The 144179-nt window shown below is 39.5% G+C and overlaps 2 protein-coding genes and 2 long non-coding RNA genes across 4 annotated transcripts in view; all 4 read right to left on the bottom strand.

Moving 5' to 3' along the window:
- The window catches only part of LOC124855856, a 6628-nt gene extending 3376 nt beyond the window's left edge, over nucleotides 1-3252 (bottom strand). Inside the window, exons 1-2 of the long non-coding RNA XR_007035170.1 lie at nucleotides 3133-3252; nucleotides 2735-3053 (exon numbers count right to left, since the gene is read on the bottom strand). This is a non-coding gene — a long non-coding RNA (uncharacterized LOC124855856). The remainder of the gene's footprint in view (nucleotides 1-2734; nucleotides 3054-3132) is intronic.
- Nucleotides 3253-62724: 59472 nt separating this feature from the next.
- Nucleotides 62725-82928, bottom strand: LOC124855114. Its single transcript, XR_007035012.1, has 3 exons — nucleotides 82740-82928; nucleotides 67751-67927; nucleotides 62725-64453 (listed from the first exon to the last, which is right to left on the bottom strand). It is a non-coding gene; the product is annotated as an uncharacterized LOC124855114 (long non-coding RNA).
- A 1706-nt stretch (nucleotides 82929-84634) lies between these two features.
- On the bottom strand, nucleotides 84635-86984 carry foxa2 (forkhead box A2). Its single transcript, XM_047345586.1, has 2 exons — nucleotides 86898-86984; nucleotides 84635-86279 (listed from the first exon to the last, which is right to left on the bottom strand). The coding sequence occupies exons 1-2, from the start codon at nucleotides 86967-86969 to the stop codon at nucleotides 85080-85082; spliced, it is 1272 nt and encodes a 423-aa protein (XP_047201542.1). The 5' UTR covers nucleotides 86970-86984; the 3' UTR covers nucleotides 84635-85079.
- Nucleotides 86985-102024: 15040 nt separating this feature from the next.
- prkd3 (protein kinase D3) lies at nucleotides 102025-134141 on the bottom strand. Its single transcript, XM_047393225.1, has 17 exons — nucleotides 134003-134141; nucleotides 124771-124902; nucleotides 124263-124420; nucleotides 120636-120831; nucleotides 120479-120556; nucleotides 120014-120197; nucleotides 118529-118652; nucleotides 118275-118352; nucleotides 112773-113049; nucleotides 111160-111212; nucleotides 110664-110736; nucleotides 110461-110567; nucleotides 110173-110334; nucleotides 107874-107972; nucleotides 106310-106577; nucleotides 103655-103740; nucleotides 102025-103543 (listed from the first exon to the last, which is right to left on the bottom strand). Exons 1-17 carry the CDS (start codon nucleotides 134115-134117, stop codon nucleotides 103370-103372), a joined length of 2364 nt encoding a protein of 787 aa, XP_047249181.1. The 5' UTR covers nucleotides 134118-134141; the 3' UTR covers nucleotides 102025-103369.
- Between the last annotated feature and the right edge of the window lie 10038 nt (nucleotides 134142-144179).

Here is a 144179-nt window from a genome sequence, read left to right as displayed (position 1 = left end):
GTAAAAGGCCTTTTTGGGGTATTGTGCATGTAAATTAATTTATTTAAGTACATTTATCCCAGTTAAGTCGTTTTTCTTTCTTTTTCAATTCACCAATGTGTTTCACAAATAAAAAGTTTCAATATTTTCTAAACATAGATTATTCTACCATAAAATTGATTTTACTTCAAAATAAAAATCATTTTAGAAAACACAATTTAAAACTTATATGTGATGTAAATAAACCATGTGACTCGTTCTGCAACATTTCAGCACTTTTGCAGCAGGAGTTTGTTGGGTTAAGACTTAACACAAGACTCGTAAGTAACAATTTTCCAATTGCATGTTTGTGCAGTTTTCAAAGCCTGTTCTGTTTGTTTCATGTTTAGGGTTTTTTAATTTAATGACCTGCTCTAATCTTCAAATTAACTGTAATGAAAAACTATTTGCACAGCAGATTTTTCTTTTATAGTTAGCACAGTTTATGTTCGTGCTCAAGTAAGAGTGTGAAAATGTTGTTCTTTGCAGTATACCCTCTGAGCTCTAGTGGGCAGCAGGCTGAAATCGAACCTACAGCCATTAACAGGAAACGTGTGACGGCCATGATGGTTGGCTTACTCCATCAACCCATTGGCCGGCTGCTACTGCATGGAGCAGAGATGGAATATTTTATATTTTAAAATATAAAACCAGAAAAGACAGAAGGCAAAATGCTTACAGTTGCTGTTTGAGTTAGAATGGAGTCTTTTCTTCCTTGAACAATAAGCAGAATGCTGTTTGTCATAGAAAGTTCTATACTATACGCAAATGTTATATCAGATTTGTTCCTGTATTTAGTGAATGATTATAGTGGGAGGTTTCAGCTGAAACAGAAAGGATTCCACTTTGATATAAATGTCTCTTGTGGATATTATTTTTATCTGGCCTTATATCTAGTTTATGTTTATTTGTTGGTTTTAAATGTCTAACCTGTTGAAGGATATTTGTTCAGGGTAAAGAGGGATAGGTTACTGTCACTTAATATTCATTTATTGTAGGACCAAATATTTAAAAGGTCTATAGTTCAACTGACTTTTTCCAAAAATACCCAAAGTCTTCCAAAGATTTTGGCCAAATTACCATTTTGGTAAAATTAGAGCAATTTCCTGTAAAACCCATCCGTCCTGATGTGATGAGCAATATTGTTTGTGAAAGACGATTCACATAACCTTTGTGAAACAACAAGCCTTAGTGGCACTTGACTTCTACCAGGCTGTATTGTTGCTGTAAACCTCATGTTGGCAAGCAGCAGCACATATTCATACAATGTTAATTATCCTTGTCATATTTTTAGGTTTCCTGTCATCCAACACATGCAAAACAAAATCTGTACTATCCTGGCACGAAGGAAAAAAGTCTAAATGTGGAAACCTCCAGACAACATTTAAAGCAAAGGGTAGTTCCAAACCCCTGAAAAAATCCCTTAAAACACATGCCTGTTGGACACCTCTCCTGTTGAAATAGATGACACTTCTGAGCATCGGAGAACTGATGTAATGGCAGCCACCAGAATTACTGTGTGAGGACCATGAAAGACATGCTGGCCAGGATGTACCATTGGACAAGAAAGGAAGTAGCTTTCCAGTCCAAAGGTCCAACAGAGTTTGTGGAAAGGTGGTCAGCACTACATGTAACTAATTTTAATTACAGGGAACTCAAATTCTCTGAATTAAATCACATCCTTTATATTTCTTTTTGATTTTTAGCGTAAAAAATGTGTGATTTCTTTTTCTAAACTTCTCTCTTTATGTGCCACACAGGAAACGACAGTGACCAAGGTGCACGATGATCTGAAGATGCACTTTTTGAAGATCTATGTTTGCCATAAACCACACTGGATGGGCATCATCCTCAAAAGAATCATTGAGCTGACTAACCTTTGCAGTGTTGCCAGAGCATGCAGCCTACTGCTTGGGATGAAATACACTCTTAACTTGAATATCTTTCCAAATTTTCCATATTTGAAATACTTTTTGTGGGACTTTACACACTCTGGCCAACACCAAGCTCTAAGTTCATGACTTTTAAAAACAAAATTATAACTTTTGCATAAGTCATTGTCCAGTACATTTAACATCTATTTTAGTGTTTGTTTCAGTGTTTTGCATTTTGTCACTGGAATTCTTTAAGATAAAGTGGCTGTTTATCATATCTGTTTTGCATTTAGTTCCAGATTATGTTTTTTTTTTTTTGTGTAATGTCGTTTAAAACGTAACTATTTATGTCTCAAAATACTCTGCTGTTTCTCTCAAAAGATGAAGACGCAAGTTCTGAATTTCCAAAATGGTAAAGGTGTTAGGATCTGCCGGTGTCAGGTTTTTGAGTTTCTTTACTTTCTCTGCTCAGCCAGGTTCTTCATTCAGTTCAGGTTTATTAGACTCCTTCTGTTTAGTTTTGTTACTTCTTGTGTTAGATGTGTTCAGTTTTTAATTTCTTATAGATCAGGTTTCCCCTTGTTTATGTCCTCTTGTTTACTTGCTTCAGTTTGTTTAGATGTGTTTTGGTTACCTCGCTGTACTCCATGCTCATTTGTGTTAATTAGTCATTCCCCCTCTGTATTGTTTAGGTTCCCTTGTCCCCAGCTGTCTCCTATTCTCCTAATTAGTTTAAATGATTTGAAGCAAAGTTACAAATATTGTACACATAAGTTCATGTTTATGTCAATGTGTTTGACAATTTATGATGATGATAATAAAGATGAGATATTGTTTCTTACTGATTTCTAAGATGGTGGAGTTCCAGGAAGGAGGTGAGTCTACCCACAGAATTTGAGATTGGAAGGTTGTGGTGAGCAGTAATGAGCAGTCGGTGACGGTCCTTTATTTGTTTGTTCCAGGAGATGGTGGTGTTGGAGGGTGGACAGGTGAGTGGTGGAGCTAAGGAGGAGTTCAGACAGCAAATCCGTGAGGGCAACCAGAGGAGCAGAAAAGAGATTATTAGAGGGAAACTTTGGACTGGTTCCTCCAGTGAACTCCGACAATGAAAAGGCAGTTGACTGAGATCAAGGATGGAACCGTGGACTGGAACAAGGATTTCTGGAAGGAGGACAACGAGGAGGTAAGCTGAGAAAACATAAGATAAGCATGAGCAACAAACAAGAGGAGGCCTGATTACCGCTTAGTAAGAATGATCTGGCATCTGCCTCATGTAACCCGCTCCTCTATAAGAACATCCTGATTGGCCTTGATGAACCTTACATGGGAGGAACCACCTGCCGTTCACACCCTGCAAGAGAAGAGGTGAATTACAAAAAAACACACACACACACACACAGCACCATTGTGTCTTTCTATCTTTACAAAGTGCACACACCTGCTCACAGTCCTCTGGATATGATGACTTGGGTTTACTCAGTTTGTTTACTTTTTCTTGTAAAGGCAACCTAATTTTTTAGCTTGCAGTTAAACAAAATATTTTAAGTATTTAATGACAAAATGCTAGTTAGTTCACTGAACAACGGAAACATGCTTACAAAATTATGTCTTAGTTTTTTTGTTTGTTATTTTTATCAAGGTAATAATTTTTACATTGTTAGGTATGCCACTGGTACTGCTAGTTTTAAAAGAAAGGTCAAAATATTCCTATGTTATTAAATGTCAAAGTAAGTAAATATTTACAGCACAGGACAAAATGGATGTCAGATTTTTTAATAAAAATTTGCATATATTACACAAATTCTTGTGAATGAAAGGGGTGCCAATAGCAAAATATTGAATACATCACTGAATAAATGTACTCAAATTACAGGTTGAATTTTTTTCAAACAAATTTGAATGTGAAATTGTGCTACTGTGGTAAAAGATTAATTTATCTTGAGGCTTTTTAACCATCTTCACCAGGGTGCCTAAGTCACTGTATATCTGAACCAGGAGCCATCCAATTTCTTCAGTCTCAGCCCCATAAAAGTTCTCCTATATAGAGGAAAGTCCTTTTATAGTTTTGTCCCTTCATGTGGCCATTTATTACAAGTGTACGTTTGACACACTGACACAATAAAAATATTCAAGCAGTGACGCTTTCATGTTTTGGTTTACAAGTGTGCAAAGGATGAGGTTTTTGGAAGAAATTTCTTTTTTGGGACTTTAGAGTAAAATTATTAGACTTCTCCACAAACAAAGAAGGTAGGATATTTGTTTGAGTCACTAAGCTGTAAAATGAGATTCAATCGTATTTTCAGTATAATAGCATCAAATCTGCATTTATAGTAAAACTTTAGCACTTTCCAATACAATACTTAAACTAATTCAAGAAAATCAGTACAAACATCCCACAGTGGATTAAAAAAATATGCAGGAAGAAATTATTTCCAGTTTTCCATCAGAGATCAATGGGTAAATCCAAAGCAAATGTTAAAGCAAAGTCTTGTAGCATTCTTGATCCTCATGAGGTCTTTTACATGGGTATCCCATCCTTTGATGGTAAATCTGCACCGTGTCACTGAAGGCATGGGGCCGCACCGGTGTCTCAGTGGGTGTGTTGAAAAGGCATACCGCCTGTAATGACTTCCAGTAGCACAGCCGAAGGACATCAATCATAGAGATTCAGAGAGACTTTAATCTCTGCTGAGTTGTTCCCAAATGTATGTCCAGTAAAGACATCCACTGATGGTTGAAGCTTCATCTCTGAAGTTTACAGCTTCTTTTAAAAACATATATCTGACAACAAAAAAAAACCTGAGATGACCCCAAGTAATTGGAGGTTTTTTGGCAAAGCATCACACAAATTCTTGCATTAATATGCTCAGCCTTTGTATTTATTGGTTGACCTCCTGACGGTAAACATCACATTTTAGGTTTGTTCTGCAGCGTTCAGCCACTAGCACATAAGGAAACCTTCTTGACCATTTACCTCAGAAAAGGTGTCATGATAGAGAGAGAGTGAATATTAATGTCAAGTATACTTGGTTTTTAAAACATTGTACAACTGTTACTCGTACTCGTCATCTTCCACTTCATCCGGAACCGAGTCAGAGGAGCACCAGACTCAGTAGAGACGCCCAGACATCCCTCTCCCCACACACCTCCTCCAGCTCCTCTGGGGGGAACCCAAGGCGTTCCTAGGCCAGCCGAGAGACATAGTCCCTCCAGCGTGTCCTGGTTCCTCTCCTGGGCCTCCTCCTGATGGGACGTGCCTGGAACACCTCCCGAGGAAGGCATCCAGGAGGCATCCGATACAGATGCCCAAGCCACCTCAACTGACTCCTCTTGATGTGGAGGAGCAGCGGCTCTACTCCGAGCCTCTCCCGGATGGCCGAGCTCCTCACCCTATCTCTAAGGGAGTGCCCGGCCACCCTACGGAAGAAGCTAATTTCGGCCTCTTGTATCCAGGATCTTGTTCTTTCGGTCATGACCCAAAGTTCATGGCCATAGGTGAGGGTAGGAACGTAGACCTACTGATAAATCGAGAGCTTCGCTTTTCTGCTCAGCTCTCTCTTTTACCACAGCGGACTGGCACAGTTTCTTCATTACTGCAGCAACCACAACAATTCGTCTGTCAATCTCCTGCTCAACTGACTCCTCCACATCGAGAGGAACATTCTACGAATAAAAATCAAATGCTCATTACCAGGTCTCTGCAGAACTTGCTGACATGCTGAGAAGGTAATTCAGCAATGATCCAGGTGTGTTAGAGCAAGGATGCGTCTAAAACTTGCAGGACACTGCTTCTCAAGTACTGGAGTTAGAGGCCCTAAGCCATTCCATTGTAGCTCTGGCTGCATGTTTAGGGTCATTGTTGTGCTGGAAGGTGAACCTTAACCCTTGTCTCAAGTCTTGTGTCCCCTTTAACAGGTTTTCTTCCAGTGTTGCCCTATAATTTGGCTACAATCATCTTCCTATGCGCTATGATTAGCTATCTTGTCCCACCTGAAAAAAGCAGCCCTAGACCATGATACTGCCACCACCAGGCTTTCACCATTGGAAGGATGTGATCAGGGTGATCCACCACACATGTCATTTTGCTTGCATGCCAAAAAGTTACATTTTGATTTCATCTGACAAGAGCACTTTTTTCTATGTCTACTGTGCACCCTGCATGGCTTGGGGCAAACCTTAGGTGGCTTTCTATCAACATTTGATTTATTCTTGCCATACTTGGAGCGCATCCCTAACACCAGTCCCTAGATGGATTTAAGAAAACAAAACGCGTAATAATGGTCTGTGATGAACTGGAATGCCCAGATTTCATCATCAAAGCTACTGACAGGTCATTTGGACCAAAATTGTTCCAAAAATAATATTCCTGATTGTTGTGTCACCTGTTCCACCAAAGATGATTCCCAGAATATCTTCCTGGCTTATAATGAACAGGGTGCAACTAGTTAGCCCTGCTGTGCATACACCTGCAGGACATTCTAAACCACCACAATCAGTCCTGTTAAAAAAGTCCAATTACCTTGCAGAGAAAAAGAAAAAAGAAAAGTTGTTCAAATAAGATAAAGTAGTTTTCAGATTGCTTGTAATGCCACTGCACTGGCAAATCACAAAATTATTTAAGGAGATACAAGCAGAATTTGACTTTTTCTCATTTTACAAGTGGCATGTATCCACGGAAACCAATCAGATGGTGAAATTTGCACAGACAGATTTGAGTTTCAGTTCAGGTTTTGAAGGTAGTCATTGTCATTTCCGCCATTTCCTTCAGCTTTATATCCATTGTGGCCCAGGGGTCATCATAGTCAAACTTCGGCTCAAACAAATAAGGCTGAAAGTCTTCCAATTCAAAAATGCAACTCAGCTACTTCAGACTCTATATTTAAATCTGTCAAAAGTTGCTTGTCCACCATCATATTCACTAAAGCTGGATTCTTGTGTCTCCTGTGATGTAATCCACCCAAATAAACACAAAGGCCAAATCCAAATTTTTTCTCTACAGTGCCCTAGCTAAAAACCTTGTTTTTTGTGATTTTCTGAAGTAACAAATCATAGTTTTTTGCCTAGATGTGTTTTTATTGTAAATGTTCATTTGTTAGTGAAAACAATACACCAAGGGATTGTCTCTTTAAACTTCTCCACAACTTTAACCCTGACCCGTATGATGTGCTCCCTGGTCTTGAAGCTGCAGTTTATTTTCCTAATGGAGTTTTTTAACTCAATAGGTTTGACTGGATTTAATTGGGTTATCAGAGTAAAGAGGTCTGACACATATGTACCCCTCATTTTATATTTCTATGTGTAAAACATTTAAAAAGCATATAACAGTGTCCCAACCCTTAAATTTATCTCTTTTCACAGTAGTTTTCTACCAACACTATCTGCTCTTTTCATCCCCAAAACACACCGTGAGACTGCTGCTCGTCTTGTGTTTTTTTGATGGATTTTTTTCCATTTTGGAAACTCTGAAACATCCCATGTTTGCTTGGAAAGGGTAATCGCATAACCCATGAAATGTTGATGAGCAAAATGAGTGGCGGAACATTTTCCACACGGGGAGACTCATTAGGGAGCCAATTCCAATGACGAGCTGCGTGGAGGTGGCAAACACCTGCCTTCTGTCTGAGGCATGCCTCTTTTATTGCACACGCTTCTATTTACTCACTCTCAAATTATTTTTGGCCTTTAGTTGACAAAGATAAATGGAGTGATTAATATATATTGGACTAATCTAGAGACTTGCAGAGAGGGTTTCAGAGAGCTTCGTTAGTATTTCCCTCAGGTAGCCAAATGCTGGCCCACTGGATTAGAAGCCATTTGCAGGAAGGCTTAGCCATGATCCAAAGCCATTAGCAGAACATGGCTGTTGAAAAAATGAAGGGAGGAAAACATGGAAGTATTTTCATGCTTTATACTTATTGGAATTCAAATATGGTCCTAAACTCAACACCTAATATATATAAATATGCTTCTGGTGGCAAATATTGTCTTAAAAAGCTAATTTACAGTTTCAAATTCTTTGTGGTGAGCAATTAAAAAGGGTGGATTATTTTATTTTATTATAAATGTTCAAAGGAACACTTGGAAGATCATCTAACGAACAGGTGACATCAGAGTTTTAGATGCAGCTCTTGATCTTGGCTGAGGGACAGGTTTGCTTTTTAGAGAAATCTGCCCCACCTTTAGAAGCCAAAGCATCTTTATTGTGTTCCCGCACAATATAGTAAATAATGGAACTACTTGTGGTTATAGTATAATATTCCACACCTGCTACTTCAGTTTGAATAGCACCTTTAATGTGTTTCTTTTTTCTTGTGATTGGGCTTAATGTTTTAATGTGAACGAGGAACAAATCAAAGGCAATAAGTATGTCATTAGATCAATATTTGTTTCATCTTTCGAGAATGGACAAACTTTCATTCATAAAGAAATGCATTGAATAGTTGCAGCGGCTAGTCCAATGGTGGTTTTTTCACCAATACCAACCCGGGTAAGCTCATCTTACAACTCCTCTGGCCAATGTACAGTGGATCAAAAGCATTCCAGATTCCCCAAAAGTGGTGAATTACTAATATTAGTAATATAAAAACTTTCATGTATTGCTTCATAGGAATGTTGAAATAGATACAGATTGTTTTTGCCAGGCTCTGTGTTTTCTTATGGTTGTGTTTACAATGTTTACACTTTGGACAACACAGGGGCTACCTATTCCCTGTCTGAATGGAAATTGCAATAGACATTCAAAAACCTCTTTGGAACAGCAGAGAGCTAGCTTGCGCTCTTAAAAAAAGAAAAAAACTATTTGTTTATATATATATATATATATATATATATATATATATATATATATATATATATATATATATATATATATATATATATATACCATATGTGTCTAAAGAATCAGTGAATAACGTAATTTTTATGGTTTATTGTACTGGAAAATAGCACCACAAACAGGGTTAACACATGGAAAATATTAAGGGAAAAATATTTCTTATGTTAGTATTAAACTGACCACACACTAAAATACCGCAGCCATCCAGAGGTTCAGTTGGTCACATTTTGTCCGACTGAACCTTTGAGGAACTACATTTACATGCACTCATTTACATCCCGAGGTTTACAATATAACATCTTTTAGCCACTGGGAAAAAATGTGTTTGCGTTTTGCATGTTGAGACATTAATCTTCTCAGCAGCAGTATTTTGGGGCCAGGCAAATTTACATGAATTGTTATTTTTGCGGTTAATAAAGAGCTGTATGTTGCAGATTTGCAAGTTCTTTATGCATGCTGACCACAGATTTAGATCTAAAGGTAGCCTTTATTAAAATAAGCTGTGTAGGAAAAGCACAAGGTATCAGTGACAGTTCTTGCCTATTCAAATTAAAAGACTGACCGTAGCAGCGTCACAGTAAAGCAGCTTCTGCAAAAATGTGATCCTGAAACTATGTGGCTAAATTTAGCCCATTATTCCATTTTTCCATTTCCCACTTTAATTAATTTCTCACAAGTTTCTTTGTACTGTATGTATGTTTTACTGTGTTACTGTGTTTGTTTTATTTATGTTTTTGGCAATGTTTGTAGTGTGTATGATGTGATCAACTGAAATTGCAGCATGTGTATGTTTGAAACCTATACGAGCTGCACCTAAAAAACGAATTTTGGAGTTTATTTAATTTTACAAATAAAATTATTAAACTTCTAGTAGTAGTAGTAGTTTGTAAATGTAATGTGCAGTACAGCATTCACTACTTTTATTTTTGTAATAAATCATATTTAAACATTATTCCATTTACTAGTTATTGTCATTCTTTATGTATGATGTCCACTAAGGATGTGGCTAATATGATAATATGGCTAGTATGGATTTTATTATGAATGAAAAGTGTTGGCAACGTCCAAAAAGAGAGACTAGGACACAGCAAGAAATGCAGGCAAATTGTTTTTTACTTTATCTGTAACTATTCAGTCTAATGAACCTAATGACAAAACAGCATTTGGCATAATAGAAACTATCAACGAATTACAATCAGGTTGTGATAAAAAAAAAAAGCTAAAAATGTATTTTGTTTTTTAGATTACAGCCAACATTACCAGTCATTCTAAAACCCACAAATAACTTCAAATAAATGTTCCAAACTCACAATGAATGTAACAAAGAATGCAGTCAACACTATCTAAATCATATAAACTTCTGGGTTTAACTGAAAATTTTAAAATGCATCTCATTAATTTTATGACAGAGTGTAACTGAAATATAACCTGTGCCAGTTCTGTGAATATATTCTATTATCAACGCCCACTGGTATGTTTGTTCCTTCAAACTAGTCTGTGATCTGTCAGTAGGCACATTTATTGTGTCCCTTAGATGTGGAAAAAAAACACATCCTGTCTGTTAGTATGAATACCAAATATTTAAAAAATCTGTGATAACTGAATGTCGTGTAGTGTGTCTCTGCCTCAATGAACAGCAGATCCCAAGTGTGGTTGTCGGGAAAAGGTTTACCAGCCACCTTGTAAGAAAATATCTAAACAATTGTATCCTGCTTCAACTAGCTTAGCCATGGTACTAATGCTAAAGTAAAACCTGCCAACAATAATTAGTTAAAATTTAACAAGTTTAGTTAAGTGATACAAAAGGTCTTGTTTTGTTAGACTTGATGACTTTAGAAGACCAAACAAAATTAACTTCAACCATACATTTCAAATGCGCTAAAACATAATTACAAAAAAAGGAACCACAAAGAAGAGAAAGCAAAAGGCCTACCTAAGGTTTACCTTCAGAGTCGTCCTTGTTTGCAGTACTTTCATTAGCACCATTCTTCACACATAGACACATACACTTGGAGGCATTTACCACCTAAGGCCACTATTGGTAAATTGGCTTTAGAGAACAATGTTTGTTTAAAGTGAAACAGTGCCTTTGAAATAGAATATTGTAAATCTAAATATCTAAAACCGAAAATGCCATGTTTCAGGTCTTACAATTGGGGATTTCTGCAGTACACTGTACTGAACAGCAGGTGATGCTGCAGAATTAGGTATAATATGAGCTGCATCCCTGAAACACTTAAAACAGAGAAGAAAATCCACTGTGATAGACACTAACACCTATTTTAACAACCCAAGAACTCTATATCAACCATCCAAACAATGACACTGCTTCTCCATTTTACCCTGTGACCTTTTCTGTTAATCACAGCCACTGTAAAACAAGTGCTATAAAACACTGTCCAGCTGGTGATAAAATAAAAAGGCCTCTCATCTAGCAGGTGGTGTTCTGCATCTAAAGTCCCTTCCTGTACTACCAGCCAGTTATGGCTTTATTACTCCACACATCCCCCTTCATATCTGCCTGCTTCCAGGTAAGACCACCTGTCGGAACAATGATAAGACAAGTAAGAAGGATTGTGTGCAATGGGAGACTGGCAATCGCTGCCTATTGCTGTGCTCATAATAAAGTGCAGAGTTGGGATGATGTTGTCCATGCTGGGTTTGTTTGAGTTCATGCAGACAGGAAATTATGTTAGCTTATATTTTTTGTTCTATATTTACAAATAGACAAATTATTTTTCAGTATAATTTTGTGTAATTATGTTCCAAGTCGTCCACTTGAGGGCGGTGTTATTTACATCACAATGATCTGTTTTTTCATTTTTTTTAAATAACACATTTTATTTAAAACCCCTTTCAAGGTGCACAATACAATAATTAAAATATCAGAGCTCAAGGTATGGAACATTTTGTTAATAACACCAGGTTTAATATTCAGCACAACATAAAAAATAAGTCGGCAATGAACTATCACACATGATAAGACACCATAAAAAATAAGTGTTTTCAGAATGGCTTTTAAAGTAGGAAGAGCATCAGCGTTTCAAGTATGCTGTCGGAGAGAGCTCTATAAACAAGGGACCACTGGACTCAGAGCTCTGAAGCCTATGGTAGCCAGCACAGCAGCCGGTACTAAGGAAACAACTAATGGAGGTGGATCTAAGAGTCCTCAAAGGAATAAGATCAGAGAGATTTGGAGAAGTGAGGTTGTTGAGATACTTAATGGTAAGAGAGGATTAATGTGCTTTTTTTACAGGAAGCAAAGTGAAGTTGTTGTAGATCTGAAGCAGAGGAAGTTCTTAGAATGACCCAGGCCTCTCCAAACTCACATTGCTCTATGTGAAAAGTAATAACCCACCCTTGTTGAATGAACCTGACAAATTAGCTAGGATTCATCACACTTTTTTGGTTCCATTTCACTAACCGCACCTGGGCCTGATTACTGTCATAACTGTAAAATTAAGAAACCCCTCTAATAGAACCTGTATCACAATATGAAGTAGGCTAGAAAATCTCAACACATCATGGCCTGGTCTAAAGAAATTCAAGAGTAGATGAGAAACAAATTCATTTTCATCTAACAGTATGGAAATAGTTACAAAGCCATTTCTATGGCTTTGGGACACCAACATACCACAGTGAGAGCTATGTTCCATAAATGTAGAAAACACAGAAAAGTAGGAAACCTTCCCAGAAGTTGCCAGCAAAATCACTCCAGGACCTCATCAATGACTACTAGTAGAGATCACAAAAGAACCCAGAACATTACAGGCACTACAGACATCACTTATCTCAGTTAAGGTCAGTGTTTATGATTTACTGATATAGCAGAAACTAGAAAATATGCTGACTTGAGAATTTCAAGGTGAAAACCACTGCTGACCAAAAACAACACAATGGTAGATCAAAAAATGTCCAAAACCTTTGGGAAATTATTCTGCGAACTGACTCCAGAAAAATTTGGAATATTTGAAAGGTGTTTTTTTACCGCTACATCTGGCGTAAAACTAATACATTACAGTTAAAGCTGGTGGAGGTAGCACGATGGTCTTAAGCTGCTTTGCTGCTTGAGGACCTAAATGACTTGCTGTAATTGATGGAACCCTATTCTTTAGCAAAAAATAATGAAGAAGAAGGTCTGCCAATCGGTTTGTGACTATAAACTCAGGTGTAATTGGTAAATAATCCAAAGCACACCAGCATTTCCACCTCTGAGTGGCTTAAAAAACAAAATGAAGGCTTTAAAGTGGCCTAGTTAAAGTGTGAACTTAAATAAGATTAAGGTATTGTATGGCATCAAAAGAGCTGTTCAGCTTCTAATGTGGCTGAATTAAAACAATTCTGCAAAGAATAGTGGAACACAATTCACCACAGTACAGGTCCTTCTCAAAATATTAGCATATTGTGATAAAGTTCATTATTTTCTATAATGTAATGATGACAATTTAATATTCATATATTTTAGATTCATTGCACATTAACTGAAATATTTCAGGTCCTTTATTGTCTTAATATGGATGATTGTGACATACAGCTCATGAAAACCCAAAATTCCTATCTCACAAAATTAGCATATTTCATCCGACCAATAAAAGAAAAGTGTTTTTAATACAAAAAACGTCAACCTTCAAATAATCATGTACAGTTATGCACTCAATACTTGGTCGGGAATCCTTTTGCAGAAATGACTGCTTCAATGCGGCGTGGCATGGAGGCAATCAGCCTGTGGCACTGCTGAGGTCTTATGGAGGCCCAGGATGCTTCGATAGCGGCCTTTAGCTCATCCAGAGTGTTGGGTCTTGAGTCTCTCAACGTTCTCTTCACAATATCCCACAGATTCTCTATGGGGTTCAGGTCAGGAGAGTTGGCAGGCCAATTGAGCACAGTGATACCATGGTCAGTAAACCATTTACCAGTGGTTTTGGCACTGTGAGCAGGTGCCAGGTCGTGCTGAAAAATGAAATCTTCATCTCCATAAAGCTTTTCAGCAGATGGAAGCATGAAGTGCTCCAAAATCTCCTGATAGCTAGCTGCATTGACCCTGCCCTTGATAAAACACAGTGGACCAACACCAGCAGCTGACACGGCACCCCAGACCATCACTGACTGTGGGTACTTGACACTGGACTTCTGGCATTTCCTTCTCCCCAGTCTTCCTCCAGACTCTGGCAGCTTGATTTCCGAATGAAATGCAGAATTTGCTTTTATCCGAAAAAAGTACTTTGGACCACTGAGCAACAGTCCAGTGCTGCTTCTCTGTAGCCCAGGTCAGGCGCTTCTGCCACTGTTTCTGGTTCAAAAGTGGCTTAACCTGGGGAATGCGGCACCTGTAGCCCATTTCCTGCACATGCCTGTGCACGGTGGCTCTGGATGTTTCTACTCCAGACTCAGTCCACTGCTTCCGCAGGTCCCCCAAGGTCTGGAATCGGCCCTTCTCCACAATCTTCCTCAGGGTCCGGTCACCTCTTCTCGTTGTGCAGCGTTTTCTGCCACACTTTCTCCTTCCCACAGACTTCCCACTGAGGTGCCTTGATACAGCACTCTGGGAACAGCCTATTCATTCAGAAATTTCTTTCTGTGTCTTACCTTCTTGCTTGAGGGTGTCAATAGTGGCCTTCTGGACAGCAGTCAGGTCGGCAGTCTTACCCATGATTGGGGTTTTGAGTGATGAACCAGGCTGGGAGTTTTAAAGGCCTCAGGAATCTTTTGCAGGTGTTTAGAGTTAACTCGTTGATTCAGATGATTAGGTTCATAGCTCGTTTAGAGACCCTTTTAATGATATGCTAATTTTGTGAGATAGGAATTTTGGGTTTTCATGAGCTGTATGCCACAATCATCCGTATTAAGACAATAAAAGACCTGAAATATTTCAGTTAGTGTGCAATGAATCTAAAATATATGAATGTTAAATTTTCATCATGACAGTATGGAAAATAATGAACTTTATCACAATATGCTAATTTTTTGAGAAGGACCTGTATATAAGACACATTTTCTCTAATCGTAAGATGATTGAAAACTATTTTTTTCTGGATTGTTGATCTTGGCTTTGTCAGTTTTTACAAACACCAATGATACAGTGCCTTGCGAAAGTATTCAGCCCCCTTGAACTTTTCAACTTCTTGCCACTTTCAGGCTTCAAACATAAAGATATAAAATTCAAATGTTTTGTGAAGAATCAACAAGTGGGACACCATCGTGAAGTGGAATTATATTTAATGGATGTGTCAAACTTTTTTAACAAATAAAAAACTGAAAAGTGGGGCGTGCTATATTATTCGGCCCCCTTGCGTTAATACTTTGTAGCGCCAAACTTTGCTGCAATTACAGCTGCAAGTCGCTTGGGGTATGTCTCTATCAGTTTTGCACATCGAGAGACTGAAATTCTTGCCCATTCTTCCTTGCAAAACAGCTCGAGCTCAGTGAGGTTGGATGGAGAGCGTTCGTGAAAAGCAGTCTTCAGCTCTTTCTGACTCTAGTGACTATGGCTCAGTAGGAAGAGTAGTCTGACTTGCAATCAGAAGGTTGTGGGTTTGATTCTAGCTTCCTCCTGCCATTTGTCAATGTGCCCCTGGGCAAGGCACTTCACCTCAAGTTGCCTACCGATCTGTGTATCGGTGTATGAATGTGTGAGCGTTAGTGAGTGTGATTGGGTGAATGTGGGTCTAGTGTAAATCGCTTTGAGTGGTCTGTATGACTGGAAAACCGCTATATAAGTTCAGTCCATTTACCATTTCCACAGATTCTCGATTGGATTCAGGTCTGGACTTTGACTTGACCATTCCAACACCTGGATACATTTATTTGTGAACCATTCCATTGTATATTTGGCTTTATGTTTTGGATCATTGTCTTGTTGGAAGATAAATCTCCGTCCCAGTCTCAGGTCTCTTGCAGACTCCAACAGGTTTTCTTCCAGAATGGTCCTGTATTTGGCCCCATCCATCTTCCCATCAATTTGTACCATCTTCCTTGTCCCTGCTAATGAAAAGCAGGCCCAAACCATGATGCTGCCACCACCATGTTTGACAGTGGGGATGGTGTGTTCAGGGTGATGAGCTGTGTTGCTTTTACGCCAAACATATCATTTTGCATTGTGGCCAAACAGTTTGATTTTGGTTTCATCTGACCAGAGCAACTTCTTCCACATGTTTGGTGTGTCTCCCAGGTGGCTTGTGGCAAACTTTAAACGAGACTTTTTATGGATATCTTTGAGAAATGGCTTTCTTCTTACCACTCTTCCATAAAGGCCAGATTTGTACAGTGTACGACTGATTGTTGTCCTATGGACAGACTCTCCCACCTCAGCTGTAGATCTCTGCAGTTCATCCAGAGTGATCATGGGCCTCTTGGCTGCATCTCTGATCAGTCTTCTCCTTGTTCGAGATGAGAGTTTAGAGGGACGGCCGGGTCTTGGTAGATTTGCAATGGTCTGATACTCCTTCCATTTCAATATGATTGCTTGCACAGTGCTCCTTGGGATGTTTAAAGCTTGGGAAATCTTTTTGTATCCAAATCCGGCTTTAAACTTCTCCACAACAGTATCTTGGACCTGCCTGGTGTGATCCTTGGTCTTCATGATGCTCTCTCTGCACTTTGAACAGAACCCTGAGACTATCACAGAGCAGGTGCATTTATATGGAGACTTGATGACACACAGGTGGATTCTATTTATCATCATCAGTTATTTGGGACAACATTGGATCATTCAGAGATCCTCACTGAACTTCTGGAGTGAGTTTGCTGCACTGAAAGTAAAGAGGCTGAATAATATTGCACGCCCCACTTTTCAGTTTTTTATTTGTTTAAAATGTTTGACACATCCAATAAATTTAATTCCACTTCACGATTGTGTCCCACTTGTTTTTGATTCTTCACAAAAAAATTAGAATTTTATATCTTTATGTTTGAAGCCTGAAATGTGGCAAGAGGTTGAAAAGTTCAAGGGGGCCGAATACTTTCGCAAGGCACTGTAAATGTTGCCACTTAGGGTGGCACTGCCAGATTTTAGGTTTAGAAGGCAAAGACTTTAATACAGAACCAGAATGGTTCGGATACCCTTAACCCTTAATATGTGAAGTTATTATTTGAAAGCAACTTTCTGTATTAACTCATTGTTTTCTTTGTCTGATGTTTAAAGCTGTTTGATGATCTGAAACATTTAAGGGTGGCTAAAAACAGAAAAAAACTGCAAGATGGCAAATAAACTTTATTTTAAGTATTGGGTCACACCACCACATCAATGAATTCCTGTATTCCAATCACTTCCATGACTGCAGATGTATAAAGTTTAATGTGAAGAAACTTGACTGGCCTGCACAGACTCCTGACCTCAACTTTCTTGAACACCTTTGGCTGTATAGTTAGAGCAGAGGCTGGAATTCTGGTTTTCTCATCTAACTATCCTAAACCTTGTGAAAGATGTTTACAGAATAGTTAAAGTTGCTAGATGAACCTTATAGATTAAGATGTAACTAGAGCAAGACCAAAAATAGCTGTGGTGTTAACTGTAAGGGATGGGTGTGATCAACTAATGTTATTAAACTGGAAGTATGTAGATCTGGTAATGTTATTGATGACCATTTTGAAATTTATGGTTCTAACTAAATTGGTACCTAAGTTCTTCACTTGGGGAAAAAGGAGATATTAAAGAACTGTCAATGGAAACAAATAATTCATCTAACTTATCCAAAAAAATTATTCAGTTCCTACCAAAGTAACATGTACTGCATATTGTTGCTGCTTAATACAAGGAGGTTAGCAGATAACCATGTTATCACATATACAGTTAGCAAAAGAAGAAGGTGCTAGAGGGAAAGTTAATTTTATAAATATGTAGAGCTGGGTGTCATAATGATACAAATGAAAATGTGTGCTATCTTTGCTAAAAATGTGACCAAGAGATCAGAAAGAGATAAGGAGCTAAGACATAGCCTTGGGGAACACCACTGACTATTGTTGAAGCTTGTGACTTGAAATGTTTTACCTGTACATACTGGTTATGATTTTATGATGATTATCTTAACTGTTTGTTTTTGTGGTGGTTTTAACTAAAAAAAAGTAAACTGTATATTAACGTAAGGGAGTAAAAAACATTAGACCATGGGAGACCTGATTTTTTCTATTGATCAGAAAATAAAATCTGGAAGGGATTGAAGATGGAGTTGCACATAAGCTGTCTTGCTGAGGCTGGTTTGGCTTGTAGGTTGTACAAACAGGGCCGTATGATTATTTTTGCTTTGATTTACCAACACACCACCGAGATCAACAGATCAACAGGGAGGTTTTGGAGTACTCTGCTTTTCGGTGCAACGTGTGGTAGGTTTGAGGATCTCTGTGCAAACAGCCTCTTTATGACAGAGTGAGATGAGTGGCTTCAGACACTACAAGCCAGACAACTCATCAAACAAACATACTAAAGGCACTGAGTACACTCACTCTGTACCATCAGACTATTGTTATTAGAGAATTTATTGACATAACTATAGGATTGCAGTGTTCTATCAATAAATATAGTGATAATGTAGTCTCTTAACACATTTAAGTGCATTATCTACACATTAGGGATATCTTTCACATCATAACAGTATTTCAACACCTTGAGAGAACATCTTTGCTGCAATTTTCCTATGTTCTCCAAAATTTTCAAAGAAGATTAAAAGCTGCCGACTTAATTCTTGTCTTGACACTTGCAGTATGAGCAATGCTAAGTGTTTATACAGCACATAGTGAGGTGCTATTTTGGTCTGCATGGGCTTTAGCACCTTTCAGCACCTTGCTAGCTGGCTCACCTTGCTTTCTGAGTGAATCTGCTCAACTCTGGCAACAGCTGCAGCCCTAATCTCTCCTTCCAAAGCTTTCTCTTCCAGTCATTTTAGTGTTATTATTTGTCAGATGTGACACTGATGAATGACTACTTTAAATTTCTGACAACTTTCAAATCTCTCAGCATGCCTTATCTCTAGATAAAACAAAGGTGGTGACTAAAGTTACTGCCAGGATGCAGAATGTTTGATGCAACTCATAAAGAGGCAAATAAAGCATTCAAGCTTTGAAAAAGGAGATGCATAGACATGGCTGTGGCGCTGGAGTGAAGAACACCCCATGTACGAAGGCCGTGGTCTTGGCTGGTTGACGCTTGCTGCACGTCTTCCCGCTCTCCCCACCCCATATCCTGTCAGGTCACTTTTAAAAAATGGTTGAAAAATAAAGGCCACTTGTGCCTAAAAAAATAAATAAGGAAATGTGTTCTTGAAACACACTGTGCACCCTAAAGAAACGTGCTGTAATTCCAGCTAAATAAGTCTGCCTTTTATGTTTAGCCTGACAGTGATAGCAGTGGACTGGCAGCATCATGGTTGAGGCAGAATTAGCAGTTAAATCAAGAAGAAGCTGCAGCATTAAAATTATTTTTATAATGTACAATAAATTTATAGGTCATGCCGTAAAAGTATAAAGGCCAAACAAAAGGCATCCCAGCTGCCTTCCAACAGCCAACAGCGTCAGATGATGCCGGCTCGTCAACATGGCTCTCCTCATATCCATAAACGGATGTTTTGACCCAGCATTTTAATTGTTTAACCAAATAGGAAGTCAAATGAGCAACAACATTTGCTGTACATTAACGACAAAATATTTTTAAAAGAAAGATGTGGCCGCAGATTTAAATACCCCTCTTTTCTTTTTAAATCCTGGATTTAAAAATGGCCCCATCCTTTGGCTTACTATTGTAAGGAATAGGAAAATATTGTTCATGGAATCAATATCTATTTCCATATGACATGAGAATGATAATAGGCCCTCTTGGTCATGCAGATGCTCCGAAATGAATGGCGGTTAGGAGGTGTATCTCTGGTTCAGGTTCCTAAAAACCCATCATAGCAAGGTGAATCTTGTGGTTTGCTGGTTTATACAACACTCTGTAATTAGGCACCTCCCATAACTGTCAGTGAGTTGCCTTAAATCATGAGTTAGCAGCTTTCCAACGACAAAAATCTGGCTCATTCATCTTTTACCACCTCAAAATCCAACCATAGTCATTTATTTTATTTATTTTTTGCACACAAAATTGTCAGGCTTTTTAAGCACATCAAAACTGTGCAGGTCCCACTTTAAATGAGGAACTGGGGGAGACATCTCTCTTGGATTTTCACTAAACAACCCATGAATGTCTTGATGGACATCCCAGGCAGCACTTGCTGAAAACACTGAGCTGGCCCTTTTGTGCTATTTTGCATGGGGTCTTTCCACAGTGCCAAAGTGGGCCCTGGTTTCCAGCCATGTGTGACTGGGGCACTTAGTGGCTCATACTAATGACCTTAATTGGGAAAGTGGGCTCCGTTTCAGGGTCACTGACAGACTGACTGGCATGTGAGGAATGTGACTGTGTGGCACCCGTCTATTGTCTGGGCCATGCTATCAATTAGCTCTTTGCTGCAATGAGCATCTTCTATGAGACTCGTTTCAACAGAGGGAACCTGACCACATTTTTTTAAGTTTCTCTTGAAGAAACAAATTTTCAGACATGCAACTTGTATGATTTTTTTATGTATTTTATATTTGTTTTGTTTAAATTTTGCACATACTCCTTGCAAGAAATGCACAAGAAAAACAAGCAGGTCATGGGAAACTCAACCCTTACCTGGATGTTCTTTCCCATTCAGAGCTAAAACCTCCATCATTGCAGTGCAGACAGGCATTGTCCCATTGTCACACAGCACTGCTACAGACAGACCTGCTTTGTTTCAAAAGGGAGTGGTGGGTGCTGCTAGTTAATGAACAGGAATTAAGTTGGCTGCAGCACTACGTGGGATGAAGGTTCAGGAAGAATTCCCAACTAAACACACTGTAAAAACTCATGATGCACTCATTGCATCAAATCCTTAATTAATCAGGTGTTTGATGTGGTTGGCCTCGGTTTGTGCTCCACACCCTCAAGACATTTCATGAATGAACTCATTGAAGTGGTGTCAAAATGACACTTCAGTCAAGAATTTTGCAACATTTATTCTCTTTCTTTTGTAAGACATAATTTTTTGCTGCAGCGGCAGTTGTCATATTATCCTTCCAAACATACCTGAAGTTCACCACTTATGTTTATGCAAAAATATAAAATTATTTTAAACTAATTTAAATGTTGGACATCTTTTTGTAGAAGAAACTAATACAAAATGCAAATGCCAGAGATTTCTGAACAGGGACTTTAGGTAAACACAAAGGGGTTTTTGTAGTTAATTTTGATTAGAGTTTTAGTTCGGATTATTCTGGTTGAAAGTTATTGCTGTGGGACAGAAATATATTTCTGTTGGGATTTTGTGTCATAGGCCAACACAACACTCCACATAATTGTGATCAGCAAGGAAAATGATAAATGGTTTTCAACAGTTTGTACAAGTAAAAAAGTGTAGCATGCATCTGTTCTCATCACCCTTTACCCTGATACCCCTAAATAGAATTGACTGCAAGTAATTCATATAGAGGTCATGTCATTAGTAAATAGAGCACACTTGTGTGTAATGTCATTTCATTATAATTCAGCCGAAGGGCTTAGAGGTTTGTAAGATCATCAGCGAACAAACTGAAGCATTGTGAAGACCAAGGATTGCACCAAAAAAGTCAGGGACAAAGTTGTGTAGAATGAATAGAATATAAAAAATATCCAAAGCTTTGAACAAGAGTATGGCACAACTGGAAAACTATTAAGACATGGCAGTGAAGCTAAACTGATGAGTTGGGCATCCAAATTACCCACAGTAACTCTGGAGGAGCTGCAGAGATCCACACCATAGATGTGAAAATCTTTGACAACTATTTGAGCACTCAACAAACAGCACTCAACAAACAGCAAACATGCGGAAAAATGGGCTCTGGTCAGATGAGTCCAAAACTGAACCTTTTGCCTGCATGCCAAACGCAATTTGTGGCAGATAACTAACAGTGCTTATCAGCTTGAACACACTATCCCAAGGGTGAAACGTGATGGTGGCAGCATCGTGCTGTGGGGAGATTTTTCTTTAGCAGGAACAGGTAAGGTGGTCGACGATTTGCAAAGATGGATGGTGATAAATACAGGGCAATCCTGGAAAAACACCTGTTACAGGTTGTAAAAGACTTGACATTGGGGCAGAGGTTCACTGAAACATTCAGCTAGAGCTACTGCAAAATAGTTTAGATCAAAGGATAATAATGTTTTAGCGTGGCCAAGTCAAAGATCAGGCCCAAACCCATTTGAGAATCTGTGGAAAGATGTTCCATTCAACTAGGCTGAGCTTGATTTTTGCATAGATGAATGAAAAAAATCTAAAGCTGGTTTAAAAATACCCCCACAACTTGCATTTGTAATTACAGCACAAGGTATAGCTGGAAAGCTTTGATTTAGAGATGCAGAATACAAATACACGCCACACCTTTTTGATTTTTATTGTAAAAATTTCTTACTTTTACTTTCTAATGTTGTGCTACAGTGTTGGAATATCACATAAATCCCACTAGAACACATTGTGGTTTATGGTTGTAACGTGACAAAATACCTGTCTCTACCTGTATAAATATTTTTGTACCTCAATAGGAGATGAGATACTTTGAAAAAGTTTGATTTGAAATAATTTAAGCTTCTTTTGTATAATAAGTCACAAGATCTTTTCATCATCTGAAAGGCACAGTGTACTGTATACAATAATCAGGCTTCTGCGTGCATCTGTGATCTTTTCTATACTTGGAGAAGCAATTTAGCTCTCTAGTGGAGCATGCTACTGTCTGCCACCTGTTTCCTTGTTGTGCTACTCAAATGTGGCTTTTACTAATGCCTGCACTATGATCTTCATTTTAAACTCAGGCATGCATTACCATGGAATATTGTGCACTGAAAACAACCCCGTTAGATCACGCAACTTCTCATGATTCGAGGACAGTATAGACATGTTGCCCTCACCAGATCTAATAGCCAAATTCAAAAACCTGTCGGGGAAAACTATGTTTTGGCATAAGTTTGCAGGATTAATACCTCTCTCACAAAAAAAAAAACTGTGCAACAAACCTTGAAGATAAGCTTGGATTCTATGTTAAGTTTACTTATTGCAGCTTAACATAGAACACTAAGAGAGATGGGTGTTAGCCACATGCAGTGAGGTACATGTGTCAACAGAGCTGGCCTGCAGATGAACTTCTGGAAACAACTTGAGCCCAGGTAGAAGAAAAGAGAAAGGCAAAGAAAGATGGAGGAAAGCAGGTGTGGTTAAGTGACTCGGCCCAGGCCCAACTCTGCTGAGTGACAAATCAATTGCCAACTGACAAAAGCATACACTGGCTCTAAATTTACTGGCTTCTTTCACCACACAGGTGGTCCTTCTCCGACATATGAACACACAGGCACAGAAGGACATCTATGCACCTCTAAGCACGATGGCTGATTGGATCTGCATTAGGGAGGTCAATATCTCTTGTAGGTTTGACAAAGCATCCATTATCGCTGCATTATGAAGATATAAATTTTGGGTTCAGTCCAGTGCCCTGTACGCGACCTTATACTTGCAATGCAACATGCCAGGATCTGACCTCATCTGCACACAAGCTTGACACTTGATTAATGGGCTCTGAGTTGAACCCTGTGTGTCTGTCCCAGGTCAGTCTTTTTTTGTTGATCCTTGAAGGGAGTGGTGCTTCCAGAAAGAAGGAAGGTAAAGCAAGTGCCACGTAGTGAGACCTGCTGGGTTTCTTTTATATATGGCTTTTCCTGCTCTCTCTCTCTCTCTCTCTCTCTCTCTCTCTTTCTCTCTCTCTGTCTTTTTCTCTCACTCGCAAACACACAAGAACAAAGAGAAACCACTTTCAGTCGCCAGTCATGACTCCAGTTTACCTTGATAATTTTGGCATACTGTCAAACTTTAATCTATAATAGGTGTGTTAGCAAAGCAAAGAATCCCAAGAATGATCTATTTGCTCATTTCTTAGGTCTTGTTTAAATAAATGCATTACATAAACTCTTTTTGTAGTTGTTTGTAAACACCAGGAGATGACGAGCAGAGCAAATTTACTCTCTTGTGTGTGGTCACAGAGATGCCAAGGTAGCTCAAAACACAGACTAACACTTATATGAATGCCACCAAAGCCTGGTTCGATTTCAGGGCAGTGTTCGTGAACTGGAGATGACCCCTGTGGACCAACCTTTGCATCTTGAATAATGGAATGATTATTTTAAAGTGCTTAAGATATAGTTATATATTAAACACCACTATTAGGAACAGATACAGAGCATTGCAAAAGTATTCATCGCGCCTGATCTTTTTAGACAAACACAAATATATTGTGAGGTGGAAAGAAAAACAGACATGCAGGCAGATATGCTGTCCATGTCAGTGAAGCTCTACCCTTTACTTAATTTACAACTGCAAGTGCTTTAGGGTGTGCCTTTACGTGATAGGCAGATCTAGAGATTACAATTGTTGCCTGTTTTTTTGTTTAAATTAGCTCAAGTGAATTAAGTCATGCCACATATTTTCAGTCGGATTTAGGTCTTGACTTTGAATAGGCCATTCCAGCATATGAATATGATCTATACTATTTCATGTTTAGGGTTATTGTCCTGCTGGAATGCAAACCTCTGTTCCAGTCTTAATGCTTATGTGCCTCTAACAGGGTTTCTTCTAAGATTTTCCAGCATTTTGCTCCATCCATCTTCCCAACAACTTTGTCCCACTCCCCTGCTTCTTGCATGGGGATGCAAAAAGAAAAAACGTGATGCTGCCACCACCATGTTTAAATGAGAGCAATTTTTTGATGTCAGAGTGATGTGCTGCTTCAGTTTTCCAACACATATTGAGTTGTGCATGTAGAAGAATTTGATTTTATCTGACATTCTATTCTTCCAAGTGTTTGCTGTGTCTCCCACATGACTTGTAACAAACTTTAAATAGGATGTGCCTTGGCTTTCTTCTTACCACTCTTTTGCAAAGTACAGATTTTTACAGTGCACAATTAATAATTGCCTGGCCAACATATTCTCCCACCTCAGCTGTAGTACTCTGCAGCTCTTCCTGAGCTACCATAAACCTCTTGGCTGCTTGTCCTGACCCAACCTGCCATTTAAGGCATTATTTTACCTATTAGGTGACTTCTGAAGGTAGCTGGTTGCACTAGATTTTATGTAAGGCTATCAGAGAAAAAGGGGCTGGACACAAATGCATGCCACACTTTTCAGATTGTTATTAGCATTTTATTTTGAAACCCTGTAAAGTTTCCCTCCACTTCACAACTATAAGCTAATTTGTGTTGGTCTTCAACATAAAAGCCCAACAAAAAACCCTTTAGGTTTGTAGGTTGTTAGGCAACAAAATACAAAGAGATTAAATAATTTTGTCAGTTAAAATGTGAACTATTACCCCTTCCCTGACCTATTTCACACCCTATATGGTGGCAGATGTAGAAATCAGACATGCAGCCACTCCTGCATCTCTGAACTCATGCATGTGTACAGTATTGTCAGAATTAGTGTGCAAGTGGATAGTGCATGCTCTGTTGCAGCCTCATGCTGGTGGCATTGATGAAATTTTGTAGATGTGAAATGCTAAGTCATGCTTAGCGTGTTGAACATGTTATGAACAGATTCACAACCTGCCTGCCTGCGTGTCTGCTTTCTTGTCTGTACTCCACCTCGAGAGACAGGGATTAGAGGCCTTGGAGGACCGACTGTATGGATGGTGTATGAATAACTTGGGGAGAGGTGACAGACGGGACAGATCACGTCTCATCACCAGTAAAGCCTCGGGACTCCCATAAGGGACCAGTGCATCTCACAGAGCGCCACATAAAAGGCCGCCGCAGACGTAGGCCTGGTCAAGGCCTAAGCTATAGAAGCCCTGACATCTGGCTTTCTTCTATGCTTCATCGCCAACCTGCTACCCCAGTCTGGCAGCTATATGCACTTCATTATTGTGTCTTAATGCGCTTTTGAATCGCAGTCAAAATTAAGTCCTGATATATCATTTTATTGCCAATAAAATGCATTTGATATCAAAGTATCTACCATCCAATATCTAGTAAGCCACATCAGCATGCAGTAAATGACACTAGCAGTATGTTTTTGCTGCACATTAAAGTACAAATGTGCAATGTTTGCAGTGTTCTGGCCCATAAACTGTAAAGATAAAATTGTGATGAGACAATAAAGGCAGGCTCAATCGTTTTGAGGGGAAGATACACAGCAGGTGGTACGAAAAGCTCTGACAGAACCCCTGATTTGTGCAGAATTGTGTTGCTTAAAGGATATGGCCACCAGATGCCCATTTGGATGAAAATCTAGCTTTCAGTCTAATCTGTCAATTTCGGAAGCCAAGAACGTGTCAGCTTCACAAGCAATGCAGTGAAACTTTGGTGTTAAGCCTGATAAAGAACACTTCTTCGCTTTAATAGATTGAAAAATGTTAGTCATGTGTTTTGCAATTTTGTTTTTGTTTACAGTTATATTTTATTAATCTTATTTACAAATATCAAGCCCATACATTTAATCTTGGAGCGTTGCTTGCCTTTGTGCTGTGGTTGGCTGCACAGGACCTCAGCAGTCCTGAGGATGTAGCCATAGATGGCAGTGTTTTGCCTTATTTTTAACAGCCCCCTTCAGCTCTGAGGCTATGAGGATCCTCAGTACTGTTTCTGTGCTCACTGGTTAGATTATGTATTTTCATTATTGGGAAGCCTTTTTGTGTGACTTTATTCTTAGATTTTGATGAAAGATATCCAGAATTAATAATGCACATACTGACATTAAGGCATCAGTTCGAAGGAAAAGACACAGAAATATAAAAAAAATGTATCAGCATGCAATATTTAGTCTGAGGTTTTTTTTCCAGCTTTTGTGGTATATAGGATTATTTCTTTACCAAACTCTTTCTTACTTTGCATTAAATGATGATACATTATAAATATTAGAAGTAAAATAATTTAGATGGAAAAAATGTTTTTAAAGAAAGTAGAAATGGTAAAATAAGGAAAGAAATTACCCGATTACACATTGAAACAACTTAACGTCCTTTAATTTCTTGCAATGCAGAAGATTTGCTTGAATACGTTTTGTTTGATCAACAGTAAATTTCCTTAGTCTTTAGCTTGAGGCGGTCCAAGGCCGGCTTTATATTCCACAGAAATCATAAAATGACACTTGAGATAAACAGAATGTTTACCCACCCCATGTGAGCAGAGGCTGATATGTAAATGCAGCCTTATTCTTTCATCAAATTTGCATTTACCCTCTTAACCAAACACTACAGGGCTCCAATTCAAACATCACTAATGATGGCTGGCCCTTTTTGACCAATTCCCGTATCGGCAAAAAAAAGAATGGGGGGAAGAGCAATTTAGCAAGGCATGAAAGGAGTAAAGCATAGTAGCTATCTGTGAGTAGCTGACAATAATTGGATCAAGTTTGCAGAAAAATGGATGTGTTTTGATGCTCTAGTGGCTTGACTGGCAATCTGCTGGCTTTTCACCTATTTATCATTCCCCTTTTATCATCTGCTGCCAGACCTTTCCACAGCCTCCATTCCGGAGTTGGCTAATCAAACAACTTTTTAATAAGACTAAAGCGGCATCTCCACCGCCAGACAGCAGAGCGGAGCACCCGCAAAACGGGGTTGAGAATCTGGGGATGAATATCAAGTAACACTCTCACATTCTTTCTTTTCTCTGCGATCAGGAGTTTGATACAGTATCAAGAACAATCAGCTGACTTTGCTGCTTTCAGATCTGTCAGGCAAGCTGTGATTCACAAGGACACAGCCTCTTGGTAAACTGGGATTTTGCCTGCCAGAAAGAAAAGATTCCACTTTTCTTGGGTAAGCTGGAGTTTCTTTTGGTGCAGTTTAAGGTCCACCTTTGCTGCAGGATGTAAGGGTTGCCAGATGCTCATCTGCTAAATTTACCACTTCAGTACTGGAGGACTTTATTATCTTAGTGAAATTATGAGTTTAATTCAAATGTCTGACCTTGCAATGTGAGATAATATCTGTTTCAATATACTTAATTTATGTTTTTTAATACTGGAACATTATCCTTTTTTTTCTTACAATTTACGATTTTTCAACAAATTAATCCAGAAAGTTCTGTTTTTTGGCAGACATTATTTCGTGGCCAAATTGTTGTTTTTCATTTCATCTACAATGGGCCTAATACTCCATCGTAGGTTTCATTATTTAATTAAATGTGATCATTGATATTGTGTATGATTCAGTGACAGACCAAATGGTTTGGTTATTTGAGTTCCTTAATTGTAGTTGTCTTCAGACCATTGGGGAGACATTCTTGCGAAGTAGAGGAGGTGGTCATCCTTCCTGTATAAAGACAACATGGTTAAAAATCTTAATTTGTGTGTTCCTTAAATTTGTTTAACAATATACCTGTTAAGTGGAACAAGCAATCACCTCTTCCTGGTTTGTGTTCTCAGCAGGGCGGGACAATAAAACGGGGAAAAAGTTCAGCTCTGATCTCATGTCACCAGAGAGCCCTTTAGCACGTTTCCAAACAACTCCACAATCCTATCACGCTTTCATTAAAAGAAGATTTGTTGAGTGCTGGGACCTCAGGTAGGAGACTGTTGTTGAAACAGTCTCCCACCTGATTTGCAGATCTCTGCAGCTCCTCCAAAGTTACCATGGGCCTCTTGGCTACTTTTTTGATTAATAAACTATATAATAAAAAACGTACTAAAATATTACAACAGCTCTATTTTATACTAATGCTAAGATTAACTTATGCACATGGAGTCTATGTATTGTTTAGATGACTTTTAAAGGCGATTTGCCCTGAAAAATCATTTAACAGAGGCCACTGGATTTTATTTATAGGTAAGGGAGTAAAGAGAGGCCAGATAGATATACATTTAGATTTTTGATTGTAAAATTTGTGCAAACAACGTAGCACAATTGCACAGGCTACTTTGTTTTGATCAGTCACACAAAATCTGAGTAAAATATATGGAAGTTCATTGTGGGGCAAAATGTGAGAAGTTCGAGGGGTATAAATACTTTTGCAACTCCCAGCGGCAGATTAATATATTCGTATACTGACTTATTTTCCTTCTTTTTTAAACTATTAACTGACTATTGTGAACCATCGTGTCACTTTTACACATTTGGTGCATTTTTTAAGACAGACATAATTTTAATTCTCATAGCAATATGTAGAAGTGGGTGTGTGCTACATTATAAGCAAGTGATTTCACTTTTGGTCTTTTGCCACGTTCAGGTTGCTTGTCCTTCTGGAGGGGCAGAAGTACAGTAAAAAGGTCAAGGTGCTTTCAGAAGCTAGTCAGACCTTTTTCTCTATCTTGTCCAGGGGATAAAATTGATGCCTTGCAGCTTTCTACAAGCTCACCAGCTGCCGCTTGTCCGTGTGGCTATAGAGAAGTTAACAAGCACAAAACAAAACATGTGACAAAATGCAACAAAGGGCATCGGGGAGTGAACAGGGCTGTCTTCAAGAAGGATATCCCTGCTGGTCCTCTTTCACCAAAGGAGGGCAGAAAAAGAAACCTTGATTTGACTCCTTGCTAGGTAACTAAGGGTCCGATGTTTGGAATGTGCGTCCCACCCTGCACGTCCACTGACCGCAGGTCAAACAATTTGTCTTTTTTTTCTTAGTGCTTTAACTATGAATTTCCTTTTTGGGCGAAAAAAAAAATGAAGATGAGGTGCCCTTGGAGGAGAACAGCCACCTCACATTTTGAGTGTGCCTGTCAAATTGCTATCTAATTGTTGCAGGGCTGCAGGGGGAGCTGATATCTGCTTTTCTCTCGCCGCCGGCTGCCGGTCCTGCCGTTCACAAAGCCCCGGGATGCCACACACATTCTGTTTGTTCTACATGAGCAAACAGATTGTAAACTGGCTGATAATTTTTGTACTGACAATGTCATTTACGGCTGTCAGCCTTTTGTCTGCTCTGTTTGCTTTATTCAAATATGAACCGAGTGGACCTCCCTTCCGCCGCTCACTTCTGCATTAAAATCACATCAATTCACTTCCATTTTGTCTTATCTGAATTTCATTGGAGGCAATCACTTGGTTGAATGCCTCGCTGTTGCCATGGAGACCAAAGGTCCCGTGTGGACTTCAGAAGGATTAGGAACTTGTAAGATTTAAGTCTTGAAGTACACAGTGGCTTTGTTGCGTTTCTCTTTGATTTGATGGGGAGGAATTTGCCTTTTCTAACTTTGGACAGAGGTGAAATAAATCTATATATGTATTAGAATCCTCGGGCAGGATGATAAATATTCATCTACCCTCCTTTGCTCTGATTTATTTTCACATTTAAAAGGCACTTCTATTGTTATTTGCCTAACCCTGATCTGCATTCATATGGCCTGGGGATCCCAGACATAACCCACTGAAAATGACGCTTCGTTTGTCAAGCAGCCATCTTTGTGCTGCAACTATGACAGTCCAAGTGGCATGTGGTGCATGGATGCCCCCAATGGGCACCCCTATGCCCCACCAAGGGGACAATGACTCCAGCTCAGCGAAACAAACTGGGCGCTTGCTTCCCGGGGCATTGAGCTCCACTCCTGAGGCATCTGCGTCTGCTTTGTTCGCCAAGGTCAGGGCACAAAGTGCTGAGTTATTCACATCAAACCGTCTGGCTGTAGGCGGCTGCAGATGTTACTGTTTTTTTGTTTGGTTTTGTCTCCTCACTTTTTTTCCTGCATCTTGTCAGCAGAGGCTGTCAGGGTGCTTGGTGTGTGTGTTTTTAAAAAGCTAAAAAAACGTGGCCCCTGAAAGGAGAAGCTGAGGCCTTGGCTCCTGCTCCTCATGAAAATGGTAATGTTTTTTTTTCTTTGCCTTTTACAGCCAAAAGTACAAAGTAAACAAGCTGGAGTAAATGGATTCATTTTCATTTGTGCCAGGCAGTTTGTGCACACCAGAGAAGCTTCTTTTTGTTCTCTTTACCATCAATGCTAACATCTATTAGGCAGCTTTCTCTCACGAATGCATTCCAGAAATTCTCTATAATGCTGAAGAACAAAAGAAATCTTTTAAACAGTTTGTAAATCTTAATTAACTAAAGGCTAAGATAGATTTTTTAAAATAAATCTGGTTCCTACTGTATAATATGCGGTGAAGCAATAGTGAAGCAATAGTCATTACCATATGCACTGACATTGTTTCTCATATAGCCAAAAGAACAGAAAACACTGCTGAAAATAATATATTTTGCATTTAAATACCATGCCACTATCCAATACCCTGTTAAAGGGTTCATACCAATTTAACCTTTTCACATTTTCCACTTTACAACCACCAACTTCAATAGATTTTTCTGGGATTTTATGTGTTCAATGATTATATTATATTATATTATATTATATTATATTTGCAAATTCTTCTTCGTGAAATAGCTCAAGTGGAGTCAGGCTGGTTTGTTTGGGCGGAGTAGCACAGAAAGATTCACAGATCACAACATGGTGAGTGTCGAGGAACAGCAATTTTCAAGTCTTGCCTCAGATGCTCAGTCTGATTTAGGTCTTAGATCTAAACTATCCCACTGTAGCTCTGCTGTATAAAGTTAAACCTCTGCCTGAGTCCCTCTTTTTGAAGCTTCTAGCAGGTTTTCTCCCAGGATTTCTTTGTATTTAACTTTATTCATCCTCCAATTAGCTCTGACCAGCTTCCCTTTGCATGCTGAATAAAAGTAGCCCCTAAGCAGGATGCTGCCACCACCATGGTCTGCCCTAGGTATGCTGTTTTCAGGGTAATGTACAATGTTAGTTTTCCACCAAAAATTGTATTTGGCATATTGGTTAGAAGGTTCATTCTGATCTGAATAGAGAATCTTTTTGCATGTTTGTCTGCTACTTGCTTGTAAAACATGACCTCCACTGATTTTTTTTCAGCAATGGTTTTCTTCTCGCAACTCTATGGTCTCCTGTTGAGAGATTCTCCCAAATAAGCTGTGGATCTCTACACTTCCTCCAGAGTTACCATGGATGTCTTGGCTGCATTTCTTTTTTTTATTAATGAAATGGCCTGACAGTTTTAGTGGATGGCCTTATTTTGACATGTTTATAATTGGGATATGTTTTTTTCCGATGATGGATGAAACAGTATTCAAGAGATGATAAAATCCAGAGATATGTAACCTAACTCTGCATTAAACACCTAACTGTCTGCTGTGTATTTGTTCTCTAATGTTCTCTAGCAAACCACTGAGGACTTCCCAGAGCAGCTGCATTTATTCTGAGATTAAATTCTGAAGGCAGTCGGCTTCACTTGATTTTATTTAAATGGTATCAGAGTAAAGGTGGCTGAATACAAATATACACCGCTTTTCAATTTCTATTCCTGAAATTTTTAAAAAACCATGTGCTCCTTTACTTTCACTTCATAGTTATCTTCTACTTTGTGTTGGTCATTTTATCTGAATAAAAGATATCAAAGACTATGGCTGTTACATTACAATATGTGGAACAATTTAAGGGGTGTTAATACTTTTGAACAGTGCTGGAACTTTCATCCCAAAAAAGTTATTTTATGAGACTGTAGTTTGGCACATAACCTTTATCAATTTGTCTTTTAGACTTGACACTTAAGCAATATGTCAATTGTTTTAGTGCCGCCTCAACATTCTGTGAAATTTGAGAGGTAAACAAAAGTTCTCTCTCTGCTGGCATGGTGTCACCTGGAGCATCTAAACAATCAATGCACATTTGCAACTTGGTATTTACCTGGTGTTGACATCAATGACAGCCCTTTAAATTAAGGTCATTTTGTCAGATATTGCATGACATTACTCGTGGCATTTCGGAAGGATAACTAGAAGCGGAATATAAAACAAAGACATCTGATTTACCTTTGTGTACAGCTCTTTCAGATTGCACCTTAAAATTATTTAAAATTGGATTCAAAAGTAAAAACATGGTTTGCTTTTAATATCTGGATTTCAGTGCTCTCACAGTGGATTTAATGGCACATTTCCTGTATTAAAACCCAGGTGGTAAGTTTACATGACTTGTTTTGTCATTAACAAGACATTTTTCAGCCTCAAACGTTGCAGATCTCACAAAGATTTGGCTATGGAAAAGGTTTTGACAGAGTCTTGCCACTGCCTGTCGAGACACTATTTCATCTATGGAAGGAGGATTATTCTCAAATACCTGCCCCTGTTTGAACAAAAGAAGCTGATGATGGCAAATTAGGCTTGGGCTTTTTCTGTTGGGAAAAAGAAAAGAAACCTCTAAGGTCTAACATGGTGGTCTCTGTTTCTTCATAATGATATATTCAGGTAGAGTTTACATGCTTACGAAGAAGACTGATCAAAGGACAATAAAATCTGTTTCATTTGGTTGTTCGCTACAGCTCTTTGCTGGGTTAAAAGCTTCAGAGCAAACCGGTCATATCAGCGTGGGTTACATTTTAGTCAAGGACACATTTCACTGGTTCGTTTGACAGTCTTTATTGTGCCAAGAGGGAATGGGAAATCAATGGAACCGGACTGTCGAAACCAGTGTACCTATAGGCTGACTGAGGTCACAGTAAGGAAAGATCCGGCTCAGCAGAGTAAACAAAAACTTTGGAACGTCCTCTGGGGCGTTTTAAACTAAATTGAAATATGCTGCATCAATATTGCACCTCGTCTTTCGTATTCCCCAGCCCACATCGCAAACAAAAACAAGAAACTGGACCTAAAACGTTCCCTTTTAAGAGTAGATCAAAGATACAGATCTGACAATGTGTCTAGTCTGATCAGCTTTATCTTCCCTTGCCCTACAACTCTTCTGCGGCCGCCGCTACCCATGCTAGCTCCTGCACAATTGGCTGTGCTATTGATCTCACTGAAGCTAAAGACACTTCGTGTACCCTGAAAGGCAGCTTACACAAAGCGGTGACATTGATAGGGCCACACCGTGGTGGGCCCTTTTTGTTCCAGCCTGTGTGGGGGAGTTGGGACTAACAATCAGGGTGGGGGCAGTGCTATGAGCTGACCCACACAGGACAACATTTAAACTTCAAGCAACTTAGAAGCTGATTAGGGGTTTAACTGAAATGTAGGGCTGTATTTTAATTTGCCTGTGCAACACTATTTTTTCTCTTTGACTCATTTAAAGTCATCAGATTTTAACAATGACTAATCTGGTCGATCTGCTATGTTGTCTAGACGTGCCCTTTTTCTCAAATGGTAAGATGCAAATGTTGCACTTTATTTTTAAAGGTATGGATGCTTTATGTTTCCACATATGTGAACTCAACTGTGAGTGATTCTGTACATTTTGTGAGGAGCGAAGGTTTAAACCTTTCTTTGTAAACTGCCTGAAAGGGAAAGTCAGTTTGGCTTTCGACAAGGCTGCCTCTCATCGTCGCACACAAGTACATGTAGCCACATGAGGCTCCTGCCTGCACATCTGGCCTTTATTTTTGTAGCTAAGGAGTATCCAAACAGGGCAGAAGCCGAAAACAGATTTGTTGTTTTAGGCCCAGGTGGAAGGGGTGTCGTTCGTGGCAAAAGAAATCTTCATCGCATGTGATTTCTGTCTTCCCTCTATTCCAAGCGTGACATATCACTGTCATTTGTGGGCTCTCGCTTTTACTGTTTTCCTGTAAGAAGTCCATTTTGATAGGATTAGCCATTGCTAGAAGTCTTGTTCTAGTAGACTTCAGTTTATCCAAATGTAGGGGCGGCATTGTGCTGCTTTGAAAGAACCACGGCCACCCAGATTTGCAGGAGTTGCATGGCATGACTCTGCCGGCAAAGCGTGACTGATGCGCCTCCCAAAGGAGAACAACAACTTCCGAAAGGCAAGTGGGTAATTGATGTGGCTGCTCTTGGTAATAGCTCATGACTAATAGAGCCTACGAACAAGTACGAAAAGGGAATAGTGCTGTGAAAAGTTTTTGCCCCCTAAGAAAATTTTTTTATGGTTTTGGCTTTTTGTCACAGTTAATTTTTTATATCAGACAAATACAACCTCATTAATTACAAAATGCCTTTTCAAAGGATTTTCTTTATTAATTAAGGGAAAGAGTTAAAATCAATCAAACCAACTTAGCCCTATGTGGAAAAACTAATTACCTCCTTGTTATATAAAGAATTAACTGTGATTAACCTATTTTTTGAATAATAAGCCACACCCAGACAGGATTACTGTCTGACCTGTGGAACCAATAAATCCCTTAATAGAACCTATCTGACAACGTGAAGTAGGCTAACAGACAAGAAACAAATCTGCTGGCATTTTGTAGTCTGAAAAGGCTTACAAAGCCATTTCTAAGGCTTTAGTGCTCCAGAACACGACAGTAAAAGTTTCATGTTTTTTGCCATTTGTGACAAATGAAATATAACATCAGTCAGTCCAACCAGAACTGGCAGGCCTACCAAAATTACAATAAGAGCACATGAACTGCTCATCCAGGAGGTCACAAAAGAAACAAGAGCATATAAAGCAACACAGACCTCAGTGGCCTCACTTAAGGTCTTTATTTATCATAAAACTAATGAGAAAGAGACTAGAAAAATTGGAATCCACTGCTGACCAAAACAAAACAAAATGCCTATTTAATATTTGCCAGCAACATCTTGATGATCCTTAAAATATTTGGTGTATCTTGTGGGCTCAGTTCCAATCTTAACCTCAAGTGCACTTGAGTTTTGCAGCAGGACACTAAAAGCGCACAAAGTCTGCCACTGACTGGCTGAAAAAAAAAAAAAAATATATATATATATATATATATATATATATATATATATATATATATATATATATATATATATAGGTTTTTGAGTGGCCTCCATACTTAAAGACAATAACGATTATGTGGCATGACTTGAAATATGATGTTCATGCTTGAAAACCCTCCAATGTGGCCGAATTTAAACAATTCTGCAAAAAAGAGTGGGCCAAAAATCCTCCACAGTGATGGAAAAAGACTCATTTCCAGTTATCACCAACATTTGATGGCAGTTGTTTCTGCCAAGGGGGGCACAACCAGTTGGTAGGTTTAGGGGAGAATTTATTTTTCATTGTAAAGATCTGCTAAATCCTGAAGTATCCATCTAGACCTCAGGTCTTTAAGTTTTGAATTTATTCAACACTCATGTAGTACTCTACTATTTACTTTCTTCTGCAAATTCTGGCAAGGATTATGCCGCAGCATTACATTCAGCCTTTTGTTTTCCCCCAGAACTTCAGTGCCATCCTCCGCTATTTACAATGCTTCGGCATTTCACTTCAATTGCCGTTCCTAATTAGACAATAATGCTGTTCTGTTATCCTGATTAGCATTGAATGGACTTTGATCAGCGTGTATTATCAGATTACTGTGATAGCCCACCTTTGGATTAAGACAAAGTCCACGCTCATTGTGCTCTCTTGCTGGGAAGAAAGAAGGGGGTGTGCGTGGGTTGAGGACTAAGCTCGATAGCTTCTTTGTATGCGGGAAATACCACTTTATCAGGGAGCGCTGTGTCGAGCAGCAGGTTCACTGAGAATGGGGTAGGAGTGTGTGTGTGTCAGGGGGGGATGTTGCTCTTTCAGGGAAAGCAGCGTTCTGTACCCTCGTCTCTTTTTTCAGACTCCAGCAACCTTTTGTGAAGGCCTAGTGAGCAGCGAGGATCACAAGGGATGACACACCTCAATCTGGCCTGTTTACCCAGGGAAATAATCACTAATTTTTGAATAATCACGCCTCCTGCTGACCAAGACTAATTGAATGGTGGCATGCCATGGAGGTGCAGGACCAGCTTTGCGCTGTGTCTGCCTTGTCAGTGGTGTTTGGCCAGGCAGCTTAAAGTGATTGATCCCCATGGAGCTGTGGACACAAAGAGGCGGAGCAGCAAGATATAGAAACATAATTAGTCATGAATATGCCTCGGTACCCCTGCTGTGATGATCCTCATATATTAGCATCAAGGAATGTTGGATTACCCATCAGTGTCATTTAGACACATTGGCTTCTTTGTGGAACACATGGCTACTCAGAAGCATGTGACCCCGTCCTTTCTTGAAATTAAAATTTTATAAATAGAGATTGCCTATTCATAATCTCTCACACTTCTAGTATCCTTTCATTATGATGTGATGTTTCAATCTTATTGCCAGCTTAAGAGGAGAAGTAACCATCCCTTTCCAATAAATGTGTCAACCCTGTTGACATTTTTCCCAGCATGAGTCATTTCAAATCACCCAAAAATATCTACGCATTCTGATTCTAAGAAAGTGGACTTAAGAACTTTATTCCTTCTGTCTCCTGGTAGAAAATGTTTCATTTTATCTGCCTCCAGTTATGTTACAATTGAGTTAATTCACTGAGATTGAAAGGGAAGCTTTGAATGAGGTAACGGAAAATTTCAATCCATCTTTTTTTTTACTGGCAACCCTTCCCTCCCTTTAGATGCAGCTTAGTGCAACAAAAGAAGCTGATGCATGTGTTTCATGCTTTGTTTGGTATTTTTGAGGGGAACTAAATGGTTATGGATTTGGATCCCTGCAGGTGGAAATAAATACCTGGGATTACAATGAACTCAAACAAAGTCTAAAAAATTTTAATTTCAGATCTCAGCCGCTACTCATGGTTTATATTATGTGTCGAAGCGTGATGGTTGAGAAATGAATGTCAGAATATTAAGGAATTTGAAATGTTTACCTGAACAATGAATTAGTATAAGAATGAATTAAATTAAATATTTACTTGGCTCAAAAACACATAAAATTTAAAAGCACAATGTATAAGATAAAAAAAAATTGAAAATACCAGTTTGTTTTGTTACTGCAAACTGGTTACTACAGTAAATAGAGAATGCTTACAGCACAGTGGACGTTTTGAGCACTTTTAGTCAGAGGGGCTATGTTGCTTGGCAAGTTCAAACTAAATGTACTAAATAAATCTAATTATGTAGCTTGCCAAACCTATGTGCTGTCCTAAAAACTGACCAAAACATATTTACCACAAAATTTTCAACTCATTGAAATACAGATATCGAGAAAGTGAATGGCTTATATCAAGGTTTCCATCTGTTGTCAGATCAATATTTTGTGAAAGCCTTGTAGGCTTGTCTGTTTACCCTAGGCATCTGTGCCTAGCATACCAACCCAGCGCAATGTTTGAGCATGTGACTGTGTAATAATGGCAGATAGAGGAACTAATAGCCACAGCAATATCTGTAGCTTGACCCAGTGTGCCTCTCCCTAATTGATCTATAGATTAACATCAGACACATCAGTCAGGGGTTAACCTTTTCTGCTAGCAGCACTGTCTTTGCTGTGGATTATCAAGCAATTGGAGAGCTGAGAAGATGCTTTTGAGGAAGACCCTCTGCAATCTTCAATTTAATTTATTTGAAAGGGGACACAATGTCTCAAATACATTTTTGATGTACGCTTTCTTTTTTATGGCATTAAACAGTTTTAATGCAATTTTCCTGCAAGGGTTTGGACTTTTAATTTCTGCCTCTCCACAACACGTAGACATAAAATTTATTCAAGAAAATTAATCTTCCTCCTTTGTGGCTTTTCTTACAAAGTGTCTGCTTCACCACAGCAGATGCGCTGAGGTCAGGCCAGTCCAGTCTCTATTGGCTCCACAGTTCCCTTGCCCTATATGTACACTTGGTCTGGCTATGTAAACTTTGACATGTGGGTGTCAATCTCTCCCATATTTACCATAGGCTTTATCAGACCATGATTAGTTTTCCGAGCAAATTTGGAGGTAAAAAGAAAAACAACGCTAGCAGTATGTAAGCCAACACTGCGTGTGCCACTGTTGGGCACTGCATATTTACAAGGGTCCCGCTTGTTTTGCTAAGGCTTTCTCTGTAGGTACATGTCATCTGAAGGCTTTTGGAAGAAGCAGGGGTTTATCAACAGGCAAGGAGGTGTGCGTTCGTGCACACAGTCTATGTCGGCAGGTTCGTGTTTGTTAGCTGTGCCATTCCTCCTCTCGTACTGTAAATACTTAAAGTATGGTTAATGTCAACAGTAGGATCTCAGTCAAACAATCACAATTGCAACAATGATTTTTCTTCTGAACCACTCGATCAAATAGAGCAGAAGGGAGAATTCAAGGAATTCATAATAAACTCAAAAATAGGTTAGCTCTATATTAAAATAAGGGATGATTTTCATTTATTGCATTAGGAAAACAATGCCGGGGGATATCCTAAGACTGAACTTGATGGGATTATATTTGTGGACACTGGTCAATGACATATGAGGGCCCTAAGTGTTTGCCTCAAACAAATGGTCCCCACTAAACGTGTACTCAAGCCAGAGTAAATTTGATTGTGGTGAATAGAGAGAGGAGGGGTACCTCGGCCATTCCTGTAAACACCGGAGAAAGAGAAACATTTGCTATGACACGGATAAAGTAAAGATGATAATGGCATGCAAATGTTGGCCGATGCAACTAAATAGTTTGCTTTTATGGACCTTGAAGAGTCCTTTTAGAAAATTGACAAAGAAATCAGGTAGTGGACAAGCAGCACTGGTAAACTGTTGAATAACAAATCACTTTTGGAAAGGTTATGATATTGTTGCAGTTTTTCATGGAACATTCATCCATCATTAGACTGGCTTTGTCCTGATCAGGGTGGCAATGGGCCTGAAACCCATCCCTGTTGTCATTGGGCAAAGGGTAGGTTTTATTTTTACAAAGGTCATCAGTCCAAGCCAGGATCAAGGACAGAAAAAAAATCATACATTTTCACAACAACCACTAAGGGCAATGAAGATTCACAACTTAACCCTGAATGATTGCCTTCCAACTCTTAAAAAAGTTAGAGTATGCAGTAAAACCCAACAATGGGAGTTCCAGAGACCAAAGCCATTTAAGTATCGAGAACCACAGGGGGAAGTAAAGATGAAAAAAAATTATCAAAATCTTAAAATATAAGTCGGTCTCAAAAATTATCAAAATCAGTCTGAAGGATATTTTCTATTCAGAGAGCTATCTCTGTCACACACTAAATGCAGAACAATAGGATCTCTATATTTGTATAAGTATTCGGAATTTATTTAAGATCAAGATTTTAGTTAAAAATGTAAAAAGAAAATGTAAAACTGACAAGAGTTAGTCATAAGTAAAATCAAAATCAAATGTATGATCAGTTAGCCTGCATCTATTGTTTACTGATTATCCAGAACGAAAGAAACAAAAACAAGCAAACTAAAACACAATTTTATTTAATTTTATAGTCATAATTAATGACTATGAAACAAATACAAAAACTACAATAATTAAAACTGATTTAACGTTGAAGGATTACCAGACGTTTTTCAGGTTCTCAGAAGCCAAAAGGAAAAAGATTCTAATTTCCTGACTCTGACTTCTATTACCTAAAATTACTCTAAGTGGGAAAAGCTGGAAAGAAGATGAGGACCAGGTGGATCAGGTAAAAAACGCCTTTGGAGTCTGCCAACTTCACCACAATAGCCACAGTAGAACAAAACAGAGTGCCTTACTTTAGGTCCTGGGGTTGCTCTCTGGACAGAAAGTGGTGCTGTTCCTTCTGGCACAGAGTTTTAAATGTCTTGAGGTGCCCAAACTTTGGATCATGACGAAACAAGTCACTAAGACAACTAGCTTGCTAAACTAAGCTGAGCTTGTCTCCATAATGAGTGTAGAATTCAGGAGTATCACACAAGATTTAGACATCTCCACCTAGGGGAAATGTTTCCAAACAGAGTACTGAACAATAGCTTAACTGGGGAATGGCTGATCAATTCCTCCAAGGCTGGGTGAGAAAGCTTTCTACCTTGTCGTTTGTTTATGCCACTGACAAACTCAGCGGAAGAATCTGCTTTTGGGGTGGACTTGTCAGGTGTCAGTTGTTTGACCAGTCAAATGCGGATTTGACAACAGTACATGGGCTATTATGTTCCTAAATTAACTTCCAATTCTTTGGTAAAACATTTGTTTTTCATCAGAGAAACACTTCTAAGCTCCACAAATATATCAAAAATAACACCACAGAGAGTTAATAAGTCTATCATCATTCTGTAGACTCAAGCCTGCAATCAGTTCATTGAATGAATATATTGAAATATTCAAAGTCTGGCACAATAAAGATTTTAATTTATGGTTAATTATGAATCCTTTTAAAGCTCTCTTGATTTCTAAATTAAACTAAATAAAACTATTGACCTCAATAACCTAAGACCCACAATCATGTTTTCTGTCTGGCATTCAGATAATCAGCTTGACTATACCAACCTAGCAGGATAGTATACTCCTCATGTTGTAAGATCACTTGCTTTAACTGCATCTATAATATGACGAGGCCGTTAGCAGCGACCTGCAGACAGACAGCTATGCAGGTTAAAGTTCACATTCAAGGCGCGTTTCTTTGTTACATGGCTAAGTTTAAAGCTCACTCAAAAGTTATAAAACCTTAAAGAATGTATTATTTTCTGGTGAGCACTCCAACCTGAATTAAAACTATTCCAGAGTCAACTCTCTCTATTCATGTTTAATCTCATAACCACTAACACACATTTTATCAGAAGTTATTAACACTTACAATACCGGTCAAAATTTTCAGATACACTTTCTCACTTAATGGGTCTCCTTGTTTTCATGACTATTTACATTGTAGATTCTCCTCAGAGACAACAAAACTATAAATGAATACACAAGGAATAATATAGTAAACAAAAAGTGTGAAATAACTCTAAAAAATTTTATATTTTAGATTCTTCAAAATAGCCACCCTTTGCTTTCATACTGCTTTGCTCTGTTAGCATTCTCTCCCTGAGTTTCATGAGTTGGTCATCTAAAATGGTTTTCTAAAGAGTCTTAAAAGAACTTCTCAGAGGTTCATTGAGGAGGACCAAAGGTTAATATTTCAGTTATTACAACAAAAAAAAATCTTTTAGGAATCTAAAATAAAAATCATATTTAAAGTTCTTTTACAATTTTTGGTTTGCCACATAATTGCATATGTGTTCATTCACAGATCTGATGCCTTCAGTGAGAATGTACATACAGAGTAAATAGTCATAAACATAAAGAAAACCATTAAATGAGAAAGACGTTCTAAAACCTTTGACCGTTAGTGTAAGTTGAACTTTTTCATTCCCATGTTGCCATCTCCTCTCGACCAACCTCATTCTATCTGGGAGGGTGTCATGGTAACCACAGGAACGCCTGATCTCTGTTTAATAAATGTGGTCAGTCCGGAGCGAGGGTCCCATATTGACCACTCAAGAAGAGATTAAATGCTGGTGACATTTCTGAGGTGGAATTTGCAATTTCCACAAATATGAGGGCGTCCTCGAGCCCAGCATGACAACACATAAAATCAATACAAATAACCTGAATCCCTAATACTTTGATCCCTGTTAGTGGAGGGATGCATTACAACTAAGACACTGAGAAGTGGGAGACACAGCGCTCCATATAGCCCCCTTCGCTCCACCACCACCTGAACCACCAGGCTCTCTGCTGATTCCTATTGACTGTCTCCAGACCAAACACGGGCGCAATAACAATTAGGTGGGAAACTGGCCCAATTCTCTCCCCTTCACACCTACACGAATTCATGCTGGAAACACATACACAGTCATAGAAAGCTTCTAGAGCTGCAATTTTTAATCAAATTAACACATACCTATGTGAGCGAAATAAAAGAATAGGTTTTCAGGTAGCATTCGAAACTATCGAATGCCATAAAATCAAACAGACAACAGAAAACATCCATATTTATATTCAGACTGTGAAAAAGATATCTTTGAAAACACATTGGCCACACCCGTGGTGAGTCATCACAACAAGCAGGATTAGCGGACTTACCCCAGACTTAGACGAGGGGAGACACTGAAAAGAAAACAGCCCTCTTTCTTTATATCTTCTTTACTGTCTGTTGCAAGAGCGAAAATTGGGGGGGGATTTTGAAGGTGTGCTGCACATAGTTACTACCAGGCATGGTCTGGCTGCGTCTGGGTTTTTTTCTTTATTCACTAAGCCTTCACAGAAGGGCAGGTGAGGCGAGGCAGGTGGCTCTTTTACTGCTCTGAGAGCAATTGGCCCCTCTTCAAAGCGGGCTCCAGTAAATGTTGCACCAGCACTCATAAACACTGGGTGCAGAAGTTAACAGATTAGTCTTGATCGTGTCAAAGAGTAAGAAGCTATTATCAATAGTCAGATCATACACAGGCCCATATACATGATTAAAATATTGTTCAATGTTATAGAGTATGTTATCAGAGTACCCCCATGCTGCCTCATTTCCTGCTGATTGTGATGTGGCTTCATTACCTTTCCATGAGGTGATAACAGTGCACCTGCTGTCTCCGTTTCCTGTGTCTGACCACAGCTTGCCAAGCCCCTCCTAGTCAGCGCAGTCGTCTGCCTACAGGTGGTGGTGGAGCTGCTGACCCTGCAGTGGAACCGGATACACTGTGCTGCCAGCAGCTCTCTTAATGGCAAAGGCTCTTATTTAGGATTAGCTGCTTTATAAAGCACAGAGGCTGTCAAGCCAAAAAGGGGCACAACAGTCATTTCAAACAAATACCACTAGCAGAACCATCAAACCACACGTTCATTTGTGTAACGATAAAATGCAATCTGAACATTAATACAGCAGACTTTCTATTACAACTAAACCTCAAAGTTTTAGCATTGAGAGTTCAGTTTCCAGAAGTTGAAGCTGCGTTCAAAAGACAGAAAAATCAAATATAACATATTTTGGTCACAAATTAAGTTAAGGTCTGATAAAAAATGTTGATGGTCAATGGTAACTTTATTCTCCCCAATGTGAAATTGATTTGCAGTATGTTCACTCATCAAACACATACAATGTCTTACAAAAAAACAGAAACTGTTTCTGTCAGTTATGATTTTATATATACCTGCCTGGTGAGGTTGTCATTATTTTACTTGAGCTGTAGAATGAGTTCTGGTGAGTTCAGGACTTAGTTCAGTGTTCAGGTACTTGCGTTGGAGGGTGGACAGGATACGCTTATGCCTTGGTTCAGAAGACTGAGGAAAACAGGAAGCTGTCAGCTTGGTCTTTGGAAACGAAATCCAAACGAAATCCACCAAACGTGGGTAATCTTGATCGTCCAGAAACTTCTGGAACCGAAGTCAGTGTTCAACGAAGATAATCAAGATATTGATCACAGGCTTTATATGAGACACATGGAACGTAGGATGTATACAAAGACTTGCTGGTAAACGAAGGTGAACCGCAGAGGGGCTGATCACTGTCTCGATCTCGTATGGTCCAATGAAATGGGGCAAAAGCTTCCGAGACATGGACTTCAGTGGCACGTCTCATGTCGATAACCATACTCTTTGTCCAGGCTGATGCTCGGGTGCAGGTCGGCGTTTCCGGTCAGCGAAACGCTTGTTCTAGTCAGCAGTTCGGTGAAGGGCTTTAAAGCCCTCAACTGTCGACCAGTACTAGTCTTGTCTATAACAGGAGAAAAGGTCTGCTTAAATTCTTTAATGAACTCTTCAAAAGTACAACCAAAATCTATGCAATCACAGAAACGGGCTTCTGCCCACTGTAAGGTCTTGCCCGTCAATAAACCAATAACATACAAAATCTTTACATCATCATGGGGAAGGGAACGTGGAGAGCGGTTGAAAACTAGTGCACACTGAAGCAAAAATCCCCTACAATTACTAACCTCTCCAGAAAACTTTTCCGGGTTAGGTGAGGTGACGTCACGGAAATGAAGAAGCTGTTGAGATGGCGGTGGTGCTGCAGCGCCATCTACATGTGCGGCGGACTGAGTATTCAAGGTTTGCTGAAGCATGGAGACAATATGTTCTAACTGTTGATTTGTTTGGTGCTGTTGTTCTGAAAGGGAACGAAGACAGGAGTCATGAAAATGGATCTGGTTAGCATGTTCAGATATGGTTCTTCGGAGTGCTTCTGCTGAGTCGTGTTGGCCAGAGTGTTCTGTCATTATTTTCATAATAGATCTGACCCACATACAGAAGTACACTCTGAGGAAACAACTGGATCAGTGAAAGGTGTTTATTTACAGCAAGTGTGAATGGAACGTGAACGGGTGAATCGCCAACTGTATGGAAAGAGTTGGAAGAGAACTGGTGAAACAGGGAACTATTATGTTGCAAAAATAACAAAAGGTAACTATTATAATCAGGAGAATGGCTTACTAAACAAGTGCAGTCAGGTTGCCAGGGGAAGAGGGAGTCGGGGTCCAGGTGTGCGAAGCGGAGAAATCCAGATGGTTTCACTTGAGCTGTAGAATGAGTTCTGGTGAGTTCTGGACTTAGTTCAATGTTCAGGTACTTGCGTTGGAGGGTGGACAGGGTACGCTTATGCCTTGGTTCAGAAGACAGAGGAAAACAGGAAGCTGCCAGCTTGGTCTTTGGAAACGAAATCCAAATGAAATCCACCAAACGTAGGTAATCTTGATAGTCCAGAAACGTCTGGAACCGAAGTCAGTGTCCAACGAAGATAATCAAAAGATTCAGGTTTCTGCCTGCGAAGGAACATACACAAAGTCAGCTTAGAGACAAGGAACGAAGCATAGCTTAGAAGTGGCTGAGCTTGTTACCACTGAAGGCAAACACTCTGGCATCGAAGTGCTGGCAGCCTCCTGAAAAATACTCCTCCATGCAATCAGCAGATCAGTTGCACCTGTCACCCAGCATACCTGAGAAACTCCAGCACCATCTGGAAACTGAAAACAAAGTTGCACACAAAACACAAACACACTGTAACCCAGACCCCGACAGAGGTGTGGTATTATAGAACAATAGATTAAGGAATTTGCTCAAACAGCAAGCTCTGCACACTTATATACAGAATAAACAAAAACAACTTCTATACAAAATATAAGAATTTGTCAACAAAATACTTCAACTTCAAGTTTAAATGCTTCAATCAACAAGTTCTTTTACTTAGCTATTAACATTCAGTTAACTCCATCCTACTTCCAGCGGTTTATAGTACTCAGTCTGCTGATTTAAGAAAATACAGTTATCAAACCTTTAGAATAGATGTTAAAGCAATGCACTATGCATATGTTACACAATAAAAACAACATAAAGTAATGTTTAAGCTGCAAACGTTGCTTCTTTTCATATCTTGGTTGTTTTAAATCAAATTTTTTTACTTGATTCCTAGTAATAATGTTAGATTTTTAGTAAATTGGATACTATGTACAAAATAGTAATTTATTTAATTTGCAAACTACTTTATGGACTTCAGCAGTGGAAGAATAAAAAACTGAACAAGCTTCTCAATACTGGTGACAAACGTATAGTATTATAAGAGGTATTTTGGATTGAAAGTATCATACAGGTCCTTCTCAAAATATTAGCATATTGTGATAAAGTTCATTATTTTCCATAATGTCATGATGAAAATTTAACATTCATATATTTTAGATTCATTGCACACTAACTGAAATATTTCAGGTCTTTTATTGTCTTAATACGGATGATTTTGGCATACAGCTCATGAAAACCCAAAATTCCTATCTCACAAAATTAGCATATTTCATCCAAACAATAAAAGAAAAGTGTTTTTAATACAAAAAACGTCAACCTTCAAATAATCATGTACAGTTATGCACTCAATACTTGGTCGGGAATCCTTTCGCAGAAATGACTGCTTCAATGCGGCGTGGCATGGAGGCAATCAGCCTGTGGCACTGCTGAGGTCTTATGGAGGCCCAGGATGCTTCGATAGCGGCCTTTAGCTCATCCAGAGTGTTGGGTCTTGAGTCTCTCAACGTTCTCTTCACAATATCCCACAGATTCTCTATGGGGTTCAGGTCAGGAGAGTTGGCAGGCCAATTGAGCACAGTGATACCATGGTCAGTAAACCATTTACCAGTGGTTTTGGCACTGTGAGCAGATGCCAGGTCGTGCTGAAAAATGAAATCTTCATCTCCATAAAGCTTTTCAGCAGATGGAAGCATGAAGTGCTCCAAAATCTCCTGATAGCTAGCTGCATTGACCCTGCCCTTGATAAAACACAGTGGACCAACACCAGTAACTGACACGGCAACCAGACCATCACTGACTGTGGGTACTTGACACTGGACTTCTGGCATTTTGGCATTTCCTTCTCCCCAGTCTTCCTCGAGACTCTGGCACCTTGATTTCCGAATGACATGCAGAATTTGCTTTCATCCGAAAAAAGTACTTTGGACCACTGAGCAACAATCCAGTGCTGCTTTTCTGTAGCCCAGGTCAGGCGCTTCTGCCGCTGTTTCTGGTTCAAAAGCGGCTTGACCTGGGGAATGCGGCACCTGTAGCCCATTTCCTGCACACGCCTGTGCATGGTGGCTCTGGATGTTTCTACTCCAGACTCAGACCACTGCTTCCGCAGGTCCCCCAAGGTCTGGAATCGGCCCTTCTCCACAATCTTCCTCAGGGTCCGGTCACCTCTTCTCGTTGTGCAGCGTTTTCTGCCACACTTTTTCCTTCCCACAGACTTCCCACTGAGGTGACTTGATACAACACTCTGGGAACAGCCTATTCGTTCAGAAATTTCTTTATGTGTCTTACCCTCTTGCTTGAGGGTGTCAATAGTGGCCTTCTGGACAGCAGTCAGGTCGGCAGTCTTACCCATGATTGGGGTTTTGAGTGATGAACCAGGCTGGGAGTTTTAAAGGCCTCAGGAATCTTTTGCAGGTGTTTAGAGTTAACTCGTTGATTCAGATGATTAGGTTCATAGCTCGTTTAGAGACCCTTTTAATGATATGCTAATTTTGTGAGATAGGAATTTTGGGTTTTCATGAGCTGTATGCCAAAATCATCCGTATTAAGACAATAAAAGACCTGAAATATTTCAGTTAGTGTGCAATGAATCTAAAATATATGAATGTTAAATTTTCATCATTACATTATGGAAAATAATGAACTTTATCACAATATGCTAATATTTTGAGAAGGACCTGTACATTCAGGTTAGAAATGCAACACTACAAAGATATTAAACCAATATGTTATGACAGATAACAGTTATTGCTCAACAGTGGGCTTCAAACATACAGTGAAACCCACATATTTAAGTGAGATGCTTTACTTTTCCTGAGATAAAGTATCAGTGATGGATGTGGGAATCTGAAGTCTGGCCCTAAATCTCTTCTGTCAGGAGGCATTACTGCTCCACGTTGAGCAGGAGGACAGTTGGAATCTTTCAACACCAAGATATCTTAATCTGTGTTTCATAAGTGCAACTCCTGATGAAGTGGTCACCTGAGCTGGAAGGAGGAGGTGCAAAGAACCCAGGTGGCCCGTGACAGTCAAATCTGGTGGAGATGGCGTGCCTGAACAGCTAGAAGCAACCACCCCCTTCCTCAATCCTCCCACCCCCTTGCCACCGCTGCAGGACAGCGCTTGCAGCGGAGGTGGTTTAAAAGCTGTGCCCCTGTCTAAAGCTGCCATCATCATTACACTAAGAGGCTGAATTGTGGCAGCGTAATGTGTGTGCCGAGTTACTCTGTTTAAAGGGCCCTCAGCGAGAGTGTGTCTGTTGTTGACACTCCCCATTTAATATTGTTTGAATTTTTCATCAAGATCCCAACCCTTGTTACAAGAGCTCTTTGTTTTCTGACTTGTTTGTACATTCCTTCTATGTGTGTGTGTGTGTGTGTGTGCGCGCGCGCGCGCGCGTGCATGTGTGTGTGTGTGTGTGTGTGTGTGTGTGTGTGTGTGTGTGTGTGTCTGTGTGTGTGTGTTTGCAGAGACATTATACCCATTTATTTAGCTTAAAATGTAGCGAATTTACCATGGCTTTACATGCCTCTGAACAAATGTCGATTGTCCTGTCTTGCTACAATATTTTAGGCATGTTTCTCAATATTGTAGGTCAGTGGAGCTGCTGAGGTCTTTAAGAGAATCCTGGACAGGACATTTTCAGCTGCAGCCGTCCCAGTACCCCCACCTTTTGTTTGGTGCCCTCTGACGCAGCTTTGAATGCAGGTCACCACAGGTTACTGACAAAGCTCAGTAAAAGGGGCGTTTTTGTGCGTCCGTCTGAAAGAAGTGCACACGGTTAAAAATAGCCCGCCCTCCTGTCAATGCATCGCCATTAAAAACAGCTGGGCCGGGCTCCTGACCGCATTCAGCCACGTGAAAGTTGATTCTGTCTTTGTGCTGCTATCTTGTCCCAACTCCCCCTTTACTGCTGCTCTTTGTTGGCTGCTTTGTGTGAGTACCATCACAGAGGCAAAGTCAGCCTAATAAAAAGAGTTCATTTTGGATTCACTGGTTGCGGATGAACACTGGGAACTTTCCTTATTGTTCCACCATTCATAATTTGGTGCTCACTCACTGGGCCCTGTCAATCTGTCTCAAAAGATTCTTTATGAACCATTTCCTACTTCTTCCCTCGGACACATTTTGTGAATTCAACCATGTAGGTAATCTGCCTAATTACACTAGGCTGATTTTGAAGCTGCTGGGGTGTAAATGTTTGCCAGTAAGATGCAAGATGTATTGAAATATATGTGTTCATAAATCAGTCAAAACTCAAATTCTACCAAAATCAGTGTGAATCAATATGAATTCTTCACATTTCCATTGAGTGACCTGCTTTTAACTGAAGGGAAAGATTGTTGAGAGCTCAGCACTAATAGAACCAATAATTAAATAAATTATTTATCCACTTTCTAATTTTTAAACAGGCAAAAGAAACACAAACAAATACAGGGAATAGCAAACACAAATAATACACTAATCCTACTCTACACGTTAATTATTAAATTTGAAATGTTTACGACAAGAAAATTAATGTTCAATATATTAAACTGATTTATTAGACATTTATCAGACATCTCTCAGAAGCCTAAGGGAAATGTTTCCAGCCCTAAAATCTGATTCTAAACTTTAATCTAAGAGGGAAAAGAATAAAAGGGAGATTAAGCCATGATTTGGAATTCAGCACCAGAACTACAACAATGGAACAGTAAAAATAAACTTACTTGGTCAGATGCATTGGTGTGTGTAACCTTTATAGGCTCAGTTTGCCTTCCTGCTAAGGGTTTTCCCTTACTTCGATCTCTCTTGGAGATGGTCAGGTTTCTGGACAGTTTGATCTGCCAAAAGTCGTTCTAAGGCTATCAGGTGGGCTGTCTCTTCTGGTGCAGGCTTTGGAAGGTCTGCAGGTTCCATGCTTTAGATCACAGGTTGTTGATTCAAAGTAGATTTTACCTAAAGAAAAAGTGACACCTAGCACATGTAAAAGATGTGTGGATTAATAACTGCAATCATGCACAATCTTAGTAGCATACCATGCAAAAATAAAATGTTTAATGCAACCAAATCTTGAAAGGTTGATGTGTGCTCTGTCTGACTGGAAAATGCTAACTTTCTTCTTGATTCATTCAGCCACAGAAGAATATACTTCCAGCGGAGGAGATGTCACAAGGAAATGATCAACCAATGGGAAGCGGGCTTGCGGTAACATCTCTTTCGTGATAAGTTACATCAGAGACATTTGACGTCAAAAAACTATAACTTTAGCCATAATAACTATGTCATGACTGATTTTTTTGCAATGCAGCTATTTTAACCTTGTAAATATTCCACTGAATAAAGGACAGGTTCACATTTAAAGATTGACGCACATAACAATTAGTATTGAAAATTTGAAGCTTAGTATTTGAACACTTTCTGGATCTCTAAACTAAACAAAGTTAAACTATCAGCTTGCATATTCTTTTGTCTCATGTTGAGGAAAACCTTTTGTTTCTGTTAGCAGCTTTCGTAAAATGAGATTTGACAAAAAAAACTAGCACATTTCATACCTATGCATTGCCATTTTGTATTATATATTTCATATATAATTTTATTTTTCATTTCTGTGAAGTAGTTTCATGAATTATATAAAAGCTAATAAAAATGCTCAAATCTCATCGATAATCAAATTTTATTCTATATTACCATCCCCAAAACAAACTAAAAACCACTCTAAGTAACTTCCTGCTAGTTAATATAATTTCTAGAGTCATTTAACCACATTTCCTAACAGCAGAGTATGAGTAGACTAAAGAAAAACACTGTAAATTCTCTGTTGTCAAAGCAGCTATGAAACAATCCTCCAGCCGAGTACGAACTGATGCATGGTCAGTACAAAATACCCCAAAAAGTTTGGAACAAATCATCCAAACATTGTGGTCTGTGTCCTGATTTTTCGAGCAAAATCATCTCACTTACTGCAGTGATGAGAGTTTATTTTGACCGGAACTGAAGTCCATCAAAGTTATCTGAAAAAACAGACCTCTTGTAGATAAAAGGCCAACTTTGAGGTATGTGTGTGTATGTGTGTGTGTGTGTGTGTGTATGTGTGTGTGTGTGTGTGTGTGTGTGTGTGTGTGTGTGTGTGTGTGTGTGTGTGTGTGTGTGTGTGTGTGTGTGTGTGTGTGTGTGTGTGTGTGTGTGTGTGTGTGTGTTTGTGTGCGTGCATGTGTGTGTGTGCAATACCACACAGTAAATTAATTTATTAGGATGTGAGGAAAAAAATCAATCATTGGATTTTTATATCTGATGCAATAAAGGTTTAGATGAATGAGCTTCAATCTCTCTGGGTTGTCAGGTGATCCTGTGAGTCTGTGAGAGTGTTTTCATTGTGCTGTCAGCTATGACACATTAGAGCTTTCACTGGCTTTGGGATGAGTTCTCTGCAGGTAAAAGTAAACACCCTGGATCCCACCCATGGAGCAGCTGTCACTGGCTTGTTTTGATGAATCATCTCTACCATTGGCACACAGGAGCTCCAGCGGTTAATAGATGTGGAGAAAGAGGAGGAGCCATGGAGGAGAACAGCTATGGGTTTGTTACAAACTCTTCTGTTAGATGTGGTGCTTTCAGGAAGACCTCCTTCCTTGTCATTTTCCACCTTCCTTATTGTTCCAGCCATGTCTTTTCTATTGCCCTTCTTTCCCATGCCTCATTTTCTGTCTGCCCAAAGTCTTTTCTGATGCCGGAAGAACACACAAGCAAGCAGCAACATGCAGCCTCACATCCACACACCCTCATAAAAGAAGACTAAAAAAGTCAATGAACACCCATTTAAACAGACAATCGCAAACTTGCTGAAGGGTTTCTTATCTTATCAGTGCTGTCGCTGCTCTATCATCCATGGCTCATTCTTTTGCCTGATTGTTCAGTTATTCCTGAAAAGGAAGGGCACCATTTATTCATAAAAGGAAATTTAGAATAAACAAAAGATATATGAAAAAAACCTCTACACATATTTAAAGAAATAAAATTCTGTTTAGTCCTCTTAACTATTCCATCAGCACAGATTGTATTTGGTGTGCATTTTACCATGAAGCCTAAATAAATCCAGGTGGTTTATATATACAGTCTTATTCAAAAAATTAGAATATGTGTTCCGATGAGGCTCGTCTGTCAGATTAAAGATACTTTTTGCAAATAATAACCTTTAAGCAGGTATTAAGCATGCTTTTTATTAAAACTAACCTTTCTGTGTTAAAATGTGTATTGTTCTGATCTTAAAAATCATGTTTGCATTAAGCAGAAAATCATCATAACTAACAGAAATAAAGGCTTGAAAACATCAGTCTTTCTGTAATTAAGCTATATCATGTGTATCACTTTGTGAATTGAGTTACTAAAATAAAACGTTTCAATAGTTTACAAAGTTATTAAATTGATGTGTATTTACAATTGTGATTATAAGAGGGTTAGAGAAAAAGATAGCTAGCACACTAACTTGCACACTTTAAAATAGTATATAGATTTTTCAGATTACTTAAGCTTATTTTTTTTAGCATTAATAAGAAAAAAAAAATTTATTATGTGTTGGCTTTTACAGCAGCGGAACTTTGTGCAAATTATTATAGTAATATTAACTAATTGCAATTTTTGATAAGGGCCATATGGGCAGGTGCACTGGGCGACATTTAAAAGGGAGTGACGGTTGCAAGCAACAGTTGCAAGCAACAGAGAGTTAACGCCTCAGTGTGTTGAGTAGATTTTCCCTGTTTGCTGCTGAGAACAGGGACTCTTGGTTATGTGCTTTGTTCAGGACTGCACTGCCTTTTATACTACCACAGATCCTCAGGCATTTAAATTGTTGGGGGGCAGCAGAGAGAGGAACTCACCCAAGGTGCCATTTACACAAAAAACACCACTAGTAATTGAGCAGAGAACAGCTGTTGTTGCAGCAATCACTTTTAATGAGGACAACAGGCTAACTTCTAATAATAAACGTCTTCACTCATGGCTCCTTCTAAATAAAATGTGAAACTACTTGTACTCTCATGTACACACTTAGATGGGTCCACTCCTAAAGAATTAATGACTTTTCACAATAAAAGTTTGTCAATGAGTTTGCAAACTTGTTGTTGCTTAATTTAGTGGCTTATCAGACCATGATACAAACATTTACACCCCGATTAAGCTCAAGACTTGACATCAGCAACCTTTTTACTACTGTAATGTCCCAAAGTTCAGAGTGACTTAGCTTTTTTATTTATGAATTTACTTTTACAGATGTAAAAAGTTGTGGAAGATTCAAGGAAAATGTAGAATAAGTAATCACTGAATTTAGTAGAAGCTTTAAAATAAACATGCTTAATCCACTTAATATTATCCGGTTGTTCTGCATTTTATAGCATAAAACTGAGCATCTATCAAACCAATATTTACTGGTTAATTACCCAGGTTACCTGCTCATGTAGCATGCCAACTATTCTTTCAAAGCAGCATCACTTTAATAACAGTAATAAGCAGTGCTCCTTTAGTTTTCCCCTCATGGCTGTGGAAGCATATTTTCTTTCATGTAAATTAGACAAAATGTGTAAAATCTACTGGTAGAGTGCTGTAGGAAGGTGGCAATCATGGAGCAACTCTCTCCAAACAGCTGGAGAAAGCTCTGATCACAGCAAATCTTTCTCCCACACTTTATTAAAAGAACTTTAAACTGTAGGAGGGTATGAGGAAAGATTTTGTGATTTTGAAAGCATAATTAAAAAAAACCTTGGTATGCCTTGAAACTGCTTACTGCCCTCTTTCTCTGCTTTGTATTTTAATTTTTTTACATTTAATTATGTTATTATCTACAATAACATGATTAAAAGGCCAGAACGTTTGGGGATATGAATATGTTTTACTGTGAAAACCATTAACTCTGACATTTTGTACATTGCTTCTGCTGTATATAACTGTTGTGACTGCAGTGAATTTACAGTTAAAACCATAACAAAGGTTTACTCTGTCACTATAAAATACTTTGTTTATATCAATGCCTTTTTCTTCTCTTTCTTATCTGATTGCTTCGTAACTGTTTGTGAGGCTGAGCGCCTGTTTTAAAATCACTCAGTCCTAAACATCTACCCAAACAATCAGGAAGTGACAAGAAATGATACAACAAGACAGAGGATATGGGGAAAAATCTTTTAACTGCAACAATTTGCACAACTTCAACAACATAATAATAATAATAATAATAACAGGTGCATATTTTATTCAAGTGATTTATGTGAAATGTTTAGAAAAGGAATCCTTGAAGATTGAAAAAAATGTTCTTTATTTTTCTTTGTATTTAGTTAGACCCTTCATTTTAAAGACTTTGTGAATAAATATATTAAAGTCTTCTTTAAACAATATTTTTGTATAATATTAACAGAGAATTTGCTTATTCATTAGAATTCCTCATAAAATGTTAAACTGCAACAAAATACAAACCGCAATATGGATACAAAGCCAGGTTGAGATTGTTTGAGGCCCTAATAAGAACTTGATTTGGGACCTCTCCAACTACCTTCAGTCACCGCAGTTCAACACATACCCCCATTATGTCATCCATGTTTAAACATCTTCTGCTTAAAACATTTAACATAATCTTAATTATAGAAGGATCTGCACTTTTTTATGCAGCAAGTACATCCCTGGTTCAGATCCCGGGCTTTCTGCATAGAGTTTGCATGTTTTCCTTGTGCATGCGTGGGCTCTGTCTGTCTTCTTTAGGTTTCTCTCACAATACAAAGATATGACTCTCACCCAATCACCACTGAAGATAGTTACCACCCACCCCTACCAGGATGAAGGGCAATGAATGGATGGACGAGATAGATAGATAGATAGATAGATAGATAGATAGATAGATAGATAGATAGATAGATAGATAGATAGATAGATAGATAGATAGATAGATAGATAGATAGATAGATAGATAGATAGATAGATAGATAGATAGATAGATAGATAGATAGATAGATAGATAATTACTGAATTAATCCCAAATTATACAGTTTCAAAGTGGTTGTATCATGCAGAAAAGTAGTGTAAAAAAAAAAAAAGCACTTCCAAGACATTGGAAGACATTTTACAGTGTGGTTCACACAAAGTATTTTAATGATCAACTTTCATTTATAGTATAAAAAGTGACCTTTTTATGTAGCATATATGTGAATATAAAGTATATAATGAATTAGGCTTTACAAACCTGAAAAAAAATATTATTATTTTTCATTCTTAGACATGATAAAGCATTTTTAGAACTTACAGAACATCTTTTAAGACTCCTATTTATAACATGTATTTGATTTTTTTAGAGAGTTCTTCCACTTATTTTGCTCATTTTCTCTCTGTGGGTCCTTTTTCCTTTGTTCGGTATAGCTCTTTCTGCTTTGGCCTGTGCTGCGGCGGCCCCGCTGCTGATGGAAGGGATTGTCTAGTTTTATTAATATGACAGGTGAGCCTGCCCAGCTGCTACCTGAGTGAGTCTCTGTGTGTTTTGTGTGTGTGTGCATGTGGCAAAAAGAAGCAGCTGTCTCATACACGCAAAGCACACAAGGTCTCATTTGAACCCTTTCACGCAGGCTTTAATGCAGCATGTATACTTTTATTTTAACAAACACATGAAATTTAAAGGATGCAATAATGTGAAGTAGATCAACATATTCAGTCAATCCGGTGGAAAAAACTCACAAGCTCTCCACTTCTTTTCCATCATTGCTCTCATATATTACCACTTTGTTTACTTCCTGAGCTGGTGTAATTTTCACTGCCCCCACTGAGACGGCCATAACATCCCTGCTCTTGTATATACACTTTATGATTCGGCTCGTATGTCGAGGTTCAATACATCCATATTGACTCTGGTAATTGAACACAAGGGACACGGGCTGTATTCATAAAAGAGATGGACAGGCATTGCAGTGAATGGAGGGTTATTGGAACAGCCATGAAAACTGTCTGGCACCTTGATCGGCATTGTTTTTGCTTTGAGAGAGGCGTTGGGGTGGATGTCTGTCACTGGCTTCAGTTCAGGCATGACGAAGGCAGAGCAGAGGGGTCTACGACCTGAGCAGAGTTTTTGTTCAGTGGCTTAATGTAGAAAATGAACACACACTGAAATAGTCCAGGCCACCAGGCATGAAAGAATGGATCTTGCAAACTATCCTGCAAACTTTTCACGGTTTGAATGTAATTGGAAAAGTATTAGGTTTAATTATCACATGCACGAATACAGCAAAGTTGACCTTTCACCTATTTTCTCCTATTTCTCCAGGTCACTTAAAAATATCCTTGTCAAACTTTTAAATGTAGAAAAAAATGACTTCTTATTCAAGTATTTAGAAGCCTGATCTCCAAAATATGAATGTGTTTATTAACTGAGTAATTCTACTGCTCAAAAAAAAGTTATGGCTGATATAGGAAAATTATCAGTTTCTCTATTATCAACCATCGAATGATAATTCGATGGTTGATAATAATAATTATATCGAGGCACGTGACGTCCCACCCTGGAGCCAGGCCTGGGGTCGGGACTCGTCGGAGAGCGCCTGGTGGCCGGGTTGCTCCTCGCGGGACCCGGCCGGGCCAAGCCCGAACGAGAGACGCGAGGCCATCCCCCAGTGGGCCCACCACCTGCAGGGGGAACCGTGAGGGACCGGTGCAAAGAGGATTGGGTGGCGGACGAAGGTGGAGACCTCAACGGCCCGATCCCCGGATGCTTAGGCTGGCTCTAGGGACGTGGAATGTCACCTCGCTGGGGGGGAAGGAGCCTGAGCTTGTGCGGGAGGTCGAGAGATATCGACTAGAAATAGTCGGGCTCGCCTCCACGCACAGCGTGGGCTCTGGAACCCATCTCCTTGAGAGGGGTTGGACTCTCTTCTACTCTGGAGTGGCCCACGGGGAGAGGCGGCGGGCTGGTGTGGGTTTGCTTGTTGCCCCCCAGCTCAGCCGTCTCGTGTTGGGGTTTACCCCAGTGGATGAGAGGGTTGTATCCCTGCGCCTTCGGGTTGGGGAGAGGTCTCTGACTATCATTTCAGCCTACGGGCCGAGTGGTAGTGCAGAGTACCCTGCCTTCTTGGCGTCCCTGTCGGGGGTGCTGGAAAGTGCCCCTCCCAGGGACTCCATTATTCTGCTGGGGGACTTCAACGCCCACGTGGGGAACGACAGTGACACCTGGAGAGGCGTGATCGGGAGGAATGGCCTCCCCGATCTGAATCCGAGTGGTGTTTTGTTATTGGACTTCTGTGCTAGTCACGGATTGTCCATAACGAACACCATGTTCAAACATAAGGGTGTCCATCAGTGCACTTGGCACCAGGACACCCTAGGCAGGAGGTCGATGATCGACTTTGTTGTCGTATCATCAGACCTTCGGCCGCATGTTTTGGACACTCGGGTGAAGAGAGGGGCTGAGCTGTCCACTGATCACCACCTGGTGGTGAGTTGGATCCGCTGGAGGAGGAGAAAGCTGGACAGACTCGGCAGGCCCAAGCGCATAGTGAGGGTCTGCTGGGAACGCCTGGCGGAGCCCTCGGCCAGGGATGTATTCAACTTCCACCTCCGGGAGAGCTTCGACCAGATCCCGGGGGATGTTGGAGACATAGAGTCCGAGTGGACCATGTTCTCTGCATCTATTGTCGATGCTGCTGCCCATAGCTGCGGCCGTAAGGTCTGCGGTGCCTGTCGTGGCGGCAATCCCAGAACCCGGTGGTGGACACCGGCAGTAAGGGATGCTGTTAAGCTGAAGAAGGAGTCCTATCGGCTGTGGTTGGCTTGTGGGACTCCTGAGGCGGCTGACGGGTACCGTGAGGCCAAGCGTGCTGCGGCCCGGGCTGTGGCAGAGGCAAAAACTCGGGCCTGGGAAGAGTTCGGTGAGGCCATGGAGAAGGACTACCAGTTGGCCTCGAAGCGATTCTGGCAAACCGTCCGGCGCCTCAGGAGGGGGAAGCAGTGCTTTGCCAACACTGTTTATAGTGGGGGCGGGAGACTGCTGACCTCGACTGAGGACATTATCGGGCGGTGGAAGGAGTACTTCGAGGATCTCCTCAATCCTGCCATCACGCATTCCGTGGTGGAAACAGAGGCTGGGGACTCGGGGTTGGACTCTTTCATCACCCAGGCTGAAGTCACCGAGGTGGTTAAAAAGCTCCGCGGTGGCAAGGCTTCGGGGGTGGATGAGATCCGCCCTGAGTACCTCAAGTGTCTGGATGTTGTAGGGCTGTCATGGTTGACACGCCTCTTCAACATTGCGTGGCGGTCGGGGACAGTGCCTCTGGACTGGCAGACTGGGGTGGTGGTCCCCCTTTATAAGAAGGGGGACCGGAGGGTGTGTTCCAACTACAGGGGGATCACACTCCTCAGCCTCCCTGGTAAGGCCTACGCCAGGGTATTGGAGAGGAGAGTCCGACCGATAGTCGAACCTCGGCTTCAGGAGGAACAGTGTGGTTTTCGTCCCAGCCGTGGAACACTGGACCAGCTCTATACCCTCTACAGGGTGCTCGAGGGTTCATGGGAGTTTGCCCAACCGGTTCACATGTGTTTTGTGGACCTGGAGAAGGCATTCGACTGTGTCCCTCGTGATGCCCTGTGGGGGGTGCTCCAGGAGTATGGAATCGGGGGCCCTTTATTAGGGGCCATCCGGTCCCTGTACGAGCGGAGCAGGAGTTTGGTCCGCATTGCCGGCACTAAGTCGGACCTGTTCCCGGTGCATGTTGGACTCCGGCAGAGCTGCCCTTTGTCACCGGTCCTGTTCATAACTTTTATGGACAGGATTTCTAGCTGCAGCCAAGGGCCGGAGGGGGTCTGGTTTGGGGACCAGTGGATTTCGTCTCTTCTTTTTGCGGATGACGTGGTCCTGCTGGCCCCCTCTAGCCAAGACCTACAGCATGCGCTGTGGCGGTTCGCAGCCGAGTGTGAAGCGGCTGGGATGAGGATCAGCTCCTCCAAGTCCGAGGCCATGGTACTCGACCGGAAAAGGGTGGCTTGTCCTCTTCAGGTTGGAGGGGAGTTCCTGCCTCAAGTGGAGGAGTTTAAGTATCTCGGGGTCTTGTTCACGAGTGAGGGAAGAATGGAGCGGGAGATCGACAGACGGATCGGTGCAGCTGCCACAGTAATGGGGGCACTGTGCCGGTCCATTGTGGTGAAGAGAGAGCTGAGCCGAAAAGCAAAGCTCTCAATTTACCGGTCGGTCTACGTTCCTACCCTCACCTATGGCCATGAACTTTGGGTCATGACCGAAAGAACGAGATCACGGATACAAGCGGCTGAAATGAGCTTCCTCCGTAGGGTGGCCGGGCACTCCCTTAGAGATAGGGTGGGGAGCTCGGCCATCCGGGAGGAGCTCGGAGTAGAGCCGCTGCTCCTCCACATTGAGAGGAGCCAGTTGAGGTGGCTCGGGCATCTATACCGGACGCCTCCTGGACGCCTTCCTCGGGAGGTGTTCCAGGCACGTCCCACCGGGAGGAGGCCCAGGGGACGGCCCAGGACACGCTGGAGGGACTATGTCTCTCGGCTGGCCTGGGAACACCTTGGGCTCCCCCTGGAGGAGCTGGAGCAGGTGTCTGGAGAGAGGGACGTCTGGGCGTCTCTGCTGAGTCTGCTGCCCCCGCGACCCGGTCCTGGATAAGCGGAAGACGACGAACGAACGAACGAACGAATGATAATTCAGAAAGCCTGCTGTTCAGTGGGATGATAATATGTTTAAAACTTTAGATCTGAAAAGATGCTCACATTCTTAACTTATTTTTTGTCTCTTTAGGTCTAAAACAATGTGGTTTAGAAAAGTAATAGAATCACTTTTTCTCAATGGCTGTCTGATATAGGGTATCTCTGCCATTACCTAATTCTGCCACCACATGATTTATCAGTCCGTTGTGACAATTTGCTAAAGAACATATTACCTAGAAGACGGTTGAGTCAAGTGGGTCAGTGAGGAAGAACCTGCACATCCTTCCATGCTTCCATCCAATCCATGCTTTAAGAGAAGCGTGATCAAACCTCGGGATTTGGTTGCACCAAAAGGTTTGGCTTGCATTGTATGATTTTCTCAAATTATCTAAAGTTCCTGCTAGATTTTTTTTTTTGTTTTTCCACCATTCCTTGGATATGGATATTTTGTATCAGAACCCATTCCAATCCAAAGTCAAAAACCATCAAGACATCATAAATCCAGGGCCAGACCCAGCAGTCCGCCAGTATGAGAAATCTTCAGGCTGAAATGGCAGATGTTTGTGCAAAGATTTTTCCAACATCCAACCCAAAAGATTGTTGTCCAGGGACCACACACATCCAGGATAACTCACTTTTGTAAAAAAAAAATAAAAAAAGATGGCTCAATACAAAAGTAAATAATTTATCCTTGAAGTTGATTATGAGTTTACAAGACTGATTTGATTTTGAGAGAATGCTTGACTGATGGATTCCGAGATTGAGACAACAGCCCAATTTCAGACCACAGTAAGGTGCTCAATTATCTTTAATGGTGGTTCCGGTGATGAACGATGGCAGGTCCAATTGGCTCAGAATTAGATATCATCCTTCTTGTTTTGCTTTGCCCTCTGAGATTAATTCAGGAATTAGTGTCAACATTAGGCCACAAAACCCCTCTTCTCTTCCTGAAAAACTGATAAACATTTGATAAACGAGTTTTATTATGAACATTCAATTCCCTAGTCATAAATGTCTTTCTTTTAGTAGCAAATGGTACTGTAGAATTAGTATCACAGTTTATGATCTTTATTTTATGAGGCTGTTTTGCGTAATCAAGAGGCTATCTTAATGTGATTAATAATAAAATGTAGTCATAGTTAGATTGATTACCAGTTCCTCTTAACCTTTCTTGTAAAATTTTAAATGTTCAATTTTGTGTTGATCTTATTCTTTTATATTTTTATTCAGAAATACACAGAAATCTCCTTGCTTCCAATATTTTTATTAAATTTGGCTCACTGCAGGGGTGAAGAAATATTCCTACAAATAGATTATGAGTTCACAAGACTGACTGATTTGGTAGATTGCGACACTTTTAGGTTTAAGAAAATTATGATAGTTTGACATTCATGCAAACCCGATCTACAACCGTTTCATTGAACGCAGAGAGTAAGCAATGCCGAACTGGCGCTATAGACCTACCTCCCAAAAGAGAAGATGAGTTTTATTAGCATTCCTTGAGGAGTCAACAGACTGTGGTGGATGGGAAGAGATAGAGCTGGCCCACTTAGTTAACAGAGTCTGGAGACAGAGTCAGTCTGCACTGACCCGTGACAGCCATGGCCGACTGCTCGGTAATCTCTCAGCTCCACTAAAATGCTGTTAGGTGTTGGGTTTTTTTTTTTTTTATGCTTTCTTATTTTGATGCAGCTTTACAAGCCAGAACTTTTATGGAATCACCAATTAAAATCCAACTGAAAGATTTAATTTGCCACTACAAAGAATACGCAAAAACTAGGTTTCCCATATGACAAAGCTTTGAACAGAGCAGCCGATGTATAAAGGCAGCAGGCAGAATTAGCACAAAGATCCTCCGCTCCACAAGGATGCCATTACTCATGATCTACATTTTCCATTGAGAGGAATAAAACATCGTTTTAGGTGTGGATCTGACAAAAGACAAGGGGTTAATGCGGTGCATTGCCGTTTTAAAGCGCATTTGCTCTTTTCAAATTTTACCATTGTGCATGGCAAGATCAAACGAGTCCTTTCAACATGTCACTGTGTTCTGATAGCTTTCATGTCTTGCCTCATTACTGGATAACATTTCTTTTGACTGCAGCCAAGATCTGAGAAGAGCCTGGACAGACAATGGGGCTGGACGACTTTCACCGCTGTACAATGAGAGGGCAACAAAGATGTTTCAAATCCCTCTTGAGATACTGGGGCCCTAACTCTGTACCATGGCCCGCAGGCCTGTGAGTTACAGTCAAACCTCCTGAAGCGGAGGATTTGTAACTCCTCTGATCAGACTCAAGCTCACGAGAAGGAAAAGCTAAATCCCTGCAGGGAATCACCAGGAAATCAGAAATGAGATGAACTTCCCTCGAGGGATATTTTACAGCTTTATTGAGCATCTGCACAGGTTGTGATCTTTGATGTCTATTTTTTGATTTAAAAAAATTAAAAATATGGTTTTCAATGCTGTCAACCAATGGTAAACCATGATCTAAGAGGGTTCTAGAGGCCAAAAAAAATGTACAAAGACCCTTTCTGAACATTTCTAAACGAGGATACATTTACCTTTGGCCCAGTAAACTCAAAAACTGAACTGATCAACAAAACTAGGAAAAAAAAATCCCATCATTGATGCGGCAATTTGACGTTTTAAATATAAATCTTTCTAAAATTCCCATATTTTCAGAAATGCATATTATTGTTATCTGCTATTATGTAATGAGGATTAAAGTTCTACATACTAAATTTTAATTTTTTTTCTTACCTATCAAGACTTATCAAGAAAATTTATCAAGTCAGATTCCACACTTTTCAAGACTGTGTTGCCTTCAGTGTAAACAGCATGAAAGAGGGGTGGAAAAATATAAGGTAAAAAGACATCTTCATAAAGACATCTGTCGATGTCTACATGTGGTTGGAAGGTGGTTTGGGTTAGTCAAACAGGCTAACAAAGCCTGACTTTTCAATGTCTTTGTTTAGTATAACTTTGAATTGAACATTTTTGCCAAAAATTTCACATTTTCAACACATTTTTTAGAGCTTCCTAAACATAACATCTGGCCAACCTTAAAAAACCGTAACACAAAGTCTATGAATGCCCAGTGTTTTTGGAGGAAATAGGGTGGAACACTATTATATGTCAAATAACACACAACACATTTTCTTAAAAATAAAATATTTTATTCACGCAGAACATGACAAAATTTTTTGTTTTTAATTAGTTCTAGTTCCAACGAAGTGCTAACATTTCATACCAGGGGGCACTGATATTTTTCCAATCATTTCTTGGGGAAATGGGCAAGCAAAACTTTGAGTGAACCCTTGTGCCTACTCGTTTTTTTCTTACACTGAGAAATAGGCTGTAAAAGTCAGAGAACCCAGAGAAAAATTGATGTTTCATTGATCAGAAACTGATGAAACCACATTTCACCTTTTTACGGTAAGCACTCATTGGTCTCAAATGCAAGCAACATCTCTGACATTTTCACTTTCTCTTTGATTTTTGATCTCTTCCAGCCAGTCTTTTCTCTGTTTTTGCAACTTTTATGTTTACAGATTCATTTTCTCTCTTCCTAATGTAAATCATCTTTTATGAAGCACTTTTATCCCCTTTATCCTTTGATAACTGGTTTAAAGGTTCAGGTAAATGCAATTTTTCAAACCCAAAATCCAGAATTAGATAATAGATATATATATAATAATAAGTGATAAAATATAAAGTTGTCCCTGTGACCTGGCTTGAGTGCCAAATTGAAAATGAAATACCAGCACCTAATGTGAATTTTCCACTCTGATAATTTTTCCTTTTCCCAGTGGAACCAGCCAATAAGAGCAAAGCTTTTGTTCCCTTTATCACACAGTGTTCATTTGTCTCCCAGTCGGAAAAGCCATGTTAAGATAACGCCACCCTATCATCTGATTGTCTTATCAAAGTCGAGCGACACAGCACCCCGAGTCACTCTGATGAAAAGGTTTGGAGCTTCAGATGCCTTTTGTATTGTTTGCTGCTAAAATACTCTTTTATTTAACCAATGACTGGTCTTGATTTTAGTTCCACTTACGTACAGCTATACTCAAGTCTTGGTTAATTTCTTATGGCCTCCTCTCAACATTTCAAGTGCAAGAATGTTCAACCTTTATGCAGCATTTGACACTGGGGTCATTGGTATTGCCACACTTGAAGTAAAAGACATTTAGTTTAGTTTAGAAAGTGAAAACAAGGACACCATTAATTTGTTTGCTCTCCCACTAGTCATGACCGCAACAAATGCCATCACCTCAAAGAAGTGGTTGGCCGTCTTCACTTTTATTTGTTTGTTTCTGTGGAGGGTGTGAGAAGTTCTGGAGCCTGGCTGCGGCGGACGTTGCATTTGTGGAAGGAGGGGGGGGGGGTTGGCTTGCGGTGACCATGCAGAGGGAGAAAGCTATAGGGAGCTAGCAAACAAGTTAGCTGGTGACAGAGCGGGGGGTTGAGGAGGTGGTGATGGTGCTGGGAGGGGTGGGGATTCATTTAGCCAGGCATAGCTGCTCTTGTTTGTGGTTGTCCCTGACAGCGTCGGCAGCGCTGCTCCAAAGCACCTGTGTTTGCTCACTAGCTTTCCCCCAATCTGCTCGAAAAATGCTGTGAGCATGTCACATGGTGGCCAGATAGCCTGGGCACCATGGGAATACAAAAGCCGGGGCTTTTAGAACAGTTAATCATTAATGGAGGCCTCTCTTTTGTTCCCATTCAACTCCATGCTGACAGAGGCTTTGATATTACATATGGCAGACAGGTCAGACGCAAATATAGCCAAGTACATCGACAGGAAGGAGCTTTCAGCTCGAATGATGCAGGGAGATGAAAGTAAGGAGTGTAGGAAGTGTCCGCTCACATGAACATCCATGAACATCTGTAGAGGGCGGAAAGAACAGAGATAATGTGACATTACAGTGCTTTTACTGTTTTTTAATAAACAAAAAGTTGAAATTGAGGTGCTAAAACACACAACTATTGACATTTTGAATTTCCGTTAGCCTAAGCCTTACTAATTTCTAAGGAGTGGTTAGTCTTGTCTCTCAGATTTTTTCAAACATACATTTTGCACAAAAAGTTTGCAAAACTTAAACCATGATGCAGCAATAACTGAAGGGAGATAAACTGGATCTATTTAAACATTGTCAGCTGAGAGTGACATAGTTGAGCTTATAGATGATAAAGCTCCTAAGCTTTGTAGTATCTTGATATGATTGCTACAGTGTAGTTGCTTGATGTTATGAAATTCAGTTCACTTTCTATTTATAATTCCTACCTCTGTCAACAAGATTGCAGAACCAAAAAAATTGAAAGAGGTAATTAACTATTTTAATGTATATTTCTGTTGAAAGGTTAGAAGCAGGTAATGTCTTACCTGTCTATAACTGTAAATGTCTTCATTTAGTATAAATCCAGATCAGTTGGTCCAAGCAACTTAAATCTCAAAAACGTTTAAATGGCTTAAGCAAATGCTACTTTGTAAACCTTTAAGCGTTATTATTTTTGTATTGAACAGGTTTTTGTAATGAAGCTCATTAGTATTTATGCAGGAAATTGGATTAGGAGATGGTGCACCTACATTTATCTTCCCATGTAAAACACATGCTGCAAATGGATCTTGTGAAGCATTTTTGGTCAGAGTAGCTGCCTGAAATGTAAGCCAGCGCAATAATTAGGGCTGGGATATTAACATGTTAATTTTGAATGATCAATCACAGAAAAAATAACACATACAAAACAAAAAATAATAAGTTACTTCCACCCTATTCAGTTCCCTTGTTTCTGACGGACCAGTAGCACTGATGAAATACCCCAGCCCTATAGGTGGTGGGAATGATACTAGTTTGCCAACCAGGAAGAACATGCACATGATACATTGAGTAGCACAATGTGCACCAGAGTGACTGGTAAACAGTGATGGAAGATGAGACCACATTGCTTGCCTTGTTGGATGCATTTTGTTTTATTTAAAACTGTTAGCAGCTACAGTCCTGGTACAGGCAGATGCTGTAGCCAGCTCAAAAAAGTGCCGATGAGGGGGTTCAGAGCTAAAATAAGTATATGTATCTGCCATGACTGCTGAAGTTCACATTTCAGTTTATTAATTCAGTCATTAAACAAAATGTATTTGAATCAAAAGGCTTGGCTTATTGTGACAAAAATGATAAAAATGCAGTGAATTAAGTTAAATTCATTGAAAATGTTCAAATTAATTTAATCCCTTTTAAAAATCTGCAAATTAAACCTTATAATATTTTAGCATTTCATGCAATTTTTATGCTGCATTACTCTGACCATAAATGATTTATATTTCCTCTCCTGGTACATGTTTCACACAGGAAGACCATTGGTTGTGCACCACACCCTACTTCCATTTCCTGTGCAACTAATCATCTGCTTCTGTGTAATCAACTACCAAATTCAGATGTAAAAAACTGTTTAATGGTTAATAAAATGGAGTAGGCATAAACTGCAATGATATTTTTGAGATCCTAGTTGCTTTAAGACAGATGAAGTCTGTACTGGTCATGGTACCTGTCCTACTAGCAGTAAACGTTAGCATCTAGGACCAGCTAATCTGGTTTTACAGTAAATGAAGACGTTAATAGAGTTATCTACTGCAGTTAGGTATTAGCTGCTTGTAACATTTTAACAGAATTTTACATAAAAAGGTTTTTTCGTTAACATCATTAGCAGAAGGAAAAATGAAAAAAACCTAATCAAACGTCCGACATCTACACTGAAACAATCACCTGGTTTCAAGATATGCAGATTTTTAGTGAGTTGTCATCCATCAACTCAGCAAAAGTATGGCACTTTAAGTCCACAGTGCTTCAAACTAAATCTAATTAGACTTTCCTGTATTGCTTCATCTGTTCTGAACTATTCCTTTAAGCAACACTCATTACAGTTGAAGATGAAAAGTGGATGAAAAGAAAATTAAAATTATGGCATTGTCACTGATTGGCAGGATGGCAATAAAAATAGAAAGACCATAAAATTAATTAACATCTCCTAATCTCAGTTTGCCCTTCATCTTGAACCGTGAATGAGACATCTGGGACACATTTAAAGTTTCTCAAAGTGGACTTTGGCGCAAGGGAGTAATACAAATGCATGAACTTGCTTTCACAAAGCAGGGCCAGATTTATCTGGAAGGGGGGAGATTGGGTTTGCTCAGCCACATTCATATAAAACACTAAAAGGGTCAGAGACAGACTCTTATCTTCCATTTACCTCAGCATGCCAATGGTTCTTTATTGAAATTTTGTCACGACCCCATCCTAACCTCCCCTTCAGTGCTAATAATACTATAGGGGACCTGAAGAGGATAGTGAGACCACAAACATTTACGGCTGAAAATGCAGCACAAGTGCAGGCAAAGTGGCCACTCAATCCAGGATGCTCGGTGCACCAGAAGTCAATCATTAACGTGGCACTTTTAGTGATCTGCTCTCTCTCACTCACTGAGTGGAAGGCAAAAGATAAATGAAGGTTGTGTTTTAGGGAATGAAGTAATGATCAAGCTAACAAACTTTGGGTGCTTTAGTAAACATACCAGTCCACACATTAGTTCCTTTTAAGATGATAGTTGGTTAACCCTGGCCAAAGACAGTGAAGGTTTGTGCTTAAATCACCCGAAGAAATTCACTTAAATCTCATGATATGCATGAATTATGTTGGTTTCTGGTATTTGTTATTTATTTAGGAATCATTTAAATGACAAATTGCACCTTTCAGTCATCCAACATTTTCTTTCAATGTGTTTCAACTTGATGCAAGCGCTTATCCAGAAAATAAAAATGGACTTCTTTGTCATGTGAGAGCGTCATGCAGCTATAAATCTTTCCCTGCTTCCATGAAGCTCAACTTCTCTGCAGTGTGTTTATTTGCTAACCCTGGTCACCAGCGATAAGGGCCACCAATATCTCTAAACTGTACTAACTAGCCTTGATGTGCACACTTGCCATGTGGAACCTGAAATAGGAGGAAAATAATGAAAAACAAAAAAAGAGTGAAACTAATAAATCCTCTGTCTCAGTTTTAAGGAAATGATTTCAATTAAACTGAGTCAAATGATGGACTGAACAAGTGCATGTTTCAAACAAAAGTTCCTGTTTCAAGAAGGAAGGAGCATTGCTGATGAATGGCTTGGCAAACATAGCTGAAATACCTGGGCAATGCCACGGGCCGGTCACAGACCAGGACTGAGAGGGGACATTGTGTTTGAGTTTGTGTGAGCGTGAGTGCATCAACGAGGCTCCTCCAAACCTATCCCTTTTCCCTCCGAGGCTTCCTCTCCCTCCTCTCCTCCGCTCGGCCCGTGGGGATCACTTCAGTCAGCAGCGCCCTGTTTGACAGAGACACAGCCTCCATATAAATCTCATCCTCCTATTTATTTGATGTGCAGTTCTACTAGGACGCCTTCGATCCGTCCTCGGGGAGCCCGCATCTCAAAACACTCAAATAGTCTGGGTGTGCAGATAAGCTCTGGGCCGGAATTATACTCCCAAATTCACAAATCCTTGTAGCACTTTTTTCTGTTCCTGTTTAAAACCACATTAACAGAGAGAGGGTCAAAAAGCTGCATCATATGTCAACTATTCAACCAGAAAAGTATTACACATTTAATAGATCTTAGTATTTCTTCATTCATTTAAAATACACAAAGGAAAATTAGAAGAAAAACTGTTTTATAGCTTGTTTCTCAAGTGGCGCTTGGAAAGTGAGATGGGTCAATGCAGCCCTGTGGAAGAGTGGTGGACCTTTACAGAGAACACCCAGGAATGTTTAGTTAACCCGCTTGTCGCATTCAAGCATGTGTGTCAAAGGTGTTTACAGGGTGTTGACATTCACACTCTGCTAAAAAGGTAATTTGATGGTACAGTGGAATCTAGTTGAGATGTGTGCTGGATCAAAATTTTTTGTAGTAATTATATAAAGGAAAAACTGAAAAATCAGCTCAAAAACTGATATGCAAATAAAAGGAAATCATTTTTTGTGTTTTATTTATTTATTTATTTTTATTTATTACTACAACCTTCTTACACCTTTGCTAAAATATATGGTACTCTAAATCACTCAATACATATCAAAAAAGATTACAATTCAATTAAATGAAATCAAATTTTTTTTTTTTTTAAATACACAATTACTGAATGAACCTTACCTACTTTCAAACCTTTTTTGGTAAGCACAGTCAAAATTGTTTATTAAAAGAATGTCTCAAAGTAAATCCTTTCAATCTATTGACCTTAGAGCAGTGTATAAATAACATCTAAACTGGGTCACAATAACCAGTGGTTATATTAACCCTGCCCTGGACCAAAGCAATGATCCTCACACTGGTTAAATTTTTAACCGAGTACTTAAAAGTGTTTACTTAATGAAACACTGTAAATTTACATTTTTATTGAGTAACTAAATTGTAAAATAAAATTAATTGTTTTCATACTTCCTTTAAACAAGCAATAATATTTAAATGCTTATTTTCCAAATTACTCAAGTAAAACAAATTGAACCACATGTTTGATTTAGCAGTTATTATTAAATGCTGGTAAATTGTATTTTATGCTCTTTTCTTGCTATTTTTAAAACGATTATTATGCAAACAAAGCATAATTACTCAGGTATTTAAGTTTATGATGCAGTAACATGCAATTCAGGCAATAACGTGCGGTCCAATTTCACTTTATGTGGTATCAGTCATAAAACATAGCTGTACAATCATAGGTTTGCATGCAAAGGGCAAACACGATTTGTAATATAAATTATAGGAAAAAAAACTGAAATACCAATTATTATACTTTTGTATGTCATGCTTTGCATTCCCCACACTTTGAAATTTGTAAATTATAAAATAATCTGAACATGCCACCGTTTTAAGATTATTTTTATTTTTATTTTTAAATCGCTTGTCTGGCTGTCTGTCTTTCTGTCTGTCTGTGTTTCCTTCCATCTGACCACCCACTGAGACCCATGTGGTTAGAAGCCAGTGCTCCTCACCTCACCCTGCCACCTCTACGCTGCCCCACAGGTGACAAAATAGCTAACCTGTTAAAGTGCCTGGACATCCAATTACTTTGGGTCACATCACCTCCACGTTTAGCAACTGAACCGAACACCAGAGACAGAACCACGGGCACCGCTCAGACTGTTGCAGGTAATTGAAGCGGTGTTGTAAGTTTCCTATGACTCACGCAGCTCTTTTCTCCACCCATGAATGCCGGAGGATTGTAGGTCGCGGTTAACTTTAAAAACGGAGTCCTCTCAGCTCATAAATTACACGGCAGCGGACAACATTAAGCGGTGTTGAAATGCCTCGAACAGAGCTTTATTTCAGCGTTGCTGGAGCGTGAAGCTGAGAGCACCACCCCACAAGGAGCCTGGCTCTCACAAGCACACATAAGACAGCTATTTATCTTGCCATACCTGAGGTCTGACATGCTGGCAAAGCTCTGTTGGTGCACCAAAGGCGGATGCGAAAACGAGCACTTACTGTTTCCTAATGGTGCTGCTTTTTTAGGGTGCTTTCGCAGCATGTAGTACCTTTATCTTTTCCTCTTTTTTTTTTTTTTTTTTTTGGTATAATGAAGTCTGGTCTCACATTTAAAATTTCAGTCACCCCCCAACAAAGGTTTTTGCTTCCTGGGACCTGCCTTGGCACAGCTTCTGGCACTTTGAAATCTGATCTGCTAGATTAAGAGCTTAGCCATTAGAATAAACCATTGTGGAGTCATTATGAGTCGTATTTTCACGCTGGCGAAAAAAAGAACAGTTTTCATGCTGCGTCTGTGAGTATAAAAGGCTTTTTGTAACCACAGATCATCACTCTCTTCAAATACATTTTAACCCCACGGAAAAAAAGAAGCTTACACAATATATGAGCTTTATACAAATGTGACAGTAAAAACAGGCAGTGAACATCTTTTTTTTTTTCAAAGCGCTGCTTCACAGCATCATATTGTGTCGAAATCATCCTCAGTCTGACCACCCAAGGGGTCCTGACACCACAACCTTTAAAGAGGGGGATGGGCCTCTCCGTGTGTTTGTATTTTGGCAAGTGTCTGGTCACATGCTTGAATACGCTCCACCGTTTTATGCGTATTGATCCTCCTATGCATTTCACCGCTTCTCTTTTTTTATTTGTTTGTTTGCGATCCTTTCCTTTTCTTATTTCATTCTCCACATCCCTGTCCTCAGAAGCAGGCGCTTCCACTTCCTGCCACGCAGACGGCATTACACGGATTGAGTGGGAATACGCATTCGACAGAGAACAGTTGAATGTAAATGCAAACCAGCCAACCAACCAGAGGACACTTATTTTTTCACATTAGCCCTCCAAGCATTTCTTCTTTTAACTGGAAAGGTCTCAAGAAGACTCCACACTCAGGGTTTGTCTAACTATAAATGTTTCTTTCTTTTTGAAAGAACATGGTTAACCCGGTAAATCCAGATGTAAGAAGTAACAGTTACAAAATTCAAATTTTTGTAAACGTTTAACATTTAATGATTTTTTTTCTTTGTTAAACCTGACACGTTTTTTTCTTATTTTTGTATCATAATCAATATGTTAATATTTTGCTCTCTATAAGCATCATAATTCAAATATTTTGTATGCATTAAAAACCACACAGCACCATTAAACTTTGAACACCAAAGTATCGTTTTTTAAATCATTTCTAAGTTAAGAATTTACTGACCCTCGTTAAAAACGCTAAACGCTGTTTAACCCTTAAAGCCTGTTACATGATACAAATGACAGAAAATGAAGATTTCTAAAAACGTATTTGTTTTTGGAATCCATTTAACAAAACATTTTGTTTAATAAATAAATTGCCTGGTTTCCCCTGTTTTTATGTTGTTGCAGCATAATCAATACCTTAGGTTTATAAGGTCATTTTATTGTCATAGCCAAGAAGATTTTGCATGCATTATGAAGATGATGGCGCCCTTAACCCTAAAAGAACAAAAAAATTGTTGTTGATAAAAGTATTCCTGACATCTCTACCCTTTTAATAAAGTTGTTTCTGTTGCTCAGTAACCTCATTCTCTCTAAACATGATGAATGCGGTTTAACATTTTAAAGCCCAAAACACAGATTTTTAAAATTGGAATTTATTTTGGATGCTTGGTTTTCGTCCTTTTTTATCATAATTCATACATTATGTTTTATACAATTATCATAACCAAAAAAGATAAAAATGTATTAAGTAACATCTTTGCTTTAATCCAAAGGGTATTTGAAGAAAGTAGTAACTTTGTTAAAGAGACACAGGTCTCAGGAATGGATATAAAAAATAATATGTTTGGCTTTATGGGGTTAAACTGATTAAAATTAAAACTCAGCATTTTTATTCCACTCTGTTCTTGACTTGTGCTTTCCTCTCCAAGACGTAGAGAAAGGTCAGGCCTTATCCCCCCGCCTCCCCGGCCTAAACCTTGCCTTTAATGGCAAAGTGGGAGCAATTCAACCTCTAAACGAGCACACATGCAGCCAACAGAGATACACATACGATAACCTGTTCAATTAGACAACACCCACCACAACAGGCAAAACGTAGACAGATAAATGACCATACAGTATGGCATACAATGGGAATTAAAACTATAGGGCAGCTGGGCCCTTATCTGGCCAGAGAAGAAGAAACCAGGCAACAAAGGGAGGCCTACGACTAAGAGGCTTGATGCATGGGAAAGCCATGGGCCGGCCATTGTGGCTGCCCTTCTGCTAAGCAAATAGTCCAAACTGTTCATTCCCCATCTCCTATTCTCTCGCCGGTACATTGTTTGTGTCCTTGCATTTCATTCTGACTGGGGAAGATTGCTCTCAGGACCAGTGAGCAAACAGTCCAGAAAAGAGCCAGCTATCTCCTGCCGTTCCCAGGAGAACTAGCATTTTTATTTCGTCTCCAAGCTGTCAAAGGATTGGAGAGTTTATGTCAGGATCCTGAATTAATTGCTTTAAGCCTCAGGGCCAATGCTGGCAGGGTTTTTTTTTTATTACCAAATCTTTGGTAAAATGTTCTCTACCAAATTATGCAGTAGCCCCCATTGTCTATCCTTTTTTTTTCTTTTTTCTTAGGAGTCGCTAAACATTTGGTGCTGGATACATACCGGGTTGATTTCCTGCCACACACATGATGCGTTTAGTTGTTGTTGACAGCACAATGGTGTGAATGGTGAGTGGCTACAGCGTGGCTGTTAAGGATTTGGTAAAGCGAAGGCAAACAGCAAACTTTTAGTGTGGGTGTGTTTTCTTCTATTCCAGGATGATAGGTGCACGAGCCAACCCTGGCAATAAAGTCTGTCGGCTTACAGATGCCTCAATAAACCATAGATGTTCAGACATTTGGTGGACGAGCCTTTAAAGGCTCTTAAATTTTCCCTCAATGGCCAAATGGACTTCACAACCGTCTGCCGTCCTTATATCCCTCCCATGCTAATGGTTAAATTATAACTAAACACAGTATATCATTTATTGTCTGTCTTAGGATCAGTCCCTTTCATCCTGCAAATGAATAACGTTGGCAGTAATGTCCCCACTGCAAATGGTAATTTTTATGCTGATGATACAGTAATGTATATCTCAGCATTCACATCCAACCTGGCTCTCGCTGAGCTGCAGTTGGCTTTTAATACTGTCCAATCAAATTCTAAGAAGGAATCTGAGTCACTTAACCTGCCGCTCATCACCACTGTTCACTATTCGCAGATGGAGTGTGTCTCTCAGTACAAATATTTGGGCTTTCTTCTTAATAATTCTCTGTCTGTCATGTCTCAAATTCAGATGTTGATAATAAAAAAAAGCTCAAACTGAAAAGAATTAATTCCTGTTTTCTTTTCAGGTCTAAAAGTAAGAAGTGCTACACAGTACATATCAAACATCATAGAGTATAATGCAGAGCAGGAAACATTAAAGTTGAGGATATAACTGGAGGCTCGTCCATATAAATGAGCATTCAGCTGCCAGAGTCAGTAGTCTCTGCAGCAAAAATATAGAGGAGGTGCATTCTAAAGTTTTGGTGCTACAGTTTCGAAAGGTACGGTCCCACATGTTGAACAAGTGAGTGGGACCATTAGCAAACTTTGGTTTGAAGATCCAAGAGCTAATGTCTTCTGTTTCAAGGCTTTGAAACTTGTGTTGAGTAGTCCAGGGAGATTTTTGTGAAGCTCAAATCGAGGCTGGTGTTGATGACGCATGTGGTGACGTTCGAAACCGCACGAGGCAGCCATACCATGTGACTGATGTGACTGACCCTTTTATTTGTACCAGTTATGATTCTAGAAATTGTTTTTTGAGCAATCTTTAGGTTATCTAACATTTATTTGTTAAACTAGCTAAAAAGACTATCACAATAATCCGGGTCAGTCGAAACAAAAAAGTATGGATCATTATCTACAGTCCAGCTCTTGACACCAGCAGTCTAAGTTTAGATATATTTCAGATTAATTGCTTGGAATGAAGTTCAAAGTGACAAGAAGCTGTTGAAAACCTCTCAGTTTCGAAAGCTCAACTGTACAGAGGAGTTTATACTACTTGAGATGTTTGTTGATTAAAACAATCATATTATCAGGGGTAATGATCAAAGTTTGTGTCTTATCTGTGTTTAACTGGACAAAACTGTCATTTAACCACTTCTTCAATTACAACTAGACAATTTAAGAAGCTTAGACACCCGGGAAGAACAGTAAAGCTGGATATGATTAGCATAGACATGATAATGGACATTATTATGTTTTACATTCTCATCCAGTGGAAGTACATAAAGTGAGAAAAGAACAGGGCCCAGAACAGTGCCTTGGGGAACCCTAAAAGACAAAGCTGCCTTTTCTGACATGACCTGATTCACCCAGTAGTCTGAGTTTAGAAGTTTAGACAAGCTCCATAAATAATAAAAACTATTTCAAATCAGCTGTTTGACTCTCAAGTTACATTAAGCTGTCAAAACAGCAAGTATAATGTTACTCAAGTATAATGACGAGCCTTTTAACATGGAGATGTTGCTTAATAACATGAGTCGTGTTACTGGGGCAATGCATTGCCCCAGTAACATGAGTCCTGTTACTGGGGCAATGATCAGGGTTTCTGGTTAATTTGTGTTGAGCTGGAGAAATTTATCATTTGGCCGATTCTAGATGTATGTCGGGCGCTTAATGACAGTAGGCATTACAGCTGGATATCATCAGCATTCAGATGATAATTAATGATATTATTATAGCACCTTATAATCTCCCCCAATTGAAGTACAAAAAGTAAGAAAAGATCAGGGCTCATAGTCTTGAGGAACAGCAGAACATAGAGCTGCCGCTCCAGCATTACTGGATTTACATAGACACTGAAAAATCTCTCAGAAATTTCTCTCGCATTTATGTCTCTATTGGATGATGGAGATAAGACTAATATTTTGAAAACTATTTGTCATGGAACTGTGAGATTCAGAAAAAATCGTACAAGATGAACACATTGTTGTCTGGTATATGCGTAGGTTGGATGGGCCATTTTTTTCTCCAGGCACACTGATGCACTAGTGGATTTTGATTTATCAGAGTTAGAGACCTACAATCATATTATATTCTGGAATTACTTGCAAAATGACCAGCAAAATTATATATATATATATATATATATATATGGAATATTGTGTCTCTTGAGCATTTTTAAAGGACTACTGATTGCTTAGATTGTTCTAATTTGCGCAGTCTTGCTCAGGACCCTACTGAAAAAAAAAACAACTCTTTCTCTAACTAAGATTTTTCGCAAATGAAATAAAGGTTAAATAAAAGCAAATAAAAATTGGGATTTTTATTTTTCTGTAAGGGCTTTCAAGCTACACATTAGGTCACTCCATATGGTGAGTGTGATCAAGCAATTAAGCAAAACTTCCACCTGAAGAACATCCTCAAATTTAGTCACTAACAGTTCTACAAATGTGAGTCATTGATCTCCATAAGAGACAGTTGGGGAAATTACGAAATATAATTAAGCTCTTTATCGTCATCACTGACTAAAGTGACAATAAAAAGTGGAAATATTTACTGTACTTCCAGCTAATTAAAAATTAGGAACCAAATTAGTGCCTGAGAACAGCCTGTTACTAGTAAACCTGTTCTTCCAGTTTTATGTTCCGCAGGTCTTCCGAATTTCCTACAATATCCAAAGAAAACAATGCAATTAATGTTATTAGTGTCATTCTAAGCTTTGGTGAATTTATCATTCTTGCCGAACAACAAATATAGCCAGACTCAGTATTAAGGCACTCAAGGGAGCAGGAGATTAAAGACTAACTTTGGATTTATTTTAAAGCAGCTAATGCTTGGATATGTTTGTGCTTAATTTGCAGAATTATCCTTTTGATACAGTTAAAATGCAAACGTCTGGCATCTCAAACACTTTTGAATGTATTATTTTAATCTTAAATAAACAAATAATTCAAGTCAGATTTATCTTTCACCGTTTTTGTGATGAAATAAATGTTTTAGTTTTGAACATGGAATGGCAGTCAAACAGTTGTAGCCTCTGAAACCACATATGATTAACTGAACTTTGAGCCAACAAGTTTTTTTCAAAGGGGTTTTGTAATGTAATGGACCATTATATTTGCATCCAAAAATGTCTTTTGCAGTTGTCACAGGGCTTCATTGTGTTAAGCCGTTTGTTTAAAAAAGCCATTTTACAATACTCCTGTCAGTCTCCGAGACCTGACTTCCGTAAATCAAGGTTGTGATCCTGTGATACAAAAACAAACATATCTCAGTAAGTCATAATGTCACAGAAAAACTGTTACATTATTTCAATAAAATGGTAAGGTTCACACATTATGGTGTTTATTACATGAACAGGGATGTATTTCAACTGTTAGATTTGATGAATATGACTTACAGCTAATGAAAACCTAGAATTTAGTTTCTCAGAAAATTTGCCTTTTGGACTGTTTCTCTGTGGTCCAAAGTCCTCTTTTTTAGATAAAGTAAATTTTGCCTTTCAAATCAAGCTCCCAGAGTCTGGATGGAAGAGTTGAGAGACAAAGAATCCATGATGCTTCAGGTCCAGTGTGAAGTTTCCATAGTCAGTGATGATTTTAAGGAGTAATGTCATCTGGTGTTTGCTTGCTGTGTTGTATGAAGTCAAAAGTCAGTGCAGCTGTCTGCCAGGAAATATCCCTCTGCCGACAAGCTTTATGGAGATTCTGATTTCATTTTTCATCACGACTTGGCACCTGCCCAAACAGCCAAAAGTACTAATACTGGCTTTAATGATGATATCCCTGATCCTGATTGGCCAGGAAACGCGCCTGACCTAAAGCTCAAAGGAAATCTAGAAGGTATTGTCAAGAGGCAGATGAGAGACACCGGACCTAACAATCCAGAAGAACTGAAAGCTGCTATTAAAGCAATCTGCACTTCCTCAACACCTCAGCAGAGCCACAGGCTGATCGCCCCCATGCCACGCTACTTTGATGCAGTAATTCATGCAAAATAATCCCCAACCGAGTACTGAACGTACATACTCTACAGTACATTGACATAATTTCAGTAGGCTGATATTTCAGTATTAGAAGTTATTTTTTTATTGTAATATTTAAATTTTCTTAACAGATTTTTTGGGGTTTTATCAGCCCTAACTCATAATGATTAAAATGACCAACCCACAACTAATTTGACTGCGCTCTACAAGATGTACGCCGTCATGTTTTATCTTTCTATTTGGCACTTAAAGATAAGAGTGCCACAGCTCTGACCAATAAATCTGTCGGTTGACTCCTTAATCTGAAAGGATATTGGGTGACAAATGGTGAGATGTTTCTGTCAGCGTCAAGCAGGCGAGGGTTAAATAGTGTGTATCAGGGGACTACTCTGCTGTCGGGGAAAACATACAGGATTCATCCTTCACTATAATCTGCTCAACAGCCCTATAGACACCTCCCAGCTTTCCTCAATCCTTCATCCAAGCATCCGTCTCCCCTTTATAAATAACCCAGCCATTTATACGGGATTAAATTGGGGATTAATTTGATTCAAGTCAGGGTATGAGAATTCATTAGCGAGCTGAGAGTGGCTACATACATGGAGTGAATTTAATTTGAATCCCCCAAGGGAGCCACTACAAAGCTGTGTGAAATAGAGCTCTCAAAGACAATTGGGGATGTTGTTTTTTTTTTATTCTGACACCAATAAAGTGGATCTTTATTACCGTTGATGGCTTTTATCATATTAAGAGCAATACTCACTGTCTGGTGAAGGTGAATGAAATGGATAGGTGATGTTGGGTGTGAACACAGAGGCTTGGCCTTGTCTTGCTGCATGGATCAAGACCCCTGCATGAATGGGAGGATGTATAAACAGCTTTTTTCACCCAGATCGGGCTTTCACTCATGTATGGTATTAAAATAGGCACATTATTTGAATGTCAGTGATTCTCATGAATGTCGAAATGGCATATCCTTCGCTGCAGTGTCTGACAAGCAGTGCAGTGTCAGGCGAATGCATTAACTTCAACTCCAGATTAACGAAGTTACCCCTATCGGCACAACACCCTAGCTGTTTTCTAAATTGGACAAGTCCCATTGTAAGATATCCCATCAATGTGCACATGTCTGCATGAGTGAACATATGCAGGACAAAATATTCCGTAGTTTGTTATTCCGAGGACAGCACCGGGGGCACACAGGCTTGTTTGCCTTTGCAGAGAGAGGAGATTGGATTGGGGGTTTAAATGAATCACTGGCGCACTACGTTTATAGGTTTCATTAACTTTTAATGAGTTGGATGTCCTTCGATGTGATTGGTTGACAAAGCTGTGCTTTCACTTCCTGAAACAGGAGCTGAGGAGTGGGGAATGGGGAAATATTGCAGCAACTTGGCTTGCATGTTATGACCGTGTGCTGCTAAATGTGCCACTCCAGGTGGAAATGGCTTAGAAAAAGGCATATATATGCGGTGCTATTCATCGGCTGCTTTTGAGAGCAGAATCTGAAACCTGGATGTATCGAGTCTCGAGGGGAATAAAGAAACCGGGGCAGATCAATCACAGTCTAGCAGGCATCCATTTACCACTCCTGACTGACATATCGTTTTATGGTGGCTCTGCCAGCAAGGTTTGATCTCAAAGACAGGCGCGAGGCCCAAAGGGAAATGCCTGTGGAATTGTCAAACAGGGGTAAGAAGCTGATGCCCGACTTCATATTAATCTCCATCCAATATAGTTTTTTTCTGCCTGGATGATTACACTTTTATTATTTGAGTTTTTTCGAGATTCTTTTATGCATTGAGAAGATAATTTACCCCCACCCCCAACAGAACCCCACCCACGCCACCACCCCCCAGAAGCTTTGACGGTGTCTCGGTTTTATCGCCATCAATGGAATGCTCTTATTCCAAAGTTGAAATCTGGTTAACAGCGATTGATATTCACTGCTTTCTTTGAGACTGTTGCTTTTCAGTTTGCATGATGAGAATAAACACTGACCATCCATCCACTTCTAGAAGTATAAAAGCTGCAGGGTATAGAGAGGCCCCCCCGTCCAGGCCTGAATGGACTGCCTTTAGGTCGCTGCATATCCCACCAGCTGTTGCCTCATAGTACTCAATGGGCATTGTTGATGGATCTTTCTGTCTCCCCTTCTCTTTTTTCTGTCTCAGGACTTGAAGGAGTCCTGCACTGGAATGTCACAGAGTCATGTCAAAACTGAGTGCGAACACATCACAGTTAGCATCCGCATTCTCCCTCTGTCCATCAGGCCATCCCTGTCTTGTTCTGCATCTCTCTTTCTCGCAAATTCACCTTTTAATTTCTATCATTTTGACTAATTGCTATACCGGGTTTAAATGCACATTATATTCACTTGGTAATCAAGAAACCAAACTGTGAAGTTTTAAAAGAAATAAGTAAAATACAAAAATATTGGCAAGTTAACATTGATTTTTGTAAAATGTTTTTTGTGTTTGTGTGTTTGTGGTGGTGGTGGTGTGGGGGGGGTGGGGGTGGGGTATTAAAGCTGATAAAAATGACAAAAATAAAAAGAATGATAACTAAAATAAAAAGTATATAAATTTCTTAAGAAATAGTCACAATAAAAACTTTATACATTTTTCAAGTTGCATGATTTTGAGCAGGAAATCAACTCTCCAAAAGTACATTTCTGTCATATCATTAAATGTCTTTTTGTTATAAATTTCAAACTATGAAATCAAAATATGATCCAGCTATAATAAAATTACTAAAATAAAACGTTTGCTTCCCAGAGCAAATGTAATATAAAAGGGTTAATAATTTCAAGTCAGAAAACTGTCCAAAACATGGGTTATATTTTATATGAAAAGGCCAAAGAAGACCTGTTGACTTATTTATGCATTTTATTTACAGTTTTATTACTTTCCTTTATTAAAAATAGAATATGATTTAAGAAAAACTGGATATGATTAATAAATCTAAATTCAGTTATAAATCTGTATATTGGAGGTAAAAGCTTAAAGAAGCCCCAAATGCAGTTGTTGCATGTTGTAAACAATTATTGAATAGGAAATTATGTAGGCTGCAAAATATTCAATGTTTGTTTTTATATCTTATTTCATGAAATCTAATAGTAGTGCATAGACATCTGGGGTTATGAATGATAAGTACATTTTGTCCTGCAGTCTAAAAGAATCTATTTTTTGTTTAGGGTCTTTTTGTCTTTATGATATCAACTTCAATCATGCAGGGGGTTTTATGTATTTTAAAGGTTTGTATAGCAGTGAACCTGAATTTTGGAGTGTGCTCAATTTGAAATAACAAATAAAAAAATACACACTGACAACAGTTGTCATGAAAAACTGCTCATTAAATATTTTTAGTTAAAAAACATTTGCACCGGAAATAGGTTAAGTTAAATACGCTAAATGCACGCCTTGTGTATGGTATTATGCACGTTCTTAATAAATATAGCTTTAAAAATATTTTTCCCAGTTGAAAGTGAGTTTCTATTTGTGCAGAGCAACAAAAAAAAAAGGGGGGGGAAAGAAAAAGAAACGGATGGAGTGATGGGCACGGAGCGTCACACCGGGACGGGCCGCCCTGCTGTGAAATCATGGGTGGCTTGGAGTTCTGACTTTGTGGTCCCTTTAATATACTGAGGGACGATAGTTTGCCCTGCTAAGATATGGGATTAGGAGTATTTCTGGTGAAAGAGGAGTTAAGTCGGGCTAGTGTGGACTGTCCCTCCTCTGCAAAAGGCTGAGACAGAATTACAGCTTGTTGGACCGGTGTCCCGCCGTCTCCCGGGAGACAGATCTACTTGGGTGTTCCAGTCCGCGGGCTTCAGCGCGTTTGCAGCCCATGTAGGTGCGGCAATGCTCGATGTACTGAGTGGGCTTCATAAGATCATGCGACCCCCTGACATAACTAATTTAATAAACCTGAGCAGAACCATAAACAAAAAATCGAAAAGTGTCCGATTGTGAAAGCGAAAATTTCTTACTGTATATTTGTATTGTTATTATTATTAAAGTTGCATTGTAGCAAAAATATGGTAGAATATATTATAGCTCTAGTTCCCCCTTCTTTGGGCCTGTAAAACTATGTAAGGAAGCCCCATTAGAGCTGACGCCCATGGGTGGATGCTCGGCTTATGATGTGAGTCATTCTTAGAACATCGAGGCCTGAACTCGTCTATCGGCATTAGAATGTCTCACTTTGGAAGATTAGGGCAATTAGAGGCAATTAAAAGACATAACGAAAATGGGTAATTGTCGGCCATTGTTGCGACACGGATAGTTTATCTTAAAGATCTTTAACTGCGATTACCAGAAAAATGTGTTCATAATCGCTTCTAAATACCAAATTATTCAGACTTTATCAGAGGTTGCAAAAACTGAATGGACCTTCCTCCAGCCAAAACCTGAAATGGCTGTGAAAGATGAGTCTGGGCACATTCTCAGCGAGAAAGGGGCTCTGATTTGCAGGCCCCTAATTAAGAAACATGCAAATTTGAGCAAAAGAAATCAGGTTAGCGGGTTAAACAACAAAGAGGCGCGGACATCCTCCTTTTTTCTGTTGCTATAACAACCCATGTGCTGGACTGTGATGGTGCTGAAGTGGTATCCTCCCTGACTTAAATGCTTGAACCCAAAATTAAGATATGGATGAGAATAAATTTGCAATGTTTCGGCCTCCTTTGCCTGTTTCCCTCCTACAATAACAGATTACCTCTGGATCTGCTGGGAACCTAAAAGACAATTCCTGGTCTCAGAGCGCGCTGGAAAGGGGTCTTGATCGGGGTTATCCCACCTTCGAAGTTGCTGGGGGTACAAGCCGCTTTGAGAGGCAAATGTTTAATATTGGTTGAGGGGTTGTAGAAGAACTCTTCATTCTCTAAAGTCTGTTGAAGATTATTATTTCTCGCAAAAACAATCGCGTACAATTATTATTATCATTATTATTAATAATAGTATTGTTATTATTATTTAATGATGGTTTCTTTTACGCGATTGAGTGGATTCTTTTTGCAGTTTTTATTTTTATGCATTTTTTATTGTTTTCTTTTTCGGCAGATTAAAACATGACATTAACAACACGCATTACAGCTCAATCGAATAATAGTATGGGGCAGCGTCACGACAGATGATCTGTCCGAGCGGCAGAAAGCTCCGTATTCTGAAATATGCGAGCATGGGAACCTGATATCAATCACCTGCACACTGTAAAAAAACTGCATGTCTTCAAGTCCACGTTGAGTCTCATTATATCCTTGAACATGTGCAGACATCCTCAAGTCAATCATCCTGTCTGGTTTAAAACATACGGTTTCCAAGCTTACAGCGCACTGATGTCCATTGGCTTATAAAAATCCACTTGAATAAAGAGAGAATCTACATCTACTAACGAATTTATATTTATTTAACAGGAAAATATTAAATGTTATTTTGTAATATTAAAATTTTTTCAGCACAGAGGCATCTCTCCATCCAGCTTGTAAGCCAGAGATACAGAAACTCGCAGATCTCATCAACTTTGCACCACTCAGTTGCGAAATCCTTTAGATCTCTTTTAATATGAGTTCGGGATATCAAAGCCTCTGCCCCCCTCATGCATGCACATAGCTTGTCATCGATTTATTTTTCCCGTTGAAGTAAAATAATCAAAGTAAAAACGCAGTAATTTGTGGAAAATAAAAGCTTCATACCTGTGCAAAATAGCCGCTTGTTGGCAAGCCCCACAGAAGCCCATTGTAGAAGCTTGCCTTCTCTCTTCTGCAAAGGGCTCCAGACATCACAGCATTTATTTGAGCTCAAACTCTGTCACTGTTGACTTTAGCTACAAAGCAAAGATTTCACTGCCACGCTAGTTAAAAAAATGATTATTTTACAGAGATATCGATCAGTGCGCTATAAAAAAAAATCAGCTTAGCATTATATGTCTAAAATGAATAGAACGAAATTTAATGTCTGTGTAAATTTACAGAGCCGCAGGCGTCCTATTCAAAGTTTACACTTGTGCAATTTGGTGCGTGTGTGTGTGTACTCTTCCTATATGCAGGCATAGCCTCCACTCTATTGTTTACTGGCGTTGTTTATTCGCAGATCACGCTGTTTAAAGTGCGATCTGCAAAGAGGGTCTGGAGAATAAACGCACACTTTTGGCCCCTACGTGTTCAGAAGTTTGAAGGGGTTACGTTTGGACTATAAAGGGAACAGAAACTGTCCCCGGCCTTGGATTTGAGTGAGTGAAGTTGGGACGGGTTGGGGGGTGAAGATGGATTCATCTGGACGACAACAAGCCAGTCTTATCTAACAAGATGGGAGGATCCAGCTACTTTAAAAACACGGAGTACAGACAATGGAACCCCAGGTTGTAGGGAGAGAAGTTAGAGCATCACATTCAGGCTCCTCAGTTCCCCAAATCAGGCCTCCTCTGCAGCATCTATTCTCCTGCACCGCGGGAGGTTGTTCTAACTGACAATGACACTTAATCTCATTCACTGGACTAAACTTTGCAATGTGTGTGCGTGTCTGTGCTGATACAAGGATAGAGCAGGGAAGGCATGTTAGAGTGGGAGATTGACAGGCCTGTATGGTGTTTGATTGGCACACTGGATGTGAGGGAATTTGAATGCTTCATTACATAGCATTTGGCGAACCAGTTTTAACCTAAATTTGCAAGTATGTGTGCGAAATCAAACCATATTCTATGGCGGGCTTGCGTTATGTTACTTTCTGCAAGGTGCGCACAATTCGTATTGTTAAAAACGTTCATAGTTTTTTCTCTAAAACCATAATTTCTTTATGTTTTTGTCCTTTTTCTTCCACACCAACATGCAGAGTTGTTAGGTTAATTGATGCATCCATATCACCATTTCTGTTTGGGATTAATGAGCATATATTTGTTTTGTTTGCATTTGCTGAGAGACAAATTGTGAGCATTGTTCCGGTTTTATCCAGCAAAGCTATTAATCCCCCGACTGAAATTATGGGCCTTATTAGAAGAGAACGGTGGTGACAAAAATACAATTCCACAATTTAGAATAACTTTGAATAAATAATAAAACTATATTTTAATAGGGCACAACTGGAAGTTTTGTAAAAGCTTTCCTTTAACATTATTTTATTTATTTATTTATTTTTCATTTCATTTTTAAGAAGATTTTGCCTTAAGCATTAAAATTTCCTCAACAGTTAAAAATAATAAAAAAGAAGTTTTAAAAGATTTAATTTTTAGGCAATAAACATATATATATATATATATATATATATATATATATATATGTATATGTATATATATATATATAGCCTATATATTTTTCAAAATCGCATTAAAAATGTTTATCATTAGCTTATAAACAATGTTTAAAGCATAACAACCTTTAAAATGTGTTTAAACATTATTGTTTAACATTTGTAATGCTCTTTGTGTATGAAAATATTCATGTTTTTTTTTTTTTTTTTTTTTTTAAGATTTTAAAGTATGTTTCCTAAAGTAGCAATTCATAATGAAATCAAGTGTGAAATGAAAACTAAGTGCCTGTATTTAATGTGATAAATGTGCCCTGAGGGCAACATATAATAATAATAATACACCATATTCAGAAAACAAAACCAATAACACTTTAATATATTCTGTTCTTGTCACTACAAGAATACACATATACAAGCCATAAATAGGAATTACACAAATGATTGAACAAATCCTGTGATGCATTAAAGTTCATTCAGGAATCCCGGTGAGCGGGTGTCAGCTATCTTACAGCAACTTGTTTTATTGTTTTTTCTTTGGGGTCCAGTCCAGAAGCCGAACATGTCTTGTCACATTTTCATTATTATTATTATTATTATTATTATTTTTGTTGTTGTTATCTTCCACATCCTCTCGTTCAAAATAAGCAATTAGGCTACTAACAAACTTGACAACTAAAACGGTGGCAAACGTCAAAAATATCTGAAATACATATTGTACACAAAGTCTATATTTTTCCCCGTTTTTGTTTTTTACAAATGTACAAATCTAAGGTGAAGAGAGTCCACAGAGCTTATGAGGAGTTCATGATCGGCCTGGAATAGACACCCTGGTAGTAAGATGTGTCGGGTATAGACGCGGAATCCAGGCCAGCTTTCCCTGCCATGGAACCCATAGAAAGCGCCCCGGCCATAGGGGAGCCGTATCCGGAGTAGTGCATCACCTGCTCGTACGCTTTCAGGTCCATTTTGTGATGATGATGATGCTGCTGCTCCGAGGACATGAGGTTGTTGATGGAGAACGGGTGGTTGAAGGAGTAGTGGTGCTCGGGCTTCAGGTGGGCGTCGTGCGCAAGAACCGAGTGATGCTGAGACATGAGGTGCTGCCCCTGCGACACAGGCGAGGCGGCGGCCGCGGCGGCGGCGACGTGCTCCGGGCTCAGGGCCTGGCTCGCCTTCATGTCCGACAGGGACCTTTTGTGGTCGCTGGAGGAGGCGTTGGAGTGCGGGGACTCGTTGCCGTTGCAGCTCTCCGAGCTGCTGTTGGAGGAGCCGGCGTCGCCCGACTTTCGCCCGCCGTCCTTCATGGCCATCTTCTTCTCGCACTTGAAGCGCTTTTGCCTCCTCAGGTAGCAGCCGTTCTCAAACATGTTGCCGGAGTCCGGGTGTAGAGTCCAAAAGGAACCCTTCCCGGGTTTATCAGGCGACCGGGGCACTTTGAGGAAACAGTCGTTAAATGACAGAGAGTGGCGGATGGAGTTCTGCCAGCGCTGCTGGTTCTGTCGGTAAAAGGGGAACAGGTCCATTATCCACTGGTAGATCTCGGCCAGCGTCAACATCTTACTGGGAGACTGTTGGATGGCCATGGTGATTAGGGAGATGTAGGAATAGGGGGGTTTGGCGTGCGTGTAACTCCTACGGTAAGTCTTGGGGTCTCTGGATCTGTTGATATTGGATTGTCCGTAAATGGGGCTCATGGCGTTCATGTTGGTGTACGACGTGAGGGCGTTCATGGAGGCCGGCTGCGCGGTCATGGGGCTCATGCTGGGGCTCAGCGCTGCGCTCATGGCCGTCATACCCGCGCCCATTCCGTTCATCGCTCCGGTGCCCGGCGACATGCCCGTCATGGAGGGGCTCATGCCGGTGTTGACGTAGGACATGTTCATAGAGTTGGCCGTCATGTTGGCCGTGGTGCTCATGCCGGACATGCTCATGTAGGTATTCATGGAGTTCATTCCCAGGCCGGTGTTCATGTTGCCAACCGAGGTGTAACACTGGCAGTTTGGGGGAGGGAGAGAGGCATCCATGAGTTTGGCACAGTCAGAAAATAACATGGACAATAATTCCTACACACAAAAGCTTCTCATTAATTAAAACTAATATTATATTTAAATTAGGATTTAAAAAATAAGAATAATCAAGTAATAATTAAGAATTACATTGTGTTTTTTCTAACATGAGAACAAATTAAAAATAAATCAAATATTTATCAGCATAATATAAGAAATAAAAATAATTAGGCATTGCGTTAAAATGCCTCTTACAGCTATAACTGTACGTCTGCAACACACGTAGACGAACTGGCTCACAAGTATGTAAACGAATTCCCTTACCCCAAACCCAAAACTACAGGTGTTTATTAAGAGTAAACGTAACAAAAAATGAAAATAAAAATAATCTGTTTTAATATCTGAGTGAAAAGTTTCCTCCACCCATTACAAGTCAAGCAAGTTTGTTAGGATAGCGCGCTTCGCGGAGATGGGGGAGGATTTGGAGGCGCCTCAAGTCAATATTTGATCACAAAGTTAATATTATCTCAGGGCTAATATTGAGTTGTATAAAATGGGAACGGCTTTAGACCGGGGAAAATTATATATATTTAAGGTACCCACCTCGGGCTCTCCATAGTAGGTGCTCCAGTCGGTGTGTTCGTGTCCTTCCATTTTAACTGCTCCAAGCATCATGGAGGACTTTTTCACGAAGCGTCTCCCAGCAGACGAAAAAGCCAAACGTCTCTCTGATTGCAAGTGACAGGGGACCAGTTAGTGTGTTCGGGTCGCGGTCCGTCCCTCCGTCGAGGACTTGGTGCATGTGCGTCCTGCGGAGCCAGCCGTGATGCGCCCGTCAGAGGCTGGAGTCCAAATGACGCTCGGCGCTGTCTGTTAGCACTGTGATATAAGCTCTGTGCGCCAGGCAAGCCTCCAATCCCTACTTCTACGCCTTGGGCCCTATTTGAATAATCTGCTCGCACCTAGGCGTGAGACTCCTCAAGCTTTCCCCCCCCCACCCCCCACACCCCTTTCCACCTCTACCTCCATCCCCCAAAATGTACACCTGCGCTCACTGAAAAGGACAGTTTCATATGAAAAGCCTCATTAGAAACTAATCTTATTTTAGGGGTAAAAAAATGTTGGGCGGAGGGATAAAAAGGAATGTTTAGTATTTTTCAGGACGCACATCCTCCTACGGGCTTATTCAACGTCAACTGTGTTCAGATCGAAATCTATTTTATTGTGTTGAGTTTAAGGAATTTATGGCGAAAACCTACATGACAACCGTTAATTATTTTTATACCAGCAACACAAAAGAACAGGAGGACGTTTTTTACATGAGGTTCTGTCACCAAAAATCTTTTAAACAGATCATTTTAGGGAAATAAAAAGGTTACAAAAATAAGAAAGGGTATGTAAATCTGGTTTATTTAAATGTTTTCTTCTTTCCAAAAACGAAATATCTTCCTATGTGATTTTAAGGCAAACTTAAAGTCTACATGAATAGCAATAAAATGTTAAATTGTGTCGTTGTCAATTCTTTAGAGAAACTACTTTGTCTAAACGTTTTTTGTTTGAATTAAAATCTATTGAATGTGTTAAATTTTACAAAATGTTTCTGCTTGCATACATCCTAGAAAATTTTGTATTTCTCCTCTGAATTATCGAATTGCTGTTTGTAATTTTGTTTAATTAGTTTTTAATTTACAAGGCATAGCTTCATAGCGCCCTCTGTCGGACGCCACGCTCCAACTGGTTTTACTGCTTCACATAAAATCACAGTAAATCAATCTATTTTGTGCGAATTTTATTTCAGTTGTTGACCTTAAATCGTCGCATAAAAATAAGTTATAGTTTACTCTAAGAATATAATATGATATCAACCTCCAAAATTATTAGGCAGCGTTTTATTCTCTAAACAGAAAACAATTGCATATATTTCAACAGCGCATTTTCAGGCCGTGAGTTGCATAGACTGTTTTTCTGTTTGTATTGATATTAGTGTGGCCCTTTTAAATAATGGACGTTTGTTTAATGTGTTAATCTTCCGTCAGAAGGGCCCCGGAGGCCTGCAGCGTTAAGAGGGCCCTTAATTCTCGCAGCCCGTACAGTATTTGTATGAAACAAACATCCAGGTGAAGCTGCGGAGCGGTGTCAGCCACGTGTCGGTGGTTGTACATCTATTTGACTGCATATTTACGCAAGAGCATAACTATCAGCATAGAGCCCCCATTAGTAAAAGCGAGTAAACCTGTCGTGTTGACGAGGGACCAACACAGTCTGCTTAACTTGGAAATGAGATCATGAGAAAAAAGCTTTCTGTGTTTGAGGATTTGGGATTGCACCGGCGGGGAGCTGGAGCTGGAGACCTCCGCGCCTCCTCAGGTTGTTTTGAGCTGGTGTAAAATGCCAAAAACCATTTCTAGATTTTAAAATGAGTTTTACATGATGACTATGCACATCTTTCATGTTTTTTTCTGAGGTCATAAAATAGTTAGGCTAAACATGCACCAGTCAGTATTTTTGAAATATAAAAAAAATGTCCTTCCACTTTTATTCAAGCCAATGTTTCTGTTACGTAAATTCACTAAAATAGGTCACATTCGTGTGCGAATGCACGAACGCACACATCTGTTTGCATTTCTTACACAATCCAGGAATCTATTAAAAAGGGAAAAAAAATATAAAATCACAAACTGATATTTCCTGCTCCTGTGTAGAAATACTATTATCTCTTTATTTAAAAGGTGTTCATCTATTGAAAAGCATTAAAAATGAACATTTCAATTTCCATGCACAAATCTCTAATTGTAAAACTTTTCCATGACCTTTAATGACACAATGTCCTTGCATGAGACACATTGCTAATAACAGGTTAATCATCAACCTGCCAAAGTTATCTCACATGGAGTGAAGGACACATTTTGGATTTAGACAAAAACAAAAATCTTCACTCAGAGCCCTCCACAGTCGCTCCATCCCCCTGTTTTGCATTTCTTCTTTCTCTCTCTCTCTGTGATAAATGTTTGCTTTTATATTAGTCATCCTGCTAAATGAACTGCTGAACTTTTAACATCAGGCACGAAAACGGTGGCCTGCACATTTTTTAGGGCTGCAGAAGGACTTCAGTGTGTTTAACTGTATAACTGTACCATAGTTTGGTGTTTCTCTGTTTTTGTTATTGAATGCAAAAAATGTCCCCAGAAACATAATCGTTATTGTTTTTCTTTTTCTAATCAAGGTTTAGAGCTGCTAGAAGTGGCTTGTGAAACATAAACCTTACAGGTGATGGTGGTCTTGACTAATAAACTAACTTAATCTTTATGTACCATATGTTAACAACGACTGAGATGCAGAAAGCATATTAGTTTGTTATCAAACAATATTATTTTGAGTAACACTCTTGCAGCTAATAAAATGACCTCATGCAGACAGTTCTTTTTCTTTCTTTCTTTCTTTCTTTCTTTCTTTCTTTCTTTCTTTCTTTCTTTCTTTCTTTCTTTCTTTCTTTCTTTCTTGTCCTTTATAGTGCCACCTCGAGATTGTTAACTTGCATGATCTGTTTTACTTTCCACGGAAGCAACAGGCTCACAATAATGGTTTGGATCATACAATTTATAGCCTAATTTGAATATTACTGGTTTATTTTATAGAAAATTGCAGGGTTTAAAGCAAACCAATTTGGGTCATTTTGCTAACCCTGTCCTTGGTCAAAGAGACCAAGTATCCTGGTTTAGGGTTTCAGACAGAAAAACAGCAGCCTAAATAATTTATGTTTTAAGAGTGGGTTCAAATAATAACCCCCAACCTGGATTTCTAAATAACTGTTTAGTGTAAAATAATAGAGTTTTTTCTTGTTAATTTCTTTATTAGAATAAAAACAAATAACAATAAAAACAACCTCATTATATGTGATAAGTAGGGATGTTTTTTATGCGTATTTCTAATGAAAAAACTGCGTTTTTGGCAGCTGTAATTTGAAGGTGAAGGTGAGTAAAAACTACACAATGTTTTCTAATTTTAATAGATGAAACCATGGAGAATTGCTTGAAGGTGTCAGCTCCCAGACCTGATTGTTTTGTCAGATTTTCCATTTTCCTAATCAGTTAGCCTCCATAATGACCAGTGTTACATTTCACACATTCAGGTGTCATTACTTCTCTGATTATGACAAGGAAAGCCACTAAGAGGTGAAAGTTTAGTGAGTCAGTTAAAGAAGTGAAACAAATGACACCTACACGAACAAAGCCCTAAATGGAAAACTATGGAGGTTTTCTTGGGTTCAGGGAAAATTGGGGGATGGAGACAAGGTGATCTCTGCTCTGTGAAAGGAAGGCGGATCTCTTCAGGCATTCCTTCAAACACCCAGGGGTAGTTGGTGAGAATGTGTTAACTCTTTTTTTTAGCTGAAAATAAAAGATCCACTTAGATTGACCCTTTTCACGCCTTTGTTTCCTCTCTGAGTACACAAGGTCATGCAAAACATCACTGTGAGGGGTTAAGCGAGTAATTCGTCAAAATAAAATTAATAACGAGGGAGCCTTTTCCTTGGAAAGTGCTGGAAAAAAGATGTTTACTGCCAACCAACCTGCCTGTGGTGACAGTAAACATTCCAGAGCCTGGCTGCAGTTTGGACTTGCCATTATCTGCCACAGCTGTGACAACGCCTGTTGGCTGCAGGTTTGCGGTTGGCCACACCGTGTTTACCTGGAAATGAATCTGAAAAGCAGCCGGACTGGGAAGGCACACAACCCGGGCAGGAAAAAAAAACAACAAAAAAACGAGAGTGGTCATTGCAGTTAGAGGCAGTGGGAGGGAGTCCAAAGTTATTGCGGTTGCCCCAGTAGGTCGGGATGCAAACACAGACGTAAATGCACTAAGGATATCCTCAAATAAGCACCTTTTGATATTGAGAGGAACGCTGTAAGGAATGCTGTTTGATATGTTTCATGTTGACTGTATCCAGGGCATTGCAGATTCAATACTTGTCCCTTGTCATGGTAAAGGATCCTTGTTGACTGCTTCTCTCCATCTATCAAACAAGGTGACAGTTTATCTATTAGACCACAGGAGTAGAATGAGGAAGATTGGATCATGAGCGATGCACAGATTAGATGACACTGAAGAATGCAGCTGTCCTACTTTAGGGTCTGTTAGACTAACACTGATATCTAAAGCAGGTTAAAAAAATAAGGCCTCTTCATAAATTACAATACATTTCTTCATCTTTTTTGGAATTAATATGCTGAAAATATTGGTTGCCAAGTTTCCCTAAACAGAAAAAAGAAACCTTACCAAAAATGATCCAGATGGTTTGATCCACAACTACCTTAATAACTTTAATAACTTTAATATCTGCATACCTCATCAAACAAATGAAAACCACAAGTAATTCTTTATAGATAACAACTATGTAAAAATGTTGTGTCATCCCTTATATTTTGCTTCCAAGAAGCCCTCCTTTCTTATGTGATTCTGGTGATAAGCTCCCCAGCCTAATGATCTAAAGGTTTTTAATTCAACAATCTTTTCAATACTTTTCAGTTTTTTGTTAAGCTACCTATGGAGTATTAGGGAAATAATTCACAGCCCTGGAAAACTTGCATTTTCTGTCACATTGCAACCATAGACGTCATTGTGTCTTATTGGGATTTTAAGTTACAGACCAGGGGTGCCCAAGTCCAGTCCTCAAAAGCTACTATCCTGCATCTCTTCTCCAACAGCGCTGAATCATATGGCTGAATACCCTCATCAACACATCATTCAGCTCTGCAGATGCCTGGTAACGAGCCATTCATTTGATTCAGATGAGTTGGAGAAGGAATGCATCTAAAAGTCACAGGATAGTAGCTCTCAAGGACTGGACTTGTCAACCCCTGCCATAGACCAAAACAAACAGTATAATTGTGAAGTGGAAGGAAAAGGATTTTTCTACAAATGAAATCTGAAAACTGTGGCGTCCATTTATATTAGGGCTCCCTGAGTCAAGAAAGGTTTTTGAGATATATCGACTAGTTTTGCATATGACTTCTTATGCAAAACTGAATATATAAAGAGCATCTATGAATACCAATTCTCAAGTCTTAATAGAAGTTCTCAGTTAAATGAAAGTTTGGGCTTTTGTGCTTTGATCCAAACTATAGGGCTGTACAGTGGTGCAGTTGGTAGCTCTGTGGCCTTCAGCAAGAAGATCCTGGATTCAAATCCCAGCCCAGTGTCTTTCTGCATGGAGTTTGCATATTCTCCTCGTGCATACATAGGTTCTCTCCAGGTACTCCAGCTTCCTCCCACAGTCCAAAATGATGACTTTTAGGTTTATTGGTCTCTCTAAATTGCCCTTTAGGTGTGACTGTGTGTGCATGGTGGTCTGTTCTATGTTTTGCCCTATGATGGACTGGTGTCTTGTCCAGGGTGTACCTTGCCCCTCACCCTATGACTGCTGGAGATAGGCACAGAAAAGCGAGGATAGACCATAGATGGATGGATGATCCAAACTATTTCGGTCGGTTCCATGGCCTTCACAATGCTGTTTGTCCACTAATGTTCCTTATCAAACCTCTGGGGCCTTCACAGAAAAAAACTGTGTCAATACTCAGTATTACACACAGGTGGACTCTATTTGCAAATCAGGTGTCTTCAGAAGTTAATTGGTGACACTGGATTTTACTTTGGGGTTTCAAAAGGAACTGGGGTTAATTAAAAAGCACAAAAGTTGTTTTTTTTTTTTATTTAAAAAAAAAACAAAAACTACCAGTTTCCTTTAAGTTCACAATTATGCACTAAATTGTGCTGGTCTGTCACATGAAATCCCATTAAAATACATTAAAGGTTATGGTTATAATGTAATAGGTAACATAAAAAGTTCAGAGCGTGGATCCTTTTTCAGTCAATATAACTTCGACCAGTAGATCAGTCAGGTTTAAAAAGGTTCCTAAATCTGGAGAAGTAACCACTTTTATAAATAATAATAATAATTTAGACTTTATTGATCTCACAATGGAGAAATTATCCCCTGTATTTAGGGAGCAGTGGGCTGCCATTGTGTGGTATACGGGGAGCATTAAGGGGTTAAGGGTCTTGTTCTGGGACCTAGAGTGGCAGGCTGTGGGATTTGAACCAGGGTACTTGTGGCCTCTCCAGAACACAAATGCTCTGTTTTCTAACCACTAGGTCACCACTCCCACCCAATTGGACCTTTGGAGACGTTTTTACTAGACACCCCTTACTCAGAGACTACTCAGAAACTTAACCACCTAAGACAACACCGTCTAGATGAAAACCTGGAGTCAATATGGATCAACAGAAGGATGATGCATCTCCTAGGTCCTGTCCCTGGTATTTGCTGCAGACACCTGACATATAAAGTGGTCTGTGTGACCCAGGTAACTTGCCATGACTCCTTGCAATGTCCAAAACTTTCTCAGAACCACAGGGATGTGTATTGAAGCAAGAAGGTTTAATATCATCAAATCAGCACATTGTTATTCATTGGTGGACCAACTGCAGAGTCAATACACATTTAATCACAGACTGAAGGCAATTAAAAACCGATGGGGGGGAGCGAGGGGCAGTGGTGCTATGTTAATTAAAGAGCCAGGCTCCCATGGGAAGCTCTGTGGCTAAATATCACTACAATCAAGCCCACCCAATAATCCATGATGAGCTATTGCCATTCAGACACGGCCACCACGCTGTCAGATTCTGTCTGTGCGAACAAGAGAGCAAACCGGAGCCTCATGATTAAAAAGTTGTGAATCAGTAATTGCCTTTATAATCCTGAATGTCTCGGGGGACAGGGACAAACGGTGTCATCCTCTCAGTGACAAAATAATTACTCAACAACCCCAATCTTGTTTAGATTTACTTTCTAGGGAGAAGTCAATTCTGTTGGATTGCAACCGCCGTCTTGATAAAAACACACATCTCTTCATATCTCCAAGTGGACTCCCATTTCCTTTTTCCATCAATCACAGAGGCAGCGAATGAGTGAGGGTCATATCTGCTGCTGTCTTATCTGTATTCCAGGCTGAGGGGAAAATTCAGGTTTGGGATTACCTCTGACTCCTGAACCCATCTCAAACAGCCCCGCACCTTTATTATGCTTCACAGAATATCAAAAACATCTTACCCTGACATGTTTTTTTTTTTTTTTTCACATACATGAGTGATGGAAATGAAAATGTATTTCTGGTCTACATTACAGCAGAGCAGATATCTAGAACCATCATTCTGCTCCTCTTATGGTTTGAGAGCCCATCCATATGCAAATGGCTAATTTGTAGCGTTTACAGAGGAGCACAGGGAGGAGGTGGGGTGGGAGAGTGATGAGGAGGCACTGCCTACGTGTCACCCCAGGAGCCGGGTGTTAAAGCCTGCCCTTCCAGAGCAACAACATAAGTGTCCAATCTGTGTTTGCTTACCCGTGGACTCCGACAGATGAGTCCTGGGCTGGGGCCCATAAATTGTGCCTTTTTTACTGGGGCCCTAGCAGCTAACAGGCTATTGGGAACAGGGGCCCAATGACACACCCTCTCAACAGATTAGCACCTCATCAGCCTCCTGCAGCTTCGAACAAATACCATCCCTGCCTCCTTCTAGATACAATACTCTCCAACAGGAGAGCCCCCTGCCCCCATGCCCTCCAATGCAGTAAGAAAACTTCCTGGTTTGGTCTTTTTCTGGGGCCACAGCTGCACCAAGGAGCCCTTCCCCAGCCTCGGAGCCCACCCCTGCTCCAATTGGCAAGATGTGTGTGTTTCAGGTGAGCAAATATTGCCACTTGCCTGAGAGTTCAATGACCATCGCTTTTAGGAGGAGGAAGAGGAGGGTTGCGTATTGTGCCTGAGTGCTTTGCAACAGGGGTGTATGGTAAATCACACAGCAACCGAACTGTGGGATGGGTCAGGAGAAATCTCAAGGCACAGCTGGAGTCAACAAGTCAAACACACCTATATGGCTTATCTGCATTTTGTCATGATGATGAAACCATTCCCAGCTTTTATGTCGTATCGCTCATGAAACAGAAGATACCTTGCCACACACAGAGCTCTCAACTTTTTTCTTCAGCAAAGTCTGAAACCTCTGAGTAGAGGCACCTCTTTTAAAAATATTTCTTATTTCTTTTTAGTGATAGGGAAACTGTAACACCAGCATGTAACGGTTTTACCTGATTAATTTTTTATTCATATTGTGAAATGTGTTGCTTCTGATAATTTGATGTTTATAATTCTTTTTCAGGTTTGTAATTGCACAGTTTTGTATGTTGGCTGTATGTTGTGACGACATGTAACGTCGCTGCTGCCTGTCTTGGCCAGGACACTCTTGCGAAAGAGATTTTTAATATCAGTGAGACCCTTCCTGGATAAATAAAGGTGAAATAAAATAAAAACGAATTAGAAAATAACAAACCAAAATCAAACCTTAATCCTGAATTGAATCTTTTCAACTACATGGTATGTTTTACATCTCTTTCTCCAATACACAGAGGTTTAAGGGAGACATGCCAGCTTTTCTATTTGCTTGTAACTGCTGCTTTAGTCTTGGATGTGATGTAACTAGAGGGCAATAGAAATTAGAGTCTCTTTTATTTTTGTCACATTATAAACCCAAACTTCAATACATTTTATTAGAATTTTATGTGATAGGCCAGCACAACATAATGCATAATTCTAAAGAGTAAGGAAAAGGATATCTGCTTTTCAATTTATTCTACTAATGTAAAAAATAGTCTTACTGTTTTGCAGAGTCAACTTTCACTACATCAATACAAAATCTGATGGGGTATGTCACTTGCACATCTGCAGTCTCAACAATGTAGATCAGTCATCTTATATGGAGAGCATCTGTAAAGTCTTCCCAAAGGTTTGCAACTGGATTTAGTTCAGGACTTTGACTGGGCCGTTTTAACACGTAAATACACACAGATATACACCATTCTTTGTAGCTCTGGCTGCATGTTTTGGGTTGCTGTCCTGCAGAAGATAAACCTCCACCTCTGTCTCAAGTCTTCCTCAGCCTCTAATGGGTTCCTTTAAGACTGGCCTGTATTCCACTACACTTATTTCCCCATCAAGTCTGACCTGCTTCCCAGTCCCCATTTAAGAGAAAAACATTATGCTTCCAACAGCATGTTTCCTCATTTGGATAGTGTGTTTTTCTTATTGTCACACATTTGGATGAACTTTGGTTTCATCTGGCCAGAATAATGTCCTACTAAACAGCAAAGAGGACTTCTACTAGCTTTCTATTAACACTGCCTGTCCTATTGAACTCTTCCATAAAGGCCAGATTTGTAAAGTACATAACAAAATAGTTCCCACTGCAAAGGATTCAAGGGGAGTGAATACTTTTGCATTGCACCACCAGCCTTTAAGCAAAGGGAAGTAGAAGTACTTATGTATGATAGGGCCAACAAATGCACATTGTAGACATGGATAACCATCTTCCTTTGTTGCTTCGGTAAACACTTAACTTAAAAAGATGTTCCATTACAAATTAAATTCAAGATTTACTTTAAATTCATTTAGTGATTTATGGTTCACTGTGCATGGCTAAAAGACAGCATTGGGAAGATGAAAGGTCACCAGTTAAATGGCACACCAACAAGTCTCTCAAACAGAAGAAACGGGGCCAGCTTGGGTAAAGGGTACAGGCCTGTGGCCGCAGCCCATTGGGCCAGAAGATGATGTGTCAGTGTGGACTGTGGACTGCCTAGATCCCCCCCTGGAAGTCAAACAAGTGTGGTATAGCCATGTCCTGGGAGGCCTCTTCTGCCATCACAGTGAAATAGAACTGGCCTGCAGAGCAAACAAGATCTCTCCCCATCTCATCTCTCCGGCCCAGAGAAACCTTGTCTGATTGATGGCTTTTTTTCTGTTGTTGTGTTTGTTTGCTTGTTTTGTCTGCTGTCAATGGATATCAAACATATAGGAAAGAAAGGAAAGATGGAGTTGGATGTGGATGTGGAGGAGGGGTGGGAGGACGAGGCAGCACGACACAAACCCCCCTTCGGTTTCTGTGTGTCATGACGAGAAACCTGCCGACAATCTACCAAGCAAAGCTGCTCGACAAATATACCCAGACCCCAGGATGTTGGGACAGAATAAAGGTCACTTTCTGATCCTTCTATACTCATCTTATAGACCTAATATATGTAAAGTGTGAGGGTGTGTCATTTGATGAATTAAAAGGTTTATCATATGTGACCAGTAACATTCAAGTGTCTGCACAGAATTTCATACTGTATGAAAACATGTTTTACATTCATCTCAATATGACCAAATAGTCCCCCTTTTTTACTGTTTCTATTACATATTCTTTGGAAAAAACCAACATAGAGTGACACCTTCTGGTAGCAAAGAGAAATGTTTTTCTAGACTAGAGCATGTGTTCTGTGTAGCCATGACACCCAATTACAAGACTCCTTCTTGCTAATTACAAAAAAAAAGCTTTAAAACAAGAAACTTTGCAAACTAAAATTTTGAAATCACAGTGATGAGATTTGCTTACTCTCTGAGCTAATGTGTGTAAAAGTCTTGGTTTTAGAGCAACAGTTTTCAAAGCTGAAGTCTGGAAATAATGTGGATTAGTGAGTGGGATGAGGTCGTTTGGAAGTTAAGACTCTCCCCCAAATTACATGACTTTAAAGAGGATTGCTAATGTCATATTTTCATATTTGTTGTAATAGGTAACAGTTAATTGGCAAACTGAACAGGACTTCTTACAGCCTTTTTAAATCAACACTGCCTGTCTTTTTGCAGCTCTTCCATTAAAGGCCAGCTTTGTGGATTGCATAACAAATAGTAATAGTGTGTGTAAAGCCTTTGATTTCAGTGTATTTTACAGAAGGGAAACAAAATCCCCACATTAAAAAATAATAAAGTTGCCCACTTATCGCCATCTCTGACAATCCCTGTTTTTGGGTTGATCAGGGTATGGACTTGGAAGACCAGACGCCCCATGAGCTGACATATCAGTGCCGACGGCATATCATGAGTCATATTTCTGTTGAAACACGTCCAAAAAGATGTGAAACACATTTCTGTCCCAAGAGTTTTAGGTTGAGCTGTGCAACTGTGAGGTCTGTTGTAATACCATAGCCATTAGCAGCTCAAGGCTCTTCTTTCTACATTACATAGAAAACGAAGACATAAAAATAGATAAACAAAATATATAATGTAAAACAAAAAAAATCACAAGGATTAATTTTTTACTACTTTGATATTATTAGCGACATTTACAAAAATACTTAACTCCTGATAAACAGGATTTTTGATCAAATAACATTTATGAACTAAATGCAGTTTAACTTTTATAGCCACAAAATAATAAAATTTTGTGTTCTGGTACAATTTTAATTTCTACAGGTCTTTCTCAAAATATTAGCATATTGTGATAAAGTTCATTATTTTCCATAATGTTATGATGAAAATTTACATTCATATATTTTAGATTCATTGCACACTAACTGAAATATTTCAGGTCTTTTATTGTCTTAATACGGATGATTTTGGCATACAGCTCATGAAAACCCAAAATTCCTATCTCACAAAATTAGCATATTTCATCCGACCAATAAAAGAAAAGTGTTTTTAATACAAAAAACGTCAACCTTCAAATAATCATGTACAGTTATGCACTCAATACTTGGTCGGGAATCCTTTTGCAGAAATGACTGCTTCAATGCGGCGTGGCATGGAGGCAATCAGCCTGTGGCACTGCTGAGGTCTTATGGAGGCCCAGGATGCTTCGATAGCGGTCTTTAGCTCATCCAGAGTGTTGGGTCTTGAGTCTCTCAACGTTCTCTTCACAATATCCCACAGATTCTCTATGGGGTTCAGGTCAGGAGAGTTGGCAGGCCAATTGAGCACAGTGATACCATGGTCAGTAAACCATTTACCAGTGGTTTTGGCACTGTGAGCAGGTGCCAGGTTGTGCTGAAAAATGAAATCTTCATCTCCATAAAGCTTTTCAGCAGATGGAAGCATGAAGTGCTCCAAAATCTCCTGATAGCTAGCTGCATTGACCCTGCTCTTGATAAAACACAGTGGACCAACACCAGCAGCTGACACGGTACCCCAGACCATCACTGACTGTGGGTACTTGACACTGGACTTCTGGCATTTTGGCATTTCCTTCTCCCCAGTCTTCCTCCAGACTCTGGCACCTTGATTTCCGAATGACATGCAGAATTTGCTTTCATCCGAAAAAAGTACTTTGGACCACTGAGCAACAGTCCAGTGCTGCTTCTCTGTAGCCCAGGTCAGGTGCTTCTGCCGCTGTTTCTGGTTCAAAAGTGGCTTGACCTGGGGAATGCGGCACCTGTAGCCCATTTCCTGCACACGCCTGTGCATGGTGGCTCTGGATGTTTCTACTCTAGACTCAGTCCACTGCTTCCGCAGGTCCCCCAAGGTCTGGAATCGGCCCTTCTCCACAATCTTCCTCAGGGTCCGGTCACCTCTTCTCGTTGTGCAGCGTTTTCTGCCACACTTTTTCCTTCCCACAGACTTCCCACTGAGGTGCCTTGATACAGCACTCTGGGAACAGCCTATTCATTCAGAAATTTCTTTCTGTGTCTTACCCTCTTGCTTGAGGGTGTCAATAGTGGCCTTCTGGACAGCAGTCAGGTCGGCAGTCTTACCCATGATTGGGGTTTTGAGTGATGAACCAGGCTGGGAGTTTTAAAGGCCTCAGGAATCTTTTGCAGGTGTTTAGAGTTAACTCGTTGATTCAGATGATTAGGTTCATAGCTCGTTTAGAGACCCTTTTAATGATATGCTAATTTTGTGAGATAGGAATTTTGGGTTTTCATGAGCTGTACGCCAAAATCATCTGTATTAAGACAATAAAAGACCTGAAATATTTCAGTTAGTGTGCAATGAATCTAAAATATATGAATGTTAAATTTTCATCATGACATTATGGAAAATAATGAACTTTATCACAATATGCTAATATTTTGAGGAGGACCTGTATACCATCCAAAGAGCCATTTCTGCCTTGTGCTTTGCCAAATGATTTTTTTCCTGAGCCACAAAGTAACAGTGCATCAGTGTGTTCTAATTACCTACCATAGAAAGATTGTTTGTTCTATCATTAAATCAAAAAACAGCAATTTTATTTCTAATTTTAGATTAAGAATAAAGAAAATAAAATCATACTTTTATAACAGGAATAAATGTATCCTATATTAATGGAATAAAAACACAATTTGTGACCTAATGAAAAACAAATTGCCCTGCTAGTTTAGTTCTGTTGTAGAAAACATTAGCTTTAAATTTAAAAACATTGCTCAATGGTGATAAATGGGGAAAATATGACATCTTCCATGTTTCTTCGCCACTCTTCAAAATAGAAATGACAAAAGAACATGCTGTTCAGTTGAAGCAGATTAGTGCAGATCTTCCTAAATCAGAAAATGATTACAAGAAAATAGCTACTCAGCTAAGCCTGCCCAATCTACAGTCATAACAATAATTAAACATTTTAAAACAACTGGAACTGTGAGAAACAAGGTTGGACAAGGACCCAGGCTTATCTCCCAACTGGTCACAGAAAGGTAAGGGCGGTAACAAAAATCTGCAAGCCTCGCTTTTGGAGAACAGAAGTCAAGAATGGCATCTTCTGATCAACACGTCTTCATGACAAACTTTAGAAGCCATCTAGATGCTTACCGCCTGTTAGGGAGGCGTGCCAGGAAAAATCCTTTTCTGTCCAACAATCAGGAATGTAAACATGAATCCAGAGTTAGCTAGTCTTTGCTGGGATTTTCACTGGAACCAAGTACTTGATAAGTACCAAGTCAGATTCAGCTATTTGGCAAAAACATTGGGTTTGGAGTGAAAAAATAACATGTGGAAAAGCACCTCACACCTACAGTACAGCAGAGGCTCGAGCAGGATATGGACCTGTTTCTCTTGCAAAGCCACCGGGAACCTCACCACAGTGCAGGGCATCATTATCTCTACCTATAAACTGAAAATGAGTCGCCACTGAGTCTTTCAACAGGATAATCATCCAAAACATTTGGCAAAATCACCCCATAAATGGTTCAACAGATGCAAACATCAGTCTTCTTCCATAAGTCCAAAGACCTAAATCCTACATATCTGTGGGGAGCATAATAAATAACCCAGGGCTTATATGAGACATGTAGTTTAAGGACTGTCCTGTTGAGAAAAGGGGGGTTGTACAAAGTATTGACAGTTGTCAATTCAGCTGTACCAATCATTTTAGAGAACGCTGTCAGTAATGGACAAATTAATGTTAATGGATTATTATCACCTAATAGTGTCTGCATCTCCATATATTTTTAATATGTAGAGGAGAACTGAATCGAGAATCAAACATAAAGAGATAAAGGAAAGGATATAGCTGAAAGCTTGTGTTGACATCAAGCAGCAATTCGAACCTTACCTCCAAACAATTCAAAAGTACAGTTACCAAAAAGGGCATTTTATTCAAAACACTTATTTGAATCAAACAAGCTTTTTTTCCATGAGTGATTTCAAAGTCTTCCTCACACCACTTTTACACACACCCCCTCCACCGGCTCTCCGCTATGCCATTACTCCTTTGTGGCGAGCAGCTGGCTCTGCTAAATGCTTGCTGTGGTGCAGCAATCGCATCCAGGTGCTGAAAAATGGCACCTGGGGGCGCAAACCACAACAAACCATCCATCACACACCATGAAGCATCTTACACACATAGTTCAAACCTCAACTGTTCACTCACTATGCAAATGTTCTAATTAAAAGGACATTTGTTTTTGTTTTATTTCATCAGGTAAGTACTGAAATATACAAAACACGGACACCTGCCAATCCAGTGGCAACAGAAAAAAAACTGGAAAAATGACAACAAGAAACTGAAACAAGCTCCCAAACCACACAAACAAAGCACAAAGTACAAAACTGTGGTATAAATCCCTGAACTTAACTCCGATCATACCCAGTTTTATTTCCATTCTGCTGACTTTGGAGAGACACACAATATAGAAAAGGTCCAGAGAAGATAACAAACAAGGACTGTGGGAACTTTATTCAGGTATCCACAGACGCCTGCTGAGCAGTAAAAAGTCTTTTCCAGAATCTGCAAAAAAAATAAAATAAAGTAAAAAAAAGGAGAGAAGATGCAGTAAGAATGGAGCTTTTTTTTAAACTCATCTTTACATTTTGCATGTCCAGGGTTCTGGTTTGCACTAAGAAGTTCACAATGTTGAATAAATAAAACAGTTTGGAACAACATTTGTAACCAATTTTCAGACCTCTTTCTGCAGGGGAAGGTTCATCACGTTTTCACACTATTAGCTGCCACTGTCAGACCTGAAAACACTAATAATACCTGCAGCTAATTCCATTTGAGCTGCAAAGACTTTCCACTGATTGCTTAAGACACTTTGCTACAACATTTGAAATGTAGGAAACGTTTCCAAGCTGTTTGCTTTCTGTAGCAGCGAATAGTGTTTCTATTCAGTTGCTATTCTTAATAGTTGTATAGTGCAATAACCTACAACAGTTAGTAACTACATGAAGGGACAAATGTATGCAGGTGATGGTTCCAGTTCATGCCAAAGGACAAACAGCTCAGAGGAGGGAACAAACTCATGTTTCTTTCTAAGACTGTTAATCCTTTGTGAAAGGTGCCCTTTACTCCTGATGTGAGACTGCTTTTGGTTATCTCCTCTCTTACATCAAGACCACTGTCCATAACGAGGTGTCATTCGCATTGTTACATATCAGGTTTGTCCAGAAGAAACGAACCAAAGTTAGGCAAATCCAGCGAATGTTTTAAAAATTTTACAATAAGGAAGAGAGGATGCTCCTCTTTGCCAACAGTCTTTTAATGCGCTTCTGTGAGACATCTTCGCCTCTTTGCCTTGCTACAAAATAAGTTGGGATTTTCCCACTCTAACAGCCCATGACGTGAAGCTCTCTACTCGATCAGCTTTGCTCTGTTTCCACAACAAACAGTTCTGGGTTGGGGGGAGCGACCTGCTGCTCCCAAAGTATGTTCTTTTTGTTTTTTCCAAAAAAGTCCCCTTTGACAATCCCTTCCTTCATGTGGATGCACACTGCAGTAAAGCCAATTGACCACTAGGGGTCCTCCTCCATGTCATCTAGGTTGGGAGCCATGATGAAGTGTTGGGGGTAAACGAGGTTGTGCTCGTCCGCGTACTCCTCCCACCGAGCGTCGTCACTCTCGTGGGTGATGTAACGCTCACCTCGCCGCGTTTCGAACTCCCTGAGGTCCAGCCACGTCTGGTAATCCTGGAAAACACGCTCAGCTTTAAAGATCTGTTGATATAGTATTTCCATCAGTCTGCCAACTTAGTAAAATGGTTGTTTAATGGGAGAAAAAAAAAAAGGAAAATGTGTCACCTGTAACCAGGGATGGCTGAGACACTTGTCCACGCTGTACCTCTTCCTCATCTTGACTTGGAGAAGATTGTTGATCAGGTCTGTGGCTGTGCCAGAAGCAAGCGTGGATCAGTCTTAGACAATGCAAAATATTCCTGAACCTTTTCACATTTTGACCCATTACACCACACACAGAAGTGTATTTTATTAGGATTTTACATGTAGTGGAAACAAAAGGATATGTGGTTTTAAAAGTTTTTACAAATAGAAATCTGTAAAGTATGACATACATATTTTTAATCTGATACCCCTCATAAAATCTAGAACTGTCACCTTCAGGAGATACCTCATTAGTAAATAGAGCACACGTGTTTGTAATTTAATCTCAGTATAAATGCAGCTGCTCTGTGAAGGCCTCAGAGGTTTGTTAGACAACATTAGTGAACGAGTTTAAAGCAGGGTTAAGTTATACAACAATGTTCCAAACCAGGAACATCTCACAGCCCATCATTCAGTCCATCATCTGAAAGTGGAGTATAGCACAGCTGCATCCCTTCTAAGGCATGGTTGTTGTAAAGTGGGAGGTTGACTAGGAGCATTAATCCAAGAGCCCCATGACAACTCTCTGGAGCTACAGAGATCTGCAGCTCAGGTGGAAGAAAGCTGTGGACAGGACAACTATTAGTTGGATTCTCCACAAATAAATGGTTTTATTTTTGTTTATTGCTGAATTTAGCCAAGTTTAATGGATGGGTGTGCCCAGGTCACCCATCACACTGAACAAACCATTCCCACAGTGACAGTGGTGGCAGCATCGTTCTGTGGGTATGCTTTTTTTCAGCAGGAACTGGAAAGCTGGTCAGAGATGATGGGAGAAAAGATGGACCAAATACAGAAAGAATACAGCAAAACATTTGAGACTGACGTGGAGAGCCATCTTCTAGCAGAACAGATACCCTAAACTTACATCCACAGCTACAAAGGACTGATTTAAATCAGCACCTATTTATGGGTTAGAAAAGCCCAGTCAAAGTAGAGATAAATACAACTGACAATCTTTAGCAAGACCTCAACATTGATGTTTTCACTCCAACTCATACATGTCCAGAAGAGGGATGCTACAAGTGCTTAAGCACCTGCCCCTTTGAGCTTGCTCTAATCTTAGTAAACATTTATGTCCTATACATTATTTATTTATTCATTCATCAAAATGTATGGGAAAAAACTAAGCTGTGCAACGTGGCAGCAAAAGGCAACCAGCTGGAGGAAATAGACTGTAAGGATACGATTCAGTCACAACCACTGGAAAGATACGTTGTACAACATTTTATACAAGTTTAGTTTGATTGACTAGGGTTTGTTTATTATACTGTGAGGTAAAGTAGTTGGTAAATATTCTTGAAGAAAATTTGTAATAGCATTTACCACATGGGGCTGCCTTGTTACAGGTGGAGAAGGAAGGAAGGAAGGAAGGGAAATGTCCAGGGTTCCCACTATATTTGAATTTCAACATCCTATGCTTTTCCTGACTTAATTACGTCGCTTTTCCAGCATTTTTATATGACATAATGGACATACGAGTTAAAAACATTTACCTAGCTGGGTTTTATTAATGGGTTTTATTAAGGTTTTCAGAGGTAAAGGTCCAATCTCCTATTTTTTTTTTTTTTTGCTTTTTTATTTTGGAATGGGTGTGTTTTATCTAGTAGTGACTCGAAAAAGATCAATAAGTTTGAAATAAATCAAGTGTCGACGTGGTAAAACTAATGGTAGTGAGCTAATATAAACCATAGAACACCCTTTACATTTTCAGCAATTCAGATTTTTGTTTTTTTGATAATGAAGACAAAGTTGTCTCTACAATCATATCTTCACACTGTATTTAAATGTGGCATCAACTTATTAGGAGGCAAAGAGAAAATTATATTACTTTATTGTTGTATTTATATTTCTCTTTAATGGTTACTGAACATCCCTGCTTCATCTCATCTGAGTTTCAGCTATTTTGCAAAGGAGAATGGGCAAACATCTTTGTTTCTATACGTGCAAAACTGACAGAGAGATACCCCCAAAGACCTGCAGGTGTCAAAGCAGCAAAAGATGGCTCTACAAAAATGCATGCCACACTTTTAAGATGTTCATTTGTAAAATCAGTTGTAAACCTTCAACTTTTTGTCAATCACATAAACTCGAATAAGACACATTTAAGTTTGTGGTTGTAATGTACAAAACGTGGAAAAAGTTCAAGAGTTATAAATACTGTTTAAAGACACAGTAAATAAACTAAATTTATGCCAGAACAAACATTTTCATACAGACCTTACAATGTTTTGTGACCTTTACAGGGACATATAGAGATAAAAAGGAATCACTGAACCAGCATCATTCTGTGTTGTGAACTGTATGTAGGAGGAGCTACAGCTTGGACAGTTTAGAAGAAATGAAAGTGATTCATCTCAACCGCAGACAGAGAAAGTCGAGTTTTAAAAGGTTCAGAAGACCCAGACGTGTAGGTGGGGAGGGACAGTTCATCTGAATTTCAGTTTGACACCAGAATACAGGTGCAACCAGGCCTGCAACTATTTACAGAGGTGAAGACCAGCATAAATTAAGCTTTGGTAAATTCCAGCGGGAAGCGAGAGAGCAAATGAACAAGACTGCTCTTTGTCTTCCTACCCTCTGCAGAGATGTCCTTCCAGGGTGTCGGGGGGTACATGAAGGCGGCGTTCTGGATCTGATCGTTAATGTCTTCATCCTCGTTAAAAGGGAAGGTCCCGCTCAAGCTGACGTAGACGATGACTCCCACTGACCACATGTCTAAGGAGCGGTTGTAGCCTTTGCTCCGCAGCACCTCTGGGGCCAGGTAAGCTGGCGTGCCCACGACTGACCTCCGGAACGACTTCTCACCAATGATACGTGCAAAGCCGAAGTCACACAGCTTCACCTGAAAAACAACATGCACAGTGAGAACACAGACTCCTCTGGGTCTTCTCTTATGGACTCTTCTCCACACACATTTCTACAGATTGAGATCTTGGGACTAAGATGGCTGTGGATGAACGTTGATTTTGTGTCTGCTGAACGACTCTATGTTGAGATGGCCACTAGTTTTAGATCGTTATCATGTTGACACTCCCAGTGATGACTGGCCACTATATTTTTCATTTAAAATAACTATTTTAGAGTTTATGGGGATGTGCAATCTAAATAAGCTCCCAGGGCCTTTGGAAGACAAACTGGTCCATATGATCACACATCCTCTACTGTACAGAACAGTGGGCAGGAAGTAGTTGGATGTTTTAGAGACTTGTTGACCCTAAGATGCTTTTATTTGGTTCGGTTCTCCAACAGTGAACTGTGGATAAAAGCATTTTTTACATTCCTTACAATCCTGTTCAGTGTGCTGTTGCAAGATGGGTCCTCCTCCAGACTAGCTACCGGGTTACCAAAAATAGCACAACTGGTGATTTTAAAAACAATTATTTCACAAAATGGGATTATTGTCATAACTAAATGAATTTACTGAAATTAAACATTTTTTGGGTTTTTTTTTTTTACAACTTGGTGTGAGATTATGATATCGCAATAGGGAAGAATTCATTTTCAGGTTGATTACACCTCGTTAGCCCTTTGCAAAAGATTTTGAACCACTGCTGACTTCTTTTTGTTTTAACAAGCCAGACATTCTTGACATCTTTTGAAGCAGTCCAGATTAATACTTCTCAGACTTTCTGAAGGAATTTAAGAGTTTTGGTTGGCATTTGGCTGCATTGTCCCATCTTTCTATCCCAGCCAGTGTAGCTGAACATATGGAGTCCTGACAGAGAGCCTTACTTATGCATCGTCTATGAAGTTTATGCTACGTTTTTCAGTAAAAAGCTATTTAGGAATTAATTTGGAGTAAAAACAAAATCTACTAGCAGCAGACATTACCTTTGGTATTTTAACAGATTCAGCTTATAAAATGGGAACAAATTGTGTTTTTGTGATGGACTCTTTGCAACCAAATACCTAAGGATCTAATTTGAAACTGCACCTCTAATGCCTAAAGGATTTATAGATCAGATTTAAAAGGTCAAACAAGAAATAAAAGCCTTCCTCTATACTTGAAGTGAGTGAAAAGGCAGCCCTGACCTATTTAAAAGAGTACATAAAAGTCTGGCTCCTTGATAGCAAAGGATACATTGTACCAAAGACTCAAAGAGAAAAAGAACATGCATAAAATATTTATCTTCATTACCTGTGGAAAAGGCTCTGCGGAGGCTAGTAGTACATTTTCAGGCTTCAAGTCACAGTGAACAATGTTTTTGAAGTGCAGATGCCTCAAGGCCACCAGGATCTGTTACAAGCACAAGTTCAATTAGCACAGACATATTTAACACAACTTGATAACGATGTAAACTATAATTTAATTTGTTTAAATGATATAAATCTGACTGTACTATATAATAGTTGCAATTTATGCAAACAGAGGCTCTTAAATGCTTCCACATTGCACAGCACCAGCTCATCTATATTCACCAGATCCTTGCATAAGGTCCCGTTGCACACATTTCAGCCTGTGGCTCTGTACCAAAACCACAATCCACTCAGCTCCCAAACCCTGGCCCTGGTTTTAACAGAGTTCCCCCTGGCCACATCTGAGCCAGGCCCCGCTGCAGCCAATGGGGCCATGGTTAATGGCTCCTGCTGCTGTTTGGGACCCAAAATCTAAGCAGACCTGGGGGCCTGCAGCTCCTCTAATCAGGCCACAAAGCCACCAGCGGACTGCAGGCTGTAATCTGGCCACGATGCCGTGTGGACCTGTGCCATATAAACATATCCCCCCAATCAGGCCGCCTCAACAAGAATAAGCAGCCCCTGACGTTGGAGCAGAGGGTCATCACACCCCAAAACAGAGAGGAGAAGGTTCAAGAAGGAGATGAAGGAAATGGAAATAAAACAGGCAAACAGGAGTTAGAAGAATTTAAATTGACATAATATAAAATAAGACATACCGCGCATTAAATTCCCCTAAAGGTTTTTATTTTGTAACAGTAAAAACCACAATCTGAAAGAAAAACGATTTTTTGTTTTAAACCTTACACATAAAAATCAGGAAAATGCATTTTTATTCAGGCCCACTGAGTCAATATTTTACAGAACTACAGGGGTTGGACAATGAAACTGAAACACCTGTCATTTTAGTTTGGGAGGTTTCATGGCTAAATTGGACCAGCCTGGTAGCCAGTCTTCATTGATTGCACATTGCACCAGTAAGAGCAGAGTGTGAAGGTTCAATTAGCAGGGTAAGAGCACAGTTTTGATCAAAATATTGAAATGCACACAACATTATGGGTGACATACCAGAGTTCAAAAGAGGACAAATTGTTGGTGCACGTCTTGCTGGCGCATCTGTGACCAAGACAGCAAAAGGAGGACCTACACCATACTAATAAATGATTGTGGTCTAAAACCAGGTGTTTTAGTTTCATTGTCCAACCCCTGTACCTCCTGCTTCAACCACAGCTTCAAGTCTTTGGGGATAAGTCTCTCTCAGCACATCCAAAGACTGAAATATTTGCCCTGTTATAATTCAAGTTCAGTAAGATAAGACAAACAGCAGTAGTGAGCATCGGTTTTTACATACCCACACCTTTCATACCGCCACCATCATGTTTCACAGAGGGGAGGCTGTGGTGAAGAGCAGTTTGAGTTTTTCTCTACATACAATACTTTGTATGTGGGCCAAAACTTTCAGATCTGAAAATGTTTCATTTAGGTCTCATCTGACACCATCTACATTTGCTGTGTCCCCTGCATGGCTTGGGGCAAACTTTACTTCTTATAGCTGGCTTCCCACCATCAGTTTCGTCTGGACGCTCTTCCATAAAAGAGCAGATATGAGAAGGAAATGACTGTTGTCCTGTCAACAGATTCTCCCACCTGAGCTGTCTACCTGCATCTTCTCCAGAGTTATTGTGGGCCTCTTAGGTTCTTCTTGGATTACTGCTCTCCATGCCTGGCCATTCAATGTAGGTGGACAGACATGTATTTGTTTAAAGCTGTGCCATACTCCTTCCATTTTAAAATGAACTGAGCTGTGCTCCTTGAGGCTTTAAATATTGATTTATAATTCAATAACTTTTCCACAGCTTTATCCTTGACCTGTCTTTGTTACTATTGTTTATAGATAAGGTGACCTCTGAAGGCTATTTTTAGTTTTACAGTTTTTATTTAGCAGTATCAGAGTAAAGGGGGATGAACACAAATGCACACAATATTTTTAGATTCCTATTTGGAAAAAATAAATATGTCTATATCAAAATATCCCAATAAACCGCATTGAGGTTTTTAGTGGTAACGTGACGACATGCCAAAAAGATTGAGCGTTTTGAACACTTTTGTAACACTGCATGTCTTAAATATAGTCAACAGTCAGATGTTTCATTGAACAGGTTAAGAAGAATTATTAGTTGGCACATAAATTAACAGAACCATCAGCATGAAACTGTATTAGTAAGACAGTGGGAAAATTAGGAATTTATAAGCAATCAAACCTGTGTGACCAGGAATTTGGTGATTCGCTCTGGTAGTTTGCTCTTCTCGCTGGACAGGATCATCTCCAGCATGTCTCCATGCAGCTTCTCCATGACAACAAACACTCGCTCTGGAGTCTCAAACATACACTCCAGGTTAACGATACCTGGATGATGTAGATTCTAAAGAAAAGCAGATGAAACCTAAAGTTAAAATTAAAATAATTGTCTAAAGTCATTAGCATGCCCCCAATGGCAAAAACCTCCACACATTATTACTATTTTAAAGGTTTGTGTTACTACTGATACCTGTAATATGGCGACCTCATTCCTTAGCTGGCTCTCCTGCTTGGTAGGAAATCTCATCTTGTCTATAACTTTGATGGCAACATCTCTGCCGGTCTTTCTGTGCTTCCCTAAAATGGGTGAGGAAACCCGTATAATGGAATTTAATACAATGCTGAACTATACCACACTATATATTACATGACTTTAATAAAATAGGAACATACCTCCATACACAATGCCAAACTGGCCTGATCCCAGCACCTCATCAGAAAATATTTGATACACAGAGGCAATATCCTGCACAGATATCATTTGCATTGTTACTTAACGGTTGCGCTTTACTTGTGGCAAAGTCAGCTCTCCGTACTGAAATTGGAATCATCAACAATTACATCATCTCATGTTTGGCAAAACTGTTGCTTTTCCCAAATGTTTGTGGGTATTGCAAAATATTTAACTTTCGCTTAGTGCAGAAGGGGAACTAAATCAAAAACCCCATGACCAAAAAGGGTAAAAAAAAGGGAAAATGTAGGTTCCTCATTTGTGTAGTGAAGAAAAAAAGCTTCCACTCAATGTTTTAATAAAAGCAACAGTAAGATACAATTTCTGGTCTAGCCACAACAGCTTCTTTAATAGCACACAAATGCATGAATTTGCAAGCTGTGCTGGGAAATTGTGCAATTGCTTCTGGTAAAAAAGGAAAAAAGAAGCTCCACGTACCACATTCTCCTGGATCTGGCAATTGGACACTGATATGCTGATGGATAGCTCTTCTGAAAGAAGGAAACGCATGATTTTTTTTCACACCCTGAAGCAGTAAAAACACAATTTTCCCCTTGCTCTAAGCAACAAGTGAATCAATAAATATTTCATGTTTGGGATACATTCCTCGCATTCTAGTTTCTCTTTTTTTCTCTCTGTGCAAGCATCCTTCTGTCATATCACAGCTGCATGCAGCCAGAGACCCACATGATGAAGCATTTTATTGCACAAGAAATTGACAAAAATCTGTAGAGATGTGTGTGACTAAAGGGTGCAATGTAGTTCAAAACTCAGAATTAGGACTAAACACAAGCCATTACGACAGAGTCTGGAAAACAAAAACCTAGTATGAATCTAATGGAAGGATTTAATTTCAGTTTACTGAAGAAGACACAAAGGACCACATGAATCTAAATCATTTTTTTTACAAATTAATCTACTTGATCTTAATGAAAGCTCCCAGATTATTGCCTAACGTTTCTGAAAGCAAGTGTTTTATTCAGGCCTGACAGTCTTCTTCTTTGCTGATTATTGCAAAATTTGCCTAAATCACTAACCTACATAGTAACTTCCACATTAATTAAGAATGTTTTTTATATTCTCTTCCTGTTTGTAAGCGGTGTATAAAAAAGCTCTGGCTCAATATGCCCCGTCCCAATTAGTGCCCCCATGTTGTACCGACACATTAACATATTGTTGGTTACCTACGTCCACTTTGCACCTACAAACAAACAAACCATTTCACATTTCCAAATGGATATCCATCTTTAAATTACATCTTGAACAGTTAAAATAAAACTTAAAATAAAAACTTCATAGAAATAAATCCTGTTTTTCTTTTGCGCAACAAAATGTACTTGTTGCAGCCATCTTCATACCGTGCGTTGACCACAGTGACATGTTTTATGAGGATACTCCAGTTGGCTCTTTACAGATGTTGGAGGCTGATAATCATGGAGCAATGAGATTCATTACAGGATGTAAAGCTCAGACCAGACCTTTGCACAAATATTTAGTTTCTAAATAAATAACTGGTTTACTATCACTGTCTAGCTTCCTATATGTTACTCAAACTCAGCAAGTACAACCTCAGCCCAAAACCTCTACTGCATTTAGTTTACATCAGGAACTTGAGAAAGTTGTTTAGATAAGAGTCTCCTGCTTATATTTAACATTTTTTAGCAATTTGTTGTATGCATTGAATTTCCTATCGTCTCTTTTCCCTCTCTTTTATTTTTGTTTAAAACAGGCCGTTCCTGAAATTGAGATTAAATGTCCAAATGATATATACCTTTATAAATAAAGGAAAAGTAAAAAAGAAATGGTAAATAAATTATCTTAATATCTCCAAACAACGACTTCACTGTGTTCCTTCCTCTAGACTGCACACACACACAGCAGGGTATTCCCTCAGCCTTAAATGTGAATAGATTTCATTTCGGCAAACCTCACACAGACAGCCCTGGTGATACGGCAAAAAAAACTGCAAGTTACTGAAACTGAAAACTCAAAGTGGGCAGAGACATAAAGATCAATGTGCAAATAAAAGAGATTAAATAAATTCTCCTTACTGTGATCTCTTCCCTGACCGGCTGCACTGGCCACACTCGGCTGAGGGGTGACGGGCATCAGGGCCTGTCTGATGGCCTTCTCCCAGCCCTGGGCCACCTCCACACCCACTCCAGAAGCAGCCAGTGCAGGGCTGTGGTAGTGGCTGCCGTTATTTTCTCCCACGTAGTAGACCATGGTGGCCGTGATGATCTCAAAGCAGTGCGGGTTGCTGCCCTGCGCCAAATTACTGTAGTCTCTGAACGGCTCCACCTGGAGGATCTCGGACAGAGGGATCTCCTGCAGGAGAAGTTAGAAAATAGATGAAACAAATGTTTATGTTCTTTGTTTCCTTCAAATAAAAAAAGCATACAAACAAGAAACACAGTATGTCAGCCCAATTTTGTTACAAAACGTTTAAAAATTTGTGGACAAATTTGAGGAGGTAAAATACCTTGAAAAAACTAAAAATAAGTCAATTAAACCTGCTAGTCTTGATCCAACCTTCAAAACAAATTACATTACTACATAAAAAAAAAAAACAATGTGAACTTAACAAAGCTGAAAAACAACAAAGACAAACTCACACACGCCACATGCGTTTTGGTCCAAGTTCAAACCCTCTACTTTCCTCTCCTCTCTCCCTTATGAGGACAAACTGAAAGGACAGTTTCGGCACAAATAAAAGTTCCCCCTTCCCCTTTAAACTCGCTGTCGAATCAAAGAGAAAGAGGGAGGGCCCAATGCAGAGAAAATTTCCAGCCAATGAGGGACCACAGAGGCGCACGCTGTCCCCTCCGCATGGCTTGCCACAGAGTATCAGATGAAGTGCTTGTGGTTAGTGGGGACCGGGACACATGAGCAGCCCCTGTGGCAGCTTGAGTGCTCTGGTTGCCTGATTACAAGGCAGGGGCCGGCCAGAGGGGTCCCATCTGAGCACGAGCTGCCGGCGCGCTACCGCTAGCCACTGAGATGAAGGATGAGGCAATTACTGTATGTCCCTCACCACAACTGGTGTAGGAGTGTGAGTGGGGAGGGGAGGGTTGGGGTCCAATGTTTCAGAGTGACAGCACAGACAGAGAGAAACCAAAGAGAAAAGTTTCTTCAGAGGAAGCCACAAGTACAGAGGTCTCATCTTCAAACAGTGGGCCATTATGGCTTCCAAATGGTGCAAATGGCTGCTATGCCACCACAGGACCACCACTAATCAGATCGAGGGTATAAAGGGAAGCAGAGAGAGAAGGACGGTGGCCACACACTGATGAGCAGCAGACCAGAGAAAACCTTAGCGAAATAAAACAAAAATGACAAGACGTTTTTAAGATATTAAGTTATAAGTTATATAATCAATGTTTATTGGGGAGGCAAGTAAAAATCTTGATACAAGTATTACAAAAAATGTATGTATTGATTGCATAGTTAAACATTTCACTTATATTTGTAATTCGTACTTTCAGTGTGGTGTATCTCCAGATAAAATGAGAATGACACTCTTCTTCAAATGTAAACAGTACTGCTTTCGCATTTACAATTATTATCAGACTGGACTATAATTACGTTTAAACTGAAATAAAAGGTTTTTATTTTTTTGTTCTGTGAATGACATAATTTAATGATAGGTTGTTTTTCCACCTGAATAAAACAAAAGATATGATTTTTGCTACCCTAAAAACAATGCTTTGATTGCCATGTTAACCCTTTAGCACAGAGGGAATCTGATTGTAGATCTGTGTCATTGCTTTACAGTTTTTAAATTGCTTAAAAAACTGACAATACAAAAAGTTAACAGTTTAACAGAAAAACATAATATTGAGGGAGAATCCGTATGGATTCAGAGTAAACTGATCTCACCATTTGCGTTACTTCACTTTAACAAAGTTGAGACAGCAACAAAAAGAAAGCAATACTTGTACAGTCGTGGGGGGCATATATCTCCAGAACTTGCTCCATCACAGAGCAACGGAGAGACACACAGGACAGACATACACACACACTCATACATAGGGGTAATTTAGAGAGACCAATTAACCTAACATGATATGTTTGAACTGTGGGAGGGAGCCGGAGCACCCGGAGAAAACGCAGACATGGACAAAGACAACATGCAAACTCCATGCAGAAAGAACTTAGTTACAGGCTTTAACAGGCGTTGGGTAGTTGAGAAGCTATTTGATACACATAAAATAGTTGCACAGGTTAACAATGAAACAAAAGAGCTCAAAAGCATTAAATGTGGAGTCGCAAAAGGTTCTGTGTTAGAACCGAAACTTTTTAATTTATATATATTACTGTCATTTGTGGTGTATCTAGTAAACTACAATTTTGTTTGCTTGCAAATGACATATCTTTTGTTCTGGGGATGAACTACAATTGAGTGGTTTAGATAAAATAAATACTGTCTAAACTGTGGTTGTTGAAATGGAAACTTAAGAAGAGGACCTTTTAAAATTGGAATGAAAAATAGGATATTTGGTTCAATAGGATTTTATTACAGTGTTGATAGATGGGGTTTCAGGAGCAAAGATTCAGTTGCTACCGGTAGTTTTAGATAATTGAAAATTGCATATAAAGATCATAAAATAAAAAGTGTGTGAAAGCAAACTTGACTGAAGCTGAAAGTTTTGCATTCTTCACAACAATTTTATATTATTTTACAATTGTTCCATATGTGAGTTGCTGTATAGAAGTTTATGTACATAACGTAAAGTCATGTTTATATTCTGAATTTGTGGACAGAATACTGATAAATGTACAGGTCCTTCTCAAAATATTAGCATATTGTGATAAAGTTAATTATTTTCCATAATGTAATGATGAAAATTTAACATTCATATATTTTAGATTCATTGCACACTAACTGAAATATTTCAGGTCTTTTATTGTCTTAATACGGATGATTTTGGCATACAGCTCATGAAAACCCAAAATTCCTATCTCACAAAATTAGCATATCATTAAAAGGGTCTCTAAACGAGCTATGAACCTAATCATCTGAATCAACGAGTTAACTCTAAACACCTGCAAAAGATTCCTGAGGCCTTTAAAACTCCCAGCCTGGTTCATCACTCAAAACCCCAATCATGGGTAAGACTGCAGACCTGACTGCTGTCCAGAAGGCCACTATTGACACCGTCAAGCAAGAAGGTAAGACACAGAAAGAAATTTCTGAACGAATAGGCTGTTCCCAGAGTGCTGTATCAAGGCACCTCAGTGGGAAGTCTGTGGGAAGGAAAAAGTGTGGCAGAAAACGCTGCACAACGAGAAGAGGTGACCGGACCCTGAGGAAGATTGTGGAGAAGGGCCGATTCCAGACCTTGGGGGACCTGCGGAAGCAGTGGACTGAGTCTGGAGTAGAAACATCCAGAGCCACCGTGCACAGGCGTGTGCCGGAAATGGGCTACAGGTGCCGCATTCCCCAGGTCAAGCCACTTTTGAACCAGAAACAGCGGCAGAAGCGCCTGACCTGGGCTACAGAGAAGCAGCACTGGACTGTTGCTCAGTGGTCCAAAGTACTTTTTTCGGATGAAAGCAAATTCTGCATGTCATTCGGAAATCAAGCTGCCAGAGTCTGGAGGAAGACTGGGGAGAAGGAAATGCCAGAAGTCCAGTGTCAAGTACCCACAGTCAGTGATGGTCTGGGGTGCTGTGTCAGCTGCTGGTGTTGGTCCACTGTGTTTTATCAAGGGCAGGGTCAATGCAGCTAGCTATCAGGAGATTTTGGAGCACTTCATGCTTCCATCTGCTGAAAAGCTTTATGGAGATGAAGATTTCATTTTTCAGCACGACCTGGCACCTGCTCACAGTGCCAAAACCACTGGTAAATGGTTTACTGACCATGGTATCACTGTGCTCAATTGGCCTGCCAACTCTCCTGACCTGAACCCCATAGAGAATCTGTGGGATATTGTGAAGAGAACGTTGAGAGACTCAAGACCCAACACTCTGGATGAGCTAAAGGCCGCTATCGAAGCATCCTGGGCCTCCATAAGACCTCAGCAGTGCCACAGGCTGATTGCCTCCATGCCATGCCGCATTGAAGCAGTCATTTCTGCAAAAGGATTCCCAACCAAGTATTGAGTGCATAACTGTACATGATTATTTGAAGGTTGACGTTTTTTGTATTAAAAACACTTTTCTTTTATTGGTCAGATGAAATATGCTAATTTTGTGAGATAGGAATTTTGGGTTTTCATGAGCTGTATGCCAAAATCATCCATATTAAGACAATAAAAGACCTGAAATATTTCAGTTAGTGTGCAATTAATCTAAAATATATGAATGTTAAATTTTCATCATGACATTATGGAAAATAATGAACTTTATCACAATATGCTAATATTTTGAGAAGGACCTGTATAGTGAAATAAAATAAGAAGAATCAAACTGGACTGGACTGAACAATCTACTGATGTAGAACAAAGACCAGTCTATGAAAAAAAAGAAGAGAGATTTGCAGCAACCCTTCAATTTGCCTGCTGAGGATTTCAAATGCAGTTGAGTGCCAAGTTGATAATAAAGAACCACATAAAGTCGGCAGTAAACACACCCTGAGGAGTCTGTCCCCACTGAGGTTTCCTCTCTGAGGCTTTAGTGGCAGAAGATGAAGGGTGTGACAGAATAAATAGGAAAGAAGGGAGAGGGATTTTTTTCCCTTTTGTTTATTTCTTCTTTTTCAAGCAGTAAGCCAGAAAATGTGAAAAGCAGGACTGTACTTAGCCATGTATGAAACCACCTGCTTGACACACATTCAAAGCTAGAAACTCTGCACCCTATGCATCATCCCACTGCAACATACCTCTGACCACAACTCAAAAGCGTGTCGGTGTCACACATCTCTTAGCAAGCACCAAAAAACATGGGGAAGTCTTTACTTTTCAGGCTGCAGTTCCCTTCCCTCAGCGTTTGGTGTGTAATTACTGCTTTATTAAGCCCCTGTGGCTGAGTAATGACTAACTACTGTGTTTGCCACGGAGAGGGAAGTGTCGCACAATCTTCGCACATCAAATTACAGTCACTCACTTACATTCACCACTGTTTTTAAAATAAGTTTGGAAATCCAAAAAGGGGAAATCTCACAGCCTGCAAGTCCAAATCCTCTGAAGTTTAAAATGCCCTTCAAATCTCCCGTCTGCTGAGTGAGGGAAAAAAAACGGCTAACAAATGCTGTTGGTGATGTGACCCTTTCACATGCAAGGGAGAGGCTGGGTTTTTAGGTGAAAAAGAAGAGGGGAAATTTCAGTGGGCTGCATGGACCTTAGAGTACCTTTACACTTGTAACACTGAGGGCTCTTAAGCTGAGTCATGCGCCTCCCACCGGCTCTGATTTACATACCTCACATGTATGAAGACAATAATATAATGTGTCGTGCCTAAGTTACTTAACAAACCCAGTGCTGCTCTATATTTCAAGTCAGAAAATTCTTTATAGATAGTCTTGAATATTTTCAGAGAAGTGAATAATTTTGCCGTATGTGGAGGACAAGACTTGTTTGCCAAGCATAAAATTGAGATGCTTTTGAGCTTACTTTATAGAACTTAGCTCCAGTGTCATTCTGGAAAAGACTCAGACTCTTGCTGTCCAGCCTCCAGTAATGTCTCTTCCGCTGTTAAAGAAGAATAGAAAAAAAAAAGGTGGTTAAGATCCTCTTTTCCATAATTACACAAAGATCTGTGATTTTATTTCATAAGCAAACTGATCAGCTTGGGAAGCTCAATTTTACCAGCATGCAGGTGATAACAGAAGGAGCTAGCTACTCTATTTCAGGGGTATTAGTCCTACCAGGTTGTCTCTGCTTGTATAATGAACCATCCAGCCCTCCTTCACCAGAGTAGAGCTCCGTCTCTTGGTATGCTTGATAGACTGGACCACCCGCATGAGGGGAATATTGGTGCTGGTTGAAGGACTACACAAATAAAACCATAATTCTTCAAGATATTAGTTTTCTCAAATACTTTCCTCAACTACACTTCAATAAATGTGTCTTAACATAAAGAATGAACCGAACAGAAAGCAAAGTGTTTTACCTTTCCCTCACAAAACTCTTCACACACCTCAAACTTTTACACAGTTTGACATGTTACAAAAACAAACATAAGTGTCTTTTATTCCGATATTTTGACAGACCAATACAAAGTAGCACATAATTAAGTGCGAGGATAAGGATATATGGCTTTCAAATATTTTTACAAAAAAATAATCTGAAAATTGAGCTGTCCCTTTGTATTCAGCCTCCTTTACTGTGATACCCCCCCAAAAAGTGCTGTGCAACCTTCAGAAGTCATCTAATTAGTAAATACAGTCTATCTCTGTGTTGTTTAATCTCAGTACAGATACAGCTGTTCTGTGAAGGTCTCAGAGGTTTGTTAGAGGACATTGATGAACAAACCTCATCATGAAGACCAAGGACAACTATTAGTCATGCTGTCCACAAATGTAGTTTTTATAAATGAGGCAACAGGAGAGCGATGATTAAAAAGCCCTAAATGTGTGACAAAAACACTGCACACCACCTTAAATGCAACAATAAACAGAGCGGAATAGCTGCATTATGCTGTGGGGGTGGGGGATGGATGGAGCTGAATACAAGGCAACCCTGGAAGAAAACCAGTTGGAGGTTGAAAAAAAACTTCAGACTGGGGTGGAGGTTCACCTTCACACAGGACAACAAACCCTAAACATACAATGGAATAATTTAGAACATAGTTATTAATGTGTTATATGGCCTAACTAAAGTCCAGACCTAAATATAATTGAAGATCTGCTGTAAGACTTGAACACAGATGTTCCCAGGGTTCTTGAGCTATTCTGTTCCTAGATGTGCTGTCCAAGACATACCCTGAAAGACTTGAAGACTCAGGGGCAGAAAACACAAATGAACGCCTTGGTTTCCAGATTTTTATTTTCAAAATGTTTGAAAACCATTTATCCTTTTCTCCACTAGGACATAAAATCCCAATAAAAACATTGATGCCTGTGAGTGTAATGCCACAGAATGTGTAAAGTTCAAAAGCAAGGAATACTTTTGTAAAGAACTTAAAAAAAATCTGAGACAGTTGACCAAGATAAGACAATGTAACTTCTCTAGTTTCAGTTATGTTTCTGTCATGTTTTACCAAACCTTTCATTAAAAATAAATATCAAATCTAATGCACAAGAACTAACCTGTGGCAGTGATACAACAAAGTAAATACTGCCACCTACAGAAATGTTTATGTCATCAACCAGAAGAAGACCATCTGTCAAAGGGATTGTATTTTTTCATACCTTATAGTCTTGATTGGCTCCTCATCCTTTTCTCTATCTGTGAAGGGAGAATCCATGCCGAACATCCCGTCTGGAGTGGACGGTTCATCTGGATCATCCAGACTTCTTCCACCATCCATATCACTACTGTCCACCTCCATCATATCCATGGTAGTATCAGAATCAGGCCCGGGGCTGGCTGGCTCTAAACATTCAGGTCAAATGCAGGGATTTGTTGTATTGACTATTACAGAGTAGAGTTCAGCAGAACGTCTGCAAAAATAAGGCCTAAAACATTCACAGAAACAGATTTATTCCATTCTTTTGTCACTTGTGGCAAAGCACAACTGAATAAATACCCAAGTAAAGATTTCTGTCTCAGTTTTTGATCTGCTTATTTTCTGTTTCCCTATTAAACTTCCGATTTCTTTTTATTTTAAGTCAGAGATGTGAAAAAATAGATGTAAGTAAGTAAGCAGTACTTACCACCATTAAAGTCCACCTCCCCTAAACAGTCTCTTGGTACCTTTGAAGCACACCTCTTATGGCAGTTAAATCTGCAGTCTGGAGAGCAATAACTATGATGAGGCGTTCGCATTTTTTCTGAAAATAAAAAGGTCAACATGTTCAAACACTGTGTTACCTTTACACTGCATTCCCTGGCGAAAGAGACCCTTGAGTAGCCGTTTGCAGTACTGGCAGATGGTTGGCCGAGTGTAGGTGTGGATGGCAAAGGTGTGCGGCACCTTGACCCGTGTCTTCTCCATCTTATCCATCCAGATAGGCCTGCCACTCCAGGACAGGATGCGCTTCCCCGCCTCCTGATGTGACCGCTGTTGCTGAGGTTGGAAGGACGGACAAACATGGTAAAGGTTTGGGGGTAGATGTCAGAAGAAATTAAAATCACTAGCAGCAGTAGAGCAGAAAAGGAAGTCTACATTTGAAGATTTGAGGGACAGAGATAGACAGGAGAAATAAGTCTAGCATGAAACAAACTTTGAATTTTGACCTATCATTTCCAGTCTTTTAAGTCTTTGCTTTCCTGTCCACGTCATCTGGGCAGCTGGATTTTTATGATTAGACCAAAATGAACTCTTAGTTTAGCCATTAAAATATAAAGATGGTTTCTAAAAATAATGTTTTCCTGGCCTTCCAAACTGTTGCTGGACTATTTTGCTCGTTAAAAACAGCAATAATGTGACTAAAGTCACTGATACTCTGTCTTTCAGATGGACGGGAAAGGGAAGTCTAAATTTGGTAATGTAATATTTCCTCCTGGCAACTTGTAGCCATTGTTGCACCAAAATTCACTTCTGATTCGCTGATCAGTACCTTGTGACGAGTCCTTTTCAGTAAGCTGGTCTGCGTTGGAAGATAAAGATAGAACCAAACTCCTGAACAAAAACTTGTCTCCATCAAAGAAGCAGGTCCAACCCAGTCACAGACCTAATAAGACTTTTGCAAACTGCTGTTGTGATAACAATTTGTTTTGAATCAGACAGTAAACCTGGTTTTCAACTTTTGGATAAAGCTCTGCTAAACTCTGTTTTTTGTTTTCACGTCTCGAACGTTTGGTAAAGCCTTCAGCAGGTTTCTGAGCCCCTCACCGTTGCATTAACAACCTGGTTCCACATCCACTGTGAGGAACCTCCAGGTCAGGGCTGCAAGATGTAGGAAAATTATGCAGAGGAGATATTACTGTTAAATAATTAAATGACTCATCTGTTGTGATAAATCCACATTTTCATCCCTCTTCTCTCTCTCCTTTGTCATTACAATGTTTCAACTTTCACTCTGACCTTTAGGATCTGGGTGACTGTCCTTTGTGTTCGGCTTGTCCTGCTGCTGTAGTGAGACTCCAACAAGCTGAATATATCCTTGGAAATCAAAAGTAAATTCCAGAATGCTTACTAAAACCATTTCATTCCGGGCTTTAGAGAACATAGTCTCTGCACAGTTGTAGTGGGTTTTTTTTTAAAATGGCATCTTAAAAGATTTTCAGTCTGGTTTTAAATGCTGACTGGGGACACTATTGCATTATTGCTTTTACACAGTTCTGCAGCTTTCAACCATCAGATCCTCCTCTCATGCTTCAAACTGTATGCAGGGACTTAATACCTTTCTCTAAAATGGTTCCACTCTTATCTAGTGGGAAGGACTGTCAGTCTTGGCCAATGCTCCTCAGCAATTTCCTATTATTCAAAGGCATCCCTGATGGTTCTAGTCTAGACCTCGTTCTGTTTTCTTTGTATATGCTGCCCCTAGTGTCAATTGTGGCAGATGACATTCAAATTCACCTCCCTCTAAAAATAAAAATAAAATTACATTGTTTCCTTGATTGAAATAAACGTCCTAAACCTAAATGAAAATAAATGAGGTTTAATTTTCAGTAACTTGATCTTCTAAGTGGAGTTGATTGTGTTCTAGGTCCATCAACCTCATTCTGTCACCCATAAATCTTGGAGTGTTACATTACAGCACAAATTCAAACGTGTTCCAGGAAACACATTTTTGAGAACTTTTAACTGAATGTTGCAATAACTTTACATGACGAACTTGAAGTGAACAAAGCTCAGCCTGAGGGCATTTAACTGTGCTCTATTTAGATTTACGCAGTTTTTTGGGGAAACGTTTGGCATATACAGAATAGAACTGCAGAATTTTCCTTCAGGGCGAGCACTTGCTTGATCAGTTGTTTGCCCAATGTGTAGGTGGTTTTTCCTGTCTTTGTTAGGATGCATCTCGACTCGCTTTAAACCTGACTATGACTCCTTCGGATTCGCTTTATGGCTCAAGTCCTAACCCTTTAAACTAACGGGTTAAACTGATGGTGTTTTGCAGCCCAATTTTTTGTTTATGGTGAGGAGATACAGCAAAGACAACCAGAGAAGCTGCAGCTTCTAACGCTTCCCTCAGACCACCTTGCTTGTAAGCAGCTGAAAGAACAGCACAGATATCTTGAGTTTACATTTCTCCAAATGTTGCCATCTAATGTGCTTAAACAGAATCAAGATTTAATTAAAGGGGAGCAATGTAGAGTTTTCACTCCCTTAAAACCAAAATCAGAAAAAATACAATAAATGGACAACTAGCTCATGTTGGAGCTGTGATCTTAGTTCAGAATCAGTGGTGGATGCTGGTCTTTCAAGGAGGGAAGCTCAATTTCAAGATCGCTGATTCGCTGATTTCACTGTCAATCAAAAAGAGATTCAGCCTCAGACAGATCATCCAATCATCATGCAGAAGCTGAGCGTCCGGGCCAGCCGAGGCCAGCCCACTGCCCCATAGACCCCCAGAGACGCTGAGCGTCCGCTGGACGGGACAAAGCCCAACATTTTTGCTTCGCTATTGAACTCACTGTTTAAAGCACTGTGAAGCTGCGGGAATGAGTGAGAGGAAAGCCGCGTCGTTACCAGTGATAAGAAGCTGATTCTGAACAGAAGTTGAGCGCGTTGTAGCGCATATTTAGTCAGTGACATGTACACACAACAGTATATATTCGATCACTTATTTTTTGACATTTTAGGGGAAGCTGAGCTTCCCTTGCAGTCTTAGAGCAATCACCACTGTTCAGAATGTTTAGAAGGTAAACTATAAATATGAATTAATTCATTTTCACCAGGCTGGACAGAATTCAGAGCTAGTTCCTTTTAGGGTCAACTGGCAAAACATGGTTGATAGGCGTACTCAAAGTATTCTAGAATTTTAAATTCCTAAAAAGAGAATAAGAAATATCTCAGAGTCTTTGAATGACTTTCCAAGCCCACAAAAAAGGTTATTAACTTCACCCTGTTTTACCACATAAGAGCATAAAGTTCCTGTTTTATTAGAATATTTTAAGCAGTTTGGAAACATCCGGCAGAAATGGGAGTGACAAACATTTTTTAAGAAAACATTAGCAGTTGCAAAAACTTGGAATTCAATGGACTTTTAATATCATTAACATAATTACATTTCTTCATGACCTTTGGCGTGGACACACAGTAGGAAAGACTCCTCTGTAGCTTTATGTGAAATTTGTTTCATAAGACCTTACTGAGGAGCTTCACACTGTCAGTGCAGCTAAATTTAATTTTCTGCATCAGTGGTATTCTACAGCATGGTCATAAAAAAGAGCCACATCTGAGGTTTGTAAACATTAAACCGCAAGTGAAAACTCATCTGGCATTTCAGTGTCTGTGAAAACATAAAAAAAACAACTCACTCTGGTTAACAAAGAAGTACTATGCATAACTAAACGTTATTAAGAGTTCCTTCAATAAAAGCTCACCTCATCAGGAACAACCACTGCATTTTCAGCAGGCAGCGCTCTCGGAACGGATAGAGATGGTCCAGGCAGTGAAACGTTGGATAACCGCCTTTTCCTCACTCCAGTACAGTTATTTGGGATCTTGAAGGCACAACGCTTGTGATAGTTCAGCCCACATCCTGAAAAATGGACAGAAAACAAATCTCATCAGCTTAAAACTTAAAAAAAAAGATTTTCTTACCTGGCAAAAATCACCACAATGTGGCCCAACTGATAAAAAGCCAAGACTGTGGGAATTGATGACTATATTTTACAAATAAACTAAACTTAAATAACGATCAGAGAGCGTTGGAACTATAATGTGATCAATCAAAAGGATTTCATTTAAATCTGAATCAGAAACAGCAATACTAATTAGATAGATCATTAAACCTTTTTAAGCTGTTTGGGAATTTGGGCTGAGCTTGACTAAGTTACCAAAAAAATCAAGTCTTTACAAATTTTTTCCCGATTTTCATGTGTTTCCAACCTTCACATTTGAGCCCCTGACGGACGAGACCCCACAGCATCTCTCCACAGTAGTCGCAGAAGGTGGGGGCCTTGTAGGAGTGTACATAGAGGGCATGAGGTCGGATCTGGAAGTCCTCAACTGTGGCTTGAGCTACAGACAAAGAAAAAAAATTTAAATGATGTGGTTTTATCAAATGAAAAAGTAGAACAAATGTAGATAATAGCAAAAAAAATGGCAGAAAATGCATAATGAGGACAGATGAAAAAGAATCATAAAGAGAGCAAACCACATTTGTGGTCACATCAATCTTTTAACAGCAAACTATTACAAAAAACAAAACAATCTTGGCACTTTATGAGGGGCGTCCTGGTTAGAAAAGTTGTTCATATCTTGGCATTTTAGATTTAGTAGCAGTAGGTAAGTAGAATAAGTCAGCATTTTGTATCTTTATTTTGTCTCAATTTGAAGTTCAAATCATGCTGCAGTAACTATATAAACAGCAGTGGAAAATTAATCTCCGTTTTTAACTATGCCATCTTCAGCTACTGCACTCCAGAAGAAACTTCAGGTAATAAGGCCCCATTTTATTCATTGTTTTATTTTCTGCCAAACAAATCAGACTTATTTGTGTTTTTTCCAGCACAAAGTTGGCATATGCTATTTTCACTTCAAATTTAAATGTATCGTCAGAGTAACCGATGCCCTCTACAGTTCCTTGCAAAAGTCTTTACACAGTACACCTTAACATGTTCACGTTTTGTCATGCTACAACCACAAACATCAATGAATTTCAAAATACCAGTTAACTAAATCTATAAAGGGTGGCGTCCATTTGTATTCAGCCCCCTTTACTCCGATACTCTTAAGGAAAATTCAGTGCACCAAATGTCTTCAGAAGTCACCTAAACAGTAAACAAAGTTCCTCTGTGTATAATTTAACCTTAGTGCAAATATAGCTGTTCTGTGAGAACCTGAGCTGATTGGTTAATACATGCTTACCCAACGAAAGTAGAAAAGTATTACCCTGATAAAATGTTTTTTGGTTAGTAATTCTGTATGAAATGAAATTACCATTAAAAATGGACACAATAACAGCAATAAAAAAAAAAGAAAAAAGAAAATGTTTTGATAGCTACATCTCAGATGCTCCATAAACCAGGGATATTTTCACCACCTAAGAGCACCAAGTGTTGAAAAGGGCTTTTTGAAGATAGTTTGCTTTTAGTATATGCAAAGGAAAACAACGAGAAGTCCTCTGCTACAAACTACCTATCGACTAAGACTAAGAAAGACAACTTTTAGCCAGATGTTTGTGATCTTCAGAATGGTCTGGTTTGTTTGTTTAACTTGTTTCTTACTTCTAAGACTCCTTAGACAACCAGCATGGTAGCAGTTTCTAACTATACTCGACAGGGCTACCAAAATATTACAAGGTGTTTTTTCCTGAACGAGTTCAACAAGTTTCTACTCTGTTGAAAGCATCAGTACAGTAGATGAACTGAGACAGAGCTTCCTGCCAACCTTCGCAAAAGGAGCCTTAAGCATAAATCTTCTGCACTCTGAACTGCCTAACTTCAGCAGTCAGTGGGTAAAAGACTGTGTACACCCTGGACCTGGACAGGTCACAAGTCAAGTTAGTCGGGTCGCAGAGAAAAACCCAGTACAAACAACCATGCACACACACACAGTTTAGAGAAACCAGTTAACCTAACAGTCATGTTTTGGGACTGCGGGAGGAAGCTGGAATACCTGGAGAGAACATGCGCATACACTGGTAGAACATGCAAATTTAGTGCAGAAAGACTCCACACCAAGATTCGCACCCAGGACCTTCTTGCTGTAAGGCAAAAGTGCTAACAACTGCAGCCACGTGCAGCCCACTTATAAAATCTTTTTTCTTTTGCTCTTGTCTGCAGAATGTAATTTGTCGATACATAGAGGTCAGTGGTAGCTCTGGAGGAGCTGCAGAGTTCGACAGCTCAGGTAGGATAGCATGTTAAAATGTGAAAAACCTTAAGGGGCACTTTACTTTAGCAAGGCACTATAGGAACACAGTAAAAGTTTACATCTGATTGGTTAATGAGGCTAGGATGTGATGGGGTAATTACAACATGTTTGCAACTGGCACAATAGCAGATCCTGGTTTTCTATTTCTATTAGGACACTGTGTGTTTGAAACTGAGCTGGAGCGTTTTAGATTATTTCTCGAGTCAAAAAGAAGAATTAGAAAAATTAATGATGAAGCTCAGCAGTGTTCAGTTTGCTTTATGGTGCATATCCTCTCATATGGCAAGAATCTGCATGATCTAGACTGTTCTAAAGATACATTCTCCATTGAAGGGAGACTAAGTGAAATCCAGGGTCTTCCTATGCCAACCAAAACTATATGCAAAAAGCTGTCAAGACAGAGCAGAGTCCTGTGCTACATGTGACAGAAACTGAAATAAGACCTCAGAAATCCATATCAACTTGTGAAGTAAGAGCACAGCATGTCATTATAAATGATCAAGCAAGAGGATGCTCTGCAAACATTGCTGCTATACCATCGTTGCTGCAGTAGAGGGCATCACATCTGCAACAGTAAAAATTCTGTTTAGTCAGTCTATCAATTGATAAGACACACCCATGAACAATAATTTATCCTAATCAATCTATTTATCTGACAGGATAAGATCTAATCTAGCCAAGTTTCAAATATTTCTCCCTTTCTCCTTTTTTTCCCCTAATCCTTCATTATTTTCAAAGTGAACACTGGGTTCACTGCTGGGAACAAGTGTTGATTAATCACGGCTGTGGATAACTGTACATGTGAAGAAGAGGACTACATAACCCATTTGTCCATGCTTGTGACTGACACGCTGTTTTCTCTCATTGCTGTTCCCATGCAATCATTGACGAAGCCACAGCATCCAACAAGGGGCAGTTAATCTTCACACCGAGGTTATGCTGTGAAAGCCGATGAGGTGGCAAAGGTGATATCACGCAGCGTGTGGTAGTTTCACATTCTCCTTTAGGATGAAAAGGACATCCTTGACGCTAGTTTCTATAATGAAACTGACCACAATACAAGGGAACTTTGTTCTTTTTAATCAATTTAATGTATTTTTATGAAACCGGAAACAGCATTCCAACTTGGAGAGCAAGCTTCAGGTCAACTTTTGAGTTAAAACCATAAATAAATAAATAAATAAATAAACGTAGCAGTTTTCCACATTTTCATGTCACAATACTAAATCATTGTATTAAATTCCTTATTGAATTAAATACAAAGCATACATTGACACATAAGAAAGAACTCCAGCGGGTCACATGTCAACAGGAGAACATAGCAGCATTCACAAATGTTGCCTAACAACGGGTCATTTCTTAGAAGTCGCAGTCTTGTCAAACGCCTCTCTTGCCAATTAGCAACAAGCACCACCAAACACAGACATGACGTTTTTATCTTTTAGGGATTTTATCTCAACCATAAATGCAGTATCTGTTTGCTATTAGCCACCGAGATAAAAAGAAAAAACTTTCCATCTGATGAAAATAAGTGTGTGGTGTTTATGAGTAACAGGAGGTATTATAAAACATTTTCTCACATGGCCATTAGTAAAGAGTTTCTGAAAGTCGGTGGAGTTTTAAAGATATTATCCAGTGGTGTTTTTTTATCTTTTACTAATAAGAATTGATAATTAAAACAACTGGATAAAGAAGTATTGATTTCCACTGCAAGATTTCACAAAATACAGTTATTAAGAAGCACACAGAAGATAAAAAACCACTAAATGTGCTTTTTGTGTGTTTGGGTCAATGACATCACAAGTGGCACAAGAATGGAGTTGACGAGCTAAAAGTGGTAAACAATGTGGAGAAACAATGACTTTTGCCAGATTTAAACACAGATTTCAAATTATTTAAGTTGCGAACTTTACATGTTTAAGCCAGAGAATGACTCCGGTGACACCAATGAGACTCATTACAGTTCTTGGCAGAAGTATTTTTCCCCCTTTATGCTTTTTCACATTTTGTCACATTGCAACCACCAACTTCACGGCATTGTGTGACAAACCAACCTAAAAGTAGTGAAAAATTATGAAGTGGAATGAAACAAAAAGTGTTTTTAAAACTTTTTACAAACAAAAATAAAAGTGTGGCTTGCATTCATGTTCATCCCCGCTGAGCCAATAATATGAAAAACCACCTTTCACTTATTACAAATTACAGCTGCAGGTCTATTGGGGTTCATCTTTACCAGCTTTGCAAATCTAGAGACTGAATTTTTTGTCCAGTCTTCTTTGAACAACTCTCAGCTCAGTTTGGGTCTGAACTTTGCTGGGTCATTCCAACACATGATTATAATTTGATCTAAGAAACACAAATGTATCTCTGGCTGTATGTTTAATGTCATTGTCCTGCTAGAAGATGAGCCCCAACCCTAGCCTCCTGTGCAGCCCCTAACAGCTTTTCTTTCAGGATTTAGCTCCACTGTTCTTCCCATACACTCTGACCAGCTTCCCTAAAAAACATCATGATGTAGATACCACCATTATACCACCCCCACAAATCTGGCCCCATATAGGCCAGATTTGTGGAGTGCATGACTAATAGATGTGTCAATAGATTCTCTGATCTGAGCTGTAGATTTCTGCAGCTCCTCCAGAGTTACCACAGGTCAACTGGCTCCTTCTCTGATTAATGCTCTCCTTACTCAGCCTATCAGCTGAGGTGAATAGGGATGTCTTTGCAGTTTTATAACCTAACCCTGCATTAAGGTTCTCCACAACTTAATTCCTGACCTGTGGGCTGTGTTCCTTGGTCTTCATGATGCTGTTTGTTCACTATTGTTCACCAACACACCTCTGAGGCATTCACAGAACAGCTGAGATTGAATTACACACAGGTGGAATCTATTTACTAGTTAGTCAACTCTGAAGGCAGTTGGTTGCACAGGATTTTATGTAGAATTATGAGACTCATGTGTGCTGAATACAAAGGCATACCACTATTCAGACATTTATTCGCAAAAACATTTGGAAATCAAGCATCATTTCCCTTCCACTTCACAATTATGCACAACGTCGTGTTGTTTTATACATAAAAGCTCAATAAAATACATTGAAGATTGTTATTGTAGTATGACAATATATAGAGACGTTTAAGCTGTATGAATATTTTTTACAGTAAGTCTCTACACAAATTGCTTCTTTGTGTTTTAGCATGGTCAAAATTTTACTGAAATTGATGCAGTGTTCTCATATACAGCTTAAACGTTTTGCTGTAGCAAACATGTATAAAACTATGAAGGAGAAAAATGATTTTAAAAAAAACCAGAAATGATGAGGAAAACTACAAGAAGAACAGAAATTGATGTACAAAATAAAGCACATTTGACTATGGCTTCCTGAACGTTTTTTTTTTTCCTCCAGAACTTGACTTGCCAGAACCTGATTTTTTGTGTGCTTCCAGTTTAAACGGCTGTTTATGCAGATTATGTCCCCTTATGCTAAGTGGGTCTTCCTGCTGCTTTGATCTGGGGACCCCGTTCTCCGTCAAAGGCAACAGCTAAGTTCAGAGTGTTATTAAAATTGGTGCAACCAGACTAATACAGCATTAATCTCAGATCGTTTCCTAGCAGGTATACATTAAAAGCCACTTCATTTCAAATGGAGTGAAAATGTACAGGAAGATGAATGAACTGTGCCAATCCTGACTCCCAACTGTGGGAGGAAGGACAAGGCAGAGCATAATTTATGACAGCATCATAGTGGTTAAGCTCTGAAGCTGTATTACAATCAAGTATGACTCAGAAAATGTTTGTAATAATCTACAAACCTTTAATAATTAGATCCTGTGAGATATATCTAATAGGAACACAAGATCAACAATTCACAGCTGTTGGGTTTGCTTTTGTCTGTATCTTAGAACATAAAGACTGAAAAAAATTCAAACTTAACCTGTTAAAACCTCTAAAAAAGGCTTTGATGAGAGCCTTACTCCCTCTGTCCTTATCCGTGGAGTCTCCGCTTCCTTTAAATAAATATTTCCACCAAGGTTGTTGGATTTTATCAGTTTATTTGAATGTAAGCGTTATGAAAACTTTGATATTCAGTATGGGTGGCTGGGTTTAAATATTGTGTTTGCAAACAAAAATACAGAACTCAGTTCATTCAATTCAGACCTCACAGAAACTGAACTGCAGAGGAGCAAAAATTGGTAGATGACTGAAATTAAATAATGAAATTTTGAACCAATAAAGAAATTCTTAGCATCCTCCCATTACAAAGCTCCACCTTTTGTTTAAGGTCAATCTAAAAACTACTACCTACCAGGGCTGTTTTTGGGGTAGATTTCTACCTGTTTTTGTCTGATTTTGAAATCAGAAAGTCTGAAAGCCTTGGGAAGCTTGTTTTGGGGAGGGTAGATTTTATCCTGAATAAATAAAGATTTACAACAAAATAGCAAAACAAATTGTGAAACGAACAAAGACAAGTTGTTCTTTTGGTGACAAACTATATCGAAAGTAAGTACTCAAAAGTTGGGCTAGTAGCTTTAAAAAGAAGTAAAAAACAGAACAAAGAGACAAACAGTGAAGCCAAACCACGGCCAAGACAGCTCTGCACAGTGTCTGCTGTGTCCAGGGGCCGCCCTGCACATCAGAGCCTGTTTACACTCCGTGGGTCTACTACATTCACTTACTGCAGGAAAAACAAGGGCTTTTCACTTTGAGCTCCCAGCCAAGAAAAAGCCACCTCTGCCTCTCTCCTGCAGAGAGGAAGATATTCAGATCGTCCCACAGCCACAGAATCCAACAACATACCAGCAGAGGAGAAACGAGCGGAAGATGATGGGAGACAAGTTGTGGAGCTGAAAAGATTTGTATTTTGAAAGGAATGTGGAGCTTTGTTTTGTTTCTGTGTCGCGATCTGCATTAAATGTTCAATTAAACCTAAAAAAAGATGATTTTGGTTTGTAGCAAACGTCAGATCTTCCACAGGAGCTTTAATCAGGCAGATCAGATATCGTCTAGCTCAACTTTTATAGCTTACACCTGCAGATGAGTTTAGGGGGGTAGGATGGATTAGGTAAGAGAGAATGAAGGCAGGCAGACAGCTAAAAACTGAAACAAAAAGACAAACAGATATAAAGAAAGAAAAAAAGAAGGAAGTTCTCCAGTCTTAAGTCTACATTCCTCAGCCCTGATGCCTGAAGAATCCTGGGATCCTAAACCTATAGTCATCCGCTGTCTAAATCCCTGCAAGCAAACCCCTCAGCCCAGGAGAGAGCGTCGGATATGCAGCACAGGTGGTATCAGGTGCTTCCCAGTAGAGACAGATGGAGCTGCAGAACAGATAAAGGCAGAATGGATATTCTGAGCCATTTTTTAAGTCTCAATGCTTGGAAAGGAAGCTGATTCATTCATTGAAGGAAATGAGAAAGAAAAAAGGCTCACACCTGTGAAGCCGATACAAAGGTGAGCAAAACTGATGCGGAAGGACGACAAACAAACATGTACTGGCGACACTGATCAGAAGAATCTCTTATAGCATGTCTGAAGTTATGTTATTAATGCAGCTAGTTTTATTAAGTACAGAAAGTCCTGAACTCAGTTCAGCGCTGTTGACCTAAAAATAACTAGCGTTTTCTGGAAGGCATGTGAGCATTTAAGTCTATTAAAAGTGAAGCTCAAGTCTATTAATTTCCAACAACTGTATGGATTTTAAAACAGTTGGTTTAAACACATCTGTGATTTTTTTTGTTAACTTTTCTCCTGAATTGGAAGTCTGTAGAAGCATGATGTCAAGTTTGTTTGGAGAAGAATAGACTGAAGCAAAACTTGCTAGTTTCCAAGTATTATAAACTGTATATAGAGTTGACCACAAACTGTCAGACTGAAGATTAAAATGATGTTGTCAACTTTGTGTCAAACGTTTCTCATTAAATTTGTTGGTCCAGCCTCTATCTTGGCTTTTCCCAGCTTTTATCTAATGCAAAAAAGATACTAGATATAAAAGTATTCACACCCCTTGAATTTTCTAGTTAGTGACATAAACCTCAATCAATGTTTTTGTTTATTTCTGTGTTAAACCAACACCAAGTAGTGAATAGTTGTCAAGGGGCAGGAAAATGTCACGATTTGCAACAAATGACATCTGAAAAGTGTGGAATAGATTTGGAATCAGTCCCACTGAGCAAATATTTTGCAATTACAGCTGCAAGTCTTTTGAAGAATCTCTCTACCAGCTTTTTTTACATCTGGAGACTGAAATCTTTGCCCATTCTTCTTTACATAATACCTCAATCTCAGTCAGACTGAATGGATAGAAATGTATTCCCCACAGCATGATGCTGCCACCACCATGTTTCATTTTGTCTTCAGGGCGTTAGCTTTTCTCCACACAGAATTTAAAGTACAGGCAAAAAAGTTACATTTCAACCTCTTCCAAATCTTTGTTTTCTCCACTACATGCTTTGTGGCAAAATGCGAAGAGACCCTCTATGGTGTTTTCTTTTTACCACCCACCACCATGAAAGGCCTGTTTGTAGAGTGCATTTCCCACCTTAGCTCTGGATGTCTGAAGCTCCACCAGAGCTACTATGGATCTGTTGGCTCCTCTGAATAATTATCTCCTCGTCAGCCTTTCAACTTAGGTGGGTAGGTTTGCAGCTGTGCCAGTGCTCTATTTTAAAGTAATGGATTTAGCAGTGCTCAGATCGATATTCAAGGCTTGGTGTATTATTGTATAACTTAACAGTGATTCAAACTTCTCCATAGATTTATCACTATCTCTGCTGTGTTCCTTGGTCTTCATGATGCTGGTTGTTCACTAATCTTCTCTAAGAAACCTCTGAGGCCTTCACAGAACAGCTGCATTTACACTTACATTGCATGCAGGTGGGGTCCACTAATAAGGTGACTTCTGAAAGACAGTGTGCACTGCATTTTTTTATTTTTTTTTAGGCACATCACAGTAAAAATGGGCTGAACATATGGACAGGCACATTATACTTTTCATTTGTAGAAATTTCAGTGTAAAACACAGTGACGTCTGTGGATGTAATTTGACACAATGGGAAGAACTTTGAATACTTTAACACGGCACAGTAAAACATGTAAAAATGTTTATGCAAAAAACACAGGAACAGGGATATGCTGCAGTTTGTTTAAAAGCATTTTTGTTCATCTCCTGCATTAATACAATGTGCTTATAAGAAGAGAACACTACACCATTTTTACATCCTCCTTAATTGTTTGCATACATACCAGACAGCACCACCTCAATGAGGTCCCCTTCATGGATGTCTTCTACTGAGGTCAACCTCTGCAGGATGTTCTCGTCATTTAGGTCATGGCGGAACAGCAGGATCTTGTCATACATGCCGAAGAAGCCACACTCTGGGAACTGAAGACAATTGAACAGACATAAAGACATTAGGTAAATAAATGATGCAAATTAAACATATCGGTAACATTTATTTTTATGTGCCAGATTAAAATTGTTGCACAAAACAATTTAAAAGATAAAAGACTCCAAAAATACCCAAAAGCACAAATAATCACATAATGCCATCTCCACAGGCTTACATCACCACTTGTAGAAGTACAGTAGTATTCTGAATGATTCATGATGACTGAGGAAATGCACCCTTGCTTAGGCCTCCTTTCCTCATTTCAGAGGAATTTACACTACAAGGCATGAGGAAATGCAACTCAAAGGGCTCCCATTTTTAGGACAGCAATCAGATCATAAAGGCTAGATTTTTCTATTAGCGGATCGTTAACTTGTGAAAGAAAAAGCATCTAGGTTTCCATACTACTGTGACCTTCGGCTCAGTAGACATTTTCACTGCTAGCGTTCTGACCAAAACTGACCAAAAGACATATAATCAAGGTTAACTCAAGTGACCATGAAAAAGGAGCTGGTAAAGAAGGGAAAATTAAGACAAAGATGAAGTAAAGACGAAATCTGAGTATCGCAGAGGAGAACTAGAGCACAGGAAGTGCAACTCCACTCAATGCGGAGTCACTTCCTGCTCTGATGGCAGCTCCTAAGCTCCTAGTGAATAATGTTGTCATTGTATATGCGCATATACAGTGCCATGCAAAAGTATTCATATCCGTTCAACCTTTTCACATTTTATGTTACAACCAAAACCTTCAGTATATTGTATCTGAGGTCTATGTGATAGATCAACAGAAATGCTGCATGACTTTAAAGTGGAAAGAAAATGATTCATGATTTTGTTTTTTATAAATAAAAAACAGAAAAGCGTGGAAAGGATGAGGATTTACACCCTCTCAGTTGTATAAACTGAGATTGGTGGAGTTTGCATCAGCAAGTCACATGATGGGATACGTCTCTATCAGCTTTGCACATCTAGAAATCTTTGCCCATTCCTTGAGAAATAGCTCAAGCTCAGTCAGATTGGATGGAGAGCTTTTCTGAAGAGCAATTTTCAAATCTTCTCCAACATTCCTAACTGGATTTAGGTCTGGACTTTGACTAGGCCAATCAACCACAGGAATATACTTCAAACTAAACAATTCCATTGTAGCCCTGGCTGTGTATTTAGGGTTGTTGTCCTGTCTAGACGGTAAATCTCCATTCCAGTCTCAAGTCTTTTGCATCCTCTAACAGGTTTTCTTCCAGGATAACGCTTGTATGGACCTCAATCCATCTTCACCTCCACTCTGATCAGCTTCCCTGTCCCTGAGGAATAACATCTCTAACGCATAAAGTTACCACCTCAATGTGTCATTGTATAATCTTCACGATTAAAAGATTACCTTCTTCCACATGTTGGACGAGTCCTCTAAATAGCTTGGGGGAAACAGCAGTTTTTATGATTTTATTTCAACCAAAGTCATAAGGCTTCCGTCTCGCTACTCTTTCATACAGTTCTGATTTGTAGAATGCATGACCAGTTGACAGATTCACTCATCTGAGCTGTGGATCTATGCACCTCCTCCAAAGTTACTATGGCTGTTGGTTTATGTCCGGGTTCTCCACCTCCAGTCCTTGAGAGCCACTATCCAAGCAACCCTGTTCCAACACACCAGAATAACTGGCAGAATTACCTCCTCAGTATGTTATAAAGGTATGTTGGAACTGGAATGCATCTAAAAGCTACAGCACAGCAGCTCTCAAGGACTGGAGTTGGAGACCCCCTGGTTTAGGTGGAATAATTATATGCAATAATCCTCATGAATGTTGTGGTAACCATATGACGGGATAAATAAACAAATAAATTAAAAAGTGCTGTTGTATTTCTGCTTTGAGTTCATAGGAAACATATCCCTCAAATAATGATTAGTCTGTGCAGCTACAGGAATGAACAAAATGTTTTTTTTGTCTCAACAATAATGTTGAGATGAAACTTAGTTGTAGTTTCCTAAGGACTTTACTACCACATCTTTACCTTCTAAAACGTTTTTTTTTTGCTGCATTAAACAACTACTGCTGCGGCAGAATGCCTTTAAAACTTCTACACAACTTTATCCCTGACCTGTCTGATGTGTTCCTTGGTCTTCATGATGTTGATTGTTCACTAATGTTCTTTAACAAACCTCTGAGGCCTCCAGAGAACAGCTGGATTTACACAGAGAATAAATTACATGCAGGTGGACTCTATTTACCGATTGGATTTAATGTGAACCCATTTTTTTTTTTTTCAAAGTAATTTCAAGGGAAAATTCTTCTCATCTCCTGTGAGCAACAACACATTTGCCCACCTGACTGTACGGAAATTGTCGATCAACACCACTGAGATGTCTGAATTCAGGTTTTGTAACAAACTAGGAACTGGGGAGGCTTACACCATGACATAAGCCCAGTGTTGATGCCAAGGAGGCTCATACTGAGGGATACGCCAGCTGTTTCCCCTTGAACCTGGGTCATGCACAATGGGCAGTACAGAACAATATCTACGTGGCCTGGGAGCAGCAGAGGTTGGCACAGTGTCTGGACACAGGACACATAAGACACCTGGGGTCTTTGGAAGTGCCAAGAAAGACCAGTAACAAGGACGTCTGATCGCTGGAGAAACACAGGCGTTGCAGGTGACTTGTAAACAAAGACAAAACTCCAAAAAACAAAAATGTTGTACTTCTCAGCGGAATGGAAATATCTTCGTCATTACTGGACCAGAACCATCAATTAAACCAGAACATACATTTTCTGTTGAAAACTAAAAGTTATTTGAACTATTATTGTGAAAACACCAGAGCAGAGCCAGTTATTCACCTCTCTCTTCCTTTTTATGATGAAACATATTTTTGACAGCCACACATGTCAATTAGCAGATAATGTTGACATAACGTCCACACATTAAGAGCTATTTAAAGGACTGCATGCAAATACATTTGTGTCAAACCCCTTTAATCCATCACCCTATAAACGGTGGGATCAACGACAAAGCAGAATAATCAAACGAAGAAAAAAAAACATTAGAAATTCCTTGATTTGCTTCTCCTCAATTCGTGCAGGTGGACTCCCAAGCCAGCCATAAGGTCTAATTTTTCTCTACTGAGTCCTGGGTCCGACCTGTGGTATCCTACCAGCAAGATAAGTTCAAGACAAGTTCCTAGGAAGGCATCCAGAAGGTGTTCTTATCAGCTGCCCGACGCACATGAAGTGGCTCCTTTCAATATGTAGAAGCAGTTACACTGTAGCCTTCTACCTAAAGGCCAAGCTCCCCAACCAAACCTAGAGAATGCTTTAGCAACCAAGGATTGGACCACTAAGGCTGCTGTCTCTCTCTTTACCCATGGGTTCCAGCTGTGCAGGGGCCTGGATGAGTTTTACAGACACGGCCACAGGAGCTTCAGATGAGTCTTTCCACAAAGCCTGACTTCAGGATGACTCCTTACTAACCCTAGGGTTGGCGTGGCCCCTGGATACTAAAGTCATTGTAAAAGTTAAAGAATCAAATAAAGTTGAACTGATTTGGCATGGGAGACTCGTCTAGGCGCAAACTGTCCTTGCCAACATAGTTTCTGAGATTTGAGACATCAGAAATCCTGCCTTACAACAGCAGGGCACTTTAGGAAGAATGACTGCAACTCTAAACATACTGAAACTAATTGCTTAAAGTTTTGAGACAGGCAAGTGTTTTTAAAAACTTCACTGCTTTTGTATTGTTAGATCTGTCACACATTTCTTTGGTATACTGAGGCTCAATGTTAAAAATGTCACACATTTTAAAAGACTTTTTTATTGATAATAAAAAAAAAACAACATCAATAGGATCCTTATAGGATTAAGATGTGGAATGTTTCCTCTCTCTAGACCAAGCATTTCTATTTTATGATCCCTGAGCCATAAAGTTATCGCTGTTGCCTTTTGGCGGATGTTGTGCTCTATTATGCTGAAAAATGCATTGTTCATCAATAGCTCCTGGATCTTTGAGGATAGTTGTTCCTGGAAGTTGTTAGGTTCTATTTCTTTATTCATGGCAGCATTTAAGGCAAAATTGTATCGTGAGTCTGCTCCCTTAGACAAGAGGCAACCTCAGACATGAATGCTCTAAGGAGGATATACTGTCGGTGTGACACAGGACCCATGGTAGCGTTTTCCTTTTCTTCTCTGAACAATCCTTTATCCCGTAAAAGAACGAAGCAGAATTCATTTAATAAATCATTTTACCCCAGAACTGTACAGTTCACTCCTGGTACTTTCTGCAGAATTTCGCTCTTTCCTTGATGTTTTTCTAGTCAACACATAGCTTCTTCGCTGACCTTTTTTACAGTAGGTCAGACACACTTGCACCTGCCTGCTCCCATTCCTGACCGAGCTCTACACTGGTGGCAACCCGATCCTCTTAGTCGATTCCTCCTCATGCATGCTCTTGGTGTTTGCTGGACTTTCTCTGAGCTCTAAAGCATTCTTTACTTCTTGATAACTATAAATAGTTGACTGGGCTACACTCTCACTAGCAGCTGTCTAGTCTTTAAAGCTCTTTTGATGCAAAATAATGAAGATTTTTCTTTGGAGGTAAGAAGAATGATTTTAATCTCCACTCCATTTTAAAGCAACAAATAATGGAATCAAAATGACAGAGTGATATCAGCGGCCCCATCCTTAGTAACATTTTCCCCTGAACTCATTGAAATTATGCGTTCAGGTCATTTTCTGGCAGGGTTCTCTCCCTCTGATCAATCTTCTTAAAGACTTACACCTAATGCAAGTTACCACTATGAAATTTGAAGCAGTAAAGCTTGTAACAAACAAGATTTCTATCATTCTCTAAACGTTTGGCGAACACTGTAACATTGCATTATCTTATTGAAATGCAGTCATAGCAAATGTAAGCCGTTATCAAAGCTAAAGCTGAATGAATGACTTTCACAGCTACATAGACACTTCAGCTCTTCACTGCGTGCTGCAAGAGGCACGTGCCGGCTTAATGGAATGTTTCCAGCTTGCCCCCTCATTCTGACACATCTACATCCTAACCCGTCACGCTTTCAGGTGATTAACGCCATGTGGCACGAAGCATCACCGCCCTGTGTGTGGGAGAGAAATGGGGAGCATCCTTCCTGAGCTGGCTGCAGTTTTGCTGTGGGGTTTTCCTCTGCTATCGGGACATGCTGCCTCTCAGATCACTTGAAAAATAGAGTCTCTCCAGGTTAAGCCCCCTCCTCTTGGCATATTGTGCAGCACTTTCCACTGTGCAGAACTCTGAAGCAGAAGCATCTGCAGGCAGGCATGTAATGGCTATAAGGGCAGAGGACACAACTTTCCACACCCAATAAAGCAAGAGGAAGCATAAGGTACATGAACAATAGATTAGCAGTTTTAGGACACTATTTTAATCTTTTCACATTACCTTAAAGCAGTTTGTTGTTTAGAAATTGCTGATAAAATTGTACCTGGTCGCTAAATTGTGGTTGAATGCATATATACAGCAGACGTTGAGGCCTTTATCTCCTTTCAGCCTGTGAAAATAACACAATCACCTCCACCGCGCAGCTGTGCACAAATGAAATCTCACAGAACACCCTCCACATATGTGACTGGATGCATCTTTGAAGACTTAGCAAACCTTTTTATCATCTTCAAATGAAGATCCATTCAGCCAAGCACCCACGACCACACACGCACACCAAAGACCAGGGGGACTGCGTGTGAGGTCCACAAGTCAGGATGGAAAGACAAGTGGAGAGGGGCTTTGCAGTTGTATGCTTTTGTTAAACGAGCTAATCCACCATTGATGTGCTAAACCCCGTTGTAAGGAAAAGAAGTGAGGGGCAGGGGAGAAATGAGAAGCGTAGAGATGATAGTAAAACACGTCTGAAATATGATGTCATTGTACCGTTTTATTTATGAAAATTACATCTTAACTCAACCCTGTACATTATTAAAGAATTGGTCCTTATACAATGCATTGAAAAACTACTTACACCACTTGGGTGGGGGGCAGAACGAGTGTGACCTAGTATTAAGCAAAGACACCAGCAGCTGTTCAGTCCACGGGTGTGCACGGAACCGATCATTCATATCGTCCTCCAGTGTCTGTCTGATGTGAGAAATACGTTGATCAGCAGACTCTGTTGGAGATGCGCCACAAGTTTGCTTGTATTTCACACAAAGATAGTGCATCTGAATGCACTGCACATGCTTCAGATTTTCATGTCTCTCCACTTCACAACTATTCACTGTTCGTGTTGATCTATTGCAGAAAATCTCAATGAAATACAGGTAAGTTTGTGGTTAGAATTTAAAAAGATTTTGGAAGGCAGAGTAAATGGATTTCATAGCTCAGGTGGTGTTAAGGAGCAGTGTGAGGAGAGCATGCTGCTGGATCTATGCCTGCTTTACATCCTGAAGGCCTGGTGAATGACCACGGTGATGTGCAGGAGAGTTCTGCATGAGCAGAAGATGATTTAAATGTGTGCATCTATAAACTGGTACACACACTAAAAAAAAAAAATGGGTGATAAATTTCATGAGTTACATCAGGAACCAGATCATTTTGTTTTGACAAATTAGCGAAAATATAAAAATAAAAAAAGGAATCCTAGCATGAAGCTGAAACTCAGATTGTGTTTTTTTATTCCGTTCATAGTTCGACTGGTTGACTAATCATTCAAGTGTATATCTGTTAACCTTTTCAACTGTTATGTGGTTTCGTCTTGAGAAGTGTCACTTCCATTCTTCCCTCTTACACTGTAAATATCTAATCTCACACAGTCAGACACCCACGGTGTAAAGGTTAAAGTTGCACAACATTTAGTTTAGAAAATGCAGTCGTTATTTAAAGCAACACGGTCTTCCATTAAGGCTGCGTTAAAGACGTGTCACTTCATGCAAACCCAAATTCAAATAAGGGTCTTCACCACTTTATAGCTGCCATTTCTTGAGGTTTTGTTGGAAATTTTAAGTCAGGCGGTCAAAAACAACTGTTCCTTTGACTGAGGGTAAATAAACAGATGTACATCTGGGTTACTGTAGAAATGCAACAGCAAAACAAAGAATGTGAGTCAAATATGATGCACCCCCTCAAAAGCCCGAATACTTTTTCATCAAGGTGCAGCTTCTTGTAAAATATTTAACACCAGTCAGGAGGGCGAGGGCTCTTCTATACTTTGCTTGAGGTGTCAAGATAAAGGCTGTCACAGGATCAGCGTGTGATACAAGGTGCTTTTATTCAGCAGATAAATAACACTACTGACTTGAAACTTCGCAATAATTTCATTGTGCACGAAAGTGGATCACACAGCCTGGAGAAACTACATCAAAACAAACAAGATAATTCGCTTTTGTTTGTTGTATATTAAACTGAGCTTCTGATCTTAAAAGGCAACTACTAGCAGGGTTTTTACTAAAGACAATTAATAATTATTTTTATTTGTTTTTATTTCATATACAAGTTTTGCAACGCCACAGCGAAGGTTTCTCAAAAAGGAAACCTTTTTCTTATGTCAAAACGGTGCATTGAGGAGACATTTACCACCCACAACAGAGGAAAATGTGCTTCAGCTCTTCGAAATACAGCACTGGAAAAACTATTTACATGTGCGCAGCAGCATTGAGGGTAACAGATGCAAATTCCAAGTCATAACAACAGTAAATTTTAACATTTGCACTTGATTTGCACGAAACATTTTTAACGTAGCATGAAGCAGTAAAATCCTTTGCAGAAATGATGCAGGTATTAGATGAACTAATTTATAACATTAATAATCTTTGGATTGATGCATCAAAAAACAAACCACTGGAATGAAGGGTTTTCTGTCCTCTATTAACTGTTAAATGATTGTATGGCTGTTACTATATAAACAAATCTACACTTCATCTTTTTATCAAATATAATTGTTGTTTTAATTATAGCTCAAAGCTCAAATACAGCCACTAATAAGGAACGTAAGATTTTTATACAAGATAAAAAAACTAATGTAGTATTATATTTTTAGGATAAAATACAGGCAAAATAAATTGTGATTATCAATGAAAAGTTTCATTTATTTACATAAATAAATTTTAAAAAGTAACATTTATTTCATATAGATTCATTACACACATTTCTGTTCATTTTTTTTTATTATTGTGGCTAATGGTAATTGGAGTGGAAGGAAAAAATGTGGAAAAAGAAAGAGCACAAGCAACAAAGATAACTGCAGCCTTGAGAGGATTGTTAAGCAAAGCCTATTCATTAATTGGGGGGGGGGGCATAGTGCTTCAAGAGCCACTAAACCCAGAACACAAGCTTCAGCTGTCACATTCTTGTGTTAAACCACTCCTGGAACAGAGACAAGGACATAAGTGTCTTACATGGGCATATAGGAAAAGAGGACTGTTGCTGAGTGGTAAAAAGTCATTTCATTTGGAGTTGTTCAGAAGAAGAGAAAAGTTGAGTAGGATCTACAAAACACCATCTCCACTATCAAGCACAGAGGTGGAAATATCATGCTTTGGGACTGGTTTTCTGCTATGGGTAGAAGGCATTTTCACTGCTTTCAGACCCCAATGAAGGGGGTCCTTTACTATAAAATCTAGGAGGTTAACACTAAAGAAGGGCCATGAATGAGTGTTCCAGCATGACAAGCACAAAGGTTTCACATCGAAAACAACAAGTGTCCAAAGAAGACCACAGTTCATGAGAAAATCTGTAGAGGGAGCTGAAGCTTCTAATTCACATAAAACCTAAACAATTTTGAGAGTTTCTGTAAAGAGGAGCGGGTCAAAATTCCTCCTGAGATGTGTGGAAAACCTGGTGACCAGCTAAAGGTAATGTCTTAGTGCTGTGCTTGCCAATAAAGTCAGCACATGCTAAGTCATGCTTTTTTCTCTTAATAACATGCATAAAAACGTTTTACTTTTTTCATGTATGTTCCATCTCTCAGTATTAAAATGAAACTACCACAACATTCTCAGAATGTGCTTTTGTTTGCAGCAAACTTATAAAATTAGCTGGGCACTGAATACTTTTCTTACCCGCTGTATACAGGAGTCTCACCTTTTAAACTTAATTATTGGCATATATATATATATATATATATAAAAAACACTTAACAGTTTGGATTAACCAGAGCAAACAAATCTTCAGTTCCTGATTTTAATCTTCTTGTTCTTTTTTGCTTTCAATGGAAACCCTTTTTAAGTTGGATGTTTATTTTGTTTTACTCTCCCCAAGGAAAAGTTTAAAAAGTAATTTTCGACATGCAGTTGATTCTGTAGCACAGTCTTCTTTAAGGAAAGTCATCATGTTTACCAAGGAAACAAACATTTGTATTGTTTTCAAAACGGCAACTAAAGGTGAAATTGGGGGAAAAAAAAAATTAAAAATCGAGCGCTAATTGTATGTGTCAAAGAGGAAAAGAAATTAGCTCTACACAGTCAACATTGACTTTTCATCTTCAACATTTTTTACTAAAACCTTTAAAAAACAGCTTCGCAGAGGTCTGCAGAATTGCCTCCTCTATATGTATTTACATTATAATGACGTTTTCTGATAATTTCACAAACTTGTACAGAACTTCCTTTCTTTCAGTCCAGCAACCTCCATGATGCAGGTTTCCTGTCCACCATACAAAATATAAAACCGGTTGCTTCTGTCTTTCCAGACTCCGGCCAAGAAAAACACACCACAGCTGGAGGCAGAAGAAGTGGGTGGAATGTATGCTTAGCTGCCTGACAGAACGCTACCCTCATACTTCATATTTCCACACCTCCAGAATACTGCAAACCCATCCCATCGTGCTCCGAAACAAAATTGCTGTATATGGTCCTCGTTACATCTCCATTTTCCTCGGCAGAAGGAAAAGTTACACTCAATCAGCCACATGTAGCAGAAAGGAAACTCGTGCGGTGGCTTAGTGGTAAAAGAAGAAGTGACTTTCTCACTCTTAGGGCTGACTAATGTGTTTTATTCCATGTGGGGGAATATGCCTCGCTGTTCATTCACAGTTCATACTGTACGAGTTCAACGTGTCATCCTTA

The sequence above is a fragment of the Girardinichthys multiradiatus genome, chromosome 19, assembly GCF_021462225.1.
Source record: "Girardinichthys multiradiatus isolate DD_20200921_A chromosome 19, DD_fGirMul_XY1, whole genome shotgun sequence".
Classification (NCBI taxonomy): Eukaryota; Metazoa; Chordata; class Actinopteri; order Cyprinodontiformes; family Goodeidae; genus Girardinichthys; species Girardinichthys multiradiatus.
This window is presented reverse-complemented; position numbering and strand designations above follow the sequence as displayed.

Excerpts from the sequence above, each read along its gene's own strand:
- prkd3 (XM_047393225.1), bottom strand. The coding sequence starts at position 134,117 with ATGTATGACAAGATCCTGCTGTTCCGCCATGACCTAAATGACGAGAAC. Across the intron at positions 120,198-120,478 it reads GGAGGTGGACTTTAATGGTG|AGCCAGCCAGCCCCGGGCCT; the intron begins GTAAGTACTGCT and ends CTGAATGTTTAG. Across the intron at positions 118,653-120,013 it reads GAGCCAATCAAGACTATAAG|TCCTTCAACCAGCACCAATA; the intron begins GTATGAAAAAAT and ends TTATTTGTGTAG.
- foxa2 (XM_047345586.1), bottom strand. The coding sequence starts at position 86,969 with ATGATGCTTGGAGCAGTTAAAATGGAAGGACACGAACACACCGACTGG. Across the intron at positions 86,280-86,897 it reads CCTACTATGGAGAGCCCGAG|TGTTACACCTCGGTTGGCAA; the intron begins GTGGGTACCTTA and ends CCAAACTGCCAG.